General features: G+C 42.2%; 1 protein-coding gene across 1 annotated transcript; it reads left to right on the top strand.

Annotated features, from left to right (window-relative positions):
• Positions 1 to 5,597: 5,597 nt before the first annotated feature.
• AFAP1L1 (actin filament associated protein 1 like 1) lies at positions 5,598 to 91,861 on the top strand. Its single transcript, XM_063447356.1, has 18 exons — positions 5,598 to 6,105; positions 60,843 to 60,971; positions 65,141 to 65,224; positions 65,801 to 65,992; positions 66,120 to 66,218; positions 66,496 to 66,707; positions 67,968 to 68,147; positions 68,495 to 68,575; positions 70,397 to 70,487; positions 71,228 to 71,380; positions 77,216 to 77,427; positions 77,629 to 77,774; positions 79,292 to 79,358; positions 85,800 to 85,914; positions 88,261 to 88,425; positions 88,647 to 88,825; positions 89,022 to 89,141; positions 91,103 to 91,861. Exons 1-18 carry the CDS (start codon positions 6,090 to 6,092, stop codon positions 91,127 to 91,129), a joined length of 2,268 nt encoding a protein of 755 aa, XP_063303426.1. The 5' UTR covers positions 5,598 to 6,089; the 3' UTR covers positions 91,130 to 91,861.
• Positions 91,862 to 116,683: the final 24,822 nt, after the last annotated feature.

Below are 116,683 nucleotides of genomic sequence, written 5' to 3'. Positions count from 1 at the left end.
ATTACGCATGTTTTCTATGGGTAACATTCGCGCCTCCATGCAGAGCACTGACACAGGACTCACTAGTGGCCGATTGAGTGACTGTAGGTTTTAGTAGGCAGCAATGTAAGCGCTGCCTTTTCTCTGAAAAGGGAGCGTTTACATTGAAAAGGCTACAGGGACAGGCTATAGGCACTCGAACAACTACATTAATCCAAAAACTGTCTCCTAACTATTTTAGCTGGCTCATAGATTCCAAACAAATTTGTCATGCCCTGGTGTATGGGTCAGTCTGTGTGTGTAGGGGTCAGTCTGTGTGTGGGGTTATTCAGTCTGTGTGTGTGGGGGGTCAGTCTGTGTGTGTGGGGGGGGTCAGTCTGTGGGGGGGGTGGGCAGTCTTTGTGTGTGGGGGTCAGTCTGTGTGTAGGGGGGGTGGGCAGTCTTTGTGTGTGGGGGTCAGTCTGTGTGTGGGGGGGTGGGCAGTCTTTGTGTGTGGGCGTCAGTCTGTGTGTGGGTGTGTATGGGTCAGTCTGTGTGTATGTACGGGTCAGTCTGTGTGTATGTGGGGTAGCAGTCTGTGGGTTTGTATGGGTCAGTCTGTGTAAGTGCTAGAGCTCCAAGAGAGAGACCTCTCATTTCGTGACCTCCCCTGTACCCGATGGATAGGCAGCCTTCTCAACCACCACAGATCTGATTGTGCCACCCCTTCCCTGCAAGGTAAGATCAGGGAAAGGGTAATATACATGAGCACATGCTCACACTAGAGCCCCTAGTTACACATAGTACACCATAAACAGACTCCTCTATACACACACTTCACCACAGCCCCTTCTAAACACCATGAAAAATTATCTTGCATCTCCTGAAAAGGTTTCCCAGTTTCCATGAAAAAGGTGTCTTGCCTGTAATAAGGAAGGCGCAGCAGTGGAACTAGAGAGAGTGCTGGTGCTGCGGTTACACTGGGGCCCATTGAGTGGGCCATGCAATTAGAGCCACCCGATGGGCATGTGTCTTCAGGGGCCCAAAACAGTTTTTGCACCAGGGCCCACTCTATGTTAGTTCCACCACTGTGCAACAGCTTCCTTGGCACACAAGCTCTGCCCCTGCATGGAAGATCGCCGCCATCCTTAATCTCTGACTGACAGACATACACACATTCTGACAGACATACAGTGACAGGCACACACTCTCTGACGGAGACACATACACACACATTTTCTCACAAAATGCTATTTTTATTTTCATTTAAATCCACCCAGCCTCCCTACCTTTGGGAGAGCTGAGTGGATCTTTCCCTGGCGTCCAGTGTGTCTTCTTTCAATCTTTCTGCAATTTCTCTCTGTTCCCCTGCGTGCTCTCTGTAGTGATGCCGGAGCCGGAGTGACTTCATGCCACTAAACAGTGCACAAGGGAGCAGAGAGGAACTGCAGGAAGGTTACTGCTCCCTGCATCGGCCGGCTTTAATGTTTCCTGCGCGGCTTAGCAAAGGGCTGACAAATGCCAGGCACCAGGTTAAAATGTCTTGTCGACCTGGCGCCTGGAATTTTTTAAGCTCTAAGTATGTATGTGTGTATATATATATATATACACACACATTTTATAACTGCCCCCCTAATTTTGTCCCTGGCCCCCCATGTGCCCCCCCTAAGTATGAATCTTGGAGACGCCACTAGTGTTATTCACTAAAATGAGAATTTAAAGTGAATTTTCAATTCAATGTAAAAACCATGATTTAGTTCAGCTATACTTCCAGTTCAGATAATTGGCTTTAACGGGATCCTATAGTGCCATGAAAACAATCCCGTTTACCTTAATCCAGCACCGGGCTCCCTCAGTGCTGGTTACCTCTCCTCCCCCACCGACGTCAGATCCTGAGTGGAGCCGAATGTGCATGTGCGGCCAGAGGCGCGTGTGCATTCAAACCTACCCTTAGGAAAGCATTATTCAATGCTTTCCTATGGAGATCTTATTTGACGCTGGACTCCGTGAGGACGTCCAGCGTCAGAAAAGTGCGATTTACTCCATGTAAATCGCAGAAGCGACTCTAGTGGCTGTCAGGGAAACAGCCACTAGAGGGTGGATTAACCCTGCAGAGTAAACATAGCAGTTTTTCTGAAACGGCTATGTTTTCAGCTGCAGGGTTAAAACTAGGGGGACCTGGCTCCCAGAACACTTAATTGAGCTGAAGTGGTCTGGGTGCCTATAGTGGTCCTTTAAATGTGAAATTCTCACTTTAGTAAATAACCCTGAAAATTAAGCCCCGTGAACTGATAAATGCCATAGCCCTGTGGCTATAGTATTTATCAGTCCAAATGCTTAGAGCAAACACAAAGGTTACCTGCTCACTATCCCAAATGTATTTGCTCAGGTATTACACAAGCATGCTGCAGTGCTGCCATCCACCCCATATGTATGTTGTTAAGGTTTAATAAGTGTGTATGGGCATGAAGAATTCACAGGTCAATGCACAACAATTCATAGGTCTAGTGATTTTGGTGAATAGCCTTAACAGGGCAAAGTGTTCATTTAAAAATGTAACAGTGCACTTTTCGTACAATAATGAGCTTTCTTTGTTATTATGTTTGGAGCGCCCATTTAGTATAGTAAGTGTTTTTTTTTTTATATTGTATACAAATGCCTCATTTTCAGTGTTCTCTTTCCCAGTGGTCAAAAATGTATTCCAGAAGATAACAATGTGCAATTTAAATTCACATTTGGTAGCTGTATCTATCAGTGCTCATTTGCATAATCTAATTAATGATGCATTTCTGGGGAGGAAATGCTAATTACCTGTAAACAATCCCCCTACCCCCTTGTTTAAACCAATACTTTATTTGTACCTCTCCATAGCTTGCTTCTGCACCAGGGGGAATGGCCACCAGTCCTGAAAGAGTTACAGCATGGAAGGCTGCCCCCCAAATATATGGATTCCTCTGTCTGTGGGTGAACAAAGTAACTATTATAAACCATAGGGATAAGCCAACCACTCATTCTGATTAGACACATTATGCTTGAACGAGACATGATGATATACCATACCAGTTTATTTCTATAACATATTCCATACACCCACATAATACTTATACATTCTACTCCCAGAATCCCCCTGCTGACCACCCTATTTACATGTCTCCTGCCATGTCACATCGTCACACATTGCTGATCATTTACCCTTTCAGTGCTGGAAACTAATCTTACTTTTTGGATCCCTACAACAGCTATCTGTTTGCATACGTTTTTATGTATCACACCAGCACTAACATTGATAATAGGGATGCAAATAGAGCAAATGGCATGGGGCCAACTATAATCTAAAAGGTGCAACAAGACGTGTGCAATACCTTGCACTTTATTTTTTAATCAGTCTCTCACCCACTGAGTGGCAAAGATCTCTCTTTAACTGTCCAACTAGAGCTGGGCAATGAGAAAGGGAGTCAAATTAGACACATGGGGACAAAACTATAATGGAATAGGGAGGCTGAAGCCCTGTATTGAGACATGATGGAAAGGAGAGAATATAGGACAGTAGATGAAAATTTGGAGTGGTAAGAAAGCTATAAAATAAATAAATTTAGCTTAAAGCAATGTGTGCATCGGCTGTGCCAGGAATGAACTGAAATATGATGTCAATCCATAAATCTTTAGTTTACATCTAATAGAAAACAAAGTTTTATAAGAAAAAATGGTTAACGCATGTCATAGCTAATTTTTCATGTTTTATGCATGAGGACCCTTCGATTTTGTCAGGAAATTTTATATATTTTCAGTTTTGTAGAACTGGATCTCAAGATAAATGCACTAGTTACATACAGTGGCATACAATTACATATATTTATATAGCTGCAACATTTTCCGTAGCGCAATGGGAAACAAGACAAACATTTTTCTGTACTCACAGTCTAAATGAGCAACTCCTTCCCATCTATTTATGAAGTGATACCAAATCCTGACAATAAGGTGGGCGCCAATGAAGTTTAACCCCTTAAGGACCAAACTTCTGGAATAAAAGGGAATCATGACGTGTCACACATGTCATGTGTCCTTAATGGGTTAAACATGTTACTAGTGATGTGGTAAGCCCCCCAGAAACACATGTAAAGCTGGTAAAGCACTGTCACGTGGCCAGACTGTCCTAAATTTAGTTTGCACAGCATGAGCATGTCTAATCATATGTTCACACTGTGCTTTTCAGGAACTCTTCTTTGACATTCACTGAAGTGGGACCTTAGGGACCAAATGTGGGATGTTAGAACATGCAATCAAATTAGGGACCATCCCACAAAATCCAGGACTATTGGGAGGTATGTTTTCTGAATCAACCAATTCGACAAACATCAATATTGGAAACTATGAATACTATAGGGGGAGGGGTCAAAAGAAGGTGTGCCAAGGGTGCTATGTGCACTACTGGTGACACAGAAAAGGGCGAGTTTGCCACGCATGCCAAGCTGACTAGCCACTCAAGGCTGCTCATGCACAGAGCACTGCTGAAGCACTCTCATATAAGTCTGTATCCTGGGTTTAATTTGCACAAGATAAGTGCAACAATGTGTTTAACCTGGACTTTTTGGGGGACCAGGACACCAGAAACAATCTGTAACAGATCAGGAACCCAAATTTGGGATTGTTCCCCTAATCTGAGGCAGTTGGGAATTGTGATCTGGAAAAGTCCTACTGTGTGTTATCTAAGCATGACCCTGATGATAAGGTGATAAGGCCACATGAAGAGTGACATCCAGGGGGCGCTCCTCCTCAGTTCGGAGCTGGGTCATTGGTGTGTATGCAAACTAGTTTTACATTTAAAAGAAAAAAACTGCAACTACATCAGGCTAACTAGTTAATCTGTGTAAATATGTTTGGTAAAGATTCTATCTGCATAGAATGTATGGAGTCCTTCGCTTCGAAGTATATTACTGCTCACATATGAATGGTGACATGTCAGTTAGATATCTTTAGAATAACCTGTAGAGCTTATGAAACAATCTTCATGTTGTTACATATGGGGGGAAATTAACTTCTTAACGATAGCAAGGTAATTCCTAAACCCTAGTCCTAAAAGGGTTAATCACACCGAGAACTTCAAGGCAATATATTATACTAAACATAAAAAAAACACACACACAAATGTGTTGGGGGGCTTTTTTGTCTGTTGATCAAAGTATAAAGCATATATTAAATAGATAAAAGCATGGTCTGTCCTCATGTTTTATACATATCAATTAACAAATAAATGTCAGATGTATAAAATTTCTGTTTGGTCAGGAAAGTAGAAGAAATAATGAAATAGAATGTTTATTTTTTATTATTATTACAATCGAGGAACAAACACCTCATGTAGCTAAAGAGTTAAGTGCAATTTCTGCTGCTAACAGCCTAATTCTTTACCAACTGCTGAGACAGACACACCTGTCTTCTGCACATTCACTGCTACAAGGGGTATATTTTTGGAAAGCACGCTCTAAACCCCCAATGGAATATTATGTGAGAAGCTTTCTGAGAGAACGTTTTTTTTCCCCCTTTCCTGAAGGGTGAGGCAGGACACTCCTCAATCACAGACCCTCCCTGGAAAAGCTCTCCAGCTATGTGTGGACTAATAGTGAGTAGTATGGGAGGTGGGGAGGCACTAAGACCCTGTGGCCTCTGAAGAAGTCCCTCCAGAGGAGGAGGCACAGGACACAGGAAAAAAAAAAAGCTGCCTGTGGAAGTTGCATGTTAACGTTTGACTCCTTGTCAAGGAAGGGGAAGGGGTGATGAAATTACAATGAGATCAGTTACCTCAGCAGAGCCCTGCAGCTCAGATCCTGAACTCCAACCTGTGTCCTGCAGAGCTGCTCAAATCAGACTGAGTGAGAAGCAGCAGTTGGGAAGGGTGGGGAGATCAGTTTGGTTGAGGGTTAGTGATCACAGGAATCACTGATACAAAGTCTCCAAGTTCATTGGCCCTTCTTCCAGATCTGCCGAACGTTCCATCATAGAACACTGGCACTGTCCCAGGGCTATTTGGGGGCACTAACCAGGAAGAGTTTGCGGAAAATCAGGAGAAGGGCAACATCTGTATAGGGCAAGTTCACCATCCTCTGCACACCTGGGCATGCAGCACTGAGTCTGGCATGGAGCGAATAAAAGGTAAGGGAGATCTACTATCTGACTTTCACTGCACACACAACGTGATGGAAACACATGGCATTTAAATTGGACTCTGTTTGACAGATAGGGGACCGCCTGCATTGCTGTAGGACTAAAGTTTGTAGCTGTTTTAAAATGAGGATGGACACATGCACAGCTGTTGAATTGCTATTCTCATCAAGCTAAGCTGATGGTAGTGGGAGTTGGAGTCCAGCGGCCAAGCCTAGCCCATTTTTTTTTATTTTTTATTTAAACATTATTGTTGTTTTAATGTTTCACTCAGCACTCCTGTGTGTGTGTGTACGTGAGTCGCAGATACTGCAAGCTTGCAGAATTCCAGTGATCCATGCCTAATCCTTCACATACAGTGACTCCTCCTCAGGTAGCCAAATAAAGGCTCATTAACACATGAATTGTGGGGGGAATGACAGGGGGAGTGCACATTTCATGTAAAGAAAATAGCCAAACTGGACCCATGCTACTAATAAACTATTTTGTCATAAACATTCCCTTTTGTAGCTTATCCATAGGTCCCAGCTTACTGGGAAATGAGACCCTGTTGCACAGACTATGGTATTGTAGGCTGGTACTGGTGAATAACCACCTGCTGGGAGATAAGGTACTGTTAACAGTTTAAACAAATGTGGGTCTCCATCACAAGCATATAGTGGTCTGTTCCTGCCATGAAAGAACCACTAGAGTCACCCAGGCCACTAAATCTCAGTGAAGTGGTCTAGGTGTGTTGCTCCTGTCATTTTAACCATTCGCAGTAAAACATTGCCTTTTTTCAGAAATGGTAATGTTTACCTTGAATGCACCATAACTCTGTTGGTTTGTGCTCCACAAGTAAAGCCAAGCCTCCATTGCAAGCCAGTAACCAACCTCATGCTGGTGACTTGCATTAACAACAAAACCACTGTCCATGAGTGGTTCATTGGCTTTGCGTCTCTTCCTAAGTTGTGTTTCAAAGCTGTTGTATACAGCAAACACAAACACAGGAATCCATGTTTAAAATGGAATATTGAGGGAAAAAGATGATTCTTTGTTGAACTAATTTGCAAATGTCCACCCAGAATCCCTTGCAATAGTAACGTCACTGCCAATTTATGATTTCTGTGGGAAAAGCAAATCTTATTTCTTGACCGGTGTAAGGATCTGTGTTTAACAATGTATTGACTATCCACTGATCTCATGTGGAAGGGGTTTTCAATCACTTTTTTCCCACCATAACTTTCTTGGTTTTTGCTTCTTGAAGGCTTAAAACCTAAATAAAGTTATGATGCCCTTGGAGGCACTCTTACCTCAAGGGATTAAACTGTTCTCAAATTTAACCCCAAAGTTGCAACTGGCCTCTGAATCTGTAGAGCCAGTTTAGTGCGCATGCACGGCAAAACACTATGCTGTTGGTGTCTGAAGCCATCTGACTAAAAGCGTTTTACTCTGTGATTTCACAGAAGCGCCTTTACCAGCTGTCAGCATGAGGACCACTACAGGCAGGTTACACCTGCAATGTAAACATTTCTGTTCCTTCCGTTGGCTCTCCCTAGCTAAACCCGGCACTGCAGTTCTAGATATTGGCTGAGGGCGTCGGCTTCTGGCTTTCTGAAGGCCCTAGTGGAAGTTGGCAGACCACCAAGCAAGAAGTCAAGCAGAAAATGGTTTCAATTCTTACAATGGGGGGTGGGGCATTCCTGGCACAATAGCCATTATGGCATGATATATTCTGCTTGGAGTGTTTCTTTAGTTTTTAAATGCACTGGGTTCTCTTCTGTCTGGTCCAGCTATTTTTGTATTCACCATAACCACTACAGTGTTCTGTATTGGTTATGCAGTCAGAAGTGCTGTCGTGATGAATAGTATTGGTCTGGCAAGCACAATGTTGCTATAAAGGGCATCAATTTAGAAAAGGGGTAAGAAAAAAACCTATATAACATTTTTGCCACCTGTAGAAGAAGGCTTTTACTCAGACCTTGTTCATGCAGGTACTGCCATAAAGGGTTGAGACATTGGGTTCTACTCCTCAAATTGCACGAGTTGACAAATTACCTATATTGCATTTACATCTTTTGGTAAGGTTTTAAAGTTAAAAGGGGGGGAGGGTTAAAGTTTAAAGGGGGGGGGTGTAATATGTGGATTCTGTTTTTGACTGTTTCTGAATGAATGCTGTAGAAAAAGTTTTAAAAATCCATCAGAACCCTATTAAAAAATGCATTTTCAGGAAGGAAAAGAAAAATCCAGCAGCACTTAAATGGAGCTTGATTTCCACAAGCTGCAGGAATTGCGTAGAATCAAACCATTTTGACCCTTTGTGACGCCACTTTCTGCTCTCTTTTATTGATGTTTTGTGTCTGGGGAAAATAGTTAATTTCTTGTCTCAATAGGATTGTGGCATATCAACAGCTGCACCTCATCCATTTTTCCAGCTTGACTATTTTAGCCTAAATTGTGCCAGCTAATTCTCAACTCGCCACATATAGAATAAACCCCATTGATGTTTCTGAGTGATGGGGGACACCAGAGAATTGTTCCCATAGAGCGAGTACATTATTTAACACGTTCACTCCAAGCTCAGCGCCCTTTAGGTAGCCGGCCTTCATGATTGGCAGTATCCTGGCATGCACGCTGATCATGCAGACCTACACCCTTCTCCAAGCCGGGTTGCCCTGTTGTGATAATGACATGATTTGCATCACCCATCTTTCTACCCCACCAGGATCACTGGTTGCCACTATTTGGTTTGGTTGGGAGATGAAAGCCAGAGTTTAGCAGCCATAGGGTATATGTATTCTTATAATTGAATCCTGTGTTCTGTCGATAAGATTCTGTAAATGGGCCCATCACAATTGCCAGCACCAGGTCCAATAGGCTCTTAATCCAGCCCATCGGTCCCAAATTCAAATACTCTGAATTCATTCATTTATAATGGAATCCCTTCTAATTCATGAATTGCAATTCCATAATTGGTGACATTGAACATCTACAATAAGATCCCTTTTTTTTTTTTAATGTGATGTAGCTAAATTATCATCTCTGGTTAGTCACTAAAACTATACAGGGCTAAATTTTACTCTGCAAACTAAACAACATAGATGAATGTCTCCATATCAATCAATCTTGGGGTGTTGATGCTGAGAACCAAATGTCAGCCATTTCTAATTTCTCTAAGAATAATTAAGTGGAAGCTAGATTGTATTTAGCCTTCTTGACAATCTAATCAGTGTAATGTTTTACTCCAAATGACAAAATCACATTGCTACATTTTTATTTATCAGTATTGTGAAACTTATATTTTTTTTATTTTTTTTTTTGGGGGGGGGGGGGGGACACAAGGCTCTGAATTCTTATCCTTTTACTATTTTTGTGCCATCTAAGAACGTCTTTATTTTCAAATAGCTGTCACCCTATCACAGTGTCAGCTAGTGATAAGGTTCTGTTGTGTTGTACAATACGGCATTGTTTGCAAGCAACACAACAAAGTTGCATCTAGCTTCATAATAAGTGCGGTTTTGTAACAAAATCCAGCTTTGAAAATGCCCACTCCAAAAAAGTTTTCTGATTTGAATTCTATAAAAGAAATCTGTTCTCTGAAGCAGAAAGGCTATCTTCTCAAAAATCCAACTATACGATCGTTTTTTGATAGCACATGTCCGTGGCAAATTACCTCCTCAATGAGACTGACCAGCATGGGAACTACTTGTAGAAGTTGTTCATACAGTTTATTAGGGGCTAGTTTGGCGAGGGGACCATGTAACAATTTCTCCCTCTAAATTTTATTTATTTATTTTTCCCATGAATGGCAGTTTGTAATAGGTCATTTATTTTTGGAAAACATTTTGTTCTTAATTTTGATTATGGAAATAATAGATGCTTTAAGCATAGTACAATCAAACCAATTTAGATTCATGGCTAACACAGAACTCTGTTCTAGATGCTAAGAACGAATTGACCCTTTTTGTGATATTGTCAATGAATTTAAATCTAGTAGACTATTTTCCAGGGTGGATTTGATTTTAATTTACTAGTCAAATTGGATTTAAGTCATGGTTTTTTATACATAGAGTCCCTCATGCTGGTTGTTATCTTTAATATTTGCAAAAAGATGAAGATTTGGAGAACAATTTAAAGTGGCTCTGTCATCTACCTCCCCCTCACCCCCCACAAATAAATAATTTGAAGTATTTTATAAAGCAAAAATCTTTATGAAATACTCACATTAACTATGTTAGACTGAAATTCCAACCCAGTCTAAAGATATCCTTTCACTTCCACATCTCTCAGTAACATTTCGCTACTCTTGAAAAAACGCGGAGCTGCCGGAATTAAAGGGACACTATAGGCACCTGAACAACTTTAGCTTAATGAAGCAGTTTTGGTGTATAGAACATGCCCCTGCAGCCTCACTGCTCAATCCTCTGCCATTTAGGAGTTAAATCCCTTTGTTTATGAACCCTAGTCACACCTCCCTGCATGTGACTTGAACAGCCTTCCATAAACACTTCCTGTAAAGAGCCCTATTTAGGCTTTCTTTATTGCAAGTTCTGTTTAATTAAGATTTTCTTATCCCCTGCTATGTTACTAGCTTGCTAGACCCTGCAAGAGCCTCCTGTATATGATTAAAGTTCAATTTAGAGATCGAGATTCAATTATTTAAGGTAAATTACATCTGTTTGAAAGTGAAACCAGTTTTTTTTTTCATGCAGGCTCTGTCAAACATAGCCAGGGGAGGTGTGGCTAGGGCTGCATAAACAGAAACAAAGTGATTTAACTCCTAAATGGCAGTGAAATTGCAGGGGAGTGATCTATACACTAAAACTGCTTTATTTAGCTAAAGTAATTTAGGTGACTATAGTGTTCCTTTAAGTTTTTTTTGTCAATTCCCCCAGTTGTTACTAGTAATTGCTGTGGGGGAAAAAAATGTCATTTCTTGCTGATTGCATGACAATATCTATGGAGGCACTCGCAGGATCCCGGAGGGAAAAGCAAAAGAAGATGGCGATGAACTCGGGGAAACAAAATCAAGTAAGTATATCTCACCTGCGCTGCACTCCCAAGCCACTGCACACCAATGGGCAATGTCACCTTCAAGGGTCTTTGCACTTTAAATTAAAGGTAATCTTCGCGTGTAAAAAAAGGTTTGCACAATAATAATTAGGTCTAAACTTTTTATACGTTTGCTAACCTTTTTTTGCTGTTATTTTTTTACTAAAAATATAAATATTTCATGCTGAAAAACCTTTTTAAATACAATGTATCTTAAAGAGAACTTTAAAGGACCATTATAGGCACCCAGACCACTTCAGCTTAATGAAGTGTTCTGGGTGCCAGGTCCAGCTAGGATTAACCCTTTCTTCTATAAACATAGCAGTTTCCGAAACTGCTATGTTTATAATAGGGTTAATCCAGCCTCTAGTGGCTGTCTCATTGTGTCTCATTGAGTGATTTTCACAGTGAGAAGACGCCAGCGTCCATAGGAAAGCATTGTGAACGCTTTCCTGTGGACTGGCTGAATGTGCGCACGGCTCATGCCGCGCATGCGCATTCAGACGATGACAAGGAGGAGGAGAGTCCCCCACCAGGCGCTGGAAAAAGAGGTACATTTAACCCCTTCTACCCCCTAGAGCCCGGCGGGAGGGGGACCCTGAGGGTGGGGGAAACCTAGAGACCATATAGAGCCAGGAAAACAAGCGTATTCCTGGCACTATAGTGGTCCTTTAAATAAAAAGTTTTAGTGTAGTTGACCCTGAACTGGTGGAGGCTGATTTATTGGGAAAACAAAATTGTTGTCCCAAGCATCACTGATAACTGAATAACATAGTTGTTTGGGTATGCGAATAAAGGATATTTATCCTTATGTGACCATCAACTAGGGGTTTGGTTTACTTACCTGCTTTTGTTGAAATCACAATACCTGCTAAAATTGTGGTCTATCCTTTCACTACCACAACTTCTAGGAACAGAAGGTTGCACTGGCCTGGTGAAGGCAGGATCCATTGGGATTGGCCTTGGAAATTGGTAGTTGTACAATAAAGGTTTATGTATTGGCAGAACCGAGCAATGGTGGCATGAGCTAAACCTGTCATGCTGCCCATTAAGTGATCAGATAGAGGCCACTCAGTGAGCTATTCTTAAGCAGAACATATCGTGCAAATCCCTTGAGTTCAAGTTATTGGCTATAACCGAGGTGGCAAAAAAGTAGATCCCCAGATAATCTAGAACTTCATCTCCCATGAAAAGCAGGCAAAGCACCATTTGAGTTGTAGTTCTATCATGGCTTGGGAAATGTGGCTTCTGGATCTGCATTTGGATTTTGCAATGTACAGTTGGGAAGCATGTTCTAGCGTTCTTTTCACTATTAGTGTGACCCTTTCTGAGTTGGTAATATACAGCATTTGTTCCCACAACTTGGTTGTTTACGGCATGGGTACCACATGTCCAATTGGCTTCTCGAGCCCAATGATGTCAAAGGATTGTGCTGTGTTTTGCCAATAAATGCGTCACTCACCCCTTTGGCACTCACAGTGTGAAATGTTGTCTAAAACTGCAAATTATATGACAAAAGGGCAGACTAGGTTTACCAAGCGGTTGTCATCTCTTAACACTTTTAAAATTTCTGTCATCCAGCAAGTCTCATATAGGACACAGGGAGCATGCAACGATGGGATATTCCCACCCTCACCACCTCCACCCTACTTTCTGATTGTACAGGATTCTACAGGATAGGAGCATTTCCTTGTATTCCGGTCCTGTCTCCCTCTCCCCGAGCAAGCTTTGGCTCTGGCACAGGATGCGGCCTGCACAGGAAACGTATGAACTGAAATCTCTGACCTTGAATCTGCACCTGATCCGTGCATCCCCCCCCCCCTTTATACACACCCACCCACCCACTCACAGCAGGGGGAGGGCTGGTGCTGACCACAGGAACACTACTACAATGGGTTCAGAAGCAGATTAGCCTTTCAAAAATATACCTCTAACCTAGACTGCTGAGTAGAAGGGGCACAGACATTCAGCATTGTGTCTAACATAATGTTTGTTTAGTTTTCCCTCAAGTATATGCACTACTACATCATAACTCTTTAGGATCTGTGTGTAATAAAGATCCTTATTGCAAGAAAGTTTGACTGCTAGAGCAGGACTGGCAAACTGCATAACCCTGGGCACTAAAATACATGGGCACTGGGGCATCAAACTGCATCCCCAATACACTTTTTTTTGTTTTTTTTGCTTTTCTTTTAAAAGTACGGTAGGTGCATAATAAGCACCGTAATGACTAAGACTTATTGTAATGATGGAAGGTATTTGATATTGTGATTCCAGAGGTCCAGTTTTCTTTTAGACTATTTTGGAGCAGGTTGATTTAATTTAAATATGAGGTTCTGAAAATAAGCACGCACACACAAAATCACATCCATTTGAGATCTCTGGACTAATCTGTAAATGGATGAGGAGTAAACTGCTGCATTCTAATAGTACTTCCCCACATCCTGGTAATAGTTGTTGGGACCAGCAGGGTTCCGTCTAAGTCCCTGAAGCTCCGTTATCAATTCTTATTACTCCTTTGACGCGTAACTCTAGATAATGTAAGGCTGTGAGTGCCCAAGACCCCGGAGCTCCTGTGTTTGCCAATACTTAAACCCACCCAGAAAAATGCTGTTGGTTTTTAAGCAAAAATGTGAATTGCAAGCCACATCATTAGATTTAGACAACAAATGTATGATTTGGGAAATTCTACAAATGTGCTATTGTCAGTTTGGTTATTTATGCCTAAATATGTGATTTGATTTTGGATTGAGCACAGAATTGCTGAGTTAATAACAATTTAGTAGAGATATCACTAAATAAAGCATGTTGTTTGAGGATGGGGGATTGGTACATGAAAAGTTAATATTTCCCTGGCATGAAAGTTAGTTGACCAATCAGAGGCTTCTCATAGAAAAAACATTTGCGGTGTAGATGTGCACACACCTGGGTTGTCATTCACACTGCTCAGTGAGCTGGGATATTAGTCATTTTAGGTGACTTTTTAAATTAAAAAAAAAAAAGACTCATTACTGTGAGTATTATTGCTGCGGAGCTCTGTCATACACTCAGACACACCAACATAAAATTAAAAAAGAAAAAGTGGGACATGGGCCAATAATGGGGACTGTCCCTCCTAAATAGGGACACTTGAGTGATATGCAGTCTGACGGCGAGGTGGGTATTCGAGGAGTAATGTATAAAAGTGCTATCTTCTATTAAAGTCAGTAATTTGCTGAATTGGGAAAAATACACACTTTAAACTTGCTTTCTGAAATGCTTTACATGCTAAGAGTGCTCTTTTAGAGTTTACCCGTCACCCACAAGAGTATAGAACCCTGTAATAACATTAAACTAGGAGCATATAGTACCTCAGCAGGATACTGTCTTCAGATTCGGAACTGTCCCTGGAAATCTAAGACTTTTGGCACGTCTGCGTTACCATCATATATTGAACAAAATTAACATAAAAACCTCCTTATGAGATCCATTTGCCATTCAAAAAGACAGGGGCCTGTTGTTTATAGCATGGACTGGCTGTTCATCTACTGGGACCGGTTTGTGTTTAATTCCATAACCTCAGCACTAGTAGATTCTACAATGGCATATTTATTGACCTTAAACCCTCCCCCTTGGTGTTCCGAGGCTGCCCTGGGTGACTGCCCTGGTCTATGGTATGGGGTAGCAGCCAGCCTGTGTTTACATTCAGAGTTCTGTGGCTGTATAAGGATAAGAGCTGAGCGTGCAGATGAATGTTAGTCTGTTCATCCCCAGAGCCTTTATTTCTTGTTTAAATGGAGATTTTGTAGTTTACACAGTGCTTTATGAAGTATAACAGAACGAACTGCCCCAGGATTCTCATTCCAAACTTATTTACTGATGACTAAATCAAAAGCCGCTATATATATATATATATATACACACACACACACTTGTGCACACATTACTGTAACATTGGTAATGCTGCCTATATAAATACGTTTCTGATCAAATAGCTATTGCTTTTAAAACTTTTTTTTTTGTTTTTTTTTTTTGTTACACTGTTGCAATGTTACACTGTGCAGTTTGTAGTTCATGAGCCATCTTGCTAAGCCTTTGCTATAAAAAGTGCCATGCATGATGAATTTTAAGATCTTAAACTCGTTTGGTCAGGGCCCTTTTTACCTACTGTTTCGGATTAATTGGCTCTGGGCTTTGGAGAAATACTACCATGGTGATTCCAGGCCAAAGTTGCCGAATGGAAAACTTGGCAACTGAATCATTTTCCAGTTTGACTAAACCTTTTTAAAAATGTATTTATTTTCTTTGTTAATGGAGTAAATCATGATGTATCTTCTCAAAAATATTTTGAAATAAATCCTCAATATCTGATACCTGGAACAGAATGAATCTGAGCTGCCCAACAGCTAAGACCAACTGCAATGCCGCATGTTGTAATACACTGTGCCTTGAACGGCAGCTGTTCTGTAGTCTGTCTAGTCAATGGTAAGTATCTATTCTACAATCCATATTTAGCTTCAGAAGCACTTGCATGCCTTGAATTGTACACTTATACAGTGAAAGTTTTTAATCTAAAAATATCTGACCATCCAAACAACTGTTGGAAAATGCTTGTTGTAGAATGGGATTACCCTGGCAGGGTTAGTCACTGTTCGTGTTATTATTATTTTCAGCACTTTACACTAATGGTTCACTAATCTGAGATTTACCAAAGTAACTGAACTAGGAGTGTAGCTGGTATGGACATGTTTCCAGTTTGTCTTGAATGTTAAAGGAACACTATAGTCACCTAAATTACTTTAGCTAAATAAAGCAGTTTTAGTGTGTCGATCATTCCCCTGCAATTTCACTGCTCAATTCACTGTCATTTAGGAGTTAAATCACTTTGTTTCTGTTTATGCAGCCCTAGCCACACCTCCCCTGGCTATGATTGACAGAGCCTGCATGAAAAAAAAAATTGGTTTCACTTTCAAACAGATGTAATTTACCTTAAATAATTGTATCTCGATCTCTAAATTGAACTTTAATCACATACAGGAGGCTCTTGCAGGGTCTAGCAAGCTATTAACATAGCAGGGGATAAGACAATCTTAATTAAACAGAACTTGCAATAAAGAGAGCCTAAATAGGGCTCTCTTTACAGGAAGTGTTTATGGAAGGCTGTGCAAGTCACATGCAGGGAGGTGTGACTAGGGTTCATAAACAAAGGGATTTAACTCCTAAATGGCAGAGGATTGAGCAGTGAGGCTGCAAGGGCATGTTCTGTACACCAAAATTGCTTCATTAAGCTAAACTTGTTCAGGTGACTATAGTGTCCCTTTAAATTTACTTTTAAATCCTGACCATTCTCGCTTCATTATATGTGATGCTCATACTAAGTAGTGTATCAACCGAAACACCTATGTAAACGGCAGCAAGTTTAACCCCTTAAGGACTCGACTGTTTTTGCGATGTTGTACATTTACGACCAGGCCTCTTTTTACACTTTTGTGGTGTTTGTGTTTACTGTTGCCATACAAATTATATATTGTTGTTTTTTTTTTTTTTTCAGGACAAAAGGGGCTTTCTTTACATACCATTATTTATATAATCTCATGTCATTTAATTTAAAAAAAAAAAAAAAATGATGAAAAATTGAAAAAAATAGATTTTATTTACTTTTACTTGAAAAATCTTTTACTCATCTACAATAGCGAATGAAAAAAACTGCTAAATAGATTCAAAATTTTGTCCTGAGTTTAAAAATACCCATTGTTTACCTGCTTTTTTTTTTGCAAGTTATAGGGCTATAGGTACAAGTAGGATATTGCGGTTTCAAAACATACATTTTTAAAATGTATCAATAGTGACATTGTAACACTATTATCTGTCATAAATCTCTGAATAACACCCCACATGTACATATATTTTTTTAAAGTAGACAACCCAGGGTATTCAATATGGGGTATGTCCAGTCTTTTTTAGTAGCCACTTAGTCGAAAACACTGGCCAAAGTTAGAATTCATATTTGTTTGTGTGTGAAAAAAGTAAAAAACAAAATTGAACGCTAATTTTGGCCAGTGTTTGTGACTAAGTTGCTACTAAAAAAGACTGGACATACCCCATTTGCAATACTTTGGGTTGTCTTCTTTTGCAAATGGTATGCCATCCTGGGGGTAATTCTCATTCCTGGGCTACCATACGCTCTCAAAGGCAACGTAACCAACCTGGCCTTTTTCAATGTAAAAATATTTGACCCTGTAACGTTCAAAAACACTATAAAACCTGTACATGGCCGGTACTTTTATACTCGGGAGATTTTGCTGAACACAAATATTAGTGTTTCATAACAGGAAAACGCATCACAACAATTATATCATCATTAAAAGTGCTGTTTGTGTGTGAAAAATGCAAAAATAAGTCACTTTCACTGACAATATCATCGCTGTAATATGTTTTACTTTTTTGAATCATTAATATTTGTGTTCAGCGAAGTCTCCCGAGTAAAACCGTACCCCCCATGTACAGGTTTTAGGGTGTCATAGAAAGTTACAGGGTAAAATATAGTGCTAGCAAATTTAAATTCTCTGGACTTGCGGCCTGGGTTGGCAGGCAGGTCCCTCAAATTGCAATCAATAAAATTACTTAATTATGTAAAAATATTACATTAATACGCACGTAGAATTTAAATATATATGCATATTTATATATTTGAAGTCTACGTGTATATTTATAGAATTATTTATGTAATTTTGTATGTGGACATATGTATATTTCGTATTTTATTTATATATATATATATATATACCGTATTTATCGGCGTATAACACGCACTTTTTCTCCCTGAAAATAGGGAGAAAATCATGGGTGCGTGTTATACGCCGATATCCTACATTTACTTACCTGTCTTGAAGCGTGGGCCGGCTTCACAGCGCGCACCGCGGAACTGGAACTTAAATTTCAGGTTCCGGTTTCCAGGGGGACTGAAAGGAAGTGTGCACACTATTGTGTGCACACTTCCTTTCAGTCCCGCCGGTACTGGAACTTAAATTTCAGGTTCCGGTTTCCGGCGGGACTGAAAGGAAGTGTGCACACTATTGTGTGCACACTTCCTTTCAGTCCCGCCGGAAACCGGAACCTGAAATTTAAGTTCCAGTTCCGCGGTGCGCGCTGTGAAGCCGGCCCACGCTTCAAGACAGGTAAGTAAATATGGGACAGAGGGAAAGTGCACTAGGGGACACTATGGGAGGGGGGGGGACACACTATGGGGGGTGGAGAATACTATGGGGGGGGAGAATACTATGGGAGGGGGGAGAGAATATTATGGGGGGGGAATACTATGGGAGGGGGGAGAGAATACTATGGGGTATCTCATACAATTTCATTCCAAGTGTATTTTTATATAAATATATATTACTATCAAAATACAGTTGGAATAAAATTTCATATAGATATTATTATTTTTTTTTTTTTTTACATGTTTTATTTAATTTACTTATTATTTTTATTATATATATATATATATATATATATGTGTGTGTAATTTAATTATAAGTGTATTTTTATATTAATATATATGTACATATTAATATAAAAATTATATATATATATATATATATATATATATTTTTTTTTTATTATTATTAACTTCAACTTTAATTTATTTATGATTTTACACTAGCAGGGAGACTGCCTGTCAGCACAGGCAGTCCCCCTGCAGGCAGACACATGGACACCTATTGTGACCATGTGATATCTCTCTGTTGAGCTATCACATGGCCACAGGGGTCCTAATCTGCCGCGGGGAGACTGTCTGGGCTTCAGGCAGTCTCCCCACAACGGGAGCACCGCCGATAGCCGCCAGGGGAACAACGGCGATCGGATAAGTACATCTGACCATTAGGACGGTTCAGGACCGTCACCAGTCAGCAAAGCAAAAATGCCGATTACGGTCCTGAACCGTCCTTGGTCCTTAAGGGTTTTATGTACCCTAAATAGTATAAGCCGAGGCACCTAATTTTACCACAAAAAACTGGGAAAACTAGACTTGACTAGAGTATAAGCATAGCGTGGGAAATGCAGCAGCCACTGGTTTCAAAATGCAATGCAAAGCTTCAGATTATCCCATGACTAATGGGAGTTAGTCACATTACAGACTGTGCACTTATTTGCTAAAACCTGATCTAATTAAACACATTTTTTTCCTCACCCCCACCTCCTTAGTGGTCCTTTCCCCCTTCTCCCCCACCTCCTTAGTGGTCCTTTCCCCCTTCTCCCCCACCTCCTTAGTGGTCCTTTCTCCCTATTGTCCTACCTATGTAGCTCTAACCTCCTACCGGTCACCTAGATCTAGCGCCCCCCGGACCGGTGCGCCCTAGGGAAGCGCTCACTCGAGTATAAGCCGAGGGGGGCTTTTTCAGCATAAAGAATTTGTTGAAAAAGTCGGCTTATACTCGAGTAAATACGGTAGTTATTAAACAGGGGTATGTAATCTGCACTGGAGGAGACAAGTCTACAGTGGGGAGTGTTGGTAAAACAATTCTACATCAGCGAAAATCCCCCCAAAAATAATGGTGCACCTGAGCTGAGTAACAGCCCTGCAAGGTTTCCCCCTCCATTGTAGTTCAGGAGTGAAACACATGTGATTCTCTCTTGAATGAGTAGAAATGCCCTAATTTAATGGAAAAAGCCAAGCACCATAACAACTACAACTAGATATAGTGGTTATAGTGCCAGGAGTGCCCTACTGTCATCCCTTGTTAAGTAGTCAAAACATTTTGACATTGACAACATCCCTGGGTCACGACACATCTCCAGCATACTGTCTTCTCTGGCGATGGAACCTAGTTTGCTATTCAGAGCAAAGCAGAACATGTCTCATTGGCTGAGACCATTAGCTTAGTTTCGCCACTGGCCATGCTTCATTCTGCAGACATCGGGCTTCTCCTGCATGAAAAGACTGGATGTGTTGTGTACATCTGAGGGGCCAACGGATGTTGCTAACCTATAGTAAGATGGTTTGACCACTTGGTGTGGATTGTAACCAGGGCACTGCTGGCACCATAACCAATAAAGCAAGCTGAAGTTTTATGATGGTTGGACTTTTCCTTTATTCAGTGCTTTCTGGGGAGATATGTCTCATGTTCCCAAAGAAGTCTACCAGAAAATCAATCAACAATGGTAGGACAATACTGAAGGATACGATATTGCCGTGTTTAGTATAGAAATGTAGCACTATCCATTTGTATCCTCTACCATAGGTAGTGTAGTGGTTTTAACTATAAACTTAGCAGGCTTATCTGTTATTCAGGATAACATGCCATCACTAACCTCACATATCCCCGTTCTGTGGAGCTCCCTCTATATATTGTTTGAATTACTGATTGTTACGGTTAACATTTGTTCGCTTGATACAGACTATCTGAGGTTTGATTTGCTCAATGAGAATGTTTTGACTTTCAAATTGCTGATCTAAGATGTTTAGCTGGACACCGCCCAAAACACTATTACACTGCAGAAGGGAAGCCCATCTCTAGCGTAGGATGTGGGTCACCTCATCTGACACGGTGTATTCCTGCCCTTAAGGAATCTCTAGTTTTCAGTACTGTAAGTAGGCCTGGATTGAGGCAGCATATTATAGGGGATTTGGTTATATTAAATCTATTGTGGTTCAAACTGTACATAGATCAGAGCTGTATTGGCCATGGTCCCACTGACTCCATTCGGAACAGGTCAATAAAGTTTCATATACTCGAGGTATAGTGATACATGTAGAAATCCAACATTTTACTGTGCCAAGTATGAGAGGTTTGCATTAATAGCCTAATAGAGGGTCAAATGTTAGTGGATTGTTTTAAGGGTTTTTGACTGCTTACTCGCTGGAATTTTTTTTAGTTTTGCCCAATTAATTCTGAATTTGAAGATTACGATATCATGCCGGTAATGTATGAAGTTTGGTAATATAAATTGTACTTTATTACCTGGATAGGTTATGTAACCCCTCATTCCTATTTACATGTATGGTAAGTAGGGCATTTATATTTTGTTGTCCTTTTTAAAGTCTGGTGAATGGCATACCCTGGTGATCTTTATATTGTAGCCCTCTCACAATACACAGAAAAATATTTTCTCCTGTACTTGTAACTAGTGACTGTAAATGTCATGTCGTAATAGACTAGAATCTAAGGTGCTCTCCTAATTAGGGAGTTGTCCACTAGACCAGGCCACAAATCTTTATGATGTAACCTTTCACCTGTCACTCACGGGTAAGAAGGGACATCTCAACAGTCGTCAGAATGCATTTTTGTGCAGTTCCCGTCAGCTTTGCAATTTGCTTGGCAATCTACTTTAGAGCAATTTTTAGAGTTGTTGTCTGAGTCATTCAGACCATTTTAGATTAATTCTGACTGGCTCCAATTTGAAGCTTATGTGGATGAAATAAGCTGTAGGTTTACAATTATAGGAGGATGTTAAGTAGGTTGAATTATTTATATTCCCCAAAGCTACACATTCCAGTTGCCTTGAATTTCTCTGAATTTGGAATAATTGATCGTTTTGACAATTCTCGGCTGTTTGAAAATAGAGAATTCTATATTTCACGAGCAGTGAGCTCTCTGCCGGTGTTTCCTACTTTGTCAGTTATCTGTTTTGGTTTGTTTTCCTGAGGAAAAGGAATGCAGAGAAGGGAGGGTATTTTCTTTGGAACCTTTTTTTTATTTTGCCCTCTCAACAAAACAAAGGAGCTAGAGGTCACAGAAAAAACTAGACTTGTATGATGAGAGGTCTTATGTCCTTGTCCAATTACATGGGTATCGGATCTTTATGTATCCCTGTAGTTAGAATGTCACAGCTATTATCTCCACCAGCACCAAGTAACTCATCTTCTGACCCTCACTTTGACCTGTACGGCTCGTATTTTCATTTATGGGGATTGGATATCTAAAGGATTTTTTAAAAGTCTTTAGCTGGATGTACTGAAGAACCGTGAGAAGGTGATTCTCTGTACGATGACCAAAAAGCATCTCTTCTCTCAGTGTTACACTTGTTAAGCTGTTTCTACTTCAATCATAAATTATGATCATTTGTAGTAGCATGTCATTTGTTTAATGTATGGTTTAATTACCTGCAACATTTCTCAATGCAGATACATAAAATAAGTCACACTTACATTAAAACATAGGACAGTCTGTCAAATGATCTCTATCAGCAAGGTAATACCTGCTGATATGCTGTTAATGATGTCTGTGACTCTTCAGTACTTTTTAACAAATCGTTTCCCATGATCGGTGTGACAAAAAAGGCCCTATATCTGAAGTTACGTAGTCAGTCTTAGACGGTCACAATCGGTACAAAGATGATTTCTGGACACATTAACTGGACAGTTTTTAGCCTACTCAAATTGTATTGGGGAAAAAAAACTTTTCAGTGATCTATCCGCATCTTTAATATTTGCAAATGGTTTTGAGCATAAGAAGAAGAAACACCGCAAAGGCCTTCCCTTAGTTCATGACCCAAGGGGAAAAAAGAAATCATCAGGCATAAACAAATAATTCACGTTTCATCAGTGTAAGGAACGCTCTAAGCATCATAACCAATACAGATCGCTGTAGTGGTTATGGTGCCAGGAGGTTCATTCTGCCCCCTCTTTAGGTGACTGGCCCAGCTCTGCCAGGGTTTAAAAAGCATTTTTTGTTACTTTATTTATTTATTTATTTATTTATTTTCTCACCTTTGCAGCATAGTACTCCACCAATTTGGCTGAAATCAATGAGTTCTGCCAATCCATTGCTTTCTCATAGGAAAGCATTGGGTGGCTAGTGTGCATGCACAGCAAAACATAGCACTGCGCCAATCAAGTGGTATCTCTGAGACCATCTAATTAAAATAGCAGAGTTTTACTTAGAGACAGCTTAGCACTGCAAAGAAAACATTGCTTTTCCTGCAGTGTTAAAACGAGGGACACAGGGCATCCATACCACTTCATTGGTGTAATTTCCAAAGCCCTATGTAATGCAAACAATGTCACTGTACGTGATCATCAAACATGCGTACTTTGCCTCTTCTGTACTATTAACCCATCACTTCAAAGTGTCCTGAGCCAGTAGGTCAGTCCTGATTTGGAAAATTAAGCATGCAAGATTTTGCATCAGTTGGTTGTTTTGTAGCTTTCTGTGGATTTTTCATATATACCTGTATATCTGTGTACTGAGAATGGGAACACTGAAAGTCACATGCTGGTGTGTCCTAACGCACACTAAAAGTAGACTGAGGGGGCGGAGCTTGAACGCTGAAGCGACTGGACGCATGCAAAGGGAGCTCTGAGCCCCAAACGGTGAAAAACGAGTAAAATACCCCCCCCATACTTACTCTTACTTGCAAGCGAACACCCCAAGGCTAAATGGGGAGAAAAGGGAAGAAAACAGCACCACACAAACCCACCTCGGGTCTAACAATAGGGGAGATGTGGATGCAGGCACGCGGTGCCTCTGAAGCCAACATAGTGGCCCAACACGGCGGGTGCTCGGACTTCTCCGAGGACATATCCGATGCGGAAGAAGGGGGATATCTACAGCCTCCAGACCCACCACGGAAGGCACAACACTGTGGCAAAGGGGCAGATGCAGAACCGATCACCGTAGCGGTCATGAAGGCACTCATGACGGACCTGAAACAAAGCTTCCACGAGGAAGTCACAGCGCTCCACGCAGACATGCAGGGCCTAACAGGCTGCATCTCCCAACTGGAGGGCTCTTCACTGTCCCAAGCCCAGGACGTCACCGTACTACAACAAAACCGGCAAAGTATACTAAAACATAGTGCTACACAACTCAATGTTTAAGCTAATCGAAATATTATACTGTTGCAATCTTATGTTTTTTTCTTTTTAACCAAAAAATGTGCCTGACTATTGATAACCACAACTTGTAAAGTGAATGTTTATAACTATACTCTGATGACGCTGTTGTGGCGCACCAGGGCTTACTGTTCTTTTTTGTGCACAACAAAAATAAAGAATTAAAAAAAAAAAAGTAGACTGAGCAACATATGGTTAAGCCATGCTATAAGAATGAGTAGATTTCACGCTACCTAAGAAATGGCTTCCATAACAATGTATAACTCAGGGAAGGAGTTTATTATGTGGTCTGGTAGATTCCTCATTCAATAGACAATGTAAATTTGTTCACACCACGTCACACTTGGTGTGTGGGCAGGAGTGGCACAGCTGTGTTATTTTCTATAGCCTGCAAGTTTATTGGTTCCTGTTACATCTTCAGATAGAGGAGTGTGTGCTAACATTACGTTACAAAGACTAATTTGGTATTAAAGGGACACTCGACTCCTAAAGCCTTTTAGCTTGCTGAAGCAATTTGTGGTTGTTTTTTGTTTTTTTTGTTTTGTTTTTTCTCCATTTGAGAGTGCAGATTTTAATAGAAATTGGTACTTTTATAAATTAACATTGTTACACCCCCTTGGCTGTCAGACAACCATTCCAATTACTTGCTGGTTTGTTTAGCTGGCAGGCAATTGCTCAAAGCACCTGCCTTGCATAGACGTCTCATTGAGCTGCATTGGGAAGTCTGTGATTGGACAGCCACAGAAAGTGTGGGCTGGGGATGAAGGGAAGGGCTTTTAAATGCTTCATGCAAGAGAACTACAGCTTTTGGAAGTTTTGTTTTAGCTACACCGTCAATGGGGGAAAAATGCATACTTAAATACATGAATGTAGTTTTGTTTTTGGACAGTGGCGTGTCCCTATAAGAGCCGCACCATAATTAATAAATAATTGTTCTGGGTATGCCCTACCAATTTTTTGTGCTGCTATGATAGTTGTCAAAATTAATATTTTTGGTGCCACATTGTAAGTCTCAGTTGCTATATTCTAAAAAAACAAAACTTTTTCATGCTCTGACCCAACAATTTGAATTCCCCTGTAATTCTTTACAAATCCAATTGAATGCATTATTAAACCCACACGAACGCTGAGGATTATCTTATGCATTTACATAACTTATATTAAAATGTAATTAAAAGAAGAAAGAGCTCTTTTAGAAAAAAAAAAATTATCTTTTGCAATCTTTCTATCGGTCACCCCTCTCTTTCAGGAAGAGTAGTGACAAAGAATCAGCCAATCCCTGGTCTATAACAAAATTATGTGTGACCTCTAAACCCCATTGAAAATTCTGTCAGTCACGTTCACGCACAGCCCTTACAACCTTTTTTCTTAAAGTTGTAGTCCAGGCACCAAAATTGGCTTGGAAAGAAACATACCTTTTTCCAAGCCAGTTTTGTAAAGGGGGAGTCACTGGCTGAGAGCGTCATGGCGGCACTCCACACTTTCTGAATCTGATCTTTCAAAAGCTGGATGCCGCTGGGGGAGCGGAGATTGGCACTGTATGCAAATTTGGTGTTAAACCATTCGAAAACGTAACCCCTGAAGGTAAGAATGCGCCCAGGGGCCTCCTGGCACAACAGCTACATTTAGATTACGGTACACTATGGTTTATACCTATACTGTCCCTTTAAGTGAAATATTAAGCAAATGGAATATATCCGTGTGTGCGTATCATTCATGAACTTGCAATATAAAGAATATATGTTCAAAGTAATTAACAAGGCAGAGTACGTTCTGCTATTTCCAACATCTTCCTTGAATTTGTTTGCAGTTCAAAATAGAATAGGCACTACATTTTAGATACTAAATTGAAAGTTCTTATCTAGTAACCTGAATCTAGGTGACTTGCAGGTGAAGAACAGAAATTAAAGGGACACTCCACACCCCTAAAGCCATACAGCTTGCTGAATTGCTTTGTGTGAAGAGTATTTTTATATTTTACAAATAGAAATTTTTAAAGTAAGTGTTGCACACGCCCAGCTGTCAATCAGACATTCAGTCCTGTTACTTCCCGGTTTGGTTAGCTCACTGGAGCTAAACTCAAGAGGTAGCAATTGCTCAGATCACCTGCCCTGCAAAGACTTCTCATTGAGCTGCTTCGGGAAGTCTGTGATTGAACAGCCACAGAAAGTCTTGGCAGGGTTAGAAAGGGAGAGCTTGCAAAGGCAGCAGAAAAGTTAATTTTTTCTTTTTCTAGCTCTCCTATGTATATTCCGTGAAAAACCTGAGTGCATTTGCTGCACACTACATGGGCAATATTGGCCACTAGGGCCTCCATAATGAACAAAGATGACCAGGGAACCGTATTGTAGAGCTCTGTGCCAAAACACATGCAGAATCCTACTCTTGCTGAAAAGTCAATCAAGGGTGAGCAATAGTGTTACTAGCGATTATTCGTGTTCTTAAAAGATGGCACTAAGAGACATTTAATTGTAACAGATATGACTTCCGTTCAACATATTTTTGAAAGTTTGAAAACTTTTGATTTTTAATAATATTTGATTGTTGCATCTTCTAAAAAAAAAAAAAAACCATCCCTCTCCATGCTGCAGAATCGGAAAGGTGGTGAATGCTTTGTGTAGCAGAACTGGGTACAACTTACAAAGTCAAAGCATAAGGGGGTTTATTCACTTAATACTGTAATAGAAACCGAATTTCAAAATCTAGGCTAAAATAGCGCTCTGCTAGAATCAGTCAGGATTTGGCCTAAATGTTTTAATATAGGTTTGGTTGTTTTTTTTTTTATATATAAAATTCAAAAAATATAAAAGCACTGGAAAAGGATAGTGAATTATTTTAAATTTTCCTGGACACAATAATTGTCACATCCCTCCCATTTCTCTGTTTGCCCCATGGGTCCCACTTGCATTCCCGGCTAAGCAGTGACATCACAGTATTTCCTTCCTCTAGGAAGTGTACTTCCCTCCAGGTGAATTCTGGGAGCTGTACTTTATGAAGTGTATATGTCTGCCGTTCGCATCAAAAGACAGCCACACATAGTGTTTATCCGGTCCTATGTTTATCTGTATGGTTTTTATCCATGGTGCCTTTTGAGACTCATTTGTCATAAACTGAAGAGGAACACACATGTTGACAGCACAGTGTTTGTTTCCATTTTAAGTGATGTCTATTTAAAATACATAGGAAGTATTGTTTTTTTAAAGCATGTAACTTCTTGACAATGGCACGTTCTGACACAAAACAAATTGTCTGTAATGCCAAATAAGCAGGGTCAATGTGAGGGCACTGAATTAACCTGGAAGAGTACGGTTATCTACATTACCCAATCATTTTATATGGATTATGCTAGTTCTTTACACACATAATATACCGTTCTAGAGTATAGCAAAGTAACTAAAGGTGTGTGTGTTCTGGTTTTTTTTGTGTGTGTATATTGCTACTATATAGAGTATATATGCTATCTTTCTTATTTCATAACTTAATAACTGTCACAACAGAAAAAGCACAAAAAAATAAATAAATTGCGCCCCCTATTCGTCATGGAGGTAGGAGGGAGGGTCTGCTGCTGATTGGCTGGAATGTGTCTGCTGACTGTGAGGTACAGGGTCAAAGTTTACTCAATGATGACGAATAGGGGGCGGACCGAACATCGCATATGTTCGCCCGCCGCGGCGACCGTGAACAAGCTATGTTCGCCGGCGAACTGTTCGGGACATCTCTAATGAACAGTCATAAATCAAACTTTCACTTTTTAATACTTGGTTGCAAATCCTTTGCAGTCAATTAAAGCATGAAGTCTGGAACGCATAGACATCACCAGACGCTGGGTTTCATCCCTGGTAATGCTCTGCCAGGCCTCTACTGCAACTGACTTCAGTTTCTGCTTGTTCTTGGGGCATTTTCCCTTCAGTTTTGTCTTCATCAAGTGAAATGCATGCTCAATCGGATTCAGGTCAGGTGATTGACTTGGCCATTGCATAACATTCCACTTCTTTCCCTTAAAAAACTCTTTGGTTGCTTTTGCAGTATGCTTCGGGTCATTATCCATCTGCACTGTGAAGTGCCGTCCAATTTGTTCTGAAGCATTTGGCTGAATATGAGCATATAATAATGCCCAAAACACTTCAGAATTCATCCTGCTGCTTTTGTCAGCAGTCACATCATCAATAAATACAAGAGAACCAGTTCCATTGGCAGCCATACATGCCCACGCCATGACACTACCACCACCATGCTTCACTGATGAGGTGGTATGCTTTGGATCATGAGCAGTTCCTTTCCTTCTCCATACTCTTCTCTTCCCATCACTCTGGTACAAGTTGATCTTGGTCTCATCTGTCCATAGGATGTTGTTCCAGAACTGTGAAGGCTTTTTTTAGATGTTGTTTGGCAAACTCTAATCTGGCCTTCCTGTTTTTGAGGCTCACCAATGGTTCACATCTTGTGGTGAACCCTCTGTATTCACTCTCGTGAAGTCTTCTCTTGATTGTTGACTTTGACACCATACACCTACCTCCTGGAGAGTGTTCTTGATCTGGCCAACTGTTGTGAAGGGTGTTTTCTTCACCAGGGAAAGAATTCTTTGGTCATCCACCACTGTTCTTTTCAGTGGTCTTCCGGGTCTTTTGGTGTTGCTGAGCTCACCGGTGCGTTCTTTCTTTTTAACCTCCCTGGCGGTATGATTATGTCAGGAATTTTGTACCAAAAGCGGTACCATTTTTTTGCATGGAAATTTGGTGTTATGTATTGTTGGCCAGTAATTACTTTCTTAAACCTGACCAAAAGTACTCTCAGATGTGATAAAGTTTGAAACATAAAATCATGAATTATAATCTAATAAATAATATAATTTTATTCAATAATGTAATAAATAATGAAATTTGTCAAACAAAGAAAATTCAGTAAACATCCTGGGTGTGGTAAATTTTGAAACATGGGACTGCACATAGACCGACATCACAATCAGGGCAATGGAATCTGGTTTCCTTTCGGATTTTTTTTCCATTGCTATCTCGCTTTGAGCAGCAAACTACGCACATCCTTGTAGGTGCTGCCTTTTTTGCGGTTGGCGGGATGTAATCCATAAAGTGACGACCAGTCAGGCGTTCTGGGTTGACAACGTCAACAGCACGACGTCCAGATCTGTTCACGGCCACTGATGCCGTTTGGTAGTTCACAAAAATCCGCTCCGCCACCTTCCAGATAAAGTCAGAATGAACAAGAGGCATGTCACTCTTTCCTCTGTGCAGTATATAGGCATTCCAGAGGCATTGTTCCAGTAGATGCCTGAAGATTTTTTTTTTAATATTTTTTTTGTTGTTTCCGCATAGCCGGATAAAATGTCATCGCCTGATCAGCTCTATCGACTCCTCCCATGGTGGTGTTGTTGTAGTCAATCACAAGTTGTGGCTTCATGACATCTTTCCCACCTCTTGTGTGGACCATGGCGGTGGAGGTGTTATGCACTGTACTCATTAGGCATACGTCTTTTTTGTCACGCCAACGCATTGCCATCATCTTTCCTTTCTGCCAGGCAACCATTTCTCCTGTTTTCAGTTTTTTCTTGGCAAACATAGATGGCAGGTCACGTCGGTTGGCCCTAACGGTTCCATATCCATCAGTCTTGTGTTTTATCAGAAACTCGTACAGCTCAGGCGATGTGTAAAAGTTGTCCGTTGTCACATAATACCCCTGATTCAGCAATGGCTCAAGCAGTGTAAGGACTGATGACGTTGCCATCCCATAGCCGCTGTACCTGTAGTTGAATTGTGTTCCTTTACCGGTGTATATGACGGAATTCCTTATATAGCCAGTGGCACACTCGCAGAGCATATAGGATTTTATTCCAAACCGTGCTCTCTTGGATGCGATGTATTGAATCCAGCTGAGGCGTCCCTTGTAAGCCATCAGACTTTCATCAATGCTGATGTCTCTATCTGGCACATAGGCCTGCTGGAAATTTTTTAGGATCATTTGGTATACTTCCCAGATCTTCTTGAGTTTTGGCGCTGGATGTGTGGCTTCGTCAAATTCCTCGTTGTTGGTGAAGTGCAAATTCTTCATTATGAGGGAAAATCGGTACTCGGACATGATGGTGCCAAAAAATGGGGTTGCCAGCCATTTATTGGTAGTCCAGTACCATTTCTGCTGGGGTTTCCCCACCACCCCCTGAAGAAGTATTAGCCCCAGAAACTTCCAGATGTCCTCTTTAGTCACCGGTTTCCATTTTCTGTTCCTGGAAAACTTGCTATGCAGAGTAGCTGATTGCTGCTCATTGTAGCGATTTGTCTCCGTGACAATCTTTTCAATGACGTCATCTGTGAGAAATAATTTTAGGTATGCCAAAGGATCATTGTGCTCAACGTCTACCTTCATCCCAGGTGATCCAGTAAACGGAAATCTTGGCGGCGGTACCTCATCCATACCGCCATCAATAAGGCACCAAGTGCGCACATCACTGAGCTTGGGTGCAGAATCGTCGCTGTCGCCACTACTCTGGTCACTGTCAGAGTCGGATGACGAATCTTGCCACGAATCGCTATCGCCGTCGCTCAATTCTGCGAGGGGCTCTGTGTCGCTGCCGCTGTCACTCATCTGATCCAAACCCGCTTTGGAGATGCTAAAGTGACGCTTTGATGCCATGGTAAAAAAAAATATTTTATGGGCAGAAATTACAGCAAAAAGGGCAGGCAGGGCAGTGTAGGATGATCTGAGGTGATACTCTGTCAAATCTGAGGTGATACAATGTAATCTGACAGGATTTCACTGTATCACCTAACTTTGTGTGTGTGTCACTTTTATACTTTTATGCATTTGAATTACCTGCCCAGTTCCGCCCCCATGAGCCTCTGCGGCTCACAGAGACGGATCCGGGAGGGCAGATGGAGGCATCCGCCGGGGCTCTCACCGGCAATCACAGCGGGGACATCGCTGGATCGCAAGGAGAAGGTAAGGAGACTCAGAGTTATCTACCCCGAGCGTGACTCGGGGTTACCGCTTCTGGCAGCGAAAATTAACCCCGAGTCACGCTCGGGAATACCGCTAGGGAGGTTAAGGATGTTCCAAACAGTTGATTTGGCCACACCTAATCTTTTTGCTATCTCTCTGATGGGTTTGTTTTGTTTTTTCAGCCTAATGATGGCTTGCTTCACTGATAGTAACAGCTCTTTGGATCTCATATTGAGAGTTGACAGCAACAGATTCCAAATGCATATAGCACACTTGAAATGAACTCTGGACCTTTTATCTGCTCCTTGTAAATGGGATAATGAGGGAATAACACACACCTGGCCATGGAACAGCTGAGCAGCCAATTGTCCCATTACTTTTGGTCCCTTGAAAAGTGTGAGGCGCATATACAAACTGTTGTAATTCCTGCACCGTTCACCTGATTTGGATGTAAATACGCTCAAATTAAAGCTGAAAGTCTGCAGTTAAAGCACAACTTTTTCATTTCAAATCCACTGTGGTCGTGTATAGAGCCAAAAAGATTAGAATTGTGTCGATGTCCCAATATTTATGGACCTGACTGTATGTGCATATATTATTCTTTATTACACCATCCATGACAAAATGATATAAATGTGATCTACTTTTGTAGTTGTTCTGGTGAGTATAATCAGTCCCTGTAGGCTTTCTAATGTAAACACTGCCTTTTCAGAGAAAAGGTAGTGTTTACATTGAAAACCTAGTGATAACTCCACTGGTCACTCCTAAGATGGCTACTAGAGGGGCAGTGCTGCAGTGTGCAGCACTGACATTCAGCATCCCCTCGCTCTGCATGGAGACTTTGATCTTTCCCCATAGAGAGGCATTGATTCAATTCATCTCTGAGAAGATGCTGATTGGCCAGTGTGACAGACCGCCTGCCACCCCGACCGGGTGCCTCCATCAATCGATGCTCCTAGTACTCACTGAGGACTCCAAGCACTCCACCAGACACATTTTAGCACTGTAGACCCCTAGCTGCCATAGCTTGGCTTGGGGGCCTTGCCGTCCCTTCCCACCCTGGATCCCTGGAGTCTGGAACCCTTCCCAAACTCCTGGATCCAGCTCCCAGTGGGAAGGCCTCTCCTCCAACAGTGTATAGCTGTGAATCTCTTACAAGTGCTAGTGGGTATAGCTTGTATAGCAGGTCCCTACAAGCACGAGGCGCGGCTCTATGTTGAGGGTAAAGCAGGAATGGTTTAATGGTAACCACACTGGCCTTTTATGCAAGTCCCCAAGCAAGAGTGACACCCACATGTCCCTTATTGGGGACAGGGACACAAACTTATACACCAATGATAACCAAGTTACAATCTAGGGCACTCCCACACATGGCATACAATCCCTCCTCTGCCTAGGAGATAATTGAGTCAGATACGGTGTTAACCCAATTATCTGCAGGCAGAAAAAACCCACACATTTCTAAAAAGTCCCAAAAGTACCCCAAAATACATAATATCCCCACAAAAGTTACATCACCTGATATCCCGGATCTGGGTGACCAACACATCCAAAAATCACCTAGATCAGTTCAGGGGTTCAAGAATTATATGGAAGCCATATTGTGACAGTTCCATAGAATCAGGCTGTGCAGCCGGTCTACTTCGGGGATTCAAAGTACAGTTCGAAATACCAAACGTAGCAGTTCGTGGAGACAGTCATTATGTGTCTTTTTATCGAACTCGAATAGCCGAACATCCATGGAAGGTAAAGTTTTAGCGGTGTTCGTGACGTCGAGTGTCTGATTTGAGTTCCATGAACTCGACAACCAAGCACCGCCCATTGTACTCGTGGCTTAAGCTGGCCGCCGCCATGTGGTCAACTGGCACTTCGAATGGGTTCGGGAGTTCAAAGTGCTACTTCGAAAGTTTGAATGGTTCCGGTTACCAGTCCCAACAGGCACAAAAAGTGTTTCCAGATAGGGTTTAACTCAGGGGCCATAGTCACACGGTAAGAGGCTGGCAAGTGTGCCCTTCCAAACACCCTTGACGAGGTTCAGTTTGTCACAGTCAGGGAAGCATTTGGCTCATCCTGACCCACCTCAGATAACCAGAATTGATGATCTTGGCAAATCCAATGCTTTCCTATGGCAAAACATTGTGATTGGCTGAGATCATCAATTCTGATGTTAACCAAAGAGGCTAATCAGGAGTGGTGTTAGTGGACCTGCATGGCACTGGAGGGAAAAAAGGTGAGTTTCTAGTTATAGGGGGCAGGGAGGGGTGCAAGGGTATCTAGCGTGTTTTTGTTTTAACACTATAGGGTCAGGAATGCACATTTGTGTTCCTGACCCTATAGTGTTCCTTTACGTACTTAATGTTCTCTGTAAATATTGTCTCTTTACAACTGATTACTCTCATACATGGCGTTATTATTATTATTATTATTATTATTATTATTATTATTAATATTATTTATAAAGCGCCAACAAGCGCTGTAGAATGGGTGGACTAACAGACAAGTATTTGTAACTAGACGAGTTGGATACATAGGAACAGAGGGATTGAGGGCCCTGCTCAATGAACTTAAATGTTAGAGGGAATGGGGTATAGTGACACAAAAGGTAAGGTCAGGGTAGAAAAGTAGGTTGCTAGGATAGTGTTTATTGAGGGCTTTAGTGTTTCGTTTTGATGACAGTTGCAGGAGAGGAATCATGGTGTGGGGAGGGAAAGCTGTTTTATTGATGTGCTTTCCTAAAGAAGTAAGTTTTGTTTTGTTTTTTGTTTTTTCAAAGATTTTTTTGAAGGCGTCGAGATTGGGTAAAAGACTAACATAGAGAGGAAGGGTGTTCCATAGGAATAGTGCAGCCCTAGAGAATTCTTTAAGGTGAGCATCAGAGGTAGGAGCACGAACAGTGGTTAGACGTAGGTCTCCGGCAGAACGTAGGGGCCTAGACTGGACATATTTGTGTATTCGTGAAGATAAGTAGGTTGGAGCAGCATTGTGTAGAGATTTGTAAGGATCTTAAATTGAGTCCTATATCTTACTGGAAGCCAATGTAGGGACTGACAAAGGTGGAGGCATGGGAAGTGCGAGCGGACAGAAAGATGAGCCTCGCCGCCGCATTCATTATGGACTGTAACGGGGCAAGTTGGAAAAACGTAAGTCCACAGAGAAGCGGATTACAGTAGCCAAGGCGGGAGGGGACAGCGCATGGACAATCACCTTTTCCATATCAGGCATTAAATAAAATCAGATGCATGCAGTATTTTTGAGATGGAAGCGGCAGGATTTGGCGATTGATTGGACATGAGAGGTGAAGAAGAGGTCGGAGTCAAAGAGAACAACTAGGCAGCGAGCCTTAGAGGTAGAGCGGATAGTAGCGCCATTGACTTGGAGGGACACAGACAAGGGAGTAGCAACACTTGAGGGAGGGAAGACCAGAAGTTCTGTTTTAGACTAGGTCAGTTTAAGGAAATGAATAGCCATCTAGTTGGAAATGGCAGAGAGTCATTCAGAGACACGAGTCAAGAGGGGTGGTGAGAAATCAGGGGAGGACAGACAAATTTGTGTGTCATCCGCATAGAAATTTATACTGGAAGCCGAAGGAGCTGATCAGTTTACCAAGGGATGCAGTGTAGATTGAGAACAATAGGGGACCAAGGACGGACACTTGGGGAACACCAACAGAGAAGGATTGGGGAGAAGAGGCAGAGACAGAGAAAGAAACACTGAATGAACGCTGGGAGAGGTAGAACAGTAAACCCCACAATTATTCAGTAAGCCAGCCCTCCCTTGTATATACGTCACTAGTGGCCTCTATTAATAGTTTCACATAAAAGTAAAATTTAAAAGGGCAGCCAAATTACTATTCTTTGTTCAAAAGTGCTAAATGTGTAGGTGATGGAGCAGCTGATGAATCCAGTTGTGACTGAAAGAAACTCAGGAGGGAATAATCATTCTTGAAGGGACAGGAGAGAGCATTAGGAGTTGTTTGGCATTGTGTGTGGGTTTCCTTTTGTATTCTGATTAAAAGCAAAACTCACAATTAGTCTCAAGACCTGTCCCTTTAATGTCCTACTTTTGTGATAGAATTAGTACAAAGTGACAACTCGTTTTATTAGCTACCGGAATTAGAACCCCAGACTCTTCTTTTTCTATTTTAAAAAACAGTCGTAAAAGAGGCTTTGATCCAAAGGGGAAATAACAGACGTAATACTAGCCAGACCTTAAAATTGAGCAGAACTGTGAGTCGCTCATGTTTCACACACTCTGCTGCCGTATTAAAGGCAAATGAAATAATTCACTAATCTAGGAATTGTGGAGAATTGATAGTGATTTTAAGTTTAAAATAGTTTAAATGAAGTAAAATTGACCATGTTTTTTAATGTTTTTCGAGCCTACCTATTTTGGCTTAAAATTTAGTTATCATATCAATACTCAACAATTCCCAGTTAAGGAAATATGGGACAACCATCAGAGTACATTAAATGTCTAGGACCTCTCACTTAACTGTAATATTTTTGATCGTCTGTAAAAAAAAAAAAAAAAAAGTGCAAGGCTCACTCTTTCCTTCTCTGTACAAATCTGCCTTTTAGCAAGAGGTTATACTGCTGAATCCTGATGTACCAATATCTTGATTATGCTGTAAAAATGTATGTGTGTAAAAAAATATATATATATTTTTTCACCTAATCTGCATATTTTACACAGCCATTTTCTGATCCCCTACGGTGTTTACGTTATTTGCATTCTGTGTGAGATTTTGCAAATGCGTCAAATTGTCTCCCATGTCAGCGTCGGCCCTCACCAGAGGGGAAACTGTGCATCCTCTGTTTACAGATATAAATAAACTTGGCTCTTCGGACTCCCTTTTGGCTCTACTTCAATCCAGGAAATGTTAAAAGTGCCAATAGATTTTTCCATGAGTGCTTGTTATTAGAATACAAAATATATATATATATATATATATATATATATATTGGAAGGCGTAGCCTGAAGTTGTGGGAGGGGTTACCCGGCTATTTAAACTCAGACCCCCTACACCACAGGGCTGATGCTGCCTGGTTCATGACTACTTCCGGTTCAAAGGTCATCAACACAGACTGCCTAAAACTCCAAACAAGCTGGTCTGGGCCTACTGTGGCTCCCATGCCGATCGGACCAAGTTTTTCCCTGCTCCAACAACTCCCATCCTGCTGTTCCAGCCACATGCGGTCAGAGACTCCCACGCTGATTGGTCCAAGTTCTCCCTGCTCCAACAACTCCCATCGCGCTGTTCCAGCCGCATGCGGTCAGAGACTCCCAGGACGATCAGACCAAGTTCTCTCTGCTCCAACAACTCCCATCATGCTGTTCCAGCCACATGCAGTAAGAGACTCCCACGATGATTGGACCAAGTTCTCCCAGCTCCAACAACTCCCATCATGCTGTTCCAGCCACATGCGGTCAGACTCCCACGCCGATCGGACCAAGTTCTCCCAGCTCCAACAACTCCCATCACGCTGTTCCAGCCACACGCAGTCAGAGACTATGATACCGGAGAAACTGACGGAAGCGAAGCACAGAGAGATGGACACAGGTTTCTTCAGGAAGGAAGAGATTCTTTATTGGATCACCGATCGGGACTCAGAGGGACTAGCGTCACCAAAATACCACAAGTTCTGAGCCCCGGACAATAGTGCAGGCTCCTTATATAGGCACATAACTCCTCCCATATTAAGCTCCACCCGCACATTCTCTTGACCAATCAATACAAATAAGAATTAACTTCCTGCTTGACCGCATGGCTTGTCCAGCACAATGGAGGAGGGGAATACTACATCCTGTATTCTTTGCACATGCTCCGTACACTACTGATCGTATCTTGCCTCGTGCAACCAACTGATCGATACGTCAGCATATGCACGTACACATGCCACGTGGTAATCTCGGCCTACTAAATTTATTTTTACCGAGATTCCACCACAACTACTCACCTCCTCTCCAGAACTGGCTGTTCGTTCCCGCTGGCGCTATGAGACCCCTTACCGGCTTATCGGGCCTTTTCCTGGACCAAACCTCCGTGTCCACCAAGTCTGGGTACTTTCCAGCCACATAGCTGACCTCTCGTTTGTTTCCTGTACCAGTCAAATCCACGAACCGTGAGTCTGCCTGTACGGGCCAAATCCATGAACACACAATTGTTTACGTTTTTACATACCGTCTATTCTGGACTTTTTCCCGTTCAGGACTTAAGTCAGTTCACCTACTCCTGCCTGCTCTTTGTTCCATTCCTATTCGCTAGTTTCTTTTCGTCAAATTTCTACCGAACTAGTCTCCAGTCTATCTAAATTACATGCTTCCATCTTCCATTCCATGCTTCCATCAACGGCCACCACAATCATAGTACCAATTTGTTAGTTTTACACTGTTCCCTGATACATGAAATGTCCAGGTTCTTTAGCCTGCTACTAGTTATCCTTACATGCCCCCTGTAGTTCTGTTATATTTGCTATGTTTCTTGTTATTGTTTACGATTGTGCATGGATATTGTCAGTTTCCCATTACTAATTCAGCTCTGGTAAGCATTTAATATTCACTACATATATAGCATTACCATCATATATCGCATATGTCTTATTCTATCACTTATGGACCTGGTACTGTTCTGAGGCAGTCATCACGTTCACATTTGTTACCATGTGTTATGGCCAATCTGTATACTTGCTCCCACGATAGGTATATTACTTATTTGGAGGACGATCACCTATTCGCTAAACCTTTTTTGTAACACGCCACACTCCTATGTTCATATGTATCATCATGTTCCCTGGGACAAACCCTAGTGTACCAGGCTTTACCATACCATCATATGTTCCCCCTGACTCTACGTCAAAATAATCACGTATTATGCACTAAAGGTTATTTACTCATTGCTGCTATATTCTACTCAAGCAAGTTCATCATCCTAACCGACCCTTGTATCACTAAACCTACAGCAACTCCACTCTAACTGTTACATCAGCCAACGCTGGCACGCAATTCCGTTGCCAGGCCGTACACAGGCCCACGCCCGGGGATCCTTAATTCCCCACACATACACCCTCCTTCCCATGCTGGCACGACCATAATTAAATATTCTAAGTCCTACCGGGATAGCTCAAAACTGCCATCATAGCTTGGTATTCCATATCCCCCTATATGTATTTTAGCTAAAGAAGTCACAGGACCAATTAGCGGTCACTCATGACTCTGCCTATCCCCCATTATTGTCGCAGTATTGGTTAAACACTCCCCATGGTCTCTGGTAATGGCCTTGGATCCTCACCCTACTCACTTATAGGGATATTTGATTTATGTCCTATGAATCTTGTACCCACCATCGTAGGATCAGGATTCTAACAACTATGTCCTCAGGTTACCTATTCTTAGACCAGCCTCAAGAACAACCACCCCGATTATACAGGCGTATTTCGTTCACAGTAAGTCAAGCCCAATTCCAGTTCCAACTTGCCTCCCACCATCATTTCCCTTTAGGTTCTCCAATATCTCATTCCTCTGGCAAGGAACCCACATTCTACCCCAAGCAAGGTATGTTTACCCACCTCGCTACTACCCATTACCCGTCCCATTCTCGGATCCGCTATGTCAGCTATCGGCCTGGTACCCAGCTATGCCAGTAACTAGCCTCATCATTATCAGTTCCGTGAGGCCAACACCCATCTTCATCCGCATATGGAGGTACACGCCCCTCGGCCCAACACATAGCTAACGCCTCACATCAACCTCTCCAGGTTACGAGTTAGGGCCTCACCCAGCATGGCCTCTTATATTGACTCTTTTTACAGTCCCCAAGAGGCCAACGTTCTTTCCACACCTTTCAGTGGCCCCTGCCCACTAGTCCAAATCACATGAAGTCAAACCGTTGATATCCACTCTACTTGCCTCCATACATAACATCAACGATGGACTACAGAGACTGGAATCTCCACAGGCACTGATGCACATCCCAGCCACAGGACTCCCAAATCCCTCTCATGGTTATGTTATCCTTTCAAATCCCTCCCTTAGCACATCGGTTTACATTATTACTCCCTCATACTTTGTGTCCCTGACCATACGCAAAGACATCTGGAAAGGTTAATTTAGTCTCCTTACTGATTGCCTCCCACGATGTCTTAGAGTACAAGTCTTACTACTACGATGATCTGTACGTCGTTCTATACACCAGAATCCCAGACTCAATCAGAAACTCACTATCCCCGAATTCATCCTAGCCTTCAGACTTTTGTGATGTAAGTGGCTCTACTTCTCCTCACCATAGAGAAGGTTTGCATCAACAACCTGTAGTTTTACCTCTAAGCACAGCCTTTCTGTCACTCAGTCGACTTCTACATCAAGGTTTCCACACACCAGTTCCACACAGGTCTGGTCACACTCCTGTCTAGTATTCACGAGTGTCAGAACCTTCTGTCTGCATTAATAGACCCCGCAACACAATCACGTTGCTTAAGAAGGTATTCAACCATATTAATTACCCACCCCTAGCCTCAACTCATTGATTTCCTCTAAGGAATTCTCCCAGCACTATGCCAAAGGGGTTGACCAGAGCTTCGGTGGGCAAGACAGACATTTCCTATGCCTCCAAGCTTCTACCTATTCAGCCATCCCAAGGGCATGTTCATAGCATTTTATGGAGGGATTGTCATGAATTTCCCACACGTGTAACTTTTAGAGCAAAGAGTAACCCCAAGCTGTTTATCTTATTTGCTTACACACTATGTTGACTAACACTCAATATTAGCGAATGTCCTGCAGTCACCGGTTATCTTGGATAACTTCCTCACGATAGAACGCCCTCACTCCGCTCTGGTTAGTATTCACAAGACGATGGCACTTTTCCTCACTATGGGTTCCACTTTCACAAACTGACCTTCTTAGGCATTCATCTTGACACTAATAAGCTACAGAACATGTCCACCTACAGAGAAGGTACAGCGCATCGGAGTCCTGGGAACCTTTCCTTCTGAAGAACAAGCGGGGAGGGTGGGGGGAGAATGGATCTACAGTCCTACTGGGCACATTGAGGTTTGCCATGAGAATTATTCTGCACATTTATTTCCCGACCGCTGAGTCTTCTTCCCACCGACAGTTGCATTCTGGCACTAGTTGTAAGCAGACCTACACATATGGCTCAGGTTCATACCACATTGGATTGGGGGCCAGGTTATTCCCATCATTTCCCAGTTACATGGACCAATGCATCCGCACACACTGATTTCACAGCCAATTTGGTGACTTTTGGTTCTGAGTTGCCTGGCCAGTTGAGACTCTTAAAAAAAAATTAAAAAAAAATAAATAATAATTTCTATTCCTCGTCAACATTACTTTGGAATCTGCCCCATAGTGGCCGCCTACAAGGCCTGGGGAGGTATGATCGGATAGGGGCAGTCAAGGGATTTTCTGACAATAAGGCAGCTGGCTATACCCACATTCTATGGCTTAATACTGCACTAACTCGCCTCATGGCATTTGGCAGATTTCTGGATTGAGCTGCCCTCTCTGATTATACATCACAAGCATACAATAGAGGTTTCACCTTTACAACAAGTTTACCACCTATTACCATAAAACCGATATTCGTTCACTAGTCACCATTGCGACACTCCTCTCCTTTTTGCCCAAACAATTTATAAAATCTCTCAACACTACAAAACTTACCTGGCTGGCTACACCATGTCTTAAGTGCCCATCGTAGTACCAAACAGTTCACATCCTCTTGCCATATGTAATACGTAGGGACAATCCTACGGGCAATAAGGTGCCGGTCAAAATGTCAGACCTTTACAGGTTATCACTCACAGGACCAAATCTCAATGTGCCCCTATTTAACTGCAGGGCAAACCACTCACTACAGCTAAATTCATAATGTACCTCAGAACCCTCTTAACTAGGCGGGGACTCAACCCCAATGCCTTTTCGGGACATTCCTCCAGAATCAGGGCAGCATCAGCTGCTTCCAGAAAAATGTCCCTGCTCACACCATAAACATTAGGACGCTGGAAATCCACAGTATAATACTAGATACATACCACAACCAGAGCTAGAGTTGAGTAGGTAAAGCCGTTATGAATCTTGCAACGTAACGATGTGTAATAAGGTATCTTATTCAACTTTTTGCCCTCTTTTATTACAGGCCTACCCGATACGTCGGTTTCGGCACACCACAACCGACTTGCTCATATATCTAACTTATCATGTATACGGCTTTTGTCCCCGACTACAAATTGGAAGGCGTAGCCTGAAGTTGTGGGAGGGGTTACCCGGCTATTTAAACTCAGGCCCCCTACACCACAGGGCTGATGCTGCCTGGTTCATCCCTCCCACCTCTCCCCTTATACATATTACTATTACAGGTGGGCCCTCTTTTATTACAGGCCTACCCGATACGTCGGTTTCGGCACACCACAACCGACTTGCTCATATATCTAACTTATCATGTATACAGCTTTTGTCCCCGACTACAAATATATATATATATTGGCCAGTGGGCCCACAACTTAAACAAAAAACAACAAAATGCAATTGCTTACAAAAAAGTTTATATTGCTCAAGGCAAAAACAGGTGCTGTTGTGGAGCAAAGAACTAAATAAGGTGACCTCTCCGTGGAGCTTGAGAAGCAAAGTGAGGAGGACTTATTTCATTGTACATATTGTATACAAGGCCCTGAGCCTAGTTTTTATATTTTTTTTTATTTATTTATTTAAAATCTGTTTGTGTTTTGTTTTTTTTGTTCATTTTTTTTTTGTGTGCTTGTTTTATATCTGTCATAACCATTTCATCCCTAAGAATGTTGAAACTAGCAGGGATATTCAAAATGGCAAATAAAGTGAGAATTGCCAGGGTTTCAAGGTGAATTTCATATTTAAAAACAAAATAGTTGAACTGAAAACTGATTTGACTTGCAGAATTTTTTTAATTTGGTTATTGTAACTTCCTTACACTTTGGGTTCCTATCAACTGTCCATTTTAGTTAATAACCCTGAAAACCGGGTAAGACAAATACTACTGTGAATCAGCGGGTGCTGCGGACTGATGTGTTCATATTTTAGCTCCAGCTCTCTGAAGTTTTGAGAGGTTAAAATGAAATGGAGTGTACTACAGAAGAGAGAAATAAAGGCAAAATGAGTGGGACTGAGTCAGTGCTGGATGCACCCCCTTCTAGAAAAGGGGGACATTAGGATATAAAAGAGGGTTTTGAGCCCAAGATAGGGACTGTCCCTCTCTAATAAGGATGCTTGGGAGGTATGAGTAGGGTCTCCGTTTATTTAGCACTAAAGCTTACTTATAGTTTGCTATTACTGATCTAAAATAGCACAAAGGAAATAGTTTCCGGTTAATCGGTCATGCAAAGAATTCTGTCATTATGGCACTGAATATCCGTGATAATATATTGCGTGGGCAGGTGCTTTTGGTCCCAGGATGATAAGAATCTTAAGTGTTCTGAAGGTCACAGTCCATATAATTTGTAATGGCCTTATTTCGACCACAAAACTATCTTGTAATATTTCTCCAAAATAGGGAGAAACAATTCCCCTGTGTCTTCAGGAGGATTTCACTTATCAGTGCCTGGAGGGAATGAGTAAGAACTGTGTAGTACTACTTTAATCATCCTTCCCTCCCCCCCCCCCCCCCTCTCTCTCTCTCTCTCTCTCTCTCACACTATTAATGCCCCTCCTTTTCTTGAATCGGCATAAGAGCAACTCACCACTTCCTTGCTGTGTTTACCATTTATTTTCCACATGGACTTTTAGATAAACCAGACAGACTGAGAAACTATTTTACACTAATATTCTAACAAACCTGAATTGAAAGTGCACTGTGTCCCAGCTGTCTAAATGTTTTATTTTTTTTGCCTAGCAGGTGGGTGAGAGAATTCTACTACAACATTTTAAGATAATTTGTGCAGTTTTTCATGGATCGTTGTAGAGTAAAGACTGGAAGCTCGTGCAGTGATGAATGAGGCGTGCAGCAAAACCTGGAAAGCTTGTGCCAATTCAAATGTTGGACAGCATAGTGTAACCTGAGTCAGCACTGGGTGCATTCCAAATCTGCCCACACAGAATCTATGGACCAATATTGGTTCACAAAATTCTCAGTTTAAGTACTGTCCCACTGTCAAGACTTGAATAGATTTTGAGTGGTTTGATACTAAAGTCCCTGAGGCACCCATCGTCCGGTCCCTCTTCAGATATCCCTGAACCGGAAGTTACCGTTTAACATTAATTATATCAAGTATGTGAATTTTTTGCCGGAGCACCATTGGGCCAAGTTTAGCTAGGTAATAAAGTACAGAAATTCATCATTTTGATGTCCGCAGTGATGTTGACCTTTGGGTGTGACGTGCTCCTTATTTTTATTTATTTTTTGTGTCAGTTCTCTATTTGACCAAACCCAATGGAACTGTGCAAGATTATTTGTGGGAAAATCTCTCAATAAACTGTAGTAGTTATAGTTGTGTGTGTGTGTGTGTGTTGGTTTTTTTTGTTTTTTTAAGAACCTTTTTAAATGTCAGAGTCTGAACTAAAACCTCCTATTGTTGTTTTTATTTAAATACAATATGCTGGGGTATAGAAGCCAAAACAACACCGCCCCGCCACTTGCAGACTGCAATTTTATTACCGTATTTTTGTGTAAAAGTATCCGCTTGTTGTTCTAGTGCCCAGATGTACAATGATGATCCATTATGGCTCCACGCCCCAGTTATTTTGTACAAGCTCCAGTTCATGGGCATCGAGCTGCTATGGTTACATCAGTTTATATAAGGGGACACAATTTCTTCTAAATTCACCAAGACTATGATGAGATCACTTTCAGCATTTCCTCCCTGATAGACATGTGCAGTGACTCTGGGGTCATTGTGGGTTAGTGGGGGAGAGGTGCAATTAATTGACCTGCTAATTTAAATAATAACCACACTGATCCTAAAATACAAGCATTAGCTAAGAGGTCTGCTATGTGACTGTGTGTAAAGGATGAAGGGGCAACTCTGTTCTTGAAAGACTAGCGCTTTTGTTCATATCTTGTCCCTTTTATTTATGCCCCGTATATTGGACTACAGACTTATATTTTTACATTTACTGAATATATGTGATTGCCGAAAAGTGACAGTAAGCGATGTAGCTCCCTTTTCTCCTTTCAATTAGATTATCATTTTTTGTTTTGGTTCCTTGGACCCATAACTCTTTTTCAGATGGTCTCATTTAGACACGTGTTAAGACTAACTTATAGTTCGCATATTAATATATGATGATTGTATTGTAAGTGACACTATCATGAGCTATCCTTGCAAGACTTTGTAAATTCATTTTTACAATGTTGCTCTTTCTAAATTTAATGAGCGTAAATTGGATTAGCGCAGCATTTCCCAATTGGTGTTCCGCGGACCCTGGGGTTCCAGGGTTCATAACCACAAACCAAGTTGTCCAGGAACTGCACGTTCACCTCACGCTGAAAACCGTTCCATAACATACGCGGATAAGTCCCGCTGAGGTGACCAGGAACCCACAAAGTCCTCATGCCGAATTTTGTTCCATAACAATCGCGGCTAAGTGCTGCTGAGGAAAATTCGTGGGTTTGGTTCATGCGAACGGCCGCCAGAGAGCCAGCTTTCGGTTCCATTCGCAGGAAGGGAAAGTGCCGGACCAGGTGACCTAGGGCAGGCTACTAATGGCGGTTGGGGAAATTTAACTGCCAAATAGAGTATTTGTATATGGCCCATAGTCCTGTGGCAGGAGGTTAGCTAGCAGGCTCCTCCAGGAGCTTGTGGCATAGGCACGTTTGCCACAATTTGCATACTTGTGGAAAAGATACCTGGTTTGATAGGCATGCCTTATGTTGTAGAGAACCATGTACGTAAGACTTATCCTGGCCCAAACTGGAAGAGCGTCACTAACTGGAAATTTTGGCAATCTGATTCCAGAAAGCCCTTCTCACTCCTGCCTTATTAAATCAATAATGAGAGAGGACAGATAATTAACTTGAGGAAAAAATGGGAAACTCTTGTACAAGTAAAGGACATCTCTGCTTCCTCTGAATGAATTACTGAGTGCTTAAGCATGTGTGACCCTAAAGGGAGAATCCATAGATGGGTTTATCATAAAAGAATACAATTGGAAAGGAACATTTGGGGAGACAAAGGTAGAATATAAAGTGTCCTGTTAATCTCCTGGTTGGTATATATTTTGGATAGAATGTGTTGTTAATAATTATCCAAACATACATTTTACTAGCTGATTGCTAAATATGGTTTCTTATATTCACATTAAATGCTACAGGAACATCTGAAAATGCCTAATGAGGAATCATCGATCATTTTAACTTTCTTATACTTCTTTGAAAAAAAACATTTATTACTTACAAACTGTAGTAGTCTACTGTTTTTGGAGAGGTGTCTATTTTTAATTTTCTTTTATTGGTTAGTTATTTTAAACCTATTTTGTTCTCATTTTGCTCTCCTCTTTGTTAATCACTCCTATTTTATTTGATAGCCCTTCATTCCCTCTCAACACACGTATTACAACCTTACAATCAATCATATCTTGGTCCCAAGACTTATTCACTTCATGAAATCCCCACCATCATTCTGGTTATTATTTATTTTATTTTTTTCGTTTCCATTGCTGCCCTTATTTAATTTATCTCACCACACAGCTGTCCCAAGGACATTCTAATCTCCCTCCATATTAATTCTACCACTCCCTTCAATCCACCTCAACGCATGACCTACCTTCCATCCATCTTTGTTCCCTTTCATAAGACCTTTTTACTGTTGGTGTTCTAATTATGATGTGGACTCCACAAGGAATGTCTCCAAACACATGGAGGATATAACCTCATGTCATAACACACATTATTGCCGGTATGACTCTGAATGGCACAGTGCTGTATTAAACATTTCATGTTGGTGCCATTCTAAATGTGCCTGTCTGGGTTCGATCAGGTTAACTTTAGGGAGGGGTGAGGTGGTTTAGGTAGGGTACACCTACATGCAAGATTCTTTGGATTGTGACACCTGTCTGGGAGTGATGGGGTTTAGTCTTCTTCAGCATCTCCAGTATCCACAGGGGTTATAGTTTGACTCTCTATTTTAAAGCGAATCAGTCCTCCTACTGTCACTCATAGGAACTTTAAAGCAGGACTGTGTCCTCATGGCATTGTGAGTGACTGTTAAGTGAGAATTCCTCAATGCAAGTTGGTAACCGTACATAGCCTAGATTCCTAACAGCCAAATAATTACTCTAATCAAGGTTGTAACACTGTATTTCTGTGGCTTTGAACAGGTCTCTGTACCACTGGAGAAATCCTCCAAGTAACATTTTTTAGATGGCATTGCTTGGCTCCCAATCCTGCAGAAGAATTGCTCTAAGCAAGGCAGTAACATTGCACACTGTGGCATTGCTTGGCTTACTATCCTGCAGGCCTGAGAGCTGTTTCATCTTTTTGCTCATTGCCTCTGTTATCAGTGACTATTAATCTGCTGGTCTGCAAACAAAACTTCAAAGGGCGCCTGTTTTCCCTAAAGAGTAATTTGATCCTAAGGTAAAGTAGCTCCATGCCAGGAGGAACTGTGAGATCTACTATTCTCCCACACTGCAACCTCTTCTTCTATGCTGATCTATGGACCACAGCCCTCTGTCCGAACAATGCAATCTGGGCTACACTGAGAAAGTGATCCTTGCCTATTGTAAGTGTGTTAAACATTTTGTGACCTCCTGACACATGGCTGTTTTTTTTGTTATTTTGCTGATAATTGAACTTTGAAATCTTAGTCACCTTACACACACTTGCAGTTTGACAAATTTATAGGCAAGTGTTGCCTTTGTGTGTGGGCTAATGGCAGTCATATTTCTAATCTTTTCAAAGAGGGTTTAACAGTTCGTGCTTTACCAACACTTTAGTGTTGTTTAAAGGAAAACTATAGTCACCGAAACAACTTGTTGAAGCAGTTTTAGTGTATAGATCATGCTTCTGAAGTCTTACAGCTCGATTCTCTGCCATTTAGAAGTCAAATCCCTATTGTGTCTGGTTATGCAGCTCTAGCCACACCTCCATTGACTGTGACTGACACAGCCTGCATGAAAACACAATGGTTTCCCTTTTCCCTGTAAATTGAACTTTAATTACATACAGGAGACTCCTGTAGGGTCTAGCAAGCTAGCAACAGAGCAGGAGATGAGACCTTCTAAATTAAACAGAATTTGCAATAAAGGAAGAGTAAACCTAAGATAACTCTTTACAGGAAGTGTTAAGGAAGGCAGTGCAAGTCACATGCTGGGAGGTGTGACTAGGGATGTGTAAACAAAGTGATTTAACTCCTAAATGACTGTGAGACTGCAGGGACGTGATCTATACACCAAAACTGCTTTATTAATCAAAGTTGTTTTTGTGACCATAGTATTCTTTTAAACCTATCCAACAATACAGATTTTTTTTAAATCCCAATGAGATTTATATTTGGCCAAACTATGTATTATCAATGATACGCATAAAACATGTGGGGAACTTCAATTTAGATTCACCAATGGTTTGTACACGTTCTGTCTTTATCAAGACATAAGCTCCAACAAAATCTCCCATGGTTTAGCCCCCAAAATACTGGAAAGGCAATACACTCATTGACTTCCTAACCAAAGTTTTTTGCAAATAGTGCAGCAAAACCTACACGTAGGCTTGGTTTTATACTATTGGTTTCACTATATTGTTGCAACTCGCTGTCTTGTTTGTTTGAAGTGATTTGCCTGTTTTTGCCAAACCTATTTGTCCCATGTGGGATGAGCATCTGAATTCTTTCCAAGCTGTACGCTGAGTAACCTTTCTCTGTTACTGCAGGTGTTAATATATATATATATATATATATATATATATATATATATATATATATATATATAGTTTTTTTTGTTTTTTTTTTTTTTGTTGTTTTTTTTTCAAGCATTCTCCTGTGATTTGTTTTCCTGCTTTTATCTCTAATTATGGAATTTCCTCCCAAGGAAATTCCTGATCAGCCAGGTCCCTCTCGTTTTCCAATACACTTTTGTAAAATCTTCACTGACGTCACTTATTTGCATAGGACAGGGGTCTGCAACCTTTAAGACAAAAAGAGCCACTTGGACCAGTTTCCGAAGAAAAAAAAAAAACTGGGAGCCGCAAAACCATTGCGACATTTAAAACAATTTTTCTTTTCTTGCCTTTATCCATGGCTGGCCTACCGGGGGTCCAAAACAGGGGCGTAATTAGAAATCAGAGGGCCCCATAGCAAAATCAATGCCCCAAAATGCCATAGAAAATTAATCAGGGCCCCAGTCTACTATAAATCATAATCAGTGCCTGATGTAAATAATAATTAATAATGAGGGCCCAATGTCATCCTCGTCATTATAAAAAGAACTTTTTTTGTCACTTTTTTTTCCTTCTGATTGCTTAAAAAGATGACAACAAAGTATTAGTAACCCAGCTACTAAGGATTATGGCTGCGCTATGCTCAGTTACCCTTTATGTATTATGGTCACAATTGTCCACAAAAGCTGGTTATGCGTAACACATTTCATTTCATTATTATGACTGATCATACAGTTTACTACAGCAGATTTCAAGTAGTATCTATTAACAAGTATTAACATGCCTCCTAACATTTCAAATGGACAAAGGAATACTTGAAGAACAATATATCTTATTTATACAGACCGATTTCTAACCACATTTATTGTAGTTTAAAGACACATTACTGGGAGTATTATTACTGTGGAGCTCTGTTACAAACTCGGACACATTACTGGGAGTATTATTGCGGTGGAGCTGTGCTGTAGACTCGGACACATTTATTGTAGTTTAAAGACATACTACTGTCAGTATTATTTTGGTGGAGCTCTGCTGTAGACTCACCAACAAAATGGAGCTCCTAGAAAAGAGGGGCAATGATGATAGAAATGAGTGACAAAGGAATTTGGGAAATAGGGACTTCTCCTCCTAAATAGGAATACTTGGGATTTATGTTTTATTATATGATATAAATTACACTTTAACAAAAAAAAAAAAAAAAAATACATTGTACACTAGTGGCACATTAAATTGGATAAAAATGTCTTTAAGTTCTGTCTGTGTAAGTGTGTGGGCCGGGCTCCCCCTCCTCCCCCCCTGAGGCATCACTTCACTTACCTCACACTGGTGCCTGGCACGCTGCTGCTGCTGCTGCTGCTGACGGGAGTCTGGACGGATGTCATCTTCCTCCTCGCAGTCGTAGACCTGCATGCGCGCCGCTGCCCTCCGATCTGACAGCGGGCGGGAAGGAGATGTCAGGACGGTGCGTAACTACAGCGCCCGCCACAGTGGGGAGTGTCAGGGCGCACAATGCGCCTCCTCCCCTCCCTAGTATCCGCCCCAGAGCCGCGGCAAAGGTTCAAAAGAGCCACATGCGGCTCCGGAGCCGCGGGTTGCCGACCCCTGGCATAGGATATTGTAGGCACCAGCTGGAAAAGTCACATATTTCCATGTATTCTGTAATATGCCTTGTCTCATTTTATTTTGAAATCGAGTTCTGTTCTGTAAATTACGGCAAACACTTTCTAGAAAGTTTAATATTTGGATTGTTCGTAATAAACCGCACTTTGTCAAAAATGCCACCCAAGTTAAGCTGTTGAAATAATCTACTGGCCCTTGTGACACTGATATTTCTGTAGGTATAGAGACATTTAGCTAGTTTGAGTGATAGGGCCATATGACAGTAGACTGACAGAACGGAAAGATGAAAGCAGTAAATTAGAAAGTTAAGCCACTATACCAGACAAGAGACCCCAAGGTCAACGGAATGTCAGTCACAACATGTTAGAGATGTGCATTGTTTGAGGTCTGAGAATGCGGCAAGGAATAGAATATTAGAGCTGGTAGAGGTTAAGGGTTATCAACAGGTATGGTGGTCTCCCCTGATATGGACGGGATGCTGGAAGAGAGAAAGTGAAAGAAAAGGCAAAGTTGTCCTCTTATGGTAAGTGCGCAAGAAAACTGGAGACCAGGGGTAAGAAATCTATCCAAGGTGGGGATTACTAGCAAGGTCCCTAATTGCGGTAACCACTAAGGGCAGACACTATTTTAAGCTGAGAGCCAGTGCTCTTGTGTAACATGGCAGCCAGGACACCTTGATGGCCACAGGAAATTAATCTGAGAATCACACTTACATAGTTGCATAGGCTGAACTTGATGGGCGCATGTTTCTTTTCAGCCTCTATAACATCTGTTGATCCAAAAGAAGGCTTTCTAATTTTGCAAAAAACTTGGGGGGGGGGGGGGGGGGAAATTCCTTTCGGACCCCAGAAGGGCAGTCAGATCTCTATTTGTTTAATATTTAAATTCTTTATTTTTGTTGTGCAGAGTTTAAACATGTGGGTTTGCACTGCCACAACAGCTGGTGCAACCAGGTTTGTATTCACATTTAATCACATGGCATTATAGAAAAACATTGCACTGTTTTTTTGTTTGTTTTTTTAAACAGGAAAATGAACAGGATTATATCTTACGTTTCATAGAAAGCAAAGAGAAACAATAGCTTGGCTCACAGATGGGCTTCACCTAGTAGTCACAATGATAGTAACTGTCAGGCTAGGACTATACATTACAGAGTTGGGCTAATCATTCCTATCCCAGAATCTGACTACACAAGGTTATGTCATGAATATAGGTGTAGATGTGCTACGGTAGGTGAAAGCAAAATAACTGAAAATTAATATAACAGGCTAGTTCCACATGTCTAGGCAGGAAATCACGTTTACTATGAATTAAAGAGGCTAGCTAGGCATGTGGGTAAAGTCTCAGTAAAGTGTCGCTATACGCAGTAGTGTTGCATGAGTGAGGAGTCACTGATCTGGGTCACTGTCATAGGTCTGCAGTACGAAGGAGAGTAACTAAATGCTAAACACATGAATGAAGGAGAAATAAAATCATTGCTCATATTGGGGAGAAGATGCTTAACGTGAACAGTTTCACCGCTTGGCTCAGTCCCAGTGTCCCGTTCAGCCTATACCCTCCAAGGGCAGTGCACAGTGACGTAGTAAAGAAGCAAGCTGTATGACTATCGGCAGGCGTGATATGCGATACATCAGTTCTTGGGTGGTTATGGCTGGGCTAAGTCCCGGCTGGGCTAAGTCCCGTCAGGGCGTCCGTCCCTTTTTGAGTCCGGGTATGCGCCTTGTAGTCTGACTTGTGAGTTTGAGTGCCGGGAGTGCGGGTCAGTACATTCCTGTGGTGTTGCTGTATGCGGCTTGCAGGTCTCCACTGATCTTGCCGCTGGAGTACAGCTCAAAGCTTGTCGGTGGGAGGCTTTTTGCTTCTTCAGGGAGTGTTTGGGTCTCCGTGGCTGGCCCAGTTTGTCCTCCCTTGGGGGGTCTCGTGGGCCCTTCGGCAGGGCGCGCATGATGGTGATGGCGGGCCCCGCCACGTGTGTGTCACTTGGTGCTCGTTTCAGTCTAGGGGGCTCCCGTTGGTGAGGTATGTCCCCAGATGGTGCGCCCCCCCGCTGTGCTTGCTTGTGCTGGTCTGCTTTGTGTTCAAGCTTTCGCCAGAATCTCTGGAACAGGTCATCCAGGCGCTGTTCCAGTGTTTTGTGCCGCTCTTCTGTCTCCATCTCTCTGCCTGCCGCCATCTTGATTTTTGTGGCTTGTCTGTGTGTGCTGCGGCAGTGGGGAGAAGCAGGTGAGTCAAGCTGCTTTCTCGTGACCGGGATAAACCCCGCCGGTTGGGGGGCGTGGGGGAGGAAGTGTATCGCTGCGGTTCCTGGTACTGCTAATGCCCCGGAGAGCGTCCGTCTCCGGTAGACCGCAAGCCTCGTTCTGTCAGGTTGGCTACGCAGGGGCTCGTGAGGGGCACCGTTCGAGTTGGTAGCCCCCCCTGAGTAGAGGTATTGTAGTCTTTTGGCTGTGAGCAGTTGTGTTCCGGCGTTATACCCCATTTTTCCTCTTCAGACGTGGGAGCTCTGGCCAGACACATCTGGGCTGCTTGCCTGCTTGGCTCCGCCAGCCCTCTATTTGTTTAAGAAGCTATTACTCCTCGTATTAAATATTCTATCCCAATTCTAATACCTTTTTGGTAACTTGAGATTATGTACATCCGGGCTACATTTTGCTTGGAATCTATGAGCCAGCAAAAAATTAGGAACCAGGTTTTTTTTTTGTTTGTTTGTTTTTTTAATTCTTTGTTTTATTTGTGCATATGATTAACAAGCAGGTCTGCTTTGCCACAACAGCTGGAGCAAACTGAACTATATACACAGGAGAACAACATTATGGCATAGAGAGCATTGCACATTTTTTGGATTAAGTCATCAGGATGAACATGCATGGCAGAACACAGTGAAGTGCGTGTTTGAGGAACCAGGTTTTTCAATGTCAAAAATACAATTCTTAAGTCACTATAGTCACCAGAACTACTACAGCTTAATGTAGTTGTTCTGTTGTCTATCGTTTGTCCCTGCACACTTTTCAATGTAAACACTGCCTTATTAAAGAAAAGACTGTGTTTACGTTGTTGCCTTGTGACAGTCACTCAGACGGCATCTAGAGGTGCATTCTGGGTCAGTGCTGCACAGTGCGTAGCACCTACGTTCAGCGTCTCCATGCTCTGTATGGAGGCGCTGAACATTGCACATAGAGATGCATTGAATCAATGTACTTTACAAGGAGATGCTGATTAGCCCAGCGTGGCGTTTTGGCACACATGCACAGTAGCTTTCTAATGCATTCCTATGGGAATGGCCACCTGGATCCAAGCAGCCAGCAACTTCTGGAGCTAAGCAGGCTGACAAATCCCAGATTTGTTGAGCCCTGATGTACATAATGATCTATGGCGTGTTTTTTTGTTTGTGTTTACCGTCTCAATCCTCATTTTGTGGATCAATTTCCACTTTGTATATTTCTAGGTCAGTGGTTCTTATCCTTATGCCTGTGACCCATTCTTCTGTTTCAGTGTTTTACATAACAAAATGGGGACTCACTTTAATGATAAGGAGACTTGTCCTGACATAGGAGTTAAAAACTACTGTTCTAAGTAAACATTGTAACTGTCTCTACTTCCATTGGTTTTCTAACCTCTAAAACATAACCAGGATTATGGAACACATGTGAAAATGGAACTATCCCATAGAATGTTCCTGTTGAAGACATTGTGCTCTTTATAAATCTATCATGCATGCATACTGGGTACATAATGGCTCTTGCCGCTTACAACAATGTTACCCTTCATGTAGTTATAGTCTGTAAAACAACCAGTAAAAGGACGTATTTGGGACTAAAGCTGCCGTGAAGTACATTTTCCTATCCTGCACTAGTGAAGCACAAGGCAGCCAGACTGCCAGGTTTTCCTATTCGGTGCTTAAATCCATTTTTTTTTGTGTATTGTTTTTCCGGCATGACGCAGAGGAACAATTTCATTGATAAATCTGCCTGTCTTTGTGCCAGAGCTAAAAACTAGAGTAATGTTAATAACCCCCTAAACCTTGGTGGAAAAGTGCTGAGATTTCTGCAGTCCTTGTTTCACTTGGCCACAGATAACTGGAAGGAAACAGAAGAATTGCATAGATAGATGTGCAGTGTCTGCTGATGTGTTTAGATGGGTGGTGGCAGGAAGGGCAGTGCTTTGTTAAGAGGGGGGGGGGGGGGCTGTTCATTTATTTAGATCCAGCACAGTAGCAAATATTAAGCGTGAACTGTGTCATGCATGTTTTCAGCATATTCCAACCAGTTTATTATCCCGAATGATGCAGGCAGACAGCAAGCTTGGTGTTGGAGTTAGTTATTAATGATTATTTGCCTGATTTTATACCCAATAAAGACTGTGAATTTACATTTTAACATATCAGATGTCAGGTTAGTTTGTCACTATACAGGCAGCATAACCACTTCAATTCACGTTTACAATATTCCTTTAACTGCATAACCCCCCACTTAAAAATAATTAAAAAAAAAAACTCTTGCACAAAAATATATTCACTTGTCAATTTAACATTCCCTGGTTTAATGATTTTTATGAATACACCAATGTTTGAAGGTACGTTTATGTATTTTCTAGATAGTAACGCTCTTTGCTAGTACTGATTGAAGTGGTTGGTTGCCCCAATAATTATTTACTTTGTCTATTATGTAACATATTGACATTTGATAAATGACCAATTATTTGAAATTCTGCAATAGCAGCAAAGCTCCGGTTATTTTATTATTTTTTTTCCACACCCTATAGTGATGGCATCAGCAGAACTGAAATGACTCACAGTGACTTTCCTTTGTTACATACACACCATGGTTACTTGATGAATGAGGATGACAAAACTTGCCCAAGGGTCCTGCGAAGCTGGTAGCGTTTGTCCAACTTCTGTGGACACTGTCTTCACCAGCAGCTTGGTGGAACAGACAGCATGTGTCATCAGTGCTTTACATGAGGAATCCAGGAAAATGACTAGTTAGAAAGTGGCTTTTAAACAACCTTGCCAGGGATCCAAATGATGTACATGGCATTGGCATAGAACGAAAAGCTTCCATTGTAACTCATCTTTACTAACACCATGATTTACTTGAGGTCCGACTGAATAATCAGCCTGCCTGCCTGCCTGTGTTTAGCCATTCCTCTTTGTATCGTTTGTTCCTTTTCTGCTCATGTTACTTTGTCCTATATTTCCGCAACCTACTTTAGGGAGGGCTGGGAGGACAAAAACCAAGGGTTAAGCTTCCCTACCCTCTCAGCCTCTTGGGCACCACCTATACGACCCTTTATCGTTCCCTAAAATAATTTAGACAGACTCAAGGTTTTGAATGGCAAATTATATTCCCCCCCACTTGTTGACTTCACAAGAGGGTTTTTTTTAAATTTATTTTTAGAGATCCGTTTTATTAATTGCCAGAGATTTGACCAGCACTTTAAACAAGGTTTGAAAAAGGCCGTTCATGGCTGAAACATCACTTTTTTTATTTAATTTTTTTCTTGGCACCTTAATAAAGGACCAGTGGACCTTAAGGTTTGTGGCTGGGCATTCTTCTATTTTCTTGTTATAGAGATGGTAAACCTGGAATGGTAGGAAAGGGATATACTGTAAAGTATATTAAACTGCACTAACAGTACCAGTCTCCCCATATCCCTACACAACACTACAATACACTATTACAATTATTTACCCAACGCCAACATATTCCACAGCGCTATACATTATGCAAAACAAGACAAACACAGAATTTTAAATGAACTGGTTTGAAATACAGGAACAGTAGGTGAAAAGGGCGCTGTCCAAATGAGCTTACAATCTAAAAACCCTAACCCCACCCACTATCCGTTATTCCCTACACTTCACTAAACCTACTTCCACGCTACCTTAAAATGAACATAAACTATAACATAAAAATATTATGGCATATAGGAGATGCATAATGTCCTTGTATTGGGGGGTGGGGGGGGGGGGCGAATAATTCCATCTGGGCACAATTCTGCATTAAAATGGAAACTGTCCACTTTCTAAGGCAGATCTGGATAAACCCAATCGATACTTCGTTAGACCATCAATTCTTGAGAAAAACACTGATTTTTTTTTTTTTTTTTTTTTTTTACTTGCACAAAATAAGTTTACATGAGCTATTTAGACGTACTTGTATAATACTTTCCCTGCTATTATGTCTTTTAATTCTGTATAGAAGGTCTGACAAAACCTAGAAATGATCTAAGAAAACAAAGTCCTGGAGGAAGGGAGTGTTTGTAGCCACTTATTCAATCACTATACCGCCAGGTTGCTTTCATTTAATGAGTGAATGCATGAATAACTGGGTTACACAATAATGAGAAATTTGAGAGGAAGTTGCAATACGAGGTATGAAAAGAGGGAGTTCTTTGGAAGGAAGAGGCTGATTCTTTTTGCTACTTCAGGTGCCCTACCCCCTGCACATTACAAACTTGCTTTGTTCATTTTTTTGTTTTTAGCTTTTTTCTTTGTGTGTGTTTTTAGTCTAGGTTTTCCCAGTATTGTTTGCCAGACCTGGTCTTATCCCAGGCACTGTTTATATAGCATTAACCCTTCACCTCTGAACAAAATCTGTTGCCTACTGATATGTTGCACTCTGTAGATCAGATTTGGAGATGACCTACAATATGTGTTTGTTTTATGAAGTAAAATATAGATGTGATTAGCTGGGAATGATTAGATAACCTTGTCCAAGTTGTATTTTGAGTTACCAGGGATTCTGATAAAGACTGGATTTTCCAGTAGGCAGTTAGACAGTTGGAGACAGTCCAATTCAGTTCTACTAATTGAGGAACATTGGACAACTTATTTATGGTCTTCTGTATGAAGTGACCTTCTTTTACTCTGTCAGTGCAGGTGACTTCAACCCTGAAATGTAAACATTGCAGTTTTTTAAAATAAATAAACAAACTGGGTTAAAAAGACTGCACTGAGACCACTTCATTGAGCTCAAAAGACCACTATAGGCACCCAGACCACTTCAGCTTAATGAAGTGGTCTGGGTGCCAGGTCCATATAGGTTTAACCCTTTTTGCTGTAAACATAGCAGTTTCACAGAAACTGCTATGTTTACCTATGGGTTAATCCAGCCTCTAGTGGATGCTTTCCAGCCTCTATTGAGAATGCTTTCCTATGGACTGGCTGAATGTGCGTGTGGCTCTTGGTGCGCATGCGCATTCAGCCAATGACGGAAGAAGAGGGAGGAGAGTCCCAGCGGCGAGGGAGCCCGGCGCTGGAAAATAGGTAAGGGATTAACCCCTTCCTCACCCTTCAGCGCCACGGGAGTGGGACCCTGAGGGTGGGGCGCCCTCAGGGCACTATAGTGCCAGAAAAACGAGTTTGTTTTCCTGGCACTATAGTGGTCCTTTAAGTGGTCTGGCTCACTTTGGTGTCCCTTTAAATCTTTTGCACGTCCTCCAAATGTCCAATGTTCAATCTGATTCCAGCAATTACACAGCAGTTATCTTTAGAAAGAAAATCTTTATATGACTGTAACCTATTCATTTTTCTCTCCCTGCTCATTCTATAAGGTCAGAGTTAAATATGTTCAAATTCAGTGATTTTGAAGTCCGTAACCAACTTTATTTCCATCTTATACGAACACTAGTCAGATGGAAATGTACTAAAATAATCCCATATTTCTAGAATTCGATGGGGAACAAACAAACTGGATTTTTTTTTTTATCTTGAACCTCACCTCCTCTGCTGCTCTAGGTTTGATGGGAAACTAACTGTACATTTTTCTATAGGTTTTATGTGAGAGAGTGTACAGCAAACTGCCCTCTAGAAGTCACTTCTGATCCATTATAGGAAAAATAAATGCTGAAAATTGTAGTTATGTAGACCGTGTCTGGGCTAAATGGTTTAACCTAAGTGCCAGAAGGGTTAGTAGAGTTGTACAGTAGTTTAATGTTAAAGCCTTGTGGCTTCCTCTGTTAACAGTTAACTCTGTGAACCCACTGTTTGAAGAAAATTGGGCAAGAAAGAAAGGCGATATTTAGTATCCACAATGTCCACAGATGTACCATGGTGGTATCCTGTGATTCAGAGCTGACCGAAAAAAGTCTGAGCCTGACTCACCGAGCTGTACCAATGCATATATGCACGTCTATGGCCTCCTGATAATCTTATTAGTCATACTTACTCCTTACACTTGCTTTGAGGTCTTGTGGTTGAGAAATAGCTTAGATAAGGTGCTCAACTATCTGTGGCCACACTCTGAGACCTGCTAATATCTGTTCTTAGATACTTTACCTAAGAGCTCTTCACATTTCAAACATTCCGCAGCTGGGCTTTAATGTTCTAAACACAAACCGCAACGATTAAAAATGAAGAAAAAATTATAAAATCTTTTGTTTCAACTGCATTTTTTTGGGAATGTACGGTACCTCATTTCACTCAGCACTCCTCTGTCTCCTATCATTCAGTAAGTCACATTTTACAGTTAATAACTGTAGGTATCTATATCCGTAATACAACTGACAAATGTCGATCGTCAACCCCCCATTGGTAAATGTCATTCTGAATAGTTAATAGGGCTTATTTTACTCTTAACTATGCTTCAAGGCAAGATTAGCCCCTGACAGTTCTTTCTCCAAGTGTAATCAACAGGATACATTAATGCATTGCCCCTGGCACTGTTCTAAGGAAGATCCCATTTATAGTACATTCTTTACTTTGACAGCTGCAATGCAGAAAGACAATTCTAACTAACTGAATTTAATTGGAATCCCCTCCTCCTGCTTTCCAGCAGTATATGATAACCATATTCCACAATGACTGGGGGGCAGCGTCACTAAATGATGACACCTGGGTTAAACACTTATGTTATTGTTTTTAATATCTTTAATAAAGCTCCCAAAATGAAACTAATCTGGTTTTTGAACGTGTAAATAAGCCTCATTTGACAATACGGGAATAATGAGTGAATTGTGCCCTGTCTAAACGTGTTGTACCAGAATATTTTCTTGATTTGTCTATTGAACGGCGCTGCTTTAAAAAAAAGTAAAAAAATTATATATATATTATTATTTTATTATTCTTTATTTTATGTATGATTCCACAAGTTTTTATTCACAAAACATAGATTGGATCACAATTCAATATGGTTTGATAAGGCACATTAGATAAGGCATTTAACAACAAACTAGTATGGCATATATAAAAATCCAAACAATAGAAACAAAACAAAATTCACAAATCAAATTTAGATTATCAAATAATTTTAAACTAAGGGTGATCAATGATCGTAGAATATGAGAGTGCAAGTAGGTAAGGGCTCCATATGAACAGTAAAAGAAGCTTCACAACCCTGGAGTTCCTTCCAGTAGCACCAAACGTCCTATGGGGGTGGGGTGGCTTGCAGCCGTAGAGATTGTGCATTCTTTTCTGCCCGGGACTTGATTTTCTGCACACCTGCTAGGGGTTTTATTACCCTGGGTGCATCTGCAGGGGCGGTCAGTGCCTTTATGATTCTGAATCCTTCCCCCTCTCACCTACATTGCCTGTGTCCTCTTGTGTACAAAATCCAGCAAGGCCACCAGGCCTACTCTTTCTGATGCCAATGCAGATCTTTGACCTTTTCTCTGGGAGTGTTGTGTCTCCAGTTAAAGCGGCACTGTCATGCCGAATCCCGTTTTTTGATTTTTTTAACCCCCTCCCGCCTCCACTACATCCAATCAACCCCCTAGTCACCCCCAAATGCCCCTAAGCCCCCCACATTACCTAATTTTATTCTTTATTTTCTGCCCCGATCTTTATTCAGGGCGCCGCCATCTTTGTGTGGGTAGGTGAAGTCCCTGTGGGACACGTCATCTGCCCACACTAGACAGACTGTGAGATTCCCGCACATGCCCAGTGAAACACCTGGACATGCGAACGGGAATTTCACCCATTCATTCATCAGACAGACGAAGGAATGAATAGAAAAAAATCAAACGAACAAACAAACACCGAATATCAGTGTTCGTTTGTTTGTTTGGTTTATTACAAGGAGGGAGCTACCGGCGTGCAGCTCCCTCCTTGTAATATGTAAAGACAGAAGCGGCAGGGAGCTGTGCTCCCCACCACTTCATTAGCCCCCCAGGTCCTCCCCTCACTCTATGGGAGTCAATATGACCCCCATAATAGCATAAGGGAGATTCAAATCTCCCCAATGCCCCTACTCGCTATACCGCGAGTAGGGGCATGTCCACTAAACAGTGAGCACTGTAAAAAAAAAAGGGTAATAAGGGGACAGTAGGTCCCCCCCCCCCTTTATTACCATTATGGCCCCCACCCGCCGCCCAGGGGTGGGGGCCGGGGGGAGGACAGTAGGTCACCCCCCCTCATTATCTTTATGGCCCCCACCTACCGCTCAGGGGTGGGGGCCGGGGTGGGACAATAGGTCTCCCTCCCTTATTTTACTTTAGGGCCCCCACCCGTCGTTTAGGGGTGGGGGGCAATAGTTTTTTTTTGTTTGGTTTTTTTACAGTGAGCAGCGAGTAGGGGCATATTATTTACTAATACTAAGTAATCTTTACTTAGTATTAGTAAATTTGGCTGAAAGACCAATTTAGGTCCTTCAGCCTTTTAGTAGATAACTCCCTAATTCCCACGGTATCAGGGAGCTATCTACTAAGCGGCTGCAAGATGCAGCCACAGCAATGAATAGTATCGGAGTTTCATTCATTAGAATGAAATTCCGATCCGAACAAAGTACCGAATTGCATCCTAACACCAATGGAGAAACTCTTCTCATTCTGTAGGATGCAATTCGGCAGTTTTGCCGGCGTTCTGTCTAAGTGAAAGGACGTTCGGCAATACTGACAGGAAGCATTGTGGGAACTGGGAGGAAAGCTAGGGATCATGGGAAAATTGCTCTGACCAGCGGAAATGAAGCACACTTTGCTCCTCCGCTGGTCAGAGCTGGTCAAGCGGAGGAATCCTCCATAAGGCAAAGAGTCCCTACTTTGTCTTATAATTTTAAAGAAAACTAAAGAAGACAGGAAGAAAAGAATAACAGATCCCGAGAGAGGGGGAGAAGAGGAGAAGAGATTGAGGAAAGGTAAGTTCGACATGACAGTGCCGCTTTAACATGCTGGTCACAAACTTATACCTTCATTGGTATGTATTATTTCCAGTTTAAAATTGCATTTTGTTGAGAAACTCCATAAAACTTGCTGTTTCAGCTTATTCTAAAAGGTTAGGATGCCACATGGATTCAGTACTGTACCCACCTTTCAATGGGGGCAAACCTTTTCTGGTTTCGTTCACTGACTGGGTTCTTAAAAAGGATTAGAGGATATGTGTTCTAAAGTAAAAAAAAAAAAATAATCGTTTTGTGTTTTTGGTTTTTTTTTGTTTGTTTTTTTCAATTGCTTCCTATACTGATAATTTGAAGGTTATCCTGTGCCTTATATTTATATACATATATATATTTTTCTTTTTTGTTGCAGTTTTGGATCAGCTGCTGCCTGAGCTTAACGTTCTTCTGAAGCTTCTGGATCACGAGCTCCTGAGTGCAACCACTAGAGAGAAGCACAGCGCAGTATGCAGCATCCTGAGACAACTACAGCCCGCTCCTGGTACCCGATTTTCAAATAATCCGTTTCTAAGCAACATAACTCATAATCGTAGATTCACAACAGAACAATTAGGCGTGTTCTCTAGACAACCTGTTATGATGACTTAAGAACTGAATTGCAGCTAAAATTCCAAAATTAACATAGAGAAGGAAAAAACAATTTCCCTTATTTAAATATTTGTTTTGCAGGTCACCACAACTGGATGTTTATAGAATAGGCCCCTTGTTACCACAGCACTGTAGACATTTGTTACTGTGAATAATTTGATAGTCTCCGTGCCCACCACACCTCCTTATGGTTAGAACCAGCAGTACGAAAACAAATGACATGTTGCTACAAGCTTATAATACAAATACAGATGTACAAGTGATTTGTAATTGTTCAATTGGTAGTCACTACCCACAAGCCTTTGCATTGTTTATTGTAGCAATTTGGAACTTGTAATTGCTGGGCATGTGAATGCAACAAAACAGGTTCTTAACTTTATTATTTTTTTTTAGGAAAAAAAACAAAAACTTTTAGACGAATTTCAAATACACATGAATGCCAACCTAAAGCATTGTTTCATGATAGTATTGATCATCTGTGCTGGTAATATTTCATCTGATTTGATATACTGTAGTACAGCGTCTGTTATAAATGTGGCTGGAGATGTGGGTCTCTCCGACAAAATGTAATACTTTCTCTCAACAGGAAAAACAGGGGATTTACATTACCCTGTGGGCTTCTGGGCTGGTAAAATATTAGTCTGTTAGCAAACTCCAGAATTGTACAATAAAGTGATCGATCTCTGTATAAAATCTACCTTTAGAGTATTGACTAATTTATTTTTAAAATTTTATTTCTTCTGTGCTACCTTTTTAGTAACACGTCAACCTCTAAAGGGGAACATAAAGCTGGATACTGTGTCAGAGGAACAAAATATCAAAATACATTTTATATTGGACACAAATATCCTTTTTATATATAACCGCCTATCAGTGCAACGTTATGACATGGACAATGGAGATTTACTTTCAAAGTTGAATTGTACGTCACTTGGAAGTATCTTGGAGTTCCGTGCTTGTTACTAAATGAACCCTCATGAAGCTTGACATATTTTTTGTTTAGTAGGCATTTTTTTTTTTCATTCTTTATTTTTGTAGTGCATAAGCTTGTAACAGTCGGTTGTGAGGAACCCCAAAGGCAGTCCTCCACCGCATTATAGACAGTTGAACATGAGGGTACATGAGATAGGTAGCACAAATTTTATATTGAAAGGTAGTTGAATATTAACATGGTAGGAAACAAGCTCAAGTAACAGTATTTGAGAAAAGCGTAAAAACAAATGCCAACGCCAGCCAAACTAAATTACATGAGGGTTAGAAATGGTTACATGCCTGCATATTGAAAGCAAGTGTGTTCGCCCCTGGGCTTGCTGGTGTAGCACAGTAAGTGATAAATTTAGCAATATGAGAGGTGCATGTCGGGCACTGGGAGAGTAAGTAAAGATCAGAGATAGTGGTATACTGCGAGCCCTATTAAGCAGATTATTATAAACATGTTACACAAGGTAAAGGTGAGCTCAAGATATCTTAAAAGGTAGCTAGGAGGGTTAATTACATACTATAATAATGTAGTTTGATCTTTCCAGCTCAGGCGTTGTATGAGAGCAGTGCATGCTGTTTGTGTATGGCTGGGTGGCTGTTTTAACTGCTGGGGACAGTGAATCACCCTACAGGCCCTTGTAGCCACGCTTGGGTATGGCTGATGAGGGTGGCTGAGCGTGATTAGGTGGATCTTGTTTGTGCTCTACCCGTGCTGGGTATGTTTGGGTCAGTGGGGTACACATACTAAAGTCCGCTTAAGCCTCTGCTTGGCCATTACCCCATGTGGGCCAAGCGTGGGCCTGCTGGTAGCCGGCTGTCGATATGCTTCACGGCTCTGTCCGGGCTGGCTGGGAGGTGTGCTGTGTCAATACAGAATAGGTATGTGCTACCTTGCTTGGGAGACCGGTTCCCCGTCTCTTCAGGAGGGGAGGCTCTCGCCTGCCGCATTCCGTCTGCCATTGCTGTAGTGCAAGTGTTAGCCTGTCCATGTCTTCTGCTTGCTTCTGGCCTGTGAGGGCGCTTGTAGTTGGTTGCTTTCGGATCAGCTTGTGTCCGGAGGCCTTGTTGTTAGCAGTGTGCGTGGGGGTAAACCGTCCCCTCTCTTTGTCTCCAGCGCACATGGCATCCGCCAATTTAGTTGATATGCCCGGCCCGCCGATCAGGTTGGTGTCGCTGGGCTTTGGTTGTTTTGCAGCAGTCTGGCCCACAGGATGAGGACCGGGATGACCCCTACCGGTCCAGAGGGGGGGGAACAGGGCCAGCTCCATGCCGATTTGGGCCTCAGGCTGGGCACTATCAGGCGGGATAGCGGAGCAGCGGCCGTCTGCCCCACTCACCGCCGGGGAAGGCCCCAGCTGGGGCATCAAACATTTTCCCCTCCAGGGGACTGTAACTTGGAGAGCCAGCCTCTCCCTGGATCCAGTGCCCCCTTGCACAGAGGACCAGTGCTGCCGGGTTTCTTTCTGGGTCGGAAATTGTAGGTTACAGGCTTAAAGTGTAATGGTTTGCAGGAGCTAAGCTTTCTTGCGGCCGGCCAGCTCGGCGGTCCGGCCCTGCCCCATAGGCATTTTTTTTTTAACACGTTTCTCAAAAAGGTAAACTTTTAAAAAAGTGAGCCTTTAAATTTTTGTATAAATACTTGGACTATACTTTGATTATTTTTGTCACCATGTCAAATTCCCCAGCTCACATTTGGCAGCTGAAAATAGCATGCCCTCAGGGTTTTAACACCATTGCTTTAAATTACTTTCTAAATGCCATGAATGTTATTGTTGGATTTTTCCAGACTATTCTCTATTTTATTCATTCTACACTTTTAGTAATTTTTTTGATGATCTTATGGCTCTCTCCACAAGTAGCCCGTCCGGTCACACCAGCTATGGGTTCTAGAATTATATGGTGAATGTTCTCTGTAGTTCCAGAGCAGAGCAAGTCCTTGGGGACATTTAGAACATAACTAGCCCTGGGATTGAAACCTCAGTTAAGGCCAGTCTCCTACTCAGGTTAAACTACCCCTCAGGACTCTTGAAATCAATTAGCCTGTTTAACATATGTTCTCTCATTAAAGACAACACTCCAGAACATATCCAATGATACAACCAGCAAGTGAATGAAAGATGTTCTTATTAATTAGAGTTCATGGCACTCTATCAAATATGTATGCGTGTGCACCAGCACCCACAACACCAAGTGCAGGAGATACTTTCTCCACCACATGTAAGGTTTGACTTGACATGTGTTCTATCATGGTCCGTTAAGACCATGGCAAAACATTTGTATATGTGTATATGTGTATATATATACTTCGAATATCCCGCACTCAATTTGCCGGTCTTGTACCTGCCTCGGTGCTGCCTCAGCCGTTATGTATACCAATAGAAAAAGAGTGCACTCAGGAGGACTTCTTTGAAAAAATATACTTCATTTATTCACATACGTGTGGTAATTTCAAAAAACGATCAAGTCGACGTTTCAGTCCCCGAAGGACTTTTATCAAGACAAAAAAGTCCTTCGGGGACTGAAACGTCGACTTGATAGTTTTTTGAAATTACCACACGTATGTGAATAAATGAAGTATATTTTTTCAAAGAAGTCCTCCTGAGTGCACTCTTTTTCTATTGGTATATATATATTATTATATATATTTTTAATATAATTAACTAATTTAAACATAAATTAAAACTAATTTCTTTATTTTATATGCTCTGCCCAAGTTGTGTTGTGCATACATTTGAGATGAGACCGTCCTGCTTTAAAGGTGGCCCATGGTGGTCATAAATAGACCAGGTGGATGCCACATTTGCCAAAATAATAGGTAGAAAGCAAGCGGCCAGTCAGCCTATCTTGCAGTAATCACAATGGATCACAAGCTACATGTGTGTTTACAATTTAAGAGCTATTGTTAAATGAATAGTGGCCACAAGTGATACTGTTGCTTCTGGTGATGTGCTGCCTCCTAGTGGAAATAATTGTTTAAATCGCTGTGTTTTTTTTGTTGTTTTAGTTTTTATTTTGACTACTTTGTTTGAACATCTCCGATCTTCATAGTTCCCTCTAACCTTGTGCTCTGTATTTATCTAGGAGATGACTTGAACTTTCAATATATGAACACAGCCGCCTATCACAATGGCACCAGCTTTGTGGAATCTCTCTTTGAGGAATTTGGTATGTCTTTAATGTATGCCTACCCCTGTTAGTGCCTTGACGTTTACTCCTTAAACTCTATTCTAACAGTTTTATTCAGTAATTAAAATCGCTTACTTTTTAAGGTTTGAAATTTATAATTTCTCATTTTGTTTTTATGCATTGGCAAATCTTTCCCTTCTTATTACTCAATGCACATATATTGCCATTTTAAGACCGTTTTTTATGATCATGCATCTTACTCAATTTCGAAATAGTCATCATTTTAATATTTTGGGTGACTAAAAGCTGTTAAGGCTTGACATGACTGATCTATATTGATCTTGACTATGAAAGGAAAAACAAATTTTAAGAACCATACTTACAAGGACTTGTTTGTACATACCCATAACACTGAGTGCTCACTCTCAGGTGGCGTCCTGTATAGGATTTGCCTTTCTGGAACACCACTCATCAGTTTGTTTGTTTTTGTATGGATCAATGTATAACGAATCCACGTCTTTTTGCCTCTTTTTAAAACCACTCCTCGTCTTTGGGTTTTTTTGTTTTTTGTACGGGTCAATGTTTAATGAAACTGCATCTTTTTGTTCTGTGCAGACTGTGACTTGCACGATTTGCATGATATGCAGGAAGAGTACAGAGAAGCCAATGAGAGCTCATCACCCCAGCCACCACCACCCCCATCGGCTCCACCACCTCCTCTACCAACCACTCCACCACCAGAGGATTATTATGAAGAGGCTGCACCCCTTGGGCCAGGGAAGCTCACAGAATACATTACATCTCGTAGTAAGTGATCATCTGGATCTGTAATGGAAACCACAGATTATAAAATATGATATTCTATTTTAATTTTATAGTGTTTTCTGTGCATTCTGTTTCTAATGAAGTCTGACAATTAACACTGTCTTTGCAGATAGCTCCAGCCCTCCCAACTCTATAGAAGATGGATACTATGAAGAAGCAGATAACAATTACCCACTGACTCACATCAACGGGGACCAGAAAAACTCCTGTAGGCACCACCCAATATAAATGCCTATTAAATGCTGCATTTTATGTCATCGTAATCTATCTATTTAATATATGAAAACATAAACAGTGCTTTTTGGTAAATGTTTTTAAAAATTAAAATTAGTTAATATATATATTCTGAAGTGCTTATTCTCCCTACATATTCCTATAAATAATTGTTCTATACATAATAAAGCAGGAATTCCTTTATTTGTTTGTTTACTGTTGCTGTGCTCTTGTGCTGGTTTTAAACCTTGCGCTTTGCTTGGTGTTAACAGATAACGAGTCTGACGGCCTGAGCAGCTCATATGAGTCGTATGATGAGGAAGATGAAGAGAGCAAAGCTCAGCGTCTCATGCATCAGTGGCCTTCACAAGAAGCCTCTCTTCACCTTGTTCGAGACAGCAGGATCTGTGCATTCCTCCTGCGCAAAAAACGATTTGGACAGTGGGCCAAACAGCTTACACTCATCAGAGATAACAAGTTGCTGGTATGTAAGAAACATTTTACAAGCAGGCTAGGTGGTATTATTGGCCTACTTAACTTAGCCCTTCATCCTCCCAATGTCAATGAAGTGAGTGAGTTGGGCCTGCTACTGGGATAGTGAAGATGGCGCCCTATCTTTTATGCTTTCTCACTGACTTTAGCCAAATATTTGCTTATTTATGCACATTTAAGGGTGCCCTGACAATGGTGAATAAGAAATGTACCATGTACAAGTGAGTTGTAATTCCACTCAAGACTGCTGTAGATTTCTTACATGGCACTGTGGATTACATTCAATCTGTTTGTTTAACCCCTTAAATGACTTTATTGGAGTGCATTGTCATTAATGCCTTGTGTGACCCTCTTTAGTTGAATGTTTGAGGTAAAAAAAAAAATGGGCATAATCTACAAAGGAAGGAATAAGATTATTTTTTTCAATTATACAACTAAATGAAAATATTTTGAGCTGCCAGAAAGGATATCCTGAATTTACACTTATGGGTCCCATGCGATGGAAGCCATATGCAGCAACGTCGTCCAAATGCTAATCGTTGGAAACGTGGCTTCATTGTTACCTAGAATTTCCACAATAAATGAGCTTTCGTGGTCATCGGAGGTTAACCATAAAAAAGGACAAATTTTGTAAAGATAATCATAATGTAATTATTGGCTAGCAGCACTGTATTAATTGGCAAGCTTTCAAGGCTGCAAAGGCATCAGAACACTTAAGTGCCTGTGTGAGTCTGGATTTTACACCTAGTCTGGAAAGCTTACACCATAATGCATGTGGTATTTTTTAACCCAATAATTCAGCACATTATTTTGAGAATTCCTCACAGCCTTGTTATCCTTTGCTTAGAGTGGTCTGTGCTCAGGAGCCTAGCATGTATTAAAAACCCAGCACAAAAATCTATGATTTCGAATCCCCCTTTAGCCTCCAGTGCTTCCAACCGGTTTGTAATTATTTCAAGAATAACTTTAAAAACTGTTTAAAAACACTTTAGTGCACAAAATACCAGAACATGAAAAATAGTGAAATGAGAAAAAAAAAATATAACCCTATAGTGTTGGGAATACAAACCTGTAATCCTAGCGCTATAGTTTTAATCTAGCCGTTCTGGAGTAATTGATGTTTAGTAGTTAGCTGTGTGTGGTGCAGGGAGATAGAATAAAGCTTAATGCTGCCTTGTTGAATACCTGTTCATGTTTGTATATTTGTTTTAAGCATTAATCTTTTATTTATTTTTGTGTGTGCTTTTTCTAGTGTTATAAAAGCTCCAAGGACCAGCATCCTCACTTGGACATACCGCTAAAGCTGTGTAATGTGTCTTATGTAGCCAAGGATGGGCGCCGGAAGAAACACGAGCTACGTTTTACGCTCCCCAATGCAGAGGTGCTGGTTTTGGCTGTACAGAGTCGGGAGCAGGCTGAAGAATGGCTACGGGTGAGGCCCCAGGATTCGGGCATAAAACATATTCTACATATGTATAGAAGTACACTGGTTCCTTCATACATTTTATTATAAAGGCCAAAGGAAATAATTGATCTATTGGTGGCTTATATAGAGACCCCAATATCCTTAAAGTACTGAGTTGCCCTGGGTTTTAGTTAATTAACTCATAGGTACAGTTCTGGGCATGATCTACAAAAAATACTTCAATTACTTGAAAACATTTTAGTTAAAGGTTTTGCTAATTATTATGAATTAAAAGTGTTTTACTTGATATTTATGTTCCTCTGATGCATCACAGTTGTTTTTTTTTTTTTTTTGTTTGTTTTGTTTTTTAACAGGTCATCAAAGAAGCTAGCAGTCCAAACAGTGGAAGCTCTTGCGCCTCCCCAGCTCTAAGACACAAGTTGGATATGGACAAGGTGAGAATGCCTTTCTGTCATGGTTTAGTAAATAAAGCCCACAACAACCGGAGAATGTCTGAAGCGAGGTACAGACCGGGATAAGGCAGAGACGAGTTCAGGCGGGCAATAGGTCGACAACACAGATTCATAAACAGTAGACAAGACACGGTTTAGGTACCGTATATTCAGACTAGGTGCAAGGAGTAACTGATCACAGCAAGGAGCACAGAATACAGGTTGCAGGTATGAGCAGGATTAAATAGTGTCCTACCTGCCTCCTGGGTACTTCCCCTTTAAGAATCCTCGTGATTTGCGGGCACGCTTCTAGTCTAATGATTCTGCAAGATCGTTCAGTCGGGCATGAACGAGATGTGGCCGCTAGAGCACGATCCAGCATTTGGCAGCATAGAGTAGTGGAGACATGTATCAGGCCGGGCAAAAGCTTGGCACTGTCTAAGCAACAGAACTACTATTTATTAACTGAACTGTGAGATATATTAGACTTGGATATTTGTTTTGGAGTGAACTGAAATACGGCCAAATTTGGGCCAATCGGGTGTGAAGCAGAATTCCCAAATTCCAGCCCGCATTACAGAGTAACTAAAATGAATGTTCGATATTCTGAATTACGCCCGTAACCTAAAAAAACAAACTGATGGGTGAGAGACCGCAATAGGGGGGCAGTGCAAAATTAAATAGAATATAGAAAAAAAAACTCTGCTCTTCCCTCAATTGGCTACTTTTTTTTTTTCTTTCAGTTGATCTGACCAAATGGAAATAAAATCCTCCTATCCGCGTACTGCGCAATATTTAAATAACCTTGTATTGCGTACATATTTTGTAGCAGATTGGTTCAATTTTTGCACTTTTTTGATTTTATCATTTGGTTCCTAAAACGACATTTGAATGCACTGAACTGACGTCTGACTGAAGTTGGGTGTCCCGAAAAATGTTCTATCTTCAGCAAAAATTATTCGGCTTTTTGCTGAAGATAGAACATTTTTCGGAACACCTGAAATCTGGTCAGATTTGGTTGCAAATAAACAAACCTATATTACTGGTTTATTATGTCATTGTTTTAGTTAATAAATGTAACACCCTCTTCAGGACTGTGGAGTGCTGCTTTTTTATTGCAAGTGCAAGTTTTTGTTAGGAATTCTTGAATGAAAAATAACCAATAATTCATTCTTTGTAAATTATAAAAGTTGTGCAAGTAATGTTAGGTGTTTTTGTCTTGATAGACAAATGGTGCCCATGTATTTGACTCTTGTTATGAGGTTGCCACTAAAATGGATATACCAATATTTATTTACAAACTAAATTAAAAATATAAAGAGAACCAATATTTCCTATGTGAGCAGATGCTGACTCTATTTTGTAGTAAAGCAGGGGTTCCCAACCCAGTCATCAAGTACCCCCTAGCAGTCAAGGTTTTAAGGATTGCCCTGTTGTGTCTAAAGTGTATTTTTTTTTTTTCCTAAAAACACTTTAGACACAATTATCCCTAAATCCTGGACTGGTAGGGGGAACTTGAGAACTGGGTTGGGAACCACTGCACTAGACGGTGCTGTGATAAAAGGAAGAGGAAAATTTATAGTGTTCCTGACTGTGAGCAGAATTAAAGCTCACCATCAACATCCATAGGAGCAAAGCTGGCTATGAAGAGAGTAAGCAGGCATAGCTGATCAGGAAGTGTGTTCAAGCTGCCCCTCTTATTCGCCAAATAGACGCTTCCCTGGGGGTCCAGTAATCCGTAGCCAAACCCGAATAATTCCAGTATCACTAATGTAATCTGCAAGAATGCGCTTTACAGTCATTATCCTGTTTATATTTCCACAGAGGCTATCCCATGATAAGACATCTGACTCTGACAGTGCAGCAAATGGAGATAACGGCTCTCCCAGCAGTGGGAAAGAGAACAGGGAGACGGGTGAGTCATATTCACTTTGAATAATCATGTTATTAATTTTTGCATTTATTCCATTTGCAAGTCCCACTGAAATGAACACTTTTTCAGTAGCTATGGTGATCTATTAATATATTTAATCCCCACCCATGAAGCAAGAGTGGAAGTATTAATGGGGGCCCACAGGCAGGTGCCCCCTATTTTGTTAATTCCCCCAGTTACAATGAATTGGTGGTGGGTGACTTAAAGGGGACACAATAGGCACTCAGACCACTTCATATCGTATAACTGGTCTGCGTGCACTGTCCCCCTTTAGTCCTGCAATGTAAGATGTTGCCATTTAAGAGAAACTGCAGGATTTACATTGCAGGACTAAGACTGCCTCTAGTGGCTGTATACCAGACAGCCACTGGAGGCGCTTCTTGGAGTTTCACAGAGTTTGACTCCGTGAAACTATGCTGGACATACTTGCACGCTGCACGAGGAAGTCCAGGGTCAGAAAAATAGGATGGCATTGAGGCAATGCTTTCCTAGGGGGAAGGCCTAATGTACGCTCGCTGTGCGTTAGGTCGCCCCACCCCATTGGATGACGTCTGAGGAGGCAGACCACAACCCAGCGTTGTTGTAAATACAAACCCTAAAGTGTGGCTTTTATATTTATAAGTGGATGACCATGCATTGTTATTTTGTCTTTGCTTTGCTTAACTATTGTGAGAAATACATGTTTTCAAACACAAAGAAAGAACACAAATTAATTTTCACAGGGAAATGTCGAAGAAGCGGGCTTGCTGAGCTGAAAGGATCCATGAGCCGTGCCGCAGGAAAGAAAATCACTAGAATTATCAGTTTCTCTAAAAAGAAACAATCTGTGGAGGAACATCATACCTCATCCACTGAAGAAGATATCCCTTGCTGTGGTAAGTACCCAGCATTGCTTCTCTTGTATCTTGTCATTATTGGAACACCCTGTTCTAAACCAGTCCATTGTGGGCGACCATGGCAAACGCCAGTCAGATATTTACACATGTACGCATAACAAAAATAAAGCTGTCCTAAATGTGAGCATTATTTGTAGAGCACAATTCTTAAAGTAGAGCAGTGGACAGGAATGCTACCATTGTGATTACTCCCCTTTCTGAACTTGGAAGTTATTTATGAGAATCAATTGTAGGACCAAGTTATTTAATTAAAAAAATAATCCTTTTGGAATGAAAGTTTTAAAGGCTAGAAATGTGTAGAACATTTACTGAAAGCTTCTAAAGGTAGGTGTGTGTGTCAGTGATGAAGTAGGTGCACTTGAAAAACAATTAATACCTTTTTATTGCATATGAGCAAAAATTGACACTCTGTCCCGATCGACATTTTGGGCCTACCGGAGGAGGTGAGGGGGAAGGACGGCCGCCTTCCCGCCCGACTCAAAGGCCATTAAGTGCACGAAAACCACTTCCCCCCCCCCCCCCGGTCCCTGTCAGAAGGGAGACCCCACATGCCGCACCAAATGTCGGTTCCCGCCAGCCTACCAAGTAACGCGGTGGTGAGGGCCTCCAAGATGGCGGCACTGATAGAACCAGACACTCAAGACCAACGACGACCAGATCCCACCCCAGGCACCTATGACTCTGCTGGTGACCCCATCAATGCACTATTCGACCGCTTCTGGGCCAAGTGGATGAAGCGACTGCAAGCAGCGACAGTCCATCCCACGCCGCCCTCACAGGCAAAAGTCTATGGCGGGAGGAAACCGGGGCCGCCACCTCAGGGCACAAAGAAAACAAAAAAAGCGACCTCCCACAAAAGAGGCCCTCCCAGGCTGGGAGCAACCAGGGGCATACCCCACAAGCGTCGACCACACCGGCGGAAAGATGCCACCCGAAGACCCATGCAACGTAATGCAACTCACCGCCATTTCCCGACAGGGACGACCATGGGCCGTCAAGAGGGTGCTAGCTCCAACACAGTCCCGGGGCAGAGGGGACCACCCACCACCACAACGCCATACGACCCCCAGCAAGTACAAACACCCGTACCAGATAAGAGGACCGGGGGTCTACTACGACCAACGACTGCACGCAAGCAAGACGCCTGGGCCACAACAGGAGGAGAGCAACACTGCTGCTTCAAATTGCCCTACTGATCAAGCTCACCTACCAGGCCTGTACCCAAGCAGTGGAAAAGCGGCAGAGGCTCCTAAACGGTACTGTAACCTACAGGCAGGAGTTGGCTGACTGGGACACTTACCACCATAGATAAGATATCCGCCCAATCCCTCATACCTCCTATTGCCTCTGAGACTGCTTAAAACACACTGCTAATTGTGACGAAATGCCTTTTGTCACTGGGTTTATTGGTGACAAGCTGCCCTTTACCCATGGCTGTTGGAGGAGCCTGATTGCCAGCCTCTTACCTGTTGACGATGGTCCCTGGGAGATTTGGCCCTTCAGGTGCAGCATTTGGGCATATTGTATTTTATTGTGCGACTGCTGGCCCTTTAAGCACAGTGAATGGTATTTTATTGTACTGCTGCTGACCCTTTAAGAACTGTCTGGGGACCTATTGAGACTTTGGGTAACAATACCCTTTAAGACTAAGGCCCCTGGTAGGTATTACCTGTTAAAAACTCTTTTAGCAGATTGGATTTTATAAGACTGTCCCTTTAAATAATATGGAACAATTCTGCAGCTTTAAATTGGCACTTCGGATGCAGCCGAAGTAGTCGAAGTGGCCGCCATTCGACAAACGAATACGTGGCGGCGGCCATCTTTGTTCCTTCGAACGAGGTCAGCGGTGTGTGTAGCCAAATCCATAGAACTGAAATCGGCTACACATTTTACCGAACACAGCTGACCCTTACCTTCTCCTACACTTCGTTTTTCAGCTTCAGAGACTAAGTCCCGTTCGAATATTCGAACGCCCGTTCGAATGGGACTTAGTCGTTTTTCTGCATGAAATTGACCGACCGCACAGCCCAAATCTATGGAACTGTTTTGGGCAGGAAATTGTGCTTGTGGTCGGTCATAAAGGACTTCCACCTAACTTTTGATCCACTGGAGGGATTTGTCTGATTTTTGGAAGGGTTTATGTTTAAAGTGTGCTGATTCTAAATATGTAGTTTTTATGAAGATGTACGGTTTTAAAGTTATAGCACATGTATAAAAACTGTAGTTTTCCTGGCTGTAATAATTATGTTAACTGGTTATCTGAGGGGAGGGAACCTGTGGGTTGCAACCGTTATGCTATTGGCTATTTTACCCCTCCCCTGTGGGCGGTCTTATATGTGTAAGATGGAAATAAAAGCAGACTGGGTGTGCTAGCACCTCAGATCATCTTGTACCTTCATGAAGTTTTGGCTCGTGTTTGGGGGATTGGAGAACTACACTCTGGGGATTGCTATAATCACTATACTCCCCAGGGTATAATCGCTGAGCTCTGCTAAGAGCTTGTTCCTGTTCCTGTTCTCTGGAATTCGGAGAGGTCCACCTACTGAAAGCTGGACCCTGGTCTTGGGTCCAGAGTGGGTGGAGTCGGCGAGACCCCAAACAAGCTGCGGCGGTTCGTGGGGTCTGCAGTGGTTATGGTGTCAGGCAGAGTGCTTGGAGACCTCGGAAAGCACTAGGAGCATCCGTCAGCGGAGGCAGGGCCAGATTAAGAGCCCAGTGGGCCTGGTGCTGACAATTATGATAGGCCTAATTACAAAATCTTATTGACCAAAAACGCTAAAACAGTCATGCCTCCTAAGCGTCATGTATCTGATGGAGATGGTGCTGGAGGGAAACTCATATGATGCAGCTATGAGAAAACACATACACTATGCTAATCTCATGCTTTCATCTTTCAAGTAAATCCATACAATAGCAGTGTCCAGTAAAGCAGGAAGTCTGTGGATGGGGTAAAAGGGTGGGCCACTGACACAAATCACATAACCAGAACTGCCGAAAGGGGCGAACATACACAAAAAGGGCATGTCTGTGTCCCCATGTCTCCCAGTCCCTTAGTGTATGTGTCCCCATGTCCCCCAGTGTCCCCATGTCACTAGGACACTAGGGGACATTGAGAGACACTGGGAGACATGGGGAAACTGAGATACTCGGGAACACTGGGAGACCTAGGGACACTGAGACTCTTGGGGACACTGGGAGACATGGGGACACTGGGTGACTTTGAGACATGAGGGGACACTGGGAGACATGGGGCACTGAGTGCCCCATATCTACCAAGTCTCAAAGTCACCCTGTGTCCCCCAGTGTCTCCCTGTGTCCCCCAGTGTCTCCATGTCTCTCAGTGTCCCCTAGTGTCTCAGTGTCCCCTAGTGTCTCAGTGTCCCCTAGTGTTTGTATCCCCATGTCTCCCAGTGTCCCTTAGAGTCTGTGTCCCCATGTCCCCCAGTGTCCCCATGTCACTAGGACACTAGTGGACACTTAGAGACATTGGGACACTGTGAGACTTGGGGACACTGAGACAATGGGAGAGACATGGGGACACTGAGAGACTAGGACACTCTGGGACACTAGGGACACAGACACTAGGGACACTGAGAGACACTAGGGACACTGAGAGACATGGGGACACTGAGAGACATGGGGACACTGAGAGACATGGAGACACTGAGAGACATGGGGACACTGAGAGACATGGGGACACAGAGACATGGGGACACAGAGACATGGGGACACTGGGAGACACAGGGACACTAAGACACTAGGGACACTGGCTGGGAGACATGGGGACACTGAGAGACTAGGGGCCACTGGGAGACATGGGGCCACTGTGTCCCTAGTGTCTCAGGGTCCCCATATTCCCCAGTTTCCCTATGTCTCCCAGTGTCTCAATGTCTCAGTGTCCCCAAGTCTCTCACCGTCCCCATGTCTCGCAGGCTCGAACCTGCTGTTTGGACTCTGTGCAGAGATGCACCCCCGCGGATCAGTGAATAGAGAGAGGCAGGGAGAGAGATGCTGTTACTTCTTATCCCTGCCTCTCTCCACACAAGCCGTGACCCCCTACTGGCCAGTGCTGGTATTGAGACAGACATTTGTATTGCCGGTATTACTGCAATACCGGCACTGGCTAGGCAGCCTCAAATACTTGAGAAATACTTCTGAGAAATACCTGGTAACCATGAGAAATACCTGGCAACGCTAAGAGTAGTGTGTGTAAACAAAATAAAAAAAATGTAAAAAAAAAAACTTTTTTTTTTTTTTTCAATCAATGGGCCTATTCCATGGGCCTGGGCCTGGAGCTGCAGCTCCATCAGCCCCTATGTTGATCCGGCCCTGAGCGGAGGGTACCCGGTCGGTGTGCCAGGGGTTCCGTTACACTAATAATACCGTCATGCTCTACCCTTAGTCACAACACACCTAATATTTTGCGATGAGACACACCTGCTTAAATCAGGGGTAGATAGCGAAACACATGTTGGCCTCAACCGTATTGAAGTATTGTCTTATCGGCTAAGCTATAGCAATATGATCCATAACCACACATATTCAGCCTGTGCATATCACACTTGTTTATGCCTAACACAGAGTGCACACTCACGATAATGCTTTTCCTAACCCAAGCTTAACTACTATTGCAAGTTGCATATACGCTCCTTCTCCTAATAGGCTTAGCATAATTGTTATACTCATGTTTATCCCTAATATCATAAAATTGTGCATGTCTAACTTGATACTCAAAGTGTACCATGTGATGCTTGTTTGAGGATTGCCGTTGGGGTACCTCGAAATTGTATGTTTTTATTTTTTTTGCACGGCAAAAATATTAAATAATAAAAAAAAAAGATGCTGCTCGCAGCATTATTCTGTACACATTCTCTCCACTACACTTTACACTGAATTACAACGGCTGGTTGTTTTGATGTTTCCTAGCAACCGACCGCATGTACCTCGGCGCCTTCACATCACAGGGTGTCACGTGTCCCGCATGAACGTGTTCGGGTACACTTGGATTGGGAAGTCACTTTATTCTTTACTGTATATAGTGTAAATATTTTTGCTTCACTTGTTGATCTTGAGAAAGACCCAGGTTAGGGTCGAAACGTCAATCAGGACAGAGTGTCAATTTTTGCTCATATGGATTAAAAAGGTATTTGTGTTCACAAAAAAAAAACCTGAGTGCACCTACTTCATTACTGGAACTATCTACTAAACGCGGTTAGCACCAGGGTATGACATTTACTTTTTTTATATAAGAAAGGTGAGTGCCAAGCCTTTTGGATGGATACTTTACAAAAAGTAAGTTTGGCACTCTTCCCTCTGCTTGAAATTATTAGCTATTACCAGTGTGCAGACCCGCGATATGTGTATATATAGAGAAAAATCATAAAGGTGCACACCTTTAAGAAGTATAACTTAATTTATTGTGCAAATGTAACTTGGTTTATTGGTCCTGATCTTGAGAAAGACCTTTCAGAGGTCGAAACACTTGATCCTTTCAACGGTTTTTTTTTGTTTTTGTTTTTGTTTTTTTTTGCACAATAAATTTAGTTAGATTTCTTAAATCCAGGTGCAGATAGCTGGATAGTATGTATATGTCTATCTCTGCGCTGAGTCCAGATTTTCCTCTTTCCGTGTGTGTGATCCATAAATTGGGCACTTGGTCAGTGATGGTATTCTATAAAGAATAAGTGAAGTATATAAAACAAATCATAGTGTATTTTTTTTAAACTTTCCACTGTCCTTCTCTCTGTACTGTATTATAAATATTCTTCATGAGACATTTCTTCTTCACTCTTGTGCTCCTAATGTCTGCCACAGGTTACCTGAATGTATTTGTAAATCAGTGCTGGAAAGAGAGATGGTGTCGATTAAAGGGTCACACACTCTATTTCCACAAGGACCGCAATGATCTACGCACACACATTAATTCTATCGCACTGAGAGGCTGTGAGGTATCACCAGGACTTGGTCCACTGCACCCCTTTGCCTTTCGCATTCTGCGTCAGAGTCAGGACATTTCTATCCTAGAGGCAAGTATCCCAGGACTACTTATTTACAATTCTTGAATGTGAAACGTGCCTAGATAGTTTGGCAACAGCTGGTATTTTATGTATGTCCAGTTGATTTGCAAAATAAAATTTCATAGAATTATTTAATTCAGGGAAATTTAATGTTTTTGTTTTAATCTATGCATATCTCTAGAATAGTTTCTTACTCTTTGTTCTCTCTAGGCCAGTTCTTCGGAAGAAATGGGACGCTGGATTGGGCTTCTCTTGGCCCAGACTGGCTCGAAAATAAAGCCAGAAGCCTTACACTATGACTATGTGGACGTGGAGACGATAGCCAACATTGTCACAGCAGTACGCCACTCCTTCCTGTAAGTGGAGATAAAATGCAGACGCTTACTGAGTGACTAACATAATGTTAGATATAGAAGGTGTGATTGCATTGTACAATACAGACCGTACACGGACATTAAAAACCCCTACCCACAGTTCATTACACAATCTGTCTTATGAGCTCTATGTGTGTACATTACTACAGGGACTTAAAACATGTGATTGCAGTTTGTTGGGTGAGGTAGAAGTTCAACTGCTTAGAATTGATCTCTGGACAAAACAGAACCTGAAATCCTGCCATGTATAATATATGAAACTTTGTGATCAGCAAAGCTAATGTGTCAAAGTAGAAGCAAATAGTGAAAATTACACCTCACACAAAGTCGGTGGCAAGATCACAAAAGATCTCTAATAAGTAGTGTATCCTGCAGTCAATCTTTTAATTGTAATCTCTCTGATGGTTGCTATTGCCCTCAATGTAAAATAAGATCACTTGGACAGTTATAAATGTTATATGTTGGTGGTGTAGTAAATACAATATTGTGTAACATTTTATCTTAAACTTAAATACAAACCGTATTGCTATAGTGTGCCCTGTCCTAACGTACTAGCGCCCCCCCAATTCCCCCCCCCCCCCATTCATTCTTTATTTTTGGAGTGCAATGAGATATACAGGGATAGGCAATGACTTATTCCCTTCCAGAGACGAGGCTCCTTTAGTGCTAGTTCTGTTTCCTCCTCCGACATTATGGTAATGGAGGACCTAATGCCCATGCGCAGCTAGCGCCACATGCTTGAATCCATGCTTTCTTACGGGCAATTTGAAAACGTTCAACATTTTCAAGAGTAAAACTCGGTGAGCAGGGAAGGCCTCTAGAGGTGGAATTAACCCCCATAATACGTGTGCCTATAGTGTTAGAGTGTGTACCATAAGTATTTCTTTTTACAATCTCTTATTTAATTTATGTTGGAACATAGTAGATAACTTTTATTTATTTTTTATTTTTTTGTGACCTTCCAGTTGATGTGGTAAATGCAAACATTGTAAAAATTAGCAAAGCACTTGAGATGTCATCTTGCTATCAGACAGAATTGAAGGATCACTATAGTGTCAGGAAAACAAAGCCGTTTTCCTGACCCTATAGGGCCCTCAGGGTCTCCCTCCCGTGGTGTTGAAGGTTTAAAACCCCTTCAGCAGCTTACCTTTATACAGCCCCGGGCTCCCTCGGCGCTGGTGACCTCTCCTCCCCCGCCGACGTCAGCTAACGAGTGGAGCGGAATGTGCATGCACGGCAGGTGCCGAGCGCGTATTCGAACTGTCCATAGGAAAGCATTTCTCAATGCTTTCCTATGGACGTTCTGCATGCTGGATGCGAATTTTGCATCCAGTGTTGCAGATGCGCCTCTAGCGGCTGTCAGGTCTGAAACTGCTCTGTTTACATGTGAAGGGTTAAAACCTGAGGGACCTGGCACCCAGACTACTTCATTGAGTGTCCCTTTAAGTCACCTCGACCTGACGTCTGTTAACTTAATGAATCACTATTTTTATTTCCAGATGGGCAACCTCTTCACAAAGCAGTAGCAGTGACTCACGGGTCTATGATGATGTCGCCTATGAGAAGGTATGGTGATTGATGGTGAACCGTTTATTGCTTCTCCTTTTAATGCATATGAATCTGTTAAACTTTCAATTCAATGTAAATATGAAGTGCTTCCTAATGAACTATAAGGTGCTTCCTGTATTAATCAAGCATAGTGTGCAGAACTGGCAATCCACATCTCCACGCCCTGCATGGAGACTCTGAACGTTTTACATAGAGATGCATTGATTCAATGTATAAGGAGATGCTGATGGCCGCAGCGTGGCATCAGGGCCGGACTGGGAATTAAAAGCAGCCCTGGAAAAAAATATTTACCAGCCCCATAATGCATCGCGCCAGCATAGTGTGCTCCCCCCTCTGTCTCTTTCTCCCTCCTTTCCCTGTGGCACTCTCCCTCCCCCTCTTTCTCTCTATTCTCCCCCCTCTGTCTCTTTCTCCCTCCTTTCCCTATGGCACTCTCCCCTCCCCCTCTGTTTCTCTATTCTCCCCCCTCTGTCTCTTTCTCCCTCCTTTCCTTGTGGCACTCTCCCTCCCCCTCTGTCTCTTTCTCCCTCGTTTCCCTATGGCACTCTCCCTCCCCCTCTGTCTCTTTCTCCCTCCTTTCCCTGTGGCACTCTCCCTCCCCCTCTGTCTCTCTATTCTCCCCCTCTGTCTCTTTCTCCCTCCTTTCCCTATGGCACTCTCCCTCCCCCTCTGTCTCTTTCTCCCTCCTTTCCCTGTGGCACTCTCCCTCCCCCTCTGTCTCTCTATTCTCCCCCTCTGTCTCTCTATTCTCCCCCTCTGTCTCTCTATTCTCCCCCTCTGTCTCTTTCTCCCTCCTTTCCCTATGACACTCTTCCTCCCCCTCTGTCTCTCTATTCTCCCCCCTCTGTCTCTTTCTCCCTCCTTTCGCGGTGGCACTCTCCCGCCCCCTCTGTCTCTCTATTCTCCCCCCTCTGTCTCTCTATTCTCCCCCCTCTGTCTCTCTATTCTCCCCCCTCTGTCTCTCTATTCTCCCCCTGTGTCTCTCTATTCTCCCCCTGTGTCTCTCTATTCTCCCCCTCTGTCTCTCTATTCTCCCCCTCTGTCTCTCTATTCTCCCCCTCTGTCTCTCTATTCTCCCCCTGTGTCTCTCTATTCTCCCCCTCTGTCTCTTTCTCCCTCCTTTCCCTATGGCACTCTCCCTCCCCCTCTGTTTCTCTATTCCCCCCCTCTGTCTCTCTATTCTCCCCCCTCTGTCTCTTTCTCCCTCCTTTCCCTGTGGCACTCTCCCTCCCCCTCTGTCTCTTTCTCCCTCCTTTCCCTATGGCACTCTCCCTCCCCTCTGTCTCTCTATTCTCCGCCCTGTCTCTTTCTCCCTCCTTTCCCTATGACACTCTCCCTCCCCCTCTGTCTCTCTATTCTCCCCCCTCTGTCTCTTTCTCCCTCCTTTCCCTATGGCACTCTCCCTCCCCCTCTGTCTCTTTCTCCCTCCTTTCCCTATGGCACTCTCCCTCCCCCTCTGTCTCTCTATTCTCCCCCCTCTGTCTCTCTATTCTCCCCCCTCTGTCTCTCTATTCTCCCCCCTCTGTCTCTTGTCTCTTTCTTCCCTGAACCCTCTACCTTTCTCCCCCCCACCCACCTGAGCAGGGCTGGTGGAAGGATTTTTGCCGCCCTAGGCAAAAAAACAATTTGCCGCCCCCCCTATGTTGTGACGTAACAACCATATGACTCACCCATCTCTGCTTATTTGCCCAGATTACAGTAAGGCCACTACATGCTGCACATAGGGATGTGCAGTGTATTTCAGTAGGATGTGTACCAGGAAATTATTCCCCTATGTTATTCTTTTAATATTATGTAATGTGAATATTTATTAAAATGTTGAGTGGATGTGTGGTGTGGGTGTGCGTCTTGTGTAGGGTGGCTGTAAGTGTAGTAGCTATGTGTTAGGTGTATGTTGTGGATTTCTGTGCGTGATGTATAAGGCTGGCTCTGTTTATAGTTGTGCGTGATGTGCGTGGCTGCATGTGGGTAGATGTGAGTGGTATCTTTATGTGTAGCTGTGTGAGTAGCCATGAGTGAAAAGTTTGGGCCACTGTGAGTGATATGTGTGGCAATGTGTGAGGTGTAGGAAAAACATGTAAAAAGTAGAGGAATTTCCATTTAGCATAAGATGGGAAGGGAGAATCAGGGTTATCTCTAATTGTATTGGGGGTTTGCTGTTGATTGGGATCTCAGGCAGTACATGGGGGTTAGGGGCTGTAATGGATATAAGGAGCAGTAGGGGTGGGTCAAGACCTGTAGTGTAAGTGTCAGGGGCAGTATTGGTTGATCAGAGGCAATAGTGGGGTGGGGTGTTTTGAGCTGTAATCGTGGTTAGGTGCTGTAGTGGTTGCTGTAGTGGGGTTACAAATTTGTAGGGGGGGGGGGGGGGGTTAGGGGCAATAATGGGGATTAGAATCAGGAAAGAGAGAGCCCTAGACTGTGGCTATGCCTAAATGAAATGTTCAGCTTTAGGCAGAGCCACAGTCCAGGGCTCTCTCTTTCCTGTGAGTATGTCATCTCTTACTTTGTCACTATCACTCCACTTCCTTCTCTTATCACCCCTTAGCTGTTCTCCTCAATCCCCCGTTATTTCTGCTCTAACTTACCTCTTTCTGGTGTGTGGTCACTCTCTCTCTCCTCCAGCCCCTGAGCAGCATGCCTCTGCAGTAATCTTTCCTCCTGCAGACAGCTCCTCCTTGCAGTGTTTACCAAGTGCTGGGAGGGAGCCCACAGCATGTGAGTAGAAGGAGGAGGGGACGTGTTGTTACTCCCTATCCCCTCCTCTTATTCAGGACCGAGCACTCCTTCCAGCAAACAGACAGCAAGACCTGGTAGGGAGACTTCTAGTGCTGCCAGGTCTTGCTCTATTAAGGGAAAGTGAGGGGGCGGCCGACACCTCGCCCGGTCAGGGAAATCTTTTTATCTTCCTGCCGGCTTGTTCAGCAGCAGGCTCTCCTCTGTGGTGCCCCCAGGGAGCTGGTGGCCTGATGAAAGCGCCGGCCCTGCACCTGAGAGGAGTCAGGGGGGGCAGCCACGTTTCATGCTGCAGCCTTGCCGGTCCGGCGGCATTTCTAATGCTGGGGGCTGAAGGAGGAGGGAGGAGCATGTCTCTGTACCATGCTCCCTCGCGGTTCCTGTGCTGGGAATTGTGGGAACCGCGAGGGAGCATGGTACAGAGACATGCTCCTCCCTCCTCCTTCAGCCCCCAGCATTAGTGACAGGAGTGCCGCCGGACCGGCGAGGCTGCCACCCGGTCCGGCGGCTCCAGTGTGGAATGCGGCCGCCGTCCGGCCCCCTCAGAGTGTGTGCCACCGGACCGGCCACCCGGTGGCACATACATTCCCAGCGCAGCCCCCAGCTGCCGCGGCCCACCGGGAAATTTCCCGGTATCCCGGTGGGCCAGTCCGGCCCTGCGTGGCATTTTGTCAATGCTTTCTAATTGTAAAGCATTGAATTGACTGAAATCATCAAGGTTGATAATCTCCGTCACTGACGTGGAGCAAGTCGGGGCCAGCTGTGGCAAGTCCCTCAAGGTGTAGGGGAAAAAAGTGTGCAAAATCACCTTTTTACTGGTCTGATAGGGGGCTGGTGATCTAAACAGTGGGTTTAACAGTATAGTGTCAGAAATACATGTTTGTGTTCCTTTAATTTTGGGGTAATCTAAGACACCCATAGCCATTAGGGTCTTAAAGTCTTTGTGGTGGCCACCTACTGAAGTGGGTGTGGGGCTTCCAGTAAACAATCCCACGTGTTTCTTGTTTAACCTCTTAACGCCGTTACGGCGTTCTATGCCGTCGCGGCTTTAAAGGGCTTTAAAGCCGTTGCGGCGGCATAGAACGCCGTAACGGCTTGCAGCCCCAGGAGCAGAGGTGTACTCACCTCCGCCGCGATCCTCTTCTGGGGGGCTGTCTGAGAGCCCAGGCAGCCCCCCTCCGGCAAATGAGGCCCCCGGGGGCCATGTGATCGCTCTCAAAGAGCGATCACATGGCCCCCTATAGCTGGCTATGGATCTGCCAGCAGGGGGACTGTTTAACATATTAGACAGTCCCCCTGCTGGTAGGTAGTGTAAAAAAATAAATATTAAAATGTTATAAAATAAATTAAATGCCTTTTTATATATATATATATAATATGTATATATATTATATATATATAATATATATATATATATATATGTGTAACGTCATACGTAATGTATTTTAATATTAATATTAGTATATATATTAATATTAAAATACACTTAGAATGACGTTACATATATATAATATGTATATATATTATATATATAATAGATCTACATATATATATTATATATATATACGCATAATTACAATAATAAATAAATAAAATAATTAAATAAATAAATAAAATATTGAAACAAAATATAAAATAAATTATATATTCATATGTAATTTCATTCTAACTGTATTTTGTTATTAATATATATATATATTGGAAACAGAATACACTTAGAATGACATTCTATATATATCTATCTATATATAAAATACAAATAACCGCAAATATATATATAGAGATAAATACATATAATTACATAAAAGATTACATTAGTATACACGTAGAATTTATATACCTATAAATGCATATATATTAAAATTCTACGTGTATATTTAAGTAATTTTTTTAACATAATTATGTCATTTGATTAATTAAAATTTGATTGACATGCCTGACAACACAGGGAGAAAGTGCAGAGAATTTAATTCGCAAGCACTATATTAGACCCTGTAACTCTCCAAGACACCATAAAACCTGTACATAGGGGGTACTGTTTTACTCGGGAGACTTCGCTGAACTCAAATATTAGTGTTTAAAACTGGTAAATTGTATTACAACTATGATATTTTAAGTAAAAGTTACGTTTTTTGCATTTTTTACAAACAAACGGCACTTTTATGGACTATATTATTGTTGTAATATGTTTTACTGTTTTAAAACACTAATATTTGTGTTTAGTGAAATCTCCCGAGAATAACAGTACCCCACATGTACAGGTTTTATGGTGTTTTGGAAAGTGAGAGAGTCACATATAAGGCTTGCATTTCATTTTTTTGACATTGAAATTTGCCAGATTAGTTATGTTGCCTTTGAGACCGTATGGTAGCCCAGGAATAAGAATTACCCCCATGATGGCATACCATTTGCAAAAGTAGACAACCCAAGGTATTGCAAATGGGGTATGTCCAGTCATTTTTAGTAGCCACTTAGTCACAAACACTGGCCAAATATTAGTTTTTTGCTTTTTTCACACAAAAACAAATATGAACGCTAACTTTGGCCAGTGTTTGTGACTAAGTGGCTACTAAAAAAAACTAAACATACCCCACGTTCAATACCTTGGGTTGTCTACTTTTTCAAATGGTATGCCATTATGGGGGTAATTCTCATTCCTGGGCTACCACACTGTCTCAAAGGTAACATTACTAATCTGGCAAATTTCAATTTGAAAATGGAACGTTCTATATTTGACCCTGTAACTTTCCAAAACACCATAAAACCTGTTAATGGGGGGTACTGTTGTACTCGTGAGACATCGCTGATTACAAATATGTGCATTTTGTTGCCGTAAAACCTAACAGTATTATGACATTTACAGCTAAAATGTGAGGCGGAACTACAAATTTAAAAAAAAAATTAACATTTCTCAGTTTTTTTTTTTTATTTTATTCATAATAAATTGTTTCAAATACAAATATTTTATATGAAATGAAAGCCCTGTTTCTCCTGAACAAAATGATATATAATAAGTGTGGGTGCATTTAATATGAAAGAGGGGAACTACGGGTGAACAGACAAATTCCAGTTTTTGTTTACGTTTTGTTTTGATCAGAACGTGTACTATTGACTCCGTCCTGAAGGGGTTAATAGAGAGCTGCAGTGCATTAATATTTTTTTTTCAAAGCAGTTTAACTTTTCAGTAAAACATTATTTTTAAGCAGAACATTAGAAGGCATTTTGTTGCATAATTTGCATATTGTATACCTAACAGGTCAGTATAAGTGGTCCTGGGTGCTGTGTATATGGTGACTTGACAAGGTTATATTTTCTAAATCATAAACTAGTCGTGTTGCAAAGTAGGGGAACTTGAATATTGAATGTTGATCAATACATTGATGACCTGCTCTTGGGCACAATCAAATCAGAAGCCCATTTACCCAAACTCAAGAGCAAGGGTCAATGTTCTTTTTACTATTGATGCATGAGTGTGAGAAATATGTGTGAACACATACACATGATAACGTATGTCTTACTTGATTTGTTTTAGACTGATCACAACATTATCCAGTAGAAATGTAAAACTGGCTTTAAATTCGATAAATGTTCTAAAGTCCAATGGTTGTCTTTCATATCCTGCCAGACACTCTGCAGAAATCTTCTAGATAAATATTTGTAGAGAACCAAACTCACCACCATCTTTTTATTTTGTTTCCTAAGATAGAAGATCCCAAACGGGTTTCTGGAGGAACACAAGTAAAACGTCATGCTTCATCTTGCAGTGAAAAATCCCGACGCGTGGACTCTCAAGCTAAAGTAAAACGTCATGCTTCCAGTAAGTGTAAAGTCTCATGTAAAGTGTTGGCTTTGAGAGATGTGATATTATTATTCTAAAACTGTTTAGGATAAAAAGTTTTGGAGACATCACTATGGAACAGTATTTGGCATTAGGATTATGAATCGTATTCTGTATTGGATGACAACGTTCAGGGTAGTACTTCAAGTTAGACGTGTAATGGGTTATGAGTGACACCTGGGGTTGTGTATGGTAGTTTTTTACGTTTAGGGGTAAGGATTGCATTTTGTGGTATTATTTAAGGTTCCAATTTGGGGTTAGAAGTCTAAGCATAGGGTCATCAGCATTGTAGCTCTGAAAATTAATAGAGGGACAATCAATAATCAGGAGTCATTTAGACAGTGGTAAAACAGTCTCCTCTTTTATGAGAATGTGTGAGTAAGTAAAAATAATAGACAGTAATTGATCCAGTAGATTGCATTGTGGTGCAAAAATAAACAAGTCCATTATGCATTTTCTGTTTAATGGGATCTCCAGATCCCTAAATTCGTTTAGCTTGCTGGAGTGCTTTGTTAAGAGTGTGTCCTCTTTGTAAAATGAAACAGGGGGAGGGGGGTGCAGGTTTCAATAATGTAATGTAAAGGCTTAACATTTTTTGGCTTGCAGCGGGTTAAGATAAGCGATCTGCAGCTTTTGCAAGCTGATTTCAAATATACCCTTTTGTAAAAATACCATAATTAAAGGAACCTAAACGGTGACTAGAGCCCTGTTCCGCGGTGAATAAATGGTTAATTTGCTTACCTTAATCCAGCGCCAGACTCCCTCTGCGCTGGTGACCTCTCCTCCTCAGGGAGACAGCCACTAGAGACTGGATGACCCCTGCAGTGTAAACATAGCAGTTTCTCTGAAACTGCTATGTTTACATGTGAAGGGTTAAAACCTGAGGGACCTGGCACCCAGACCACTTAATTGAGCTGAAGGGGCCTGGGTGCCTATAGTGGTCCTTTAAATGTTTGTTTAAAGTAGGGGTATATCTACCAAAGTGTTTGCTTTTTTTAATTTGGGTAATTGACTGTCCCTTTAATCTCAAATGTATGTTCTTTTGTACTGCTCAGTCAGTTCCAACAACCCAGATAAATACAAGTAATAATCATGTGGGATATTAACCCTTCTTCTAGACCAAAAGTATTTTGAGATGTACGCATGAACGTTTAAAATAAAAGAAGCAACAAACTGAACAATGCTACACAAAAGTTCATGAATTGGGGGAAAAACAAAAATGAAAAAATATATTGAAACACTAAACGAAAAATTAAAAAAAAAAAAAAAACTGAATTCTAGGGGATTTTTCCATTTCTGGAGTTCTATTTTGTCAACTGCACTACTCAATAGATATATACATTACTTTTCATTGTTAAATAGTTAAACCCGTCCATCACTTTAACAATGAATAATTTTAACACTTAATTTATTTTCGATGAGAGGCAAAGTATCCATTAGTCCAGCAGATGTCACTATACAAATACAACATGAGGGACTCCTACCAAGTGTTGGTTCATAAAACACATACAGTCTCAGATATGTCACTTTGCCAAAAACCCACACAAGCAGCAGTTTATTTAGTTACATTGCATGTTTTTATACTAATGTAAAAAAATACCATTGCCAACTATGTATTTGCTACAGCTAGCACATGAATTTCTATTTCTTGTACAGGTCGTAACACACAAAAAAATCCATCTTTTTATTTTTTTTTATTTATGACCTCTCTTTTAACACTGATCTGTTATGATCTTTATATGTAATGTAATATTACTTGTTTTGAGTTTTTATAGTGTATACACACATTACAACAAGGACTTCTCTCATCAGTGAGATCTTTGGGTAGACTGAGACATTGTACTCATCAATTTTTATTTATATTCTATAATTAATTAGGACTAGGAATGTGTGTAAAAACTGGAATGACCTGTCTGAGGTTAGAATAATGAGCACAGGGGCTCTCTGCCACCAGGAAATTGACCAAAGACATAATTGGCTCCATAAATTGGAGTACTAACGAGGATCTCCCAAGTGGTAGGAATGTCGAAGGGAATTTTTTTTTTCCCCTAAGCTAAGTTGATGTAAATGCACATTTGAAGTGTGTGTTGCTTCCTTGGGAAAATCCCACACTTAAATGCTACTAGGTTTTATGTCAAACTTGTTTAACCAGGTTTAACAAAGGTTTGTTCCTGAAAAGGCAGAATTAATAAGGGAATTGCAAATTTTAGGTGAATAATAAGCTAAATGGGGGAAGAAAATTTAAAACTGGCTATTTTTAAAAATGCATATATTAGAGGAAAGAAAAGCACTCTCTCAGTTAATGTGAATTATGATGGTTTTTAGATGCCAACCAGTATAAATATGGTAAAACCAGAGCAGAGGAAGATGCTCGCAAGTTTGTGATGGAGAAAGAAAGACTTGAAAAAGAGAAGGAGGCTATCCGGAGCAGACTGCTGGAAATGAGAAAGGAGAGGAGGGAACTCAAAGAAACATTAAAAAACAGTTCAGGTAGGAACTTTCATAAATTCATTTTACATCTTTCATCATGTGTACGGGAGCGTTATTATCATGTGATAAAAAATACTATTGATGACCATACGAAGTTGTGTGTTGTGTATGTTCTTGTCCCCTAAATATTTCTCCTTACATTATTTTTGAAGCCTGTATAATACATTGTGACCGGGGCTGTAACTGGTTTCTAACGTTCAGCACACATTCTCTGTCTGTAGGCAAGCAGCAGCAGGATCTGGAGGCCAGACTCTCCATGTTGGAAGAGCAATGTAAGGACAGCGAGAAGGCCAGAGTGGAATTGGAGCTGCAGTTGACTGAGGTCAAAGAGCGCCTGAAGAAATCTCTGGCAGGAGGCCCTTCGCTTGGGCTGTCTGTGACTAGCAAGACTGAGAACCCAGTAAGTATCCATGATGTGCAGGACATTGTAGCAAGATATAATTTGGTCACAGTTTGCATTTCTAGGGGAATTTATAATAAAATCTTGTTTTCCTTTTGATATACGTGTGCATGTTGTGTGTATGTAATATCTAAAATATATGTATTTATTTTCACTTATATAATTATTTAATTAAAATGCTTTATTTTGCTGCAAGGCTCCTAAAGTCCAGAAGGAAGCTGATCGCCCGGTGCCAGTCAATAGTGCAGCAGAACTAAAACGTAAACCTCCAACCAATGTAACATCAAACAAAGGCAAAGTGCTTCAAAAGGCCAAGGTAACTAACTACATTTTGTGTAAAGCAGGAGTTTAGCAATAGTCTTGCAAAAAAAAAAAATCAAATAGGCATCCAAATCTGTCCACAACTTGGCCACAAGTGGAGGTGTAGACTATTCTAGCAAGAAATAACAGCAAACTATTAATGGTATGTTTCTTATATAGCCTGAATAAAAATAAAATAAAAAACCAAGGTGTCTATGTTCAACCTTACACTCCTGTTTCTTCAATTGTTCCACGTGACTGCACAAAAAAGGGGTAATATTGTTCTTAATTCCTAAATGTCAATCAGATATTTCCATAGACTATTACAGGATATAACTGTTAATTTGAATGGTAGATCAGTTCTTACAAAAAAGCATTCAGACCTTTAAAAAAAGGGAAAACAAATCTTCAGAAGCTGATAAATACCATCTTTAAGAGAGATGTCTACATTAGAATTCTTACAGTATAAAACATGTATCGCTTTTTATTTTGCGTCTCAGGGATGACCTCTTGTCTATATATTCTTTCTCAAACTCAACCCCATTAACCCCTTAAGGACCAAACTTCTGGAATAAAAGGGAATCATGACATGTCACACATGTCATGTGTCCTTAAGGGGTTAAAGGGTTTCTACAATCACCATGACCACTTCTGCTTTTTGAAGTGGTCATGGCAGTAGGACTATGTGTACAATGTAGCTTACACATCCGGCGTAATTTGCACTTGTGTGCTGGGCAATAGTTACGCCATTGGCACACAGGACTTGGGCAGCTGGGAACTATGCCTAATGTCAATTCTGTGCATATTCTTCTACGTCTGTAGTCAGCGCCCATTGCATGCTGGCGACACATTCTCTACTTTTCCCTTTACACGTCCCCATTCCTCCATTAACTAGAGCCCTATCTCCTCCCTATCCAGTCTGCTATTTTTTATTTATTTTCTCCTCCTTCCCTCCCCTCTCTCTCTGCGCCCTTGCCTGTTAAATGGTCCTATCATAGGCCTCTCTATGAGAAGACTTTGATTGGACTGCCATGCGACACAAGGCGGCGTGCCGGGAGCTTCACCTGGCTTTGGATTAAGGGAAGTAAATCTTATTTTAAAACATTTGTGACGGAGCTCTGATACTGTGGCTGGGTATCTCCACCAAACAGGCCTCCTAATCCCTCAAAGTCTTAATTGGTTATAGCAGACCTACCCGAACATCAGTTGAGACTTGAAGAAGGGTGAAAACAAGGACACTTTATTAGGGATTTACACAGACGTTTATACCCAGCATGTGATCAGTAACTGAAACAATAGTAATCCCACCCAAGCACCTCTGTCTGGGACATGATCAGATTAATCAACGCTAGGTTAATTAACCTTTCGGACAGGTAGGCGTCTGACAATAAATATCCTGAAAACGCATAGATAAACTATAGGAACCCCCATATATCTGGTATCCCTGGAAAGCTTGTCCCTAAGGAACCAATCTTACAAAGTAGCACCCTGAACCCAAGTGTGAAGCGAAAATACCACCCAAGATAAGTTTTGACCAGCCACAGCCGAGAGTTTGTCTGAGAAACCGCTCCACGCGGCTGGTAGTGCTGGTTTTCCGAAGTGGTTATCGGCCAATTTACAATGATCAGGTGGCTCGTTTTTAGAACGTTTATGTTGAAAGTGTCTGGGAGAAGTACAAGGAACCTTGGCAATGTGATTAACGCTCTTTTAGTACATCTCCTGGTCAGTGAATGTCTTTCATGAGAACATTACTAAGCTCTTAAAATTACTTGTATAATTAACTCTTATTGTGGGACCAGTATATAAATTATCGTTTGTTTTTATTATTTTAGAAATAATTGCTGTCTCAAAAAGTCTATTTTTAGGTACCCATAATACATTTCCCAATCAGTCTGTACATGAAAGAGATGCACTTTTTTTATTTATTTTTTTTATTTTCAACATGTCTCTATTAATGCTTGTGTGTTTGAATTCCAGGAATGGGAAATGAAAAAGCCTTCGTAAAAAGAGAACATCACGTGGTGGAATACTGTAGGGAAAACAAATCTGGTGAAAGTAGGATGAAGAAATACAAGGCTTTTAAGTTCCAGGCACTGCAAGGGATGTACAGGACTTTGGGCATGAATATTTGAAATACAGAGTGGAACACTGGAAGAAGGGGAAGAGGAGTTTGATAATGTTAAGGATTTAAGAAGTGAATAAAATGTAAAGTAAGTTGCAATGAAAAATAGACTGACACAGTAAGTCAGACAAGGACTTTTGTAATTTGTGATCTTTTTTGCTGCCACGTTTTGATCAGATATCCTCTGCCAGCAAGAGAGGAGAGGGTGACTTGATCTTAGGAGGTGCTGAGATACAACAAGAAAATATTTATACTTTTTATGGTAATCGAAGGCTATAACTATATGGATGTCTGTCTGGGTTCAAATATTTCACTTTAGCTTATGCTAGAAGACACACAAAAGTTATGCAGCCAAGACAAGATTGAAATTCTACATACAGAGGACGTTTGGCAAATCAACAGCCGATTAAATACAGCATCAATGGGCCAACAATGTACCTGATCCTGTGTGTCCTACCGAAGAAATATATTCATCCTTTAGAGTGACAATTACATTTGCAAAGATTTTCTTATTTCATTTGAGGGTACAAACCTGCTTTCTTAAACTTAATTACAGCCATGTGTAACATTTTAACCATGTGGAAATCTTCTGATGTATTTGGTATGTCATAACATTATTAGTACACTCAAAGTTTCTTTGAAAAGATTCAACTTTATCCTATTCTTGCAACGTGCAGTCATAGCTAATAATGTGTTGGCAGTTAGGATGCATAGGTTGTCATGGCAAAGCAACGGCTAGTATTATTCGGATGTAAATGCTAGCCTTTTAGATGGTAAAACTTCTTCCTATATATTATTATTGAAATAATTGCTGGCTCAAATTGGCCTATATAGCTGTCAATGTAGGCTTTAAGCCATGGGACTTCAGATTGTATATATTTGGCACTGTGATAACCATAAAAAAAGCACAGCAAGAGACGCATTTTTGCACAATTTATTCGTCTAAGCCTCAGAACCCGATGCCAAAAGTGCAACCATGCAATATAAAATTAAATTGGTAAGGAAACAAATAGCACAGTATGTGATATATTTACAAATCCTCTATCATGCATTTCTGGCCGTTGACTCTGCACAGCCACTCGGAGTTCAAATGACCGAGTCAGCAGAGAAAGTCTTGCTTTGCCGCACTACAATATCGGTAGTCGTGGGTACAAAATTTAACAGGGAGAGTGGGGGTTTTGGAAAGTTCTACCAGGGTTAAGATAGTGTTCTAATAGACACACCAGGGGGTAAATGAGTGTGGAGAGATACACAGGGGAGTAAAGGTGAGACACACTAGGGAGTATGAAAATAATCACAGTGTAATATATAAGACGAGGCTTGATCTGCCATTCTGAATACATATTGATGGATCAGGTTTCCAAGGTATTCCCTTGAGTGAAAAAGATGTATTAAATTGTATTAACAAATAGTTAATTTTGGGATGTAGGGAGGAAAGGATTTGGAATAAATTAAGCAATCCATGCCCAGATTTGGGAGCAGATATAACCGGTAGGGTTTAGCTGAACTTAACATCGAGTGTTAATGTGTAGAGGATCTCTAGATTTGATCAGAAGTATTAATTAACATTGGCAATACCCTTTTTAATTGTGTTTAAAAGCATGGGTGCAAATACGTTATCCGAGAAGCCTGCTTTCTAGAGTTATATTTGACATATAATAACAATAGAAACCTGTTTGTGCCTGAATATTGGACTTTCCAAGTTGCTTTCTGGACCGTTACAACTGATCACAAATTCTAGAAGATATTTCAATAAACCTTTCATAAATTGGTTCTATGCTGCTCAGTAAATGGGGTTTATAGCACAGCTTTTACTTCCCTCCAAACGCCCAGTATGGAATCCAGTTAACATAATGCAAACCTGGCCTTTAAAGGTTACACTTTATTTCTTTGCATTTTTTTTTTTCTTTTTCTATTGTACAAAGAGCTGTATGCACTTTATGGATCTTTGACATGTTTTCCAATAAAATTATCATGTACAGAATTAAATGTGATTCATTTCTCTATTAACTGCTGTTGCATGATAAACGGATATAATAACAATTTACTGTTTAATTATATTACATTTTTTTCTTTATACAGTACACTCTGAAACAGATCTGTATTTCTATACTTGAAAGTTCAGGTTTCAAGCTATGCTATAAGATAGTGTATACATATATAATTCACTCTTCCCGACCCACATAATATAGACTCAAGAGATGATGAAACATTTTTACTATTTCCATGACAAAATCGTGATCTTATAAAGACATAGAGTATTTCTTCTTCATTTTTATCTCCGCAACAAAACTAAACACATAGAAAACTATAAGGAATTTAAAAAAAAAAAAAAACGCATGTGAAATGATTTTTTTTATTTTTTTTTAATCTTTCTTTTATTGAGGCAAATCTGAAATGGGGTACAGAATAAAGAAGAGGGGATGCACCATTTTATACAGGTTGGGAGCAGGATAATACATTGCAACATCTCCTATGAGTAACGGCCTCATTTTATATTCATTAAGCGTGTCATAGTATTACCAACAAGTTAGGCATATCAGTAATAAAAGTAGTCTCAGGTTTTTTTTGTGAAATAATTTTCTATCGGCCAAGCTGAACGTCTAACGGTATATAGATAGGCCAGTTTGTGTAGTCAATGTCTTTCTCTGACAAAACCTAAACAATGAAGTGGACTTCAGTAGTCAATCACAAACTTGAGATTTTAACCAAAATTAAAGTGGAATGAGGAGGTCATAACATTAGATGACTTAACTGTGGATTGGAAACTCCATGAAGTCACATGAAAAAGAGAAAAAGGCGTATGGAGGCCAGTCACAATAAACACAGTCAGTTTTTTAATAGAAGGTGGGATAAATAGATAGAGATATATATATATATATATATATATATATATATATATATATATATATATATCTAACCTTTATTCAATACATAGATTAAACATTAGATCGGCCTCTACTTAAATATTAAATTCCTAATAAATTAAACAATTTTATTATATCTAGATCAGAACACCACTGCATTACCCAACAAATAAGTGTGGTACTGACTGTATCCTTCAGAACCACATAAACTACATACAGTATAATCCCTATCCTGTATCATAGCAGAAACCTTATTGTAATGTTCAGAATTCACCACATGGGAAGGGTTATCGAAAGACAAGGAAAAAAGAAACCTAACGTTATCGTTTTATACTAAAGATTCAAAAAAGACTACACCAGTATACAGCTGCTGGAGGCCATAGCAACAACATTATACCTGCCTAAATAAAGTCCAGTGGGAAAACCTGTTCTCCTACCGCATGCTAACTGTACTAACTGCCCATGAATATGTGAAGATGGTCCCCTAATCTGAAGTAGAAGGGAGAGGAATTCTAAACCAAAAGAGAATTGGAAAAGTCTACAACTTCTTCTAAATCGCTATCTGTAATGACATTGATCTGGTCCACATAGTCCGACATACTTTTCCCTAATAGAGTTGGAAGCCCTGAAGGATTTAAGCCAACAGCCAGATGATTGGCAAATTAGTATTTTCTTGTGTCGGTTTCATGGGCACCTAAAGCACATGGAAGCACATGGGGAGCAAAGGCTAGCCTGTCCGATTACACAGAAGAGCTCCTCTAACTCAAATTGCTGGAACACTTCATGCTGACCAAGGTGTCAGAACACACAGCATATCAGTTTGCTGTGTAGTCGCAGACTGGTCAGAGTGCCCACGATGACCCCTATCCACCGATGAAAGTGCCTTCAATTGGGATGTGAGTGTCAGAACTGGACCATGGAGCAATGGAAGAAAGTGAACTGGTCTGAAAAAAAATCATGTCTTCTTTTAGATCTGATTGATGGCCAGGTGTGTTTACCTGTGGAAGATTTGGCAGAAGGAAGGAGGGAAGAAGGCAGGCTGGGGGAGGCAGTGAAATTTTCTGCTGGGAATCCATAGGTCCTGGCATTCACAAACCACCTACCTAGAGGTTGTTGCAGACCACGTACACCCCTTCATGGCAATGGTGTTCTCTAACAGTGGCCTCTTTCAGCAGGAAAATGTACCCTGCCACACTACAAAAATTGTTCAGGAATAATTTGAGAAACATAACAAAGAATTGAAGGTGTTGTCTTCCCTCTAAATGCCTCAGATCTCAATCAGATTAAATAGCTGTGGGATGTACTAGAAAAATAAATCCAATCCATGGAGGCCCCACCTTGCATCTTGCAGGACTTAACGGGACACTGTGGGCACTGTATCTCTAAATCTCATTAAACTGGTTCTAGTGTCTGGAGTCCGCTGCTACCATAATTTCATTCAGCATTTAACAGTTATTACTGTTTTCATGTCTGAATGCTAAATAAATCTCCAGCAGCCCATTTCTGTGCAGCTTTAGCTAATGAGGAAGTATTAGCCTGAGCAACAATTAGCAGCTGTAATTGGTTCAGAGAGTCGGCTGACTGCTTTTAGCCTATCAGAGCTCCAACTGATGCGTACAGTGAGGGAAAAAGTTTTGAACGTTTACCCACTGACAAAGAAACATTCAGTCTATAATTTTAATGGTAGGTGTATTTTAACAGTGAGAGACAGAACAACAAAAACAAAAATCCAGAAAAAGGCATGTCAAAGCTGTTATAAATTGATTTGCATGTCAATGAGTGAAATAAATATTTGATCCATTCGACTTATTACTTGGTGGCAAAAGCCTTGTTGGCCATCACAGAGGTGAGATGTTTCTTGTAGTTGGCCACCAGGTTTGTACATAGCTCAGGAGGGATTTTGTCCCACTCCTCTTTAGGTCCTTTCCAAGTCATTAAGGTTTTGAGGCTGACGTTTGGCAACTCGAACCTTCAGCTCCCTCCACAGATTTAAGGTCTGGAGACAGGCTAGGCCACTGCAGGACGTCTTCTTGAGCCATTCCTCTGTTGCCTTGGCTGTGTATTTTGGGTCATTGTCATGTCGGAATACCAATTCATGACCCATTTTCAATGCCCTGGCTGAGGGAAGGAGGTTCTCACCCAAGATTTGATGGTACATGGCCCCGTCCATCGTCCCTTTGATGCCGTGCAGTTGTCCTCTCCCCTTAGCAGAAAAACACCACCAAAGCATAATGTTTCCACCTCCGTGTTTGATGGTGAGGATGGTGTTTTTTGTTCATAGGCAGCATTCCTCCTCTTCCAAACATGGCAAGTTGAGTTGATGCCAAAGAGCTCGATTTTGGTCTCATCTGACCACAACACTTTCACCCAGTTCTCCTCTGAATAATTCAGATGTTCATTGGCAAGCTTCAGACGTGCCTGTACATGTGCTTTCTTAACTGGGGGACATTGCGGGCGCTGCACGATTTCAGTCCTTCACGACGTAGTGTGTTACCAATTGTTTTCTTGGTGACTATAGTCCCAGCTGCCTTCAGATCATTAACAAGATCCTCCTGTGTAGTTCTGGGCTGATTCCTCACCATTCTCATGATCATTGAAACTCCACGAGGTGACATCTTGCATGGAGCACCAGACTGAGGGAGACTGACAGTTATTTTGTGTTTCTCCCATTTGCGAATAATCGCACCAACTGTTGTCACCTTCTCACCAAGCTGCTTGGCGATGGTCTTGTAGCCCATTCCAGCCTTGTGAAGGTCTACAATCTTGTCCATAACTTCCTTGAACAGCTCTTTGGTCTTGGCCATGGTGCAGAGTTTGGAATCTGATTGATTGCTTCTGTGGACAGGTGTCTTTTATACAGGTAACAAGCTGAGATTAGGAGCACTCCCTTTAGGAGAGTGCTCCTAATCTCAGCTCGTTACCTGTATAAAAGACACCTTGGAGCCAGAAATCTTGCTGATTGATAAGGGGTCAAATACTTATTTCACCCCATGGAGGTATTTGCACCGGCCTGGGCATACCCCCAGCCGCCAATTCTTTACAAGCTAGAACGGGTTCGCCTTGCCTTGGGGTGGGGAAAGGGGGGGCAATACAATGTATCCGCACCTGTTGCCTCGTGGAGGGCATCCCTCGGGGGTTTAATCCGAGCGCAGACTGCCTGGGGTTGAAAGTTCAAGTGTTGTAGGGGACTCCTAGACGGGGACAACAGGGGGACTGAAGGTTCCTTTTTGATTGGCTTTGGGGGGGGGGATGGGGGGAAATGGGAATTGCATATCAAGCTCTATCATACAATGTGAAGTTCTGCTGATTTTATGTATGCACCTCACCCCGGGCTCCTACCCACGCACATCTCCGATTATGGAAGGTTATGGAGGCCCGCAGCTCCCTCTTGCCACATCCCCAGCCCCCCCCCCCATCCCCTCCCCGGCTGTTGGAACGATTGTATGGCTCACCGCTACATCCTGGGCCCACTGGCACGTAACAGCGCGTACAGCGTATATACTCAACCCTGGTTATTTAGTGTGGTTCCCCCCCTTCTCCCCCTCTCCGGTTGGTGGGGGGCTTGCATGGTTTACCGCTACATCATAGGCCTCCTGGTTCATAACAGCCCATGCAGCGTTTATACTTAACCCTAGCCATTTGGTGTAATTGTGACCCTGAGTATTCCCCCCCCCCCCCCCCCCCCGGCGATACACTCGACATTGCTGTCACCCGGGGACACTTCGGGCGCAATGTTCCCAGGGGGCTAGAGGTGGATATGTGGGTACTAAGGGGCTCCTTATATTATATCATGGGGGGCAATGTATATGTGACCATAATGTTTGACGTTATTAATTGCCCGCTCCTTTTGTGACGCGCACTGTTTCCATGTTGACACTGTTTGCTCAGAGCTACAACTGGGGGGTTTGGTGGAGCGGATGTCCTCGTATTTGACCCGTCGACTCACTAACATCTCACTTGGCTGGGACTTGACCCACGTTCTCTGCAATCTATACTCGCGCTAGTTGATTGGAGACCGGACGGAGGGGACTTGGACTCCTGGGCTGGTCCCGGAGCTAACTTCTGCCGCACCCGGTTACCGCGCGAGTCTCCCCCTCGCCCTGTTGAGGGGGTCTTACCTCGGGAAGTTCACTGGTATCGGGGAAGTGCCCTACGTACAGTTACACGACTCCCTATACACACACAAGACACTGCTAGCCTGACCCTCCTGTACCGACTTCGATTCACCGGCTACCGACTACTGCTATCACCTACTCTCCCCCCCCCCCCCTTTTTTTTTTTTTTTTTTTACCCTCGCCCCCCTTCCATACGCCCTCCCCCCTCTCACCCCTCCACTCCTTTCTTGCCGCCCGCCGGCCGGCCCACGCTTCGGGTGTGCGATTGCCCTTGGCGCTCTGGCATCGTGGGGATACTACCCGGCCCTCCTTCATTTGGGAACTCTGCCGGGACGTATAGGTGAGTATGGCATTCCAGAGTGCACCTCTGCGATTCCTCACCCAGAACTGCAGGGGACTTAACATCCCGGAAAGGCGAACGCACCTGCTGCGGGAAATGAGGAAGAAACACATCTCAGTTGCCCTGCTACAGGAAACGCACTTCAAGGAAGGATCGGCACCTGGATTACGGAGTAGACACTACCCTGTTAACTACTTCTGCAACCACCCTACAGCCCACAAATCCGGTGTAGCCATATTGATTGCGACGGAACTGGATTTTAAGGAATTGGAACGTGTTCAGGATTCCCAGGGGAGATATCTCTTCCTCAAGGGCGTCATAGCGGATAAGATTTATACTATAGCGACTATATATGTCCCCAACAAAAGGCAAGCATCATTCATTCGCAATGTCTTACTCCAACTGGAGGACTTCACGGATGGGATATTGGTGGTGGGAGGGGACTTCAACGCCCCACTCGACCCAACCCTGGACTCCTCCACGGGCCATAGCTGCATACCACAACGCAGTATTAGGTCAATCCGGCAGTCACTCGACTCTCTACGACTAGTGGATTGCTGGAGGGCCCTTCATCCCTCGACGAAAGATTTTTCCTATTACTCCGCACTCCATAATCGTTACTCACGTATAGATTATATCTTCATCGCGAGGGAAGGCCTCTCCCACCTCCGCGGGGCCGACATAGGAACAACCACCTGGTCAGATCATGGCTCAGTCGGGATAGAGCTGAATTCACCCCTCTTCAGACCGAAGAACTGGACCTGGAGGCTAAATCCGTCTTTATTACTGGACCCGGGCGTTAGAATGCAAATCCAACAAGAACTGGACCAATACTTCAGAGAAAACGACACCCCGGAGTCTTCCCCGATCACCATCTGGGAGGCTCACAAGAGTGTAATCAGGGGCACACTCATACGCATTGCGTCCCAGAAGCGTAAGGCCCACATGCAGGATATGGTCGAGGTTTATACTGCTATCTCTACTCTAGAACGCCAACATAAACGCTCCCAACTTAACGCTACGTATGGCGAATTAATGGAGCAGAGGAGGAAACTGAAGGACCTTATCCTTAAAAGGCACCTTAGCTCGGTTCAACGCACAAAGGGCTTCTACTACACGCACGCCAATAAGGGGGGCAAATATCTGGCGAGACTGTTGAAGGGCCCCCAGCCTCAACGACAAATCCATAAGATCCAACTGACTTCGGGAGAAGTCTCCCCATTCCCGCAGACGATTGCGGAGGAGTTTCGACTATATTACGAACGACTGTATAACCTCTATGGTCCTACTGGAGCCCCTACAGACCCGAGGGTACGCGACGCGACACAAGACTATCTGACCGGAACGATCGCCAAGGTGATCGACCAGGAATCAGCTACACTCTTGGATGCCCCGATAACCATAGAAGAACTAGCTGCGGCCCTAAAGGCTTCCAAGACGGGCAAGGCCCCTGGACCGGACGGTTTCCCCACGGGGTACTACAAGAGTTTTACGAACATATTGTTACCCTGGCTTTCTAAGGCGGTCAACGCTGTTGGAGAGGGCGGACTACTAGGGACGGAATCCCTGGCGGCCACCATCACGGTCTTACTGAAACCGGGGAAAGACCCCTTACAGTGTGGTAGTTATAGGCCGATCTCCTTATTAAACGTAGATGCCAAGCTATTCACGAAGGTTATAGCCACCCGTCTTAAACATTTGCTCCCGGACCTTATACACCCAGACCAGGCGGGCTTCATTCCGGGTAGGGAAGCCCGAGATAGCACATTGAGACTTTTTTCCCATTCAGCACCACGCGAGAAAATTGGGGACACAGCTGCTCCTGTTATCGACCGATGCCGAAAAGGCATTCGATCGTGTCAACTGGACGTATATGCTGGAGACCCTCCAATTGCAAGGCTGCGGGCAGAGACTCCTTGCTTGGATATCCGCGATATACAGCAGGCCACGGGCGTCTGTGCGGGTTAACGGAGCCACGACTATGGACTTCGCGATCAACAACGGAACCCGTCAGGGATGCCCGCTCTCGCCCTTACTGTTCGCTCTCTCCCTTGAACCTCTATTACAAGCGATTCGCAGCAACCCGGACATCCAAGGGTATGATTGGAAGGGGGTACAACACAAAGTGGCAGCGTACGCGGATGATCTCCTCTTCTTTGTCCGCAATCCTAGGATCTCGCTGCCGTGCCTCCTCAAGGAATTTGATAGATTTGGGCAGATATCAGGATTTAAGCTCAATGTCTCGAAGTGCGAGGTCTTGAACATCACGCTCCCCGCAGAGGAATTCCATTCCTTGGAGACAGAGTTCGCATTTCATTGGTGTCGTGATAAAATGAAGTACCTGGGGGTCTGGGTGTCTGAGGACCCGGGTAGCATCTACCGACACAACTTCGCACCCTTATTAAAGACCGTACTTTCGGACCTCACCAGATGGGCGCACCCGCACATCACATGGCACGGCAGAGTCGCGGTAATCAAGATGAACATTCTTCCGCGGATTCTGTACCTTATGCAGACCATACCTCTTGCTCTACCACTGGTCTTCTTCTCTACCCTGAAGACGGCGGTGCTCAAGTTCGTCTGGAGGGGCGGTCGATCTCGGATCCGACACGAAATCATCTGCCGACCTAGAATCCAGGGTGGATTGGCATTGCCCGACTTCAGGAAATACTACCAGGCCACGCTCATGCAACGCGTCCTAGACTGGCATGTAACATCCTCCGCCAAGCATTGGGTGGTTCTTGATAGAGGTCTTATTGGTCCGACATTGGAGGAACAGATATGGGGCTCCTCGGGACGATCACCGGTCCACCACCCTGTCGAGGGACTGACCTTCCAGACCCTGGTGGGTTGGAGATCTGTGAGACGGCTGGATCACATATCCCCATCACCTAGCCCGATGCTCCCGCTCACGCATAATAGGGCTATAGGTGGGGGACTTCCCCCCGGAGCCTGGCCCTTACAGGACATGGGGACGTATATACCTATACACAGGGTTCTGGAGGGCGGGAGGCTGCGGACTTTGCCCTCGTTGCTGGGCGACAGCCCACGGACGCCTCTCACCTGCTTCCGTTACTTCCAACTGCAGCACTTTTATGAAACATTACCACATAAAGAAAATCTACACAGAACCCTCACGTGGTTCGAGAGCCTTTGTGACCGGGGCACAGTGGTGGAACACGCTATCTCAGTCCTATATCAGCACCTCCTGACCAGTCATGCGGATGCGCCACAGACATTCAAAAGACAATGGGAAGAACAACTTGGAAAATCTCTCACAGTGCAACAGTGGGAAACAGCATTATTATGGCAGCATAAGAGCTCGATGAGTTCTTATTACCAAGAGGTGAATTATAAACTCATCTCCCATTGGTATAGAACGCCAACCCTATTGCACCGCATATTCCCCTCCATACCCTCTGTATGCTGGAGGTTTCAAGAGACGCGCGGAACAGTGCTACACATATGGTGGGACTGCAAGGCTATAACCCCATACTGGGAGATGATCAGGGAAACAATCGTACTGATCCTGGGGGATATCCCGGAATGGTCCGCAGAACTCGCTTTGCTACACATCACGACGTCCTCTATATCCTCGTACAAGAAGTCGATATTGCGGCACTTGCTCAACGCCGCCAAAGCCAACATTCCAGCCCATTGGAAAACATCTGATGCGCCTTCCAAATCCGAATGGATTCGTAGAGTAGAGGAGATTCAGGGTGCCGAAGCAGCCTACTCTGTCCTAACTGGCAGGGAAACAAAGCATACGGAGGTTTGGACGCCGTGGTTTATGTATATTTCTCGGTGCCGTGGTGCTAGGGGCATGTCGGGGGGCCCGCTGGGGGCACGTGCCGTCCCGAGCTGAGCAGAAAGAGCAACATCCAGTCTATCCCATTTATCCTATCCTCTTCCGTCCCCCTCCTTTACCCCTCTTGTCGGTGACCGGGGCTCCGGACTCGGACCGGAGGAGTCTCTTAGACACCTACTACGAGATAATGACTACACACTTCATTCCTGAAACACGACAAGGTGGCCTGAGACATACACACGTAAAAACCGAAAGTCAGCGAACACCCACGGAGGGTTCTGAAACATCTGACTATCAGACTGGGTGGTTAATTGCCTTATAGCGAGACAATACCCGCCGAGTCGTAGGTCCCAGATGTGACGTACTCACGATACAATCTCTCCTTATATTACAATAGCGTCCACAACACACGACACACAACACAATACACATCTCTTATGATACTTGAGAGAGTGAACCCCCTTACGCTCCCCCCCCCCCCCTTTTTTTTTTCCAGACGCAAAGACACGTGATGGCCAGTAGGCCTGACTCAATGCTGAGATGGTGAGGTTTGTCGATGTATCACATACGAAGCCACTGTTAGTCATAAGACCCGACTCCCTGTTTGACCCAGGGTCCGGGGTCTTCACCTCGGAACATGAAGTTACTCTTGTTATATCCAGGGTTTTGTTCTGGTATTGACACTGCTAGCTTACTAATTTCCGGATACCTTACTCTCAAAATGGATGATAAAGTCGAGCACACTGTAAGATAGATTCCTATAATGAGTATTGCACACAAGGGCAGATCGATCCCGGACATCACCCGTTCATGCATATTGCATAACACCCTTAGGATACGGTGTATAAAAAGTTTATTGTGCGGGGTTACCTACGCTTGGTTTTCTTCCTTTCCCTTTCTTTTATATGTTGAAGTTAAGAGTATATATGTCCAGGTCCAGTCACCAGGGCTGCCATCAGAAATTTTGGGGCCCCTGACAAAGCACAAGGTCTGGGCCCCCCCCCCCTCCCGGGCCCGCCCACGCCCTACCTAGTCCGCTGAAAATGATGCAGGACTGAATGTGGTGTGTATGGTGGAAGTAAATTAGAATGTGTGTAATGGATGTAGTGTTTGTGTGTATTAGATACTGTTTGTGCAGTGAATGCAGAGTGTGTGTTTGTGTAGCGGATGCAGTGTGTATAGTGAACATAGAGTGTGTTTGAGTAGTGGATGTAGTGTGTGTTTGTGTAGTGGATGTAGTGTTTGTATGTACTATATGAAATGTGTTTAGTGGATGTAGTGGATGTAGTGTGTGTATTAGACGCAGTGTCTGTGTATAGTGAATGCAGAGTGTTTCAATTTATGGTGGATGTAGTGTGTGTACTGTGAATACAGGATTTTTGTGTAGTGGATGCTGTGTGTACAGTTAATGCAGAGTGTATGTTAGTGTAGTGAATGCAGAGTGTGTGTCAGTATAGTGAATCCAGAGTGTGTGCATAGTTTAGTGAATGCAGAGTGTGTGTTAGTGTGTAATAAATGCAGAGTGTGTGTTAGGGTGTAATAAATGCAGAGTGTGTGTTAGGGTGTAGTGAATGCAGAGTGTGTCAGTGTAATGAATGTAGTGTGTGTAAATTGTAGTGAATGCAGAGTGTGTGTTAGTGTAGTGAATGCAGAGTGTGTGTCAGTATAGTGGATGCAGTGAGTGTGTTAGTGTGTAGTGTATGCAGAGTGCATGTTGTATTAGTGAATGCAGTGTGTGTGTGTTGTATTCGTGTATGCAGTGTGTGTTGTCAGTGTATGCAGTGTGTGTTGTGTCAGTGTATGCAGTGTGTGTGTTGTGTCAGTGTATGCAGTGTGTGTGTTGTGTCAGTGTATGCACTGTGTGTGTGCAGGGCCGTCTTTAATAACGACTGGACCCTGGGCAATCGCTTGCTTGGGCCCCCTGGGCCCTGCCGCCGTCGCCCCTCACTCCCTGGTATGCAATCACGGCATCCATCCCAATGCAGTGGCGGCATTAAATAGAATGAATTTTATTGGGACACCCAATTGCAAGATTGGACTAAAGGTAGAACCCCATCTGTCAGGCAACTCTAACAATGCTTTGACAGGTGGGGCTCTACCAATTTCCCATGCTTGCAGGGTTGTATTTAGCACTGTTTTGTGTGTTTGAATGTAAGCATGTGTTTGTATGAAGTATGTTTGTGTTAATGTGTTTGTATGTGGTACTGGAGTTTGAATGCAAGTGTGCATTTATGTGTAGTGTTTGTTTTTGAATGTAGGAGTGTGCTTGTATGTAGTGTTGAAGTTTGAATGGAGGGGTGTATTTGTATATAAAGCTGCGGCTCAGATGCACAGGTACATACTCTGACACACACAAGCAGATACACAGATACATACACTGACTACATACAGATAAGCAGGCACATACACTGACAGACATACTGACACACAGGTACATATATTGACACACACAGACACATACACTGGTAGACGTACTGACAGACACACACAGGCTTATATACAGACATACTGACACACACACTGATCAACATACTGACACACATACACTGACAGAAATACTGACACCCACACACAGGCACATACACTGACAGACACACTGACACCCATATACACTGAGAAATACTGACACACATCCAGGCACATATACTGACACACACAGACACATACAGAGACTGACGCATGCACATGCACTGACAGACATACTGACACACACACAAATATTTTGACACACAGACAGACCTACTGACACACACAGATATATTGACACACAGACACACAGACAAACAGACATACTGACACACAAACAGACATACTGACACACAAACAGACATACTGACACACAGACAAACAGACAAATACAGACACACAGACAGATATATTGACACACAGACAAACAGACATACTGACACACAGACATACTGACACACAGACATACTGACACACATGTAAAATGTACATTTTTAAACCCACCCTCCAGTTTCCTACCTTTTGCTGGAGGGTGGATTCCCTGGGGTCCAGTGTGGTGCCTGAGGATGATGGGAGTGAGGATCCCCCATCCTCACTCCCTCCCAGCCGGCTGCTTGAAGCAAGGGGCCCGGTCGTGGGGGGAAAGAGCGCCCGACCGGGCCCCTGCTGATACAAGCCCTCCGGGTGGCCCTAAGTGCATGGGCCACCCGGTGGGACTCAGAGGACGGGGGAAATTTTTTTACATATTTTTTTTTTTTTTTATCTAATTACATGTTTCTCCCCCCTCCCTGCTTACCTTGTCCAGGGAGGGGGGAGATTCCATGATCCCTGGTGGTCCGGTGGGGGGGCCCCCGGCTCCCCTTTACCGCAGAAGGGGCCCAGGCAGCACACAGCTTCTCTTCTCTCCTCTGTTCCAATAACTCTCGCGAGATCCGCGGAGCGTTGCCATGGCAACCGGGTCTCGCGAGAGTTATTACAAGAGAGAAGAAGCTGTGTGCTGCCTGGGCCCCCTCTGCGGTAACAGGGAGCTGGGGGGCCCACGGCTGCACACATAGATAGCGATATTCGCTATCTATGTGTGCAGGGAGGGAAAGTGGGGCCCTGGACTGCCAGAGCAGTCCGGGCCCGTGACAACCGTCATGGTTGTCACCCCCTGATGGCGGCCCTGCCAGTCACTGTATTATATGATACTGCATAGACTGTGTTGATCAACTAGTAAACACTCAATAATAATGTCTAAATGTTCTCCTATGTTGTTTAATCTGCAATGCTGGACCTGCGAGTCCTATTCGTTTGATCTTGTTGTCCTCGCAGACCTTCCAATAAACAGATTTTCAAAAAAAAAAAAAAATACTTATTTCACTTACTTGACATGCAAATCAATTTATAACTTTTTTACATGTGTTTTCTAGATTTTTTAATTTTTTTGTTATTCTGTCTCTCACTGTTAAATTACACCTAGCATTAAAATTATAGGCTGATCATTTCTTTGTCAGTGGGCAAACGTTCAAAATCAGCAGGGGATCAAATACCTTTTTCCCTCACTGTATGACTACAACTAAGTGTGCAATCTCTGCCTTAGCCACACCTACAGTGGGGACTGGACTGTGGGTGGTCAAGGACCCTTATTTAGTGTTAAACTGCTCAAAAATCTTTAACATTGAATGTAGGGACAGTGCCTGGGAACTCTAGGCACTATAACCAATTCAAAGAGATGAAACCGTTATAATGACTACAGTTTCCCTTTAAAGAATCTGCTGCTAATGCATTGGTGCCACATGCCACAGGACATGTTCAGAGGTCATGCCACAACATAACAGAGCTGTTTTGGTAGCATGTGGGTGACCTACACAATATTAGGCAGGTATTACCCTCTGAGTATTACTTTACTGAGAGGGTAGTGGATGCATGGAATAGCCTTCCAGCTGAAGTGGTAGAGGTTAACACAGTAAAGGAGTTTAAGCATTCGTGGGAGAGGCATCCTAGCTATAAGATAAGGCCAGGGACTAATGTACGCATTTAGAAAATTGGGCAGACTAGATGGGTCGAATGGTTCTTATCTGCCGCCACATTCTATGTTTCTATGTAATTTAATGTTGTGTCTGATCAGTGTGTAAGTATAAATATCACTGACTGTGATCTAAACGCGTTCATCTGTTCTCGCATTGCTTTTGCCTTGCTTTGATCTTTATGTGCTGTCTAACAAGTGTTAGTGACTCCATATTTGTCAAGGTATTTGTCCCTCTGAGGTCAGTACTTTAACTGTCTCGTAGTGAGTTATCAGTAATTAGATTTCTGTCTCCAGGTGGATTGTGTGTATACAGAAGATCTAACATTCACTCCTATATGCGAGTAAACAAGAATCCAATTAACACAGGTCGCTTGAGTATGATGTAAATGAGTTTGAGGAGCAGTAAGTTCAGTTCAGTTTGCAAAGGAAGAAATGCAGATTTTTTTTTTTTCTGGACAGTGTTTTTTTTTTTTTTAAGGACATATAATACATTACTTTGTCTTCTGAATTACTGAAAAAATAATAAATATTTAATTCCATTTATGTTCAACCCCTTTCACTACTAGATTTGTATATACATAATTTCCAGGGTATGTTGCAAACTACGGAGTCATGTTTGCACAATATTACCAATTGCAAGTGAAATTAATGTATTGCCAATTAATTTTGTTTGCATTTAATGCCCTTAGTATGTTTGGCAATCTGCCCCTGTAACTCACAGGGAGGGTTATCTTGTCCCTTTGTTTTAGCGTGTGTAATTAATTATCCCCCGTTTGTATAATACCAATGTTAATTTTGTGTGCATGTTGTTTTTACGTACATTTTAAAGTGCTTTGTGTAAGAGTGTTATATGAGAACTGATTAAAGGACCACTCTAGGCACCCAGACCACTTCAGCTTAATGAAGTGGTCTGGGTGCCTGGTCCCTCTAAGATTAACCCTTTTTTTTATAAACATAGCAGTTTCAGAGGAACTGCTATGTTTATAATAGAGTTAATCCAGCCTCCAAATCCTCTAGTGGCTGTCTCACTGACAGCCGCTAGAGGCGCTTGCGTGATTCTCACTGTGAAAATCACAGTGAGAGCATGCAAGCGTCCATAGGAAAGCATTGTAAATGCTTTCCTATGAGACCGGCTGAATGCGCGCGCAGCTCTTGCCACGCAAGCGCATTCAGCCGAAAGGGAGGATCAGAGGCGGAGAGGAGGAGGAGAGCTCCCCGCCCGGCGCTGGAATAAAGGTAAGTTTTAACCCTTTACTCTCCCCAGAGCCCGGCGGGAGGGGGTCCCTGAGTGTGGGGGCACCCTCAGGGCACTATAGTGCCAGGAAAACGAGTATGTTTTCCTGGCACTATAGTGGTCCTTTAATAAATGCTTTTGATTGCAGAATCCCTATGCTCCCCACCATATGACAGCTTACCAACCTCGCGGTGTGTTTGTGAGCTGCATAGCCAACTTAGTCACACACAATCAATACCAATTGTACAACGCTGCGGAATCTGTTGGTGCTTTATACCGTCTTTCCCCGAAAATAAGACCGGGTCCTATATTGATTTTTATTAAGGTCTTATTTCAGGGAAAAACGTGTGCTAGAAAGCAGGTCTATGTTCAGGGGAATTCCCTCGAACATAGACCAGTTCACTAGGGCATAGAATCCTGCAAATCTATGTTTGGGTAAACTTTCCCGGACATAGATTAGCTTACTCGCTAATAGAATATCGCAAATCTATGTTCGGAGAAACATAGTTTACCATGTTTCTCGCAAATGGAATCCCGCAAATTCCCCCGAACATATATTAACGAACATAAAAATATATAAATGTATTCGAAAAACATTGCCATTATTGATGGGTCTGTAAGTAGACATGACAAAAGATACCAAGTGCATAAATTGTGCCTAAAGTGGTTATAAACAATAAAATACACAGTCTGTCAACGTTCCTATATGTCTAATGTAAAACTGTCAAAGACAAAAAATAAATAATCGGAAGTCCCATCAATCTAGTTGTAGTCCCTGCAGGACAGTATCCCAGAATATATAACAAATGTATCACTTGTTGTCTTATAAGTGATTCCACAGTAAAGTTGGATAACCAGTTCAAAAGATGATGAGAAAAAAAAACCTCCTCAAATAGAAGGGGAGACCGAGATACCTGCACCTAGGATGTGATTGAGTGCAAGCACATCTTGTATTCTTGGTATAGATTAGCGAACGACTAGGGCTTTTTTTCAGGGAAACATGTTTAATAATAGCCCAGAATAACTCTGTGAATGATACCAGTCATAGTGTCTAACTAGCAGTAAGTGGACTGGGCTTGGTGACGATGATGTCACACTTGTTGATTTGCACAGCAGCTATAAAGTAAGCACTACATAACAGAATAACGGGAAACGAGTTCTAAATAACTGTAGGTGATGCTGATGTAACTTTTATTTCTGAGATTTTTAATGTAATTATTTAAAACAATTAAGGGTCTTTTGTTATTTATGTTTTACTGTTAATGTCCTTTAAACTGAATGTAAAACCTCGTTAATTTTGTCTTTTTCTCTGCTCTCATTAAATATCACACACACTTTGGTTTTTGGCTAATGGAAGAATGCAGCCAGCCACACTGCAGCTTTAAAGTATCTTACGTTTTATCACTTCCAGGCATTTGAATGAATGCCACATAATGACTGAATGACTCAAAGGGAACATCTGCAACATTCCACAGCCAAATGTGCGATTAGCATATCAAAGAGCTGCAGTCCATCTAACAGCAGAACCAGGAGGGCAGCACTAGCAGGACAATGGGCTCAGTTCAGCTTATCCAGTCACAAGTCTACAAACAAAAGGATCCATCTCTCAATAGCTAACCTTTAACCTTCTTTACTGGAAGCTTCACATGAAACCGATGTTTGGAACATCTTGGAAATGACTATCTGTACCATTACAAAAATGAGTCACAAGCACCCATTGCAGAAGCAATGAAGGTAACTATAGGCAACATTATGGGCCAATCACATCTTTCCAAAACAAAGTGTGTTTATGACAAAGATGGTAAGATGTCCACTTTTACTGGGCCACTTACGGAATATGCAGCTGGTTGAGGAAGTTTGAGTTACATCAAACTATTTCACTTAAGAATATTAAAGGAATTGCTCATTATTTCACCGCATGAGGCCTGCCACTCACACCTGGAAAACTAAATAAAACAAAATGTCCACAAGATGGCCACAGGCTATCCTACTAGATTTTTCAATATCTGAATTTGTTTAGCATCAAAACTATCTGGTAACCTCCCCACCTGGTAATAATAGGGTACAGAACCACCACATTAGCAAGGATGGGGCACAATTAGACATTGTTAGGTAATATATTGTTATGCTTGTTTTATACAGTCGTATAAGACTGCATGTATGTTTTAAAATATATGTTGGAATCAGGGATAGAGATTCCCCTTCTCATTGGTATTATTATTGTATTATATTAATGCGCCAGCACATTACACAGCACTGTCTGTGGTGCTTTTTTGATACAAGTAAAAGACAAAGGTACAATACATCAAATGGACAATACAAACATTGACAAACAAACACAGGAGAGTTTTGAAGTTCCTATTCCCATGGAATCTTACAATCGACATGGATCGCATGGGGTGAAAACAGGAGGTGACGACTGCAAGGCTGAGAATGTTAATATAGACTAAAATGAGGACATTTATTTGGTAAGCGGAATGCGTTAGTTACTGAGTTAAACTGAAGGATTCCCTTAACAGAAAAAGTATATTTAGAGAGTGTTTAAAGGATGGCAGAATAAGGGGAAAGTCTGACATTGTGGGGAAGTGTGTTCCAGAGGGTTGGTGCCACACACAAGAAGTCCTGCAGTCTAGCATGGAGGAGGTGATAATAAAAGATTTAAGGAGCGGGTCATTGTTAGATCTTAGAGGGCGGGCTGGAGTATATTGGTTGATTACTAATTGTTGTGTGGTGCCCCCCATTATTCTTCTGTCAAAAGCCAATCAGTGGAGGCCCTCTTATAGTGAACACAAACCAGATATCCCAATCCCGACAGTGGAACCTGAATGCATCTATTACAGCACCACAAACATGAACTAACTTCTAGGTAGCTATTTAAAATAGTGGACATCAAAGTAATTATTTTTAAGTGTATAGGGACCTTTAAAAAAACACTATAGGGTCAAGAACACAACCATATTCCTGACCCGATAGTGTTAAAAACACTTTTTGCCAAAGCCGTAGGTGCAAAGATTTGTTTGAAAACGAATTGATCCACTTGTGAATTTACCTGTGGAGTCTTATTTATTGAATAAGACACTACAGGTAAATCCCAGACAAACTGATTTTTTCGGGTGTGGATTGAAAGGCATTTGATTCGGACGAACCCCGGCTCAAACTAGTTTTTGCAAACGTCTACTAATTAGCCAGGTAGCCTAGATGTTTTGACCTGTAGCAGCGGATACTTAGGTCAGAAGGAGACGGAGTCACATAGTAGAGTAAAGGTTTCACTCTGCTTACTGAACAGCAATTGTCCCAAAGAGTTCAATGGAGAATTTGGTGTTCAGTAAGCAGAGTATTTATTTTTTTACTAGTGATATATTCACACTCACTGACCACTATTTAAGATCCAAAATGAGTCTTTTGTGAAGATAAAATCTTTTTTAAAATACTCACATTGACTGTTTGGGAATTTCCCTGGACACCCAGCAGAGCAGTCACAGTCAGGAGTCTTTGCAAATTATGCAAACATCCCAGACGGTGACAGACCCGCTTTAAATACACCAGGAAGGACCAAGGTTTATCTCCAGAATAGTAAAAATTATTTACAGCATTCAAGAAGTTTATGAAAGCATCCTTAAGGGAGTTTGGTTCATGCTGAGTGAATGGGATCACACAGATTTTGTTTCATAAAATCCACACAAACTTAATTTAAATTACCTATTCCATCTCTCCCAATGGTGCTTCTGCCCCAAGAGATCTAGAGACTGTGTAGACCATTGGATTAAACTGAAGTCACTATTATGTTAATAGAACCAACATGAGCTGTTGTGTGCTGTTTGACATAGCACATTATCCTTCTAAAAATGTTCATTTAAAAATTGGCCATAAAGCACATGCGCACAGTCATGGACATTACATTTGGAACGCTGTGGCTTTTAAATGATGTTCAACTGATAATACAGAGTACAAATATGTGAGGCACAAAAATATTTCCCATCTCCTTACACCATCACCACTGTCCTGTAGATTTGACATAAGGTAGAATGGATCCTCTGGTATATTCTGATTCTGCCCCATGCTTTTTTCAAAAAAATCTAAATTCAATCAACCAAGTAAAATGTTTATTTTTTTTGTTTCTTTATTTGTAATCGATAGGCCTAGGAAAGCCTTACCTTTATGGATTTTTCCAGAAGTAGAATGTAGAAGTACTGTATAGGGAGTACTATTCTGAGGGAGGAGTCTGGCGCCCCACCATCTTAAAACTTCACTAGCCGCCACTGATTGTGATTATGGTGCTTACGGCACATCTTTAATCACAAAAATGCAAAAGAAAGCATAAATATCCAATAAATGGAATAAATAGAAAATCCATTCTCAAGGGTCTCCGTAATTATTATATATACGTGGCAGGATTTGAAATAGGATTAATATAAATAAAATAAAAGATCCCATGTCAGTCTATATCAACTCAAATTCAATCTAGTGAAAAAAAATTAGTGGGAAATAGACAAATTGGGAAAATTCTCACGTTTCCATCTTTGCTATTTTTTTGTCCTTAAAAATGCAATTAATTAGTGAATTTCCAACATTTTATCTTTTAGTGAATAGCCCTGCTCACGTGAGGCTGGCAAGGGAGGAGATTACAGAAAAATCAATAAGGAGGCCACACTTTAAACACGAAAGCACATAAGTATACTCAAACAAGAATAAAAAGTAGGGGTGCTCACTCAAAGACCTCCATAAACAGGGCCGGACTATATGATTGAGGAATATATAAACACATATTATATATATATATATATATATATATATATATATATATATATATATATATATATAATTTTTTAATTTTTTTTATGTGTTTATATATTATTCAATCATTAGATCGGGCATTCCAAATTAATTTTTCCCGTGGAACACGGACATAGTGTATCAACATTTCTGCAGGAGGATCTTCAGTGCTGCTGGCTGAGGTTGGTGTGCTGCTCAGTCCTCGCTTCTCCCTCTCCCCCTCAGGCGGCGCGTTCTGCCTGGGAGGAAGAGCTGTCCCTTCCTCCCAGCATCCAATACTACAGGGGTCCGGTCACGGTTTTAGAAGACCGCGACGACTGACCGGACCCCTGTTTAGCGATACCCATCAGATGGCCCTAAATCCTTGGGGCACCCGACGTGCAAATCGCCGCGGAAGCCCAATTGTGTTCTCGCTGAGCCCTAGGGTAATTGGGAAACGCTGCATTAGATGATTGAGTAATCTATAACACATAAAATATATATATATATATGTGTGTTATAGATTACTCAGTCATCTGGGGTGGCAAGACATGCATACACATACGCCTTACATATTATTGATATATATTTATTTTTCTAATATGGTGGGTAGGGGGACTGTGAGGTGTTTAGGAGTTCTGTATAGTGGATAGGGTAGCTGTAGGGGGGCTGTGAGTGGGTAGGGGTTCTGTATGGTGGGTAGGGGGACTGTGAGTGGGTAGGGGGGCTGTAAGGTGGGTAGGGGGACTGTGAGTAGGTAGGAGTTTTGTATGGTGGGTAGGGGTTCTGTAAGGTGGGTAGGGGGACTGTAAGGGGGGCTGTGAGGTGGGTAAGGGGCAGTAAGGTGGGTATGGGGGCTGTGAGGTGGGTAAGGGGGCTGTGAGGTGGGCATGGGGGCTGTGAGGTGGGTAGGGGGCTGTGAGGTTGGTAGGGCAGCTGTGAGGTTGGTAGGGTAGTTGTGAGGTGGGTAAGGGGGACTGTAAGGTGGGTAGGGGGGCTGTGAGGTGGGTATGGGGGACTGTAAGGGGTGCTGTGAGGTGGGTAAGGGGGCTGTGAGGTGGGTAAGGTGGCTGTAAGGTGGGCTGTGAGGTGGGTAGGGGGCTTTGAGGTGGGTAAGGGGGCTGTGAGGTGGTTAAGGGGGCTGTGAGGTGGGTAGGGGGGCCTGTGAGGTGGGTAAGGGGCCTGTGGGGTTGGTTAGGTTGCCTGTGAGGTGGGTAGGGGCCTGTGAGGTGGGTAAGGGGGCTGTAAGGTTGGTAAGGGGGCTGTAAGGTGGGTAGGGGGCCTGTGAGGTTGGTAGGGGGCTGTAAGGTGGGTAGGGGGGGCCTGTGGCTTGTGGGGTGGGTAAGGGGGCTGTAAGGGGGCCTGTGAGGTGGGTAAGGGGGCTTAAAGGGGGCTGTGAGGTGGGTAGGGGGCCTGTGAGGTGGGTAGGGGGCCTGTGGGATGGGTAAGGGGGGCCTGTGAGGTGGGTAAGGGGCCTGTGGGGTTGGTTAGGTTGCCTGTGAGGTGGGTAGGGGCCTGTGAGGTGGGTAAGGGGGCTGTAAGGTTGGTAAGGGGGCTGTAAGGTGGGTAGGGGGCCTGTGAGGTTGGTAGGGGGCTGTAAGGTGGGTAGGGGGGCTTAAAGGGGGCTGTGAGGTTAATAAAATTGTAATATTAATAAAAGGGATCGTCCAAGCACAAACTGCCTTGACTAGCTCCCTCAAATGTTTCTGTGAGGGAGCCAGTGCCTTGCACACCTCTAATTTAATACACGAAAATCAAACCATGGGTGGAACTATTCAGGACGGTAGTAGAAGCAGCAAATCTGTGTCTATTGGTCTGTAAAGGAGTTTCATTCTTAGATTTACATAAATGAAATAAACAAATGAATGGAAAGGAGCACTTTACTACCTTCTAAACTAATGGTAAAGCCAATATTGACTAATGTGCAAGATACTTCCTGGTTTGAAGAAGATTAAAAAATTGGCTGTTTGTATCAAACTCCAGCACATCCATGATGAATATAATTTTTTGTTTATATATTTATATATGTTTTTAATTTCCATATTTTAATGCAATATGTAGTATAAGTATTTTAATGGAAACATGCATATTAGCCTTCTGGTGTGCACATTTAATACACAATCCTAAATAAATCTGGCATCAATGTTGTCATTTTCAGATTAAATTGTTACACAACAAATGTACACAACTGAGGACAACATTTTGCTATAGAAGATAATAATTAGAAGATAATAGTCCACATGGATGATGTAAGGGGAAATACAGCAGTATAACTGCAATAGCATTGTCTTACTCCACTGTCCGATTAAGGGTTTTTGGTTTTTTTGACAATCTTTATTTTCCATTTTACGTTTTACATATATGTTAGAGAGCAAGGTACAGAACAACAATATCGAAGAACATTTTTGCGATATTACATCTCGAATGTCAGTAAACAAATATTCACAGTCAGACCATTAGAAAATATAATTAGAAACCAAGAGTGCTAGTTCAAACAAAATGATCAACTTCTGTAGATGAGTAATTATACATTGAGATGTTGGGAGGAGCAGAAGTATAGCTAGTCACATGTGAAAACCTACTGGATTACAGACAAGGCTGGCTTGTGTCATGTTGGCATTCTAGTGACATGTTTTTATACATTTACATTTCTATGGGTAGCTTTTACCTTTCATACATTGTTTAAGCAGGTAGATAACTATGGCCTCAATTTAATTCTATTGGCCGAAAATTGTCAAAAAATATTTTATTGAATTGCAGCTGGATTTTATGACCTCTGAAATTCTAGCAGCAGGAACAAATATACATGTTGGCCGCTCATGACAAATCGTCCAATAAATGTGCTTAAGAAGTGTATTTATTGGCCTGTTTTTGCAGACTAACCGTGTTAAAGAAAGAAACAAATAAATAAAAAGCCTATAGAGGTGAATTTGACTCCCACATTTGTACAAAGTAGGTTTTAAACCTGGACTCTACGGGAGGGATTCATGCTGAAGGCACCTTACTTTTATGTAAGATTTTAATTTGTATGTTACTTAATAAATTGGTTGTCTTGTATCTTGGAGCCTTCCTACATGTATTCTTTTTGTCCATCTTTATTTAGTACGTTTTTTCCCATAAGTAATACAAGTAACATTGAGAAGCCGTACAATGTGTCCGTGTCTACAATAGCGTCTGTATAGAAAGAAAACTGTGACGCTTAACTGTTCACTTCTAACAGTCGGCTTAACCCAATGTACCAGCCTGAGTTCAGGCCTGCGGCTACGGCCTTGTCAGGTTGTTAGGCAATTCGTAAAGTGACCTCTGCTATTTAGGTGTTTTTGGTCGCCTCCCCACCCTATGCTCCCGTCTGCATCCTAGCCATCTTTGTTAGGCGTTAGTACGCCGGATCTCCGTCTATTTTTGAGTCGTAGCCGCACACTTATTTTTTTATTTTTAAGAGCCCTTTTTACGTGTGAGTCGGGTGTTTCGCTGTTGTGTTTACTGTATGTAATCTACAGACCTGGTGGGCTTCGCAGGGGTCTATAATCCACGTTCTGTGGTTCTATAGCTACTTCTCAGTTATTTCACAGTTGTGGGGCCTACGGGCTGGTGCGGCTAAGTTCACCGGGCTCTTGTTGCTGGCAGTCGGTCTTTGAGCTGGGCTAGTCTGTCCTGGTGGGTGTGTCGATTAAGGTTTTAGCAGCACATTTGCCAATGTACATCAAAGCAATGTGCTCCTAGGGTCTTGTTAAAAACTTCATACAAATCAGTGCACACTTCATAAGGATTGTATACACCGATCAGTACCACCTGTCTAATATTGCGTGGATCCCCTCATGCTGCCAAAACAGCCTTGATGCA

The sequence above is a fragment of the Pelobates fuscus genome, chromosome 3 (assembly GCF_036172605.1).
Source record: "Pelobates fuscus isolate aPelFus1 chromosome 3, aPelFus1.pri, whole genome shotgun sequence".
Classification (NCBI taxonomy): domain Eukaryota; kingdom Metazoa; phylum Chordata; class Amphibia; order Anura; family Pelobatidae; genus Pelobates; species Pelobates fuscus.
This window is presented reverse-complemented; position numbering and strand designations above follow the sequence as displayed.

Bases quoted from the DNA above. Each gene is read 5' to 3' on its own strand.
- AFAP1L1 (XM_063447356.1), top strand. The intron at 66,219-66,495 runs GTAGGCACCACC...TGGTGTTAACAG, and splicing joins CGGGGACCAGAAAAACTCCT to ATAACGAGTCTGACGGCCTG. The intron at 68,148-68,494 runs GTGAGGCCCCAG...GTTTTTTAACAG, and splicing joins AGGCTGAAGAATGGCTACGG to GTCATCAAAGAAGCTAGCAG.